This window comes from Telopea speciosissima, chromosome 6 (assembly GCF_018873765.1).
Source record: "Telopea speciosissima isolate NSW1024214 ecotype Mountain lineage chromosome 6, Tspe_v1, whole genome shotgun sequence".
Taxonomy (NCBI): Eukaryota; Viridiplantae; Streptophyta; class Magnoliopsida; order Proteales; family Proteaceae; genus Telopea; species Telopea speciosissima.
The window spans coordinates 61,240,507-61,346,446 of NC_057921.1; the positions used below are offsets into that span (position 1 = coordinate 61,240,507).

At 38.0% G+C, this 105,940-nt stretch overlaps 5 protein-coding genes, 2 non-coding genes and 1 pseudogene across 14 annotated transcripts; 4 read left to right on the forward strand and 4 right to left on the reverse strand.

The window, feature by feature from the left end:
* The first annotated feature begins 382 nt into the window (after positions 1 to 382).
* Positions 383 to 578, forward strand: LOC122666486. Its single transcript, XR_006333670.1, has one exon. It is a non-coding gene; the product is annotated as a U2 spliceosomal RNA (small nuclear RNA).
* Positions 579 to 14,623: 14,045 nt separating this feature from the next.
* On the reverse strand, positions 14,624 to 15,596 carry LOC122666019 (probable carboxylesterase 8). The gene has a single exon (XM_043862135.1). The coding sequence runs from the start codon at positions 15,594 to 15,596 to the stop codon at positions 14,628 to 14,630; it is 969 nt and encodes a 322-aa protein (XP_043718070.1). The 3' UTR covers positions 14,624 to 14,627.
* Positions 15,597 to 41,294: 25,698 nt separating this feature from the next.
* LOC122666338 lies at positions 41,295 to 41,488 on the forward strand. The gene has a single exon (XR_006333531.1). It is a non-coding gene; the product is annotated as a U2 spliceosomal RNA (small nuclear RNA).
* A 5,174-nt stretch (positions 41,489 to 46,662) lies between these two features.
* LOC122666476 lies at positions 46,663 to 46,812 on the forward strand (annotated as a pseudogene).
* Positions 46,813 to 50,787: 3,975 nt separating this feature from the next.
* Positions 50,788 to 56,987, reverse strand: LOC122665225 (transcription factor bHLH120-like). Its single transcript, XM_043861317.1, has 3 exons — positions 56,867 to 56,987; positions 50,972 to 51,310; positions 50,788 to 50,888 (listed from the first exon to the last, which is right to left on the reverse strand). Exons 1-3 carry the CDS (start codon positions 56,918 to 56,920, stop codon positions 50,811 to 50,813), a joined length of 471 nt encoding a protein of 156 aa, XP_043717252.1. The 5' UTR covers positions 56,921 to 56,987; the 3' UTR covers positions 50,788 to 50,810.
* A 12,483-nt stretch (positions 56,988 to 69,470) lies between these two features.
* On the forward strand, positions 69,471 to 83,540 carry LOC122665141. 8 transcript variants are annotated; one of them, XR_006333440.1, is made up of 10 exons: positions 69,471 to 69,724; positions 71,902 to 71,962; positions 72,762 to 72,855; positions 75,433 to 75,662; positions 75,750 to 76,001; positions 76,088 to 76,164; positions 76,250 to 76,646; positions 80,063 to 80,195; positions 83,110 to 83,168; positions 83,279 to 83,311. XR_006333440.1 is itself a non-coding variant. In XM_043861211.1 (10 exons), exons 3-10 carry the CDS (start codon positions 72,813 to 72,815, stop codon positions 83,343 to 83,345), a joined length of 1,182 nt encoding a protein of 393 aa, XP_043717146.1. In that variant the 5' UTR covers positions 69,471 to 69,724; positions 71,902 to 71,998; positions 72,762 to 72,812; the 3' UTR covers positions 83,346 to 83,540. The 8 variants fall into 8 exon arrangements, 7 of the variants coding, with proteins under 7 accessions (XP_043717146.1, XP_043717149.1, XP_043717144.1 ...); XM_043861211.1 differs by having other exon boundaries at positions 71,902 to 71,998; positions 80,139 to 80,195; positions 83,279 to 83,540; XM_043861214.1 differs by having other exon boundaries at positions 71,902 to 71,998; positions 75,436 to 75,662; positions 80,139 to 80,195; positions 83,279 to 83,540.
* A 2,556-nt stretch (positions 83,541 to 86,096) lies between these two features.
* On the reverse strand, positions 86,097 to 88,449 carry LOC122666235 (receptor-like serine/threonine-protein kinase At2g45590). Its single transcript, XM_043862390.1, has 2 exons — positions 87,617 to 88,449; positions 86,097 to 87,544 (listed from the first exon to the last, which is right to left on the reverse strand). The coding sequence occupies exons 1-2, from the start codon at positions 88,416 to 88,418 to the stop codon at positions 86,262 to 86,264; spliced, it is 2,085 nt and encodes a 694-aa protein (XP_043718325.1). The 5' UTR covers positions 88,419 to 88,449; the 3' UTR covers positions 86,097 to 86,261.
* Positions 88,450 to 100,192: 11,743 nt separating this feature from the next.
* Positions 100,193 to 105,479, reverse strand: LOC122666180 (glycosylinositol phosphorylceramide mannosyl transferase 1-like). Its single transcript, XM_043862320.1, has 5 exons — positions 105,168 to 105,479; positions 102,206 to 102,602; positions 101,433 to 101,596; positions 101,259 to 101,329; positions 100,193 to 100,470 (listed from the first exon to the last, which is right to left on the reverse strand). Exons 1-5 carry the CDS (start codon positions 105,443 to 105,445, stop codon positions 100,310 to 100,312), a joined length of 1,071 nt encoding a protein of 356 aa, XP_043718255.1. The 5' UTR covers positions 105,446 to 105,479; the 3' UTR covers positions 100,193 to 100,309.
* Between the last annotated feature and the right edge of the window lie 461 nt (positions 105,480 to 105,940).

A 105,940-nucleotide genomic window follows, 5' to 3' on the forward strand; every position in this document is an offset into this window, starting at 1 on the left:
AGTTTAAGAGAGAAAAATGAAATGTCAGTAGCTCTGTTCTTTGATGAGTGGTCATCCATCCAAAAGTTATTTCTGAGAAGACGAGTAATGACCCTCAGCCCATTGATAACTTTGTAATACCAACTACTATGAGGAAGCATTGTTTGATGTGAATGATACACGGAGCAAAGAGAGACATATAAAACAAAGCATTTTATGGGCCAGTTTGGGCACTGGAGTGAAGAAGGCACACGCGCATAGCAATCATTTGCAATAACCAAGCGAGGTTAAAAAAACTAAAAACAAGAGAAGTGAACACTAAATTAGTCCCACATCGACCAAAGAAGGAAAGAGACATGGCAGGAGACTGCTATAAAAGAAGAACAGAGACATTAGACAAAGCATACCTTTCTCGGCCTTTTGGCTAAGATCAAGTGTAGTATCTGTTCTTATCAGTTTAATATCTGATACGTGGGTCATCGACCCACATGGTATTAAATTAATTTTTCTCGGGGAAGGTCCCACCACGGTAGCTTGCTGCTGGGGTCCTCAAGCGTCGCCCATGCGTTGCACTACTCCATGGGCCTGGCGCACCCCACTAAGACAAGTTAAAAATTTCGAATGATCTAAATCTGGATGACAGTAAAAAAACCTTTTGAATAAATGATTGCTGCATTTCTTCGAACAATTCATGTGTATCATAATAATTCAATTTTGCAAAAAAGGTTAGGTGGTGCTTATATTAAACGTATTGCGCTATTAAATAAGCCCGCTTCGAGCTATTTCAGTCCACTTCTGTGCCTTTACCCAAGTGAGATTTTCTTTTTCTATTCCTTTTTGCGCAGCTTCTTTTAGCAAAAGCAAATCATTCTCCAAAGAAAAACAACAATCATGGATTTTCGTCAAAAGTTGAAGCTTCCACACCAGAAGAAAAGAAAAGGCTCAGGTTTTTTGTTTTGTTTTTATTTTTTTTGACAACAAAAATTGCAGCCTAGTATTTGATCATTTTTTTTTTGAGTTACAAGAATTAGGACATTACAAGGACAATCTCATTCTATGAATATTTAGAACTTTGTTTTGGCAGACTAAAATGTATACTAATTTTAGAATTTTTTTTTTTTTTTTATGGAAATTATTAGAGGGCAGGCCCTAGTGTAACAACAGTAAGGTTGTTCCATTGTTAGTTTACATGACAAGATCTATGTTACTATGCTTAGGGGGTTTCAAAGGGTATATTTCCTAGGAAGACACATGCATAAACCAACTACAGCTTTTGCTTTGAAACTTGAATGGTAGAAGCAATTCTAGGACAATTTGCATTTGTTACAGGTTGCTATGTATGGTAATTAGGTTAGAAGTCTCACTACTCACAAATTAGATTAAGGAGGAAATTAACTATAGGTGTCCAAGTTCAATGCTCTCTAATATTGGCAAGAACACATTGGTTAAAAATATGAAATTTACCAAAAAAAAGGAAAATATAAATGTAAAGTCCTATTGGAGAATTCTCCTTGATGAAAATCTTCCAAGTCATAGAATTCTTAAGGTCATTAATTTGTAGCTCTTTAGCTTTCTTATGGAATTGAAATACTAACAAGGCAGGATCTTGTTTCTCTAGAACTCTTAATTCATATGGAACCATATGAGGTTACTTGTTAGCAATGGTGATGCTATTTAAGTTTGGAGAAATAGATGGTTACTATCTTCAAAGGGTTTGATATGATTTGAGTCCCTTATTAGGACAATACCAGTAAAAAAATGTTCCTTCTAGTTACATACAAGGTATGGATTGAACTTTTCCTAACACATGCTACATATATTTAATAATATTATAATAATTCTTTAATTTCAATAACATGAAATATGCTTCATTTTTTTTTCAAATCACAGAACTAGTCTATATTACCTCTAGTTGTGTGTTAATTAATAAGTAGAAACACCATCACTCTTATAAGTTAGGATTATTTTAAGATATGTTCTTAAGTTAACATTCACAAATGGACCGTTAAATTTGCAGCCAAATCTTTGGTAAAATAGTACATGAGACAAGTGTTACCACCTAAAATTGAAAAATTAAAATAATAAAGGGTTTGTCTCAAGATCTTGAGTCTGAAGAATTATATAATACATAAGGTTAGAATGTGAATTTGTTCCAGTTCCATCGGTTTCTAATTGCTAGATTCAGAATCGGACTAATAACTTATCAGTAGATCTAGAACCGGACCAATTAACTATTGGGTGGATCGGTTCTTGGCTTTGGTCCAAAATTAACACCTTTAATTATATGTGATGGTAGCTTTATTAAAGAATCTGATGAAGCAGGTTGAACGGCTATCTTAGTATCTAAAATTATTTTTATTAGTGTTGTCATAGATTTCGATTTTGCAAGGAGCCCATGGAAATCCCAACTGAAACCTACAATCAAGCTACCTATATTAGGTTAAAACCCCTTAGCGCAATGATATCGAAGGATTCATACACCTCTTGCACGTTGTGGCGGGCTCTCCCGCACACCTTCAACAACTCTTCTTGAAAGACCTTAACACCAAGACACACTTTGTTAACTCCCCAGTCCAGCAATTCCCTCATCTTTGTTGTATCTCAAACCTCTCAAGATACATTTCAATGGAGATGCTGAAATTTCAGCAAAAGAATGGAAACCAAATTTTGATCCCAGCGAGACTAGCTAGGACTGTAGAGAGGAAGGAGCCTCGGTGTTCCTCGTTTTGTTTGTTGGATAATTGTAAGAATGACTCGATAGAAAAGCTAAAAGACAGAAGAGAGAATGAAAGCAAGAATAGTCCCACATCAAAAACGAGAAGCAACTCAACTCTCCAATGACTCTATTTAAATGTCACTTACACGGGGTATCATTTGAGGGTCTTTGTTAGTCCCACATCGATCAGCTTATGAAGGAGCAAGGCTAGAAGCTTGTATAAAGAAGGCCAAGACATTAAGGCTTAAATCATATTTAAATAACTGTACGTCATTAATGAGCTGTCGAGAAGGCCGATAGCCTGGGTTGGTGATCCTTGTGTGATGTTTCCTTTTGTCTAACGTTCTCCCAAAAATGGGAGTCTGCACATCATAGGTAGTTGCTGCTGCGATAAATAATCCTTCATAGAAAATGCTAGTGCTTTGGAGAAAATGGTCAATCAAGAGAAGGACATATCATAGAATTATAATTGATAAAATGCACATTCATTAATTCTTTGTGGTTAAATGTGATGGAATATCAATATGGAGTGGAAATAAAACTTAATTTTTTAATCATATTAGAAATCAGGATCAATCCATTTGTGGGAATAAGGATTTTCATTACCAATTTCTATTATATGGAAGGGGAGAAATGGTTACATTGAGTGTCACAAATGCAACACCTCTTAGGGATTGTAGTTTTCCTCTAGCATCGTAGCAACGGTACGCACGCACTCTCTGACAACACTTTCCAAAGACTTTAAGTTCAACCCTTAAATTCAAAAAAATGAAAAATGAAAAAGAGAATATGTTTTCTATTTTCCAAAGCTAAAGCCGAAGCCAAGCTGTTGTATCTACCATACTGTTTACGGAGTGTGTCAAGTATTAATCAAACCGTAATGCTTCCTCATCGAGCACTTAGCTTTTTTTTTTTTTTTTTTTTTTAATAAAACTATTAAAACGACATGTGGCATGAGGCATTGAGGTGTCACCACACTCTCTAATGAATTCGGCTTTAGCTCTTATACGACTTATAAAGTCGGTTTCTAATCTCTTCTCTTCATTATCCTTTCACACACACACACACACACACACACACACACACATATATATATATATATATATATATATATATATAAAATTATATAATATAGAAAAAGATATGGACAAAACAAAAGTTTCTCAAACCTTTCGTTCACATCTCCTTTTTCATAATATATAAAGTAATATATATATATATATAAATAAACAATCATTAGTTAATCCCATTAAGTAATCAAATTGAGATTTAATATTAATTAACTATTAAATCTCACTTTATAATTAATCTGTTAGTTGCACGTACAAACCTTCGCCGTTGGCACTGGGAAAAGATATGATCCCAATGGAAAATCTACTATAGATGCCGATTGACTAATGCCAATAATTCTAAATTAAAAACATTTACCAATTACTACATTAGATGTAGATATAACTCTTGTTCCTCTCAAAGTTATAGTAGTCAAGTATCGACTTGGTCTCTCCACTTAACAATATCACATGATCGATGAAGAAGGGGGTCTACCTTCTTCTATTTCTACATCTAGGATCCGACTTGTATCATTGATAATAATAGGAAGTGACCCATTATGGAAAAGAAAAGTTTGACTCAGACGGAGAAGAAGAGGCATAAATTGGAACAGAAATATCGTTTGATTCGTCGATCTTCAAAAAAAGAAATAAGCAACGTTGCGTCATTGAGTGACAAATGGGAAATTCATGGAAAATTTCATATTTGTCATTCCTTACCTGAATTCCGAATCTACTCCTCTCCTTGGAAGAAAATCAGTCTCTTGAACTTTTGAACCTCGAATCGGTCTTCATTATCTAAGCGAACCCGGTACTATTGGGAAGTGAATCAGTAATGAAACCTTCACTTCATGAAGACTTTTTTGTTCTTTCATTCCAGGTAACCCCTCTAGGCATGAAAATAATAACTGTCAACCCCCAGGTTTGTCGAAATATCATGCAGAGAATCTGAACTTCCGATTGGGTATCTCAGAATGTTCCAAAATATTTTGAAAAATAAATATTAATATTTTAGAAAACCTTTATAAACATTTTACAAAATGTAACACCGGATCCGAATTTTCATCCAATCATGTCCAGATACTCTCTCTTGATATTCACCCAAAATGGGAGTGGATTACTTGTTGAGTATCTCTTTCGTCCACAGATAAACACCATGAATCTAGTGCACCAATATATTGTCTGAGGGACATCGACCGTTGGTACACCAAAGCCCATAATGTCTGGCTGCAACGATAAGGACCTCTCAGGTCTGGAGACCAATCGAAAAACTACCAATGAGAATCTTGTCCTCAAACAACTGACAATATTCCATTTAAGATTCTCATGTGATCAAAATCAATGTACACACAATATGTACACTCACATTTGTGTCTCTGAATCAACATTCATGAGCACACACAATATGATGACCATTTGAACAGAATGCCCAGTTCTATCCCTAGTCATGAAAATATTTAAGGTGAAAACCTATGGACAACCACAGCCCGTTAATGTCATGCAATCATAATCACAAATAAACAATTTATTTATACATTTATAGACATATTTCCAACAATCTCCCACTTGGACATCAAATTCAACTGCCTATGTATTTAAGTCTCATGTTTTCAGCATGCCTTTCAAATACATTCTGTGACAAACTCTTTGTTATAGGATCTGATAAATTGTTTACAGTGTCAACCTTAGCTATGGCTACATCACCACGCTGTATGATCTCTCTGATGAGATGATACTTACGTTCCATATGCATGATGAGCTCTAGGTTCCTTTGCCTGTGCAATAGCTCCCCTCACAATATAACTGTATGGGGTGCTTCACCAGCTCAGGAACCACTCGCAGTTCAGTTAAGAATTTTCTCAACCAAACTCCCTCTTTTGCTGCTTCACAATTTGCCAGGTACCCAACTTTTGTTGTGAAATCAGCTATTGACTTCTGTCTAGTACTTTTCCAGGTAACCACCTCACCACCCAAAATAAAAACCATCCCAGATGTGGATTTTGTGTCATCTTTATCAGTTTGAAAATCTGAGTCTGTGTAACCCAGAACTGACAACTAGTCACAACCATACACTAAAAAATAGTCCTTGGTTCTTCTCAAATATTTGAGGATATTCTTGACAGCTATCCAATGTTCTTGTCAGGATTGGACTGATATTGGTTCATAATCCCTACAGCATAACAAATATCTGGCCTGGTACACAATATTGCGTACATGAGACTCCCTACAGCAGATGCATAAGGAATTCTCCTCATAGCCTCAATATCTTTAGTAGTTTGAGGACATTGAGACTTAGATAATGTAACTCCATGTCTGAAAGGAACATTTCCTCTCTTGAAATCTTGCATGTTAAACCTAGCCAGAACCTTATCAATGTAGTTGTACTGTGACAAACCTAACATCCTATTCTTGCGATCTCTCACAAGTTTTATCCCAAGGACGTAACTAGCTTCACCAAGATCTTTCATCGAGAAATTAGTGGACAACCACATCTTAACAGATGTCAGCATACCTACATCATTCCCAATGAGTAATATATCATCCACATATAGGATTAGAAAACAAACTGCATGGGTCGTTAAATGCCTTCTATAGCCAACCCATAAGTAACTTCTACTCCCACGCTAACAAATTTTGGGACCCACCTACACATTCACGTCTTTATTCCTCATTTCCTCCCCACTTACGAGGCTACAACTTATAGGCTTCACCGAGCATCATGAATGCCTTCTATAGCTACAATCTGGCATGAGCTTCATCGACCGATGGATTAGTGATCAAGGGAAATAGGAAAATATTAGAGATAATTATTTAGATCTAGTAGAAAAGAACGAAAATTACAAGATAGGTAGGTTTCAAATTTGTTTTATATCCACTACTTTCCATTTTGAAAAGATTTAATCAATTCCTAAAATTAGTTATACTCATGCCACGTAAGAATAAAATAAAAGTAAACTTTCAAAATTGTCCCAAAAATCTGTTTTAAACCTTTAAACCACAATGGGAAAAATTGGAGGGAAGGGGCGCACAATTTTTTCTACCTGTTTTTACTTTTATTTTTATTTTATTATTTCTCACTTTTGTTTTTTATTATAAGTAGGGAGGGTATTTGGAACATACAAAAACCCTAGGATGGTGGATGAACCATCGTCTTATATATATATATATATATATATATATATATTTTAATATGTTTCTATTATTTTCTATTCCAATGATTTTTATTGTTTCTCTCACTTTTGGTTCTTTTTTTTCTGACCGAGTTTCCTTCCACCAATAGTGAATCAGATCTCATTCACCGTAGGACGTGGGAATAAGTATTGGGAGGGTATTTTGAAACATACAAAAACCTTAGGAGGGGTTGGAAAACCCTTGTATGGTGGGTGAACCATCGTCTTGTTTTATTTTATTTTATTTAATATATTTCTATTGTTTTCTACTCCAATAACTAAGATGTACTTCCCTTCGGATTCGATGCTATATCTTTGATTTTTTTTTTAGGGGATAATAATCACTTTGATATCTACTCCTGCAATTAAGGTGCATTTTCATCGGTGATGTTATGTACAATAGTCCCACATCGGTCCCGTAAGGACTTGGATGTGGGCATATATAATATTGGGTTCCCTCCTCTTGGAGACCGATTTATGAGAGTGAGTTCTTCCAATCATATCATTTGAGTTTTTAAAATAGTTAAACGAGGATGGGAAAATTTTGGAAGTTTTTTTTTTTTAATATTTTTTTCTAACGTGGCATGAGTACTATCCAACTTTGGGATTAAGTAAATCTTTTTTAAAATAGAAAGTAGTTTATGTAAAACAAATTTGAAACTTACTTATCTTGTAATTTCCATTCTTATTCTATTTACAGAAATGTGGGATAGCTCTTTGTAAACTTTCCTAATCTGAGGAGCACTATTGGCTAGAGTGTCAATTAGATTGCTATTGCTGAGCCGATGATTGGTGTAGCAATCTTCTTCATAAGGTAATGGATCTTGACAGCTGTGTACAAGAGATTGGAATTTATTTTGAATTTTGGATGTCAATCCCTGTTTAATCGATAATGAGTTGGAATTATCTCTAACAATTGAAAAACCAGATTTTCTAACTCAACTCGCTTTTTTAGAAAATCTGATCCTGGTGACTTTGCCTAGTCAAACCTGATCAAACCGAATCACATATTTTTTTAATTTTTTTAAATGCAATAAATATATATAATTTAATATAAAATCATAAAAAAATAAAATTGAACATTTCATCATTGATAAATCTCCTACCCCTCCCCTTCCTTTCTAAACTACCCATCATTGTTGGATCTCTATCGGAATAAATAAGAATATAAGATAGTTGGGCTTATCCAAAAAACTTGTAATTTGTGTCTTATGCTCAAAAAATTGCATCTCATCCTTTTCCGTCTTCTTCTTGGACCGGTGAAAGTGCAAACTTCTGCTCTCTATATATAAATTTGCGGTCAAGGTCAGCAATACACATGTCAAAAACGAAGGCATGTTAGAAAAACATAATCTGGTAATGCTGGTTTTAGTTACCCGACATTTGTTGTTATATAAAGAACCCAGGTTGAGGTGGTACAGCCGTACAGTTGCCTAATCTGACTTTGAAGGGCTAATTCCACCCTATTCTCCAAACCCTATCTTGATTCTTGAATCGGAATGGGTTTGAATTCTTTAGTTGAAGTCACTTCCCCCTATTCCCCAACTTTATCTTGATTCTTTAATCTTGAGTTTAAGAATCTAAAAAGAAAAAGTTTGCCTTTGTTGCCGGCAACTACCATCAACTTCACAATTAACAATTAACTACGGCGTCAATTACGAGTCAAGTCGCCCATAAATTTTATGGTCACCTTACCTGCTCGTAGGTTTGTGATTGGAAACTTTCATCAGCTTCACAGCTAATCGTCGTGTAAAATACGAGTCAAGTTCCAATACTAACAAAAAAAAAAAAAAAAACAAATTCAACCAATTCAGATGGTCACATCTCCCTTTTTTAACAAAGGGTTTTGGAGTCTTAGAAAATAATCTCCCAGGTTTTTCACCACCCAACTGGAAAAAAGTCACATGGGATCTAGGTGATTGGATTGTAAGATCCATGAGGCTCATAAGTCCTCGGAGGTTAATATTTTCCATTTCCAAGCTCATGGCGTGCATCCTCAAAGCAGGCTTGGTATGCTTTGTTTGTGAACTATTACACATAATGACACATTTTCTCTTTTTTTCGACAACTTAACAATATATTACATAATTAGTATTTAATGCCTATATTTAATTTCAAGTTTAATGTTTGATGTTTCTGAGGACAACTGCTAGAACAACTGGTTGATGGATAAGGTAGTAGAGCCTTGCCCCTAAGGTTGTGTCTTTATTAAAGGCAGGCTGTAGGATGAAGCAAGGTTAAGAAGTGGATCGTCTAAGCCTCTAAGGTTATGTCTTTATTAATCCCACATCGGTCAGCTCATGAAGGAGCCAGCCTTGAGGATTGTATAAATAAGGGTAAGGCCCTATTAGTTAAATCATATTTAATTAACTCGACGTGGTTTATGTTGAAACTTGAATAAATCAGAGAGAGTTTGTGAGAAGAAGAAGAAGACAATGCAAGACTTTTTAATGTGGTTCGGTTTCATTGGAAACCTACGTCCACAGATATGTTATTTCTCACACTCTTAACCTTCGTCCATCCTCTCTTTATATAGAGGCTTAGAGATGATGTTACAAGGATTATCATTGTGATAAGGATAAGAACAATACGTTTTACAGTTTACATGTACTTGGTCACAATCCTTGAACTTGGGAGATTTGCTATCTTTGAGTTTAGGAGAGTTTGATTGTAACTCTATGACTGCAGCAGCCTTGTGCGTTGGTTTATGGATAACCATTGTGATGCTCTTATCTGCTGATCGGTTGATCTCATCAAGATTGATTGTTGAGGATAAAACCTTATCCTTATCTTTAACACGCCCCCGCAAGTCCAAGGGTGGTCGAACCTTGAGCTTGGTACTAAGATGATTGAACCGCTAGCGTGATAAAGCCTTGGTAAAAATATCTGCTATCTGATCCTTGGTGGAGATGAAGCGAACATCAAGATCCCCTTTAGCAACTTTATCCCTGACAAAGTGAAAATCTATTTCCACATGTTTGGTGCGAGCATGGAACACTGGGTTCGCTATCAAGTAGGTTGCACCAACATTATCGCACCAGAGAACCGGTGCATGGGTCATGTAAATATGGAGTTCACACATTAAAGATTGAAGCCAAGTGAGTTCTGCTGCTGCATTTGCCACTGCCCTGTATTCGGATTAAGTACTTGATCGAGCAACGGTGGCCTGTTTACGTGAGCTCCATGAGATTAAATTCGTACCATGATAGATTGCAAAGCCACCAGTAGACTTCCTATCATCGGGGCAGCTGGCCCAGTCAGCGTCGGAGTAGGCATAGAGTTGCATAGTTCCCTGAGGCTGAAAATATAAACCATGATCGATGGTGGATTTGAGGTACCTCAAGATCCGTTTAACAACAGACCAATGAACAATCTAAACGATGATCGATGGAAGCTAGGTTTTCTCTACACAAAGGAAAGGGAGGTGGGTCCTTGCTGTCATCCTTATCATATATTACAGAATTGGATTCACCTAATTTCTTTCCATTCATAGACTTCCTTTGATTGTGGATTGCGTGCTGGTGCCTTATCATATGAGCTGTTGCTGATGGCGAGAGATTTCTTCTCATACACCCCCTCAAACTCAAGGGGGAGGGAACCACCTTGAGGTTGCGCATTAATGTTGCAAAGCGCTGATATGAGAGTGATTTTGTAAAAATGTTAGCAAGTTGATCCTTTGTGGAAATGTATCGAACATCGAGATCACCTTTGGCCACCTTGTCACGGACAAAGTGAAAATCTATTTCCACATGCTTGGTGCGGGCATGGAAAACTGGGTTGGCGGTGAGGTAAGTAGCACCAACATTGTCGCACCATAAAATTGGGGCCGTTGGAAGATAAATATGAAGTTCCTTGAGCAAGGACTGTAGCCAGGTCAATTCTGCAGCTGTGTTGGCAATGACCCTATATTCAGCTTCTGTACTGGAGCGTGCAACAGTAGCTTGCTTACGAGAGCTCCAGGAAATCAAATTGGTACCATGAAAAATTGCAAACCCACCAATAGACTTCCTATCATCAGGACATCCGGCCCAGTCGGCGTCCAAAAAGGCAGAGAGCTTGATTTGAGATTGTTTTTCAAATGATAAGCCATGATCAATAGTACCCTGTAAGTAGCGAAGGATACGTTTACCGCAGCCCAGTGGTCGGTGGTTGGTTGATGCATAAACTGACAGACCCGATTTACTGCGAATTGAATGTCGGGCCGAGTTAAGGTAGCATATTGTAGGGCCCCGACAATGCTGCAGTACAATGTCATATCATCCATTGGCACCCCTGAAAATTGGGTGAGATGGCTCGAGACAGCCATGGGTGTGGAAAGAGGCTTACATCCATCCATTTGTGCCCTCTTCAATAAATCCAATACATATTGACGCTGGGAGAGAACCATGCCATTGGGTATTTTAAGAACATTGATGCCCAGAAAATAATGAAGGGGCCCAAGATCCTTGACTGCGAATGTGCGTGCCATTTTGTCGATGACGATCTTAAGATGGTCATCGCTAGTGCCGGTAATGATTATATCATCAACATAAATGAGGATGTATATGGTCACTGTACTGGTGTTGTAGAAAAATAGAGAAGTATCCGTCTTTGAGCTTTCAAATCCATGTTCGAACAGAAAATTACTAAGCCGTTCAAACCATGCTCGTGGTGCCTGCTTCAGGCCATATAATGAGCGTTGTAGCTTGCAAATATGATTTGGATAATTAGGATCAGTGAACCCTGGAGGTTGGGACATAAACACTTCTTCTTTGAGCACACCATGTAGGAAAGCATTTTGTACGTCCATCTGACGAATGGGCCAAGACCATGATAAAGCAATAGATAAAATCAGTCTTATTGTGGTGGGTTTTATAATGGGGCTAAAAGTCTCACTATAATCCAGCCCTTCTTGTTGGTTAAACCCTTTTGCAACAAGCCTTGCTTTGTACCTATCTATTGACCCATCAGCTTTGCGTTTGACCCGATATACCCATTTACAACCAACGACGTTCATGTGCGGGTGGCGAGGCACTAGAGTCCAAGTACCATTTTGTAAGAGAGCATTAAATTCAAAGTCCATCGCAGCTCTCCATTCAGGGAATCGATTGGCTGTGGTAAAGGATGTTGGTTCATGGGCGGCAGGGCTGGTATTCGCCATTAGAACACGGGGACGTCGTGTTCCATCCTAATTTCTGGTTATCATTGGTTGATGGGTGACAGGCGGAGTCTCAATGGGAATGTCAACAACACATTCAAGTGAAGGTGGAGAGTTAGAGTTGATTTGTGTTGTGGAAGTATGTGATGGTGATGGGGAGACTTCATTAGTGGAAGTAGGTGATGGTGATGGTGATGGTGAGACTTCGTTGGGTATGGTGGGAGAAATATGGGTAGTGGGTGGTGGTGTTGTGTTAATGGTCTCGGTCCTTGGCATGGTAGATGGCCAAGAGAGGATTGGAGGTGGTCCAAGAATCGAGGGCTGAGATGGTGCCACTAAGCATGGGGAAGGCTGGGCTTCTGCAAAAGGAAACCGGGCTTCATCAAAGACCACGTGCCGTGAGACTATTACACGCCTGGAATTCATGTCATAGCAAATGTAACCACGGTGCCGTGAGCTATATCCCAAGAAAATATGAAGATTGGATCGGTGGAGGAGTTAGTCACAGTGGAAGCATGGGAGGATTGTTGGTCCTGAGGCTCTGATACCATGTTAAAGAAGAAGGGAAGAAGAGTGAAGGAGAGAAGAAAGGAGACAATAAGACTTAACGTGGTTCGGTTCAAGAGACCTACGTCCACGAGAGAAAGGCTTTTCACTATATCAGTTTAGGATATTACACATCCTATTTAAAGATAACTCGTAGGAGAATTGAGGAGTTATCTATGGAAGGTTTTCTCTACACAAAGGAAAGGGAGGTGGGTCCCTGCTGTCATCCTTATCATATATTACAGAATAGGATTCACCTAATTTCTTTCCATTCATAGACTTCCTTTGATTGTGGATTGTGCGCTGGTGCCTTATCATATGAGCTGTTGCTAATGGCGAGAGATTTCCTCTCATAAGCCCTACCAAGTATCACCACTTCTGATGCAAAATCCATTGCAACCTTGAATCTCATATGATTTAACTGTTTGACTACTATTTGCAAACAGCTAGATTGCCTCATGGATTTTACAGTTTTGAGTTTTATGTTCTTCAAATCCAATTTTGCAGTTTATTTAATTTAATGTAGCAATAATAATAATAATAATAAAAAGAAACAAATTAAGAGAATACTGGTGATGGACTAGAATGCCTCATGGATTTTGCTGCCTAGCTCGGTCCCAATAAACACTTCAAAACCCACCTTCACCGAGTCAGAAAGAGGCTGCTTCCCAGTCCTCTTATTCTTTCATCGGGTTAGAGTAAGAGACGGTTAACCGTCCCTTTTACTACCATTGAGTTCTTGGAGTCCTACTCACTTTTTTCTTTCTTCTTTTTTGAACTGGTCTAGTCCTTCTCAAATGTTCAAGATTCCAGCAGTGTGTTTGAGAGCTGTTGGTCTAGCTTACAGTATATTGCTAGCATACCCAATATTTTCCCAAATTTAATATTAAATCAATTTACATCATTCCGTAGAAATCCTATGGTCGGAATTGCCTCGTCACCCTTTCATGTGGTATACCGAGGTGTGAGTTCATAGATCTATATAGTGGAATGCATGGTCCAATTAGAAACACATGTAACAAAAAAAAAACATATGATTGTGGTGGCGGTGGCGGTGGCGGTGGCAGTGGCAACAGGAATAAGGAGAAGAAGAGCAGCAAAAGCAGAGAGGAAAGGGTGGAGAGAGAGAGAGGGGGAGGGGGTAGTGATGATCTTGCGGGGAAGAGGATGGTGTGCGATGGGGCTGCACGGCAGTAATGATGGTAATGGTGGGTGGCGGTGGTGATTGCGGCAATGGTGGTTGTAGTGGTGGTGGTGATTTGGGGTATAATTGAAAATATCAAAATTAGTATTTTAATTATAATTTACAAGCTTTGGGTATCTACAGTGCATTTTTTACAAACATTAGGTACCTCAATTATCATTGTTTATCTTATTTTGGTTGAGGATAAAATTGGGAGGAACAGGCTTTGTCATTTGGAATTCAAAAGGATGTATTTTTTCTATTGTATCAGAATGTTTCAGCTTCTCCTCAGTTCACCATTAGGGTAGATCTTCTTGAAGCAATTTTTGAAGGCATTCTTCTTTTGGAAGTTGAAGTGGACATTTTGGATGTTTCCAACCTGATGATCAACACTAAGCTTCCTCGTCCTATCCAAGAATCAAACACTATACATGACAAATCACCTTTCTTCTTGTTTCATCTCCAGTAATTTTCTTTTCATTCCTAGGGAGATTAACAGTGGCTAACTCCCTGGTTAAAAATGCCTAGGACAAATGCCTAGGATAGTTTGGCGTGAGTCCAAACTCTTGGTTGTCTGATATCTATAAATTAAACACCTTGCAATCTTCTCGCACTAATAAATGAGTTTCTTTCAATCCACCAAAAAGAAAAAAAAAAAAAATGTTTCCCAAAACATAATATTATTTGATTTATTTCATTTCACTCATGCATTACACGTTAGTTATAATTCTCGAAAATAACAAAGACAAAGAAGGTTTGATTAGGAAGGAAAAAAAATTGGTAAAAATGGAAGAGTAAAGAGAGTCAAAGATATGCATGGCGATGGATGGATGGATGGATGGATCGATCAGTAGATGAATTCTGTAATGGCCTTGAACAGATCCTCACACTTCTCTGGTTCAAAGAGTTCGATAGAATGAGGAGCCTTTTCATCGTAGAACTCCACGAAATTGACTCCACTCCCTTCCAACATCTTCATAAACTCTATCTGATGGTCCATCAACGAGTCTTCTCCACCGATTATAATCAAGCAACTCTGGCTTTTCAACGCTTCGATATCCGATTTTGATAACCCTTTCACCATAGGGTTACAATAATCGTGATTACGATCGGTGCCGATTGGCAAAGACAACTCCCACATCAGGTCCGTCGTTGGATACGGCACGAGCGGATCGTCTATCTTTCTCAGCTCTGATTCTGTCCTTTGGACCCCACCGAAGAATGGCTGACTCAGTATCAATCCACTGATCTTCACTGGCTTAAGTTGATCTAATCCCAAACTCCACAACCGCAATCCCACATTATACACCATATTCCCACCTGCACTGCCTCCCATGATGAAACACTTTGAGAAATCCACGTAATCCCTCAACCAAGGCTCACCGTTGGATTGATCTGAGGCTTGATTCTTGACCCACTGGACTGCTTCGACCCCGTCTTCGTATGCCGCGGGGAGGCGGTGCTCTGGAGCAAGACGGTAATCGACGGAGACGATAATGGCGGAGAGTTCACGAGCCATGCGGATGCATAGTTCATCGAAAGGTACAGAAGCGACCCTGCAAAGGATGAAACCACCGCCATGAAAGTAGATTATTAGAGGCAGATTGGAATGTTTGGTAACGTTTTTAGGGCGATAGATTCTGACGGATGTGTTTTTGGCCGCATTTAGACGAACGTCTTTCGTTAACACATCGGCATCGACGCCGTCACCAGTGGCTGGCACTTCGGGGAATTGGGGCATTTTGATTGTTCCGTCAGGGTTTTTGAGGAAAATGAGTCGTGGGTAGGCATCAACTGGCATAGATTGATATCCCATGACTCTTCTTCTTCTTCTTCCACCTTCAATCCGTGATAATGGGATTTTATACTACATGGGAGAGAGGGGGCTTCGCAGAAAAGTGACACCTAAGATATAAGGCACACGCACATGCAACCTCTCTCGTGAACGTCAGATTCGTACAAATTTTGGGACCCACTTACACATTCGCGTCTTTTTTTTTCCCACACCTACGAGGCTACGACTTCTAGGCTTTACCTATCGTCATGAACGCCTTCTATACATCATCGTCCAACACCGTTTAAGACCGACCACTGAACAACGTTAACCGTCTAAGAGTTTCCCATATCAATAGTAAAATTGTCAAGACTGTCTTAAATTCTTTTTAAAAAAACGAAGGCGAAAATTCACTGTCAGATTGGTATAATTTCTGGTGCCTTTTCGTGTAAGTAATTTTTAATCCAACGATAACAAATTTTGGGACCCACCTACATATTCACAGTCTTTATTCCTCATTTCCTCCCCCATTTACGAGGCTACGATTTATAGTCTTCACGGAGCATCATGAACGCCTTTTATAACTATAATCTGGCATGAAATTCATCGACCGATGGATTAGTGATCAAGGAAAATAGGAAAATATTAGAGATAACGTGTTAGATCTATTAGATAAAAGCGAAAATTACAAGATAGGTAGGTCTCAAATTTGTTTTATATCCAACACTTTTCATTTAGAAAAGATTTAGTCAATTCCTAAAATTAGTTATACTCATGCCATGCAATAGGGGTGTCAACGGGCCAGTTTGGGCCAGTTTCGGTTCGGGCTTTTCGATTTCGGTGTGACTTTTATAGAAACCGAAACCAAACCATTAAGAAATATTTGGTTTCGGTGTGGTTTCGATTTCGGTGCGGTTTGGTTTCGTGTCGATTTCGGTTTATGATAACGGGTTGATGTCGGTTTGGATTCGATTTGGTACCTGTTTTATATAACTAGTAAGGTCCGGTTAGTGCTTAATTTTTCTTCTCTTTCTCTTTTAAGTACATAAAATATTTCAAATACATGCATCTTTGTATCCTATGTCCTATGGCCTATGGATACAATTGGTTGGAGTAATCACTAACAAACGATATGAGATAAAGTGAGAAACTATCACAACACATTTAGGGGGCAATGGGGCATTAGGCATTTCTTGATTTATTCATTTATCGGGTCGAGTCGATTCGGTTTGGGTTCGGGCCTAATGGTTGGGCTACGGTGCACCGTCGGGCTAGCCCAAACCAAACCAAACCGTTTGCCTTTCGGATCCACAAACCGAACCAAACCATTAAGAGTTCGGTCCGTTGTGGTCCGGACTCGCCGGCTGGTTCGGGCGGTTTCATCGGTTCGGGTTGGGTATTGACACCCCTACCATGCAAGAACAATATAAAAGTAAACTTTCAAAATTTTCCCAAAATTCTGTTTTAAACCTTTAAACCACGATGGGAAAAATTGGAGGGAAGGGGCGCACAATTTTCTCTACCTATTTTTATTTTTATTTCATTTTTTATTATTTCTCATTCTTGTTTTTTATTATATGTAGAGAGGGTATTTTGGAACATCCAAAAACCCTAGGATGGTGGGTGAACCATCGTCTTTTATATATATATATATTTTATGTTTTTAATATGTTTCTATTATTTTCTATTCCAACAATTTTTATTGTTTCTCTCACTTTTGGTTTTTTTGTTTTTTTTTTTTGATCGAATTTCCTTCCGCCAATTGTGAATTAGATATCATTCACCGTAGGGCGTGGGAATAAGTATTGGGAGGGTATTTTGTAACATAAAAAAACCGTAGGAGGGGTTGGAAAACCCTAGACTGGTGGGTGAACCATCGTCTTTTTTTATTTTATTTTATTTAGTATATTTCTATTGTTTTCTACTCCAACAATTAAGATGTACTTCCCTTCGGATTCGATGCTATATCTTTGATTTTATTTTTTTTAGGGGATAATAACCACTTTGATTTCTACTCCTGCAATTAAGGCGCATTTTCATCAGTGATGTTATGTACAATAGTCCCACATCGGTCCCGTAAGGGCTTGGATGTGGGCATATATAATATTGGGTTCCCTCCCCTTGTAGATCGGTTTATGAGGGTGAGTTCTTCCAATTATATCATTTGAGTTTTTAAAATAGTTAAACGAGGATGGGAAAATTTTGGAAGTTTTTTTTTTTTTAAATTTTATTCTAACATGGCATAAGTACTAACCAACTTTGGGATTAGTAAATCTTTTTTAAAATAGAAAGTAGTTTATGTAAAACAAATTTGAAACTTACTTATCTTGTAATTTCCATTCTTATTCTATTTACAGAAATGTGGGATGACTCTTTGTAGACTTTCCTAATCTAAGGAGCACTATTGGTTAGAGTGTCAACTAGATTGCAATTGCTGAGCCGGTGATTAGTGTAGCAATCTTCTTCATAAGGTAATGGATCTTGACATTGTGTACAAGAGATTGAAATCTATTTTGAATTTTGGATGTCAATCCTTGCTTAGTCGACAATGAGTTGGAATTATCTCTAACAGTTGGAAAACTAGGTTTTCTAACTCGACTCATTTTTTAAGAAAACCTAGTGACTCGGCTTGGTCAAATCGAATCACATTTTTTTTAATTTTTTTAAATACAATAAATATATATATGAATTAACATAAAATCATAAAATAGAATTAAACATTTCATCATTGATAACTCTCGTACCCTTCCCCTTCTTATCTAACTACCCATCATTGTTGGATTTCTCTACGAATAAATAAGAATATAAGATAGTTGGGCTATCTTAAAAAACTGATAATTAATTTGTGTTTTATGCTCAAAAAACTGCGCCTCATCTGCTTTTCCGTCTTCTTGGACCGGTGAACGTGAAAGTGTAAACATCTCTCTCTCTCTCTCTCTCTCTCCCCTATATATATATCTGCGGTCAAGGTCACCAATACATCCAATCAATCTAGAACGTGTCAAAAACGACGACATGTAAGAAAAAAATAATCTGGTAATGCTGGTTTTAGTTACCCAACATTGGTTGCTATACGCGGCAAAAATGAAGAACCCAGGTTGAGGTGATACTGCCGTACAGTTGCCTAATCTGACTTTGAAGGGCTAATTCCACCCTATTCTCCAAACCCTATCTTGATCCTTGAATCGGAATGTTCTTTACTTGAAGGTACTTCCTCAACCTTATCTTGATTCTTTAATCTTGAGTTTAAGAATCTAAAAAGAGAAAGTTTGCCTTTGTGTCCGGCAACTTCCATCAGCTCCACAATTAACTACCGTGTCAATTACGAGTTAAGTCGCCCATAAGTTTTATAGTCATCTTACCTGATCGAAAAATTCCATCAGCCACTTCCGTCAGCTTCACAACTAAGCGTCGTGTAAAATACGAGTCAAGTTCCAACACTTTTAAAAGCAAAAAACACAAAAACAGCTATGGACCAAGTCTCACAAAAACAAATTCAACCAAATCAGATGGTCATATCTCCGTTTTTTTCCAAAGGATTTTGGAATCTTAGAAAATAATCTCATAGGTTTTTCACCACCCAACTGGAAAAATGTCACATGGGATCTAGATGATTGGACTGTAAGACCCATGAGGCTCATAAGTCCTTCCATTTCCAAGCTCATGGTGTGCATCCTCAAAGCTGGCTTGGTATGCTTTGTTTGTGAAGTATTACACATAATGACACATTTTCTCTATTTTTCACTTTATTTATAAAAATCTATCTCTTAGGTACATATGGAGATGACCTTATAACAACATATTACATAATTAATAATGTTATATCATGTATTTAATGCCTATATTTAATACCAAGTTTAATGTTTGATGTTTCTGAGGACAACTGCTAGCACAATTAGTTGATGGATAAGATAGTAGAGCCTTGCCCTTAGGTGGTCTCAGCTTCTAGACCCTGCTCCTCACCTGGTATCCACCCCCACCCCTCTGTTATCGAATCCCCCTTTGTAACATAAAAAATTTGATGTTTCCTAGTCTATAGCTGGTTCAATTAGCTGTGCATCATTTTTTTCTTTTTTTTTTCTATAAGCTTAAGCTTTTATTTAAATCGTGATTTTGAGGCTCATTTGCTTGCTAATAGCACTATAAAGATCTCCTTAGCTTCTTTTAATTGAATGATTTTGTCCTGTTTGGTAGAATAATTTTTTTCACCATCAATTAGATTAAGATTAAAGTTCAGGAACTTACATAATCACATAACTCGATGGTTGGTTCCCCACTCCTTTTAATATATGGAGGAGGTAATTAATTAATGGTTTTAATTGGGTATTAATATAGTGTATATTGCAGCTAGATAAGATCACATTTTCTTTTAAGGATTTTTTTATTTAAAATCTTAGTTCTTGGCCAGCCAATAACGACCATTTTTAATTGTTCTTATTCAATTCTAATGTGAATCTCAATTCTTTAATGCTAATCAATTATTCTATTAGTTATTTTTTTTTAATGAAAGTGTAATCACACAAAACACACACCATTTTGGAAGGTTGCCATTCTTTACCAACCTTCCAAAATCAACTATTTTGTAGTACACAATTTTAAAATTTTCCACCCCCAAGTCCCAATAATGTAATTTTGGAGGTATATGGATTGATCCACCAACCACCCACTCAGAGAAGATGCTCTCTTTGCAAGTCAAATTAGTATCAGGATCCTTTGTAGTACCGGCGGGGCGGCGGTGCACATCCGACAATACAATAGAGGCCAGGTGGCACACATGGCACACATGGCCTCTGCTGTGCCGCCGGATGTGCACCGCCGCCCCACCATTACTACAGAGTACTTTAATACGTCAAATTATTATATTCCATGAACTTGGTGAAAGTGCACCAAACACTTACTTCAGAATATTTTTTTTTTTTGTAATGACTTCAAAACCCACACAAGAATTAACAATTTTAAAATTACCATGCCCTCCCCTTAATTTTTATTTTAGCAGAATTCACCTCGGTCACGTCTGTCATGACCGTCTATACCTTTCTTAAGATAATACCCTGGCTTGGATTATCAAGTCATCCCGTCAGGGTATTATCTTAAGAAAGGTATAGACTAAAATAATAAAGGGTTTGTCTCATGATTTTGAGTCTTAAAAATTATATAATACATAAGGTTAGAATGTGAATTTGTTCTAGTTCCATCGGTTTCTAATTGCTAGATTCGGAACCGGACCAATAACTTATCAGTAGATCTAGAACCGGACCAATAAACTATTGGGTGGATCGGTTCTTGCTTTTGGTCCAAAATTAACACCTTTAATTATATGTGACGGTAGCTTTATTAAAGAATCTGATGAAGCAGGTTGGTTGAACGGCTATCTTAGTGGCTAAAATTACTTTTATTAGTGTTGTCATAGATTTCGGTTTTGCAAGGAGCGGATGGAAATCCGAAGCAAGAGCCATACTCAGTGGATTGCAAAACGAAATAGAGTAAAGCATTAGAGTTGTTGACGTTCAGACTGACTACCAAAGCTTAGTGGAGTGTTTGGAGGAAGAGTGGGAATTCGCCTTGGGAGATCTTTACTCTTGTGTTAGATATAATAATTAGGGAACATGTTCTCTGTTTGGGAGCGTGACCCTTGCACAAGCATAAGGATTAATGGAAGACAATGTGCGAAAGCATAACCAGGGATATGATTTTTGCCTTTGATGGTGGTGGGGCGGTCAATTTTCCTCATCCGTGTTTGGGCGTAAGAGTCACACTCCTAGACAAAGTCTTTTTTTCCTAATAACTATAAGGCCCCGTTTGTTTAGTGGGGAAGGTGGGGTGGGATTGTTGGGAAGATGGGACCACATGTTGGTGGGGAGTGGAAATATTGAGGTAAAATTACTTTTCCTATGAATAGTAATCAAAGTCTTTGAATAGACAAAGGTGAGATTTTGAAGTGCCACATTAGCAGACAAAACAAATAATGATGTTCCCTTAACTTTAGTAAGTTCACCACCCAGAATAACCAAACAAGATTGAGATGGGATTTTGAAATGCCACATCAGCATTTTCCCATCCTCCAATTCTCCCACCTCACCTAAGTCCCCTCTAAACAAACGGGGTCTAACTAAACACTTTTCTAAAGTATGTTTTGTGAAATAGGGTAGGGATAGAACATCGCACTTAGAGCTAGAACTAATAAACTTAGTGTATCTGATTCAAACAATGTAACTTCTTGGCATTTTGTTTAAGGGAAAGAGAACACTACCTAGTTGTGTGCGTGTGCAGTCCTTGCACCTAGGCATAAGATCACATGAAATAACCTCCGCACCCTCAAGGATTTCTGCCTTTCAATGGGAATGCGACAGTCATTTCGCCCGGCCCTGTGTCTAACTAGGACTGTAGAGAGAAAGGAGCCTCTGTGTTCCTCCTTTTGTGTGTTGGATAATTGTAAGAATGACTCGATAGAAACGCCAAAGGACAGAAGAGAGAATGAAAGCAGGAATAGTCCACATCGGAAACGAGAAGCAACTCAACTCTCCAATGACTCTATTTAAATGTCACTTTCATGGGGTATCATTTGAGGGTCTTTGTTAGTCCCACATCGGTCAGCTTATGAAGGAGCAAGGCTAGAAGCTTGTATAAAGAAGGCCAAGACATTAAGGCTTAAATCATATTTAAATAACTGGACGTGGTTAATGAGCCGTCGAGAAGGCCCATAGCCTGGGTTGGTGACCCTTGTGTGATGGTTCCTTTTGTCTAACGGTCTCCCAAAAATGGGAGTCTGTGCATCATAGGTAGTGGCTGCTGCGATAAATAATCCTTCATAGAAAACGCTAGTGCTTTGGAGAAAATGGTCAATCAAGAGAAGGACATATCATAGCATTATAATTGATAGAAGGACATATCATAGCATTATAATTGATAAAATGCACATTAATTAATTTTTTGTGGTCAAATGTGATGGAATATCAATATGCAGCAGAAATAAAATTTAATTTTTTAATCATATTAGAAATCAGGATTAATCCATTTGTGGGAATAGGAATTTTCATTACCAATTTCTATTGCATGGAAGGGGAGAAATGGTTACCTTGAGTGTCACAAATGCAACACTTCCTAGGGACTGCAATTTTTTTTCCACCATCGCAGCAAAGGTACGGCACACACTCTCTGACAACACTTCCCAAAAACTTTAAATTCAACCCTTAAACTCAAAAAAAAAAAAAAAATGAAAAAGAGAATATGTTTTCTGTTTTCCAAAGCTAAAGCCGAAGCAAAGCTGTTGTATCTACCATACTATTTTCGGAGTGTGTCAAGTATTAATCAAACCATAATGCTTCCTCATCAATCACTTAGTTTTTTTTTTTTTTATTTTTTTTTTAAATAAAACTAGTAAAACGACATGTGGCATGAGGCATTGAGGTGTCACCACACTCTCTAATGAATTCGGCTTTAGCTCTTATACGACTTATAAAGTCGGTTTCTAATCTCTTTCTCTTCATTATCCTTTTACATATATATAATATAGAAAAAGATATAGATAAAACAAAAGTTTCTCAAACCTTTCGTCCCCATCTCCTTTTCCATAATATATAAAATAATATATATATAAATAAACAATCATTAGTTAATCCCATTAACTAATCAAATTGAGATTTAATATTAATTAACTAATAAATCTCATTTTATAATTAATCCATTAGTTGCATGTACAATCCTTCACCGCTGACACTGAGAAAAGGTATGATCCCAATGGAAAATCTACTATAGATGCCGATCAGCTAATGCCAATAATTCTAAATTAAAAATATTTATCAATTACTACATTAGATGTAGATATAACTCTTGTTCCTCCCAAAGTTATAGTAGTCAAGTATCAACTTGGTCTCTCCACTTAACAATATCACATGACCAATGAAGAAGGGGGTCTACCTTCTTCTTCTACATTTAGGATCCAACTTGTATCATTGATAATAATAGGAACTGAACCATTATGGCAAGGAAAAATTTGATTCAGAGGGAGAAGAAGAGGCATAAATTGGAACAGAAATATCGTTTGATTCGTCGATCTTCAAAAAAAGAAATAAGCAAAGTTGCGTCGTTGAGTGACAAATGGGAAATTCATGGAAAATTTCATATTTGTCATTCCTTACCTAAATTTCGAATATACTTCTTTCCTTGGAAGAAAATCAGTCTCTTGAACTTTTGAACCTCAAATCGGTCTTCATTATCTAAGCGAACCTGGTACTATTGGGAAGTGAATCAGTAATGAAACCTTCACTTCATGAAGACTTTTTTGTTCTTTCATTCCAGGTAACCCCTCTAGGCATGGAAATAATAACTGTTACAACCCGGGTTTGTCGAAATATCATGCAGAGAATCTGAACTTCCGATTGGGTATCTCAAAATGTTCCAAAATATTTTGAAAAATAAATATTAATATAATATTAATATTTTAGAGAACCTTTATAAACATTTTACAAAATGTAACACCGGATCCCAATTTTCATCCAATCATGTCCAGATACTCTCTCTTGATATTCACACAAAATGGGAGTGGATTCCTTGTTGAGTATCTCTTTCGTCCACAGATAAACACCATGAATCTAGTGCACCGATATATTGTCCAAGGGACATCAACCGTTGGTACACCAAAACCCATAATGTCTGGCTGCAACGATAAGGACCTCTCAGGTCTGGAGACCAATAAAAAAACTACCAATGAAAATCTTGTCCTCAAACAACTGACAATATTCCATTCAAGATTCTCATGTGATCAAAATCAATGTACACACAATATGTACACTCACATTTGTGTCTCTGAATCAACATTCACGAGCACACACAATATGATGACCATATGAACAGAATGCCCAGTTCTGTCCCTAGTCATGAAAATATTTAAGGAGAAAACCTATGGACAACCACAGCCCGTTAATGTCATGCAATCATAATCACAAATAAACAATTTATTTATATATTTATGGACATATTTCCAACAATCTCCCACTTAGACATCAAATCCAACTGCCTGTGTATTTAAGTCTCATGTTTCAGCATGCCTTTCAAATACATTCTGTGACAAACTCTTTGTTATAGGATCTGATAAATTGTTTACAGTGTCAACCTTAGCTATGGCTACATCACCACGATGTATGATCTCTCTGATGAGATGATACTTACGTTCCATATGCATGTTGCGTTGATGAGCTCTAGGTTCCTTTGCATGTGCAATTGCTCCCCTATTATCACAATATAACTATATGGGGTGCTTCACCAGCTCAGGAACCACTGTCAGTTCAGTCAAGAATTTTCTCAACCAAACTCCCTCTTTTGCTGCTTCACAAGCTGTCAGGTACTCAGCTTCTGTTGTGGACTCAACTGTTGATTTCTGTTTAGTACTTTTCCAAGTAACCACCCCACCACCCAAAATAAAAACCATCACAGATGTGGATTTTCTGTCATCTTTGTCAATTTGAAAATCTGAGTCTGTATAACCCAGAACTGACAACTAGTCACAACCATGGACTAAAAAATAGTCCTTGGTTCTTCTCAAATATTTGAGAATATTCTTGACAGCTATCCAATATTCTTGTCCAGGATTGGACTGATATTGTCTCACAATCCCTACAGCATAACAAATATCTGGCCTGGTACACAATATTGCGTACATGAGACTCCCTACAGCAGATGCATAAGGAATTCTTCTCATAGCCTCAATATCTTTAGTAGTTTGAGGACATTGAGACTTAGATAATGTAACTCCATGTCTGAAAAGAACATTTCCTCTCTTGAAATCTTGCATGTTAAACCTAGCCAGAACCTTATCAATGTAGTTGGACTGTGACAAACCTAACATCCTATTCTTGCGATCTCTCACAAGTTTTATCCCAAGGATGTAACTAGCTTCACCAAGATCTTTCATCGAGAAATTAGTGGACAACTACATCTTAATAGATGTCAGCATACCTACATCATTCCCAATGAGTAATATATCATCCACATATAGGACTAGAAAACAAACTGCATGGGTCGTTGAACGCCTTCTATAGCCAACCCATAAGTAACTTCTAATCCAACGATAACAAATTTTGGGACCCACCTACACATTCACGTCTTTATTCCTCATTTCCTCCCCACTTACGAGGCTACAACTTATAGGCTTCACTGAGCATCATGAACGCCTTCTATAGCTACAATCTGGCATGAGCTTCATCGACCGATGGATTAGTGATCAAGGGAAATAGGAAAATATTAGAGAGAATTTTTTAGATCTAGTAGATAAGAACGGAAATTACAAGATAGGTAGGTTTTAAATTTGTTTTATATCCAATACTTTCCATTTTGAAAAGATTTAGTCAATTCCTAAAATTAGTTATACTCATGCCACGTAAGAATAAAATAAAAGTAAACTTTCAAAATTGTCCCAAAAATCTGTTTTAAACCTTTAAACCACGATGGGAAAAATTGGAGGGAAGGGGCGCACAATTTTCTCTACCTGTTTTTATTTTTATTTTTATTTTATTATTTCTCACTTTTGTTTTTTATTATAAATAGGGAGGGTATTTTGGAACATACAAAAACCCTAGGATGGTGGATGAACCATCATCTTTAGGGGATAATAACCACTTTGATATCTACTCCTGCAATTAAGGTGCATTTTCATCAGTGATGTTATGTACAATAGTCCCACATCGGTCCCGTAAGGACTTGGATGTGGGCATATATAATATTGGGTTCCCTCCCCTTGTAGACCGATTTATGAGGGTGAGATCTTCCAATCATATCATTTGAGTTTTTAAAATAGTTAAATGAGGATGGGAAAATTTTGGAAGTTTTTATTTTTAATTTTATTCTAACGTGGCATGAGTACTAACCAACTTTGGGATTAAGTAAATCTTTTTTAAAATAGAAAGTAGTTTATGTAAAACAAATTTGAAACTTACTTATCTTGTAATTTCCATTCTTATTCTATTTACAAAAATGTGGGATAGCTCTTTGTAAACTTTCCTAATCTGAGGAGCACTATTGGCTAGAGTGTCAATTAGATTGCTATTGCTGAGCCGGTGATTGGTGTAGCAATATTCTTCATAAGGTAATGGATCTTGACAGCTGTGTACAAGAGATTGGAATCTATTTTGAATTTTGGATGTCAAACCTTTCTTAATCGATAATGAGTTGGAATTATCTCTAAGAGTTGGAAAACCAGGTTTTCTAACTTGACTCGTTATTTTAGAAAATCTGATGACTCGACCTGGTCAAACTTGATCAAACCGAATCACATATTTTTTTAATTTTTTTAAATATAATAAATATATATAAATTAATATAAAATCATAAAAGAAAAAAGAATTGAGCATGTCATCATTGATAACTCTCCTACCCTTCCCCTTCCTATCTAAACTACCCATCATTGTTGGATCTCTGTAAGAATAATTAAGAATATAAGATAGTTGGGCTATCCAAAAAACTGGTAATTTGTGTCTTATGCTAAAAAAACTGCATCTCATCTCCTTTTCCGTCTTCTTGGACCGGTGAAAGTGCAAACATATCTCTCTCTCTCTCTCTCTCTCTCTCTCTCTCTATATATATATATATATATATATATATATATATATATATATATATATGTGCGATCAAACTCAGCAATACACCCAATCAATCTAGAACGTGTCAAAAACGAAGACATGTTAGAAAAAAATAATCTGGTAATGCTGGTTTTAGTTACCCAACATTTGTTGCTATACGCGGCAAAAATGAAGAACCCAGGTTGAGGTGGTACAGCCGTACAGTTGCCTAATCTGACTTTGAAGGGCTAATTCCACCCTATTCTCCAAACCCTATCTTGATTCTTGAATCGGAATGTTCTTTACTTGAAGCTACTTCCTTCTTCCTCAACCTTATCTTGATTCTTTAATCGTGAGTTTAAGAATCTAAAAAGAAAAAGTTTGCCTTTGTGTCCGGCAACTTCCATCAGCTCCACAATTAACTACCGCCGTGTCAATTGCGAGTCAAGTCGCCCATAAATTTTATGGTCACCTTACCTGATCGAAAGCTTCCGTCAGCCACTTCCGTCAGCTTCATTGCTAATCGTCGTGTAAAATACGAGTCAAGTTCCAACACTTTTAAAAACGAAAAAACATAAAAAACAGCTATGGACCAAGTCTCACAAAAACAAATTCAACCAAATCAGATGGTCACATCTCCGTCTTTTTCCAAAGGATTTTGGAATCTTAGAAAATAATCTCATAGGTTTTTCACCACCCAACTGGAAAAAAGTCACATGGGATCTAGGTGATTGGACTGTAAGATCCATGAGGCTCATAAGTCCTCGGAGGTTAATATTTTCCATTTCCAAGCTCATGGCGTGCATCCTCAAAGCAGGCTTGGTATGTTTTGTTTGTGAACTATTACACATAATGACACATTTTCTCTTTTTTTCGACGACTTAACAACATATTACATAATTAGTATTTAATGCCTATATTTAATTTCAAGTTTAATGTTTGTTGTTTCTGAGGACAAGTGCTAGCTAGAACAACTAGTTGATGGATAAGGTAGTATTTATAAATCGTGATTTTGAGGCTCATTTGCTTGCTAATAGTGCCATAAAGATCTCCTTATTTTCTTTTAATTGAATGATTTTGTCCTTTTTGGTAGAATAATTTTTTTCACCATCAATTATATTAAAATTAAAGATCAGGAACTTACATAATCACATAATTAGATGGTTGATTCCCCACTCCTTTTAATATATGGAGGAGGTAATTAATTACTGGTTTTAATTGGGTATAAATATAGTGTATATATTGGCTAGATAAGATCACAGTTTCTTTTAAGGGTTTTTTTATTTAAAATCTTACTTCTTGGCCAGCAGCTAGATAAGATCACGTTTTCTTTTAAGGGTTTTTTATTTGAAATCTTAGTTCTTGGCCAGCCAATAACGACCATTTTTAATTGTTCTTATTCAATTCTAATGAGAATCTCAATTCATTAATGCTAATTAATTATTCTATTAATTGATTAATTGCCATTCTTTACTAACCTTCCAAAATCAACTATTTTGTAGTAGATAATTTTTTAATTTTCTTTTTTTTTTTTGGTAAGAGACAATTTTATAATTTTCCACCCCCCAAGCCCCAACAATGTAATTTTGGAGGTATATGGATTGACCCACCAACCATCCACTCAGAGAAGATGCTCTCTCTGCAAGTCAAATTAGTACCAGGACCCCCTGCAGTACCGGCAAGGCGGCGGTGCACATTTGATGACACAGTAGAGGCCAGGTGGCACACATGGCACACATGGCCTCTGCTGTGCCGTCAGATATGCACCGCCGCCCCGCCGTTACTGCAGAGGACTTTAATACGTCAAATTAGTATATTCCATGAACTTGGTGAAAGTGCACCAAACACTTACTTCAGGATCTTTTTTTTTTTTTTTGTGGTAATGACTTCAGAACCCACACAAGATTTAACAATTTTAAAATTACCATGCCCTCCTCTTATTTTTTATTTTAGCAGAATTCACCTCGGTCACATCTATCATGGCCGTGTATACTTTTCTTAAGATAATACCCTGGCCTGGATTATCAAGTCATCCTGTCTTATTAGTTCAAACCTGAATTTGAAGTACATGCATTTGACTAGGTCTGATCAATAGCGTACTTAATTGACTACTACTAGGTCCAGAATCCACCTCGGTCACAACTGTCATGGCCGCTGATCTGGATTATCAAGTCATTCTGTCGTATTAGTTCAAACCTGAATTTGAAGTACATGCATTTGACTGGGTCTAATCAATAGCGTACGTAATTGACTACTACTAGGTCCAGAATCCACCTCGGTCACATCTGTCATGGCTGTGATCGTCCAGACCTTTCTTAAGATAAATACCCTGGCCTCGATTATCAAGTCTTTCGGTCTTATTAGTTCAAACCTGAATTTGAAGTATATGCATTTGACTGGGCCAAATCAATAGCGTACTTAATTGACTACTGCTACGTCCAAAATCCACCTCAATCACATCTGTCATGGCCGTCCAGACTTTTCTTAAGACAAATACCCTGGCCTAGATTATCAAGTCATTCTGTCTTAATAGTTCAAACCTGAATTTGAAGTACATGCATTTGACTGGGCCTAATCAATAACATACTTAATTGACTACTGCTAGGTCCAGAATCCACTTCGGTCACATCTGTCATGGTCGTGACCGTCCAGAACTTTCTTAAGATAAATACCATGGCCTAGATTATCAAGTCATTCTGTCTTATTAGTTCAAACTGAATTTGAAGTACATGCATTTGACTGGGCCTAATCAATAGCGTACTTAATTGGCTACTGCTAGGTCCAGAATCCACTTCGATCACATCTGTCATGGTCGTGACCGCCCAGACCTTTCTTAAGATAACTATCCTGGCCTAGATTATCAAGTCATTCTGTCTTATTAGTTCAAACCTGAGTTTGAAGTACATGCTGTAACACCCCGATTTTTCCCTAGAAATCTTAAGACATGTTTATTGCAATCGTCGGGTGTTGATAGTTTCGATCCCTGATGAAACCTGAAGATTTAGTTTTTCACCTGAAGGAAGTTTTATTTATAAAACCTTCTGTGAACTTTAAATAATTTGTAAACCTCCATTTGAAAATTTGTTAGGTGATGGATATAATAAATTAATTTAATTGTGAGATTTAAACTAATTAATTGTCTAGCCCAATGGTTATTATTTTATCTATACATATAAGAGGTCTTATGTTCAAGCCCCATCAATAGCATTTTAAGTAAAGGAATTTGAGAATATTTTGTTTGTCACACATATGTGGGGCCCACCTGATGATGTGGATGACACGTGTTATTATAGGAGGCAAGGGCAAAGAAGGAAAAAAAAAGCATGAAATGTGATTGAGACCTGTGTCATCCTAGGTGGCATGTGCATGTATGACACATGGAGTGGAGGAGGTGATGTGGATGTCTTATGGGGGTGGGGCTACCACTTGGAAGGATAGATTCCAATTGGAGGGTGGATCATAGGTTGGTATACATGTAAATAGAGAGTGAGTCAAAGGGTATTAAAGTAAACTCACCTTAGTCAACTTGGTTGCATGGGAATAAATGGGTCAAGGTAGGGTTAGGATTGTAATTTGAGTAGGGAAGGGTACCCTAGTCAAACTAAATGCATGTGAATGGATTGGTCTAGGAGGGAGGTGATCAAGGGTTAAACTGGAATTTCACATAGGGAAAAAGGTGTAAAACTCTTCAACCGATTGAGTCTATTACCCATTTCTGGTTTTCTTTGTACACCTTGCTCCGTATCTGTATTTTTATCTGCTGTTGTAATTGGAGCGTTGCTGTGCATCGTGTCTGTGAGGGAGAGTGTGAGACAAGAAGGAGAAAAAATAGGTGAGCAGACAAGGAGCCGAGAAGGTGAAAGGAAGAGAGACAAAGAAGGAAAGGAAGAGAGAAAAAAGGAGAGGAAGAGAGAAAATAGGAGAGAGAGAGAGGGTTCGGTCAAGGAGGCCGAAGTGCCTAACACCCCCCTCCCTGTGCTGTGTGTGATATTGAGGCCACGTGCTGCTGATGTGGCTATCGTCCTCTGTTTAAAAATAAAATAAAATAAAATAAAAGAAGAGAGAGGGAGGTAGAAGATGATAGTGTACACCCATGTTGTACCAAATCAAAGGGAGCTGAGTTTAATCTCATGGGCTCCTTTATGGGCCTAGTTTATATTTAGGTAAACCTCAATAATTAGTTATCTATGCTATTGTTATGGGTCCTATAACTTGCATTGTGTTACTTTGGGGGGAGGGGGGATCATATGGTATGCTGTTAGGTATACCAAGATTCTTTTAGAAATGCATCATAATATTTATAGTTTTATAGTCTGCTAATTGTGAATCTACATAGTAATTAAGGTACTGTTTTGGGTTCTTGTATCATGCAAATGGGCTCATAAAGATCATGCTGTTTTGGGCTTTACATGTTGGCTAATGTATTCTTAAGGACTATGGGCTCCATTTATGATTAGTAAGACTAATAGAGATGTAATGGGAGGTTCTCTTTATGACTTAAAATGTTAAATGGAATATATCATGATTATATTGGACAAGTTAATTAAATCAAACCGAAATGGAACTTAACATGCACAAATGAAATTTACCACATGATTATAGACTAATGTAATGGATCAAGGGACTGGTTATGTCATTAATTAAAATAGTAAATAAAGGGTTGTTCTAATGAAATAAAATCATGAACACAATATGGGCTATTATAGCCCAACAAGAAATGAAAAAAAAAGTGGACTAGTTTATAGGTCGTCCTATGGGCTAACAAGACAAGTAATACAATGGAAAATAAAAGAGAATAAAGAGATGGGATAAGAAGGAAAAGAAAAGAAAAGTGATGAAGAAAATAAATAAATAAAAAGACTTGAGGTTTTTGTTAGGCCTTCTTATAAGCCTAAACGTATATTTATAAAGTCATAAGGTGTTAAATTATATCCTAAATATTTAAAAGGATCCTAATATAACCTTAGGACTTAAAATAATACCTAAGAGTATATGTGCATAATTTTAATAAGAACGAATAATTTATAGACCCAAACAATTAAATAATTCCGTAAGAAGGACTTTGAACCTAAGGAAATAAATAGAAGGATCATGAACAATAAAAGGATTTACAAGCTGTAATGAAACCTGTGAAACCCGCTTCTAAAGCAGGTCTAATTCAAATTTGTGTAATGCATGGTTCAAGTTCAACTACTATATATGCCCCCGCGATGTCGGCATTGTCTGTCGAGAAAATGGATCAATTTTTTGTCTCACTAACACCAGACTCTAAAGAACCATCGGTAATAGCCTTTGTGGAATCTGGGGAGCTCATTCAAGCCCTGCACAATTCCTGTACGTGCGAGAAGTGTGGAACAGAGCACATAAATAATCTGTCTATTTCAGATGCCGATCAATAGGTACTAATCCTCTCCATTTATTAAAGACCAAATTTCTATTATTCGTAATCCGAGCCGATCGACCGTGTTTATCAGATTTCCATTATAGATTGGCTGTGTCGGCTCAATAATTAGTTTTACCCCACGAGTCCCGCACATACTAATTTCATTTAAACCCTGTGTCGTATAACAACATGATACAAATTATACCCTGCGACTTAACATTTTGATTCCAGACATCGGAATCCACTTGGAGCCATAATGCATTTTCTAAACTAATTCTTATTTGGTCCCTAGCCAAACATGCCCTAAGGGCTACACTATATATAAACATCTCTTAGCTTTGAGAATTCATTCTCAAAAAGCTAAGGCTGAAATCGGTTTTGGAAGGGAGAAGAACCTAAGAGTGTTTTGCTTGAAGATCCGGCCCTCCCTGCTGAGTGTGTTTTTACCCAATTTGGACTAGTTTTGGTTTCAAACCTTGTGTAGTTTTCCCTAACCTTCTGTAATGATGTTTTAGGGCCTTTACTATTTTGGATTTCCTCTCTTGATGCTTGGAGAACTCTTCTCTTTGCTTAACTCTTTCCAAGCTTAAGGTGAGTGGGGTGTTTGTTGTTTTGGATGATTTCTATCTAATTTCTTATATGCATGTATTTAGATTTCAGATCTGATCTCTCTAATATGAATGAACTTTCCATTATTAGTGCTTATGTCTAGAATTAAATTTAGCTAACATGTTGTATGAGTTGTTATTATCCCATTTACTGTGATGATATTGTCGTATTTCTTATGATGTGATTCCTTTAATGATGGCTGGTTATGAACTATTGTGGCGCATTTGTCAATTGTATTGGATGTGCATAACATTATTTGTATGACCCTATGTTCCTGAGTGGACGTGTATATGGAACATAGCGTACTCTTGAACACAGTATGTCATCATCTAGTACACATGGCTAGGATGGGAACCCCGAACTACAACCCTTACCAGCAGGGGTTCAGGTGCTGGGTAGTCAGGTTACTGACGCTTGGAGAAAGGGGTTAACCCAGGGTCAGGGGTACTTGACTATCGGGGACTGCCTGAAGGTTTGAGCCAAGGTGCCAAGCGTGAAGGTGGGCTCCCTACTTGTATTGGCTGAGGGGGTGCGACGACGATAAAATGAAGTAACCCAAAGTACTTCTTGAGTGGATACCATAGTTCAAACCAATGACTTAGTCTGTTTGTTAGGTGGATTAATAAAAATGGAATTGAACATGCATCATATAATGTGATTGATATTTACATTTAATAATATATGTCTCACGCATCATTTGTATGTTGTGTGTTTTTCCCTTCATTGGGCTCAGTGTGAGCTCACACTCGTGGAAACCCTCTTTTTAGATGACTGTGCAGGTGACAGACTGCTTGACAGGGAGTTCGAGGATGATGGTTTTGAGGACCTTGCAGACCAAGAGCCCGAGGAACACGATGGGTTTTGCATCTGTGACTTGTGTGCCTTCTCTTAGGTAGGCCTAATGGATTAGGCCGTTCCTTTTGATAGTTCTCTTTTGTATATACACAAAACTTAGTATATGTAAATGTTCTTTTCGGATAACTGTAAATATGGGTTTTTGGGTTACTTAACCGACCATATGTATCTAAGTTTATCACTCGGTCCTTAACGAACTTTTATGTAAATATTTTAGTTCTTAGTATTGTTCCGCTGCTTAAATTCACTGTGGTGTGTGCTTGGTCATTGTGCTGCATTGAGATTCTGGCTAGGTTGGGTGCGAGATCGCATTAATTCATACAATGCCTAGGCTGTCCAAGGCAAGGTGTGACAAATACCCTGGCCTGGATTATCAAGTCATTCTATTTTATTAGTTCAAACCTAAATTTGAAGTACATGCATTTGACTGGGCCTAATTAATAGCGTACTTAATTGACTACTGCTAGGTCCAGAATCCACCTCGGTCACATCTGTCTTGGCTGTCTAGACTCTACTTAAAATAACTACCCTGGACTGGATTATCAAGTCATTCTGTCTTATTAGTTCAAACCTGAAATTGAAGTACATGCATTTGACTGGCCCTAATCAATAGCGTACTTAATTCACTATTGCTATGTCCAAAATCCACCTCAGTCACATCTATCATGGCCGTCCAGACCTGTCTCAAGGTAAATACCCTGGCCTGGATTATCAAGTCATTCTGTCTTATTAGTTCAAACCTGAATTCGAAGTACATGCATTTGACTACGCCTAATCAATAGCATACTTGACTACTGCTATGTCCAAATTCTACCTCGGTTACATCTATCAAGGCCGTCTAGACCTTTTTTAAGATAAATACCCTGGCCTGGATTATCAGTCATTCTGTCTTATTAGTTTAAACTTGAATTTAAAGTACATTCATTTGACTGGGCCTAATCAATAGCGTACTTAATTAACCACTGCTAGTTCCAAAATCCACTTCGGTCACATCTGTCATGGTCGTCCAGACCTTTCCTAAGGTAAATACCCTGGCCTGGATTATCAAGTCATTCGGTCTTATTAGTTCAAACCTGAATTTGAAGTACATGCATTTGACTATGCATAATCAATAGCGTGCTTGACTATTGCTATGTCCAAATTCCACCTCGATCACATCTGTCATGGCCGTCCAGACCTTTCTTAAGATAAATATCCTAGCCTGGATTATCAAGTCATTCTGTCTTATTATTTCAAACCTGAATTTGAAATACATGCATTTAACTAGGCCTAATCAATAGCGTACTTAATTGACTACTACTAGGTCCAAAATCCACCTCGATCACATCTGCCAAGGCCGTTTAGACCTTCCTTAAGTTAAATACCCTGGCCTGAATTATCAAGTCATTCTGTCTTATTAGTTCAAACCTGAATTTGAAGTACATGCATTTGACTGGACCTAGTCAATAATGTACTTAATTGACTACTGTTAGGTCCAGAATCCACCTTGGCCACATCTATCATGGTCGTTAAGACCTTTCTTAAGATAAATACCCTGGCTTGGATTATCAAATCATTCTGTCTTATTAGTTTAAACCTGAATTTGAAGTAATATCAATCATTGATTGATTTGGTCAAATCCTATCGACCCTGAATATGCATTTGTCATTCTATCTTATTAGTTAAACTTAATTTGAGGCCTAATCAATAGTGTACTTAATTGGCTATCGCTAGGTCCAAAATCCACTTGCCCCTTTTAGATAACCTTACATCAATTGACGTGGTTCAGCCTTACTTAAGATAAATACCCTGATTAGTCAACTGGATTATTAAGTCATTCTATCTTATTAGTTAAAACTTGAATTTGAAGTATATGCATTTGACTGGACCTAATCAATACCGGATTGTCATTAATCTTATTAGTTAACTGAATTTAGACATGCATTGGATGCGTTAATTGACTAGTGCTAGGTCCAAAATCCACCTCGATCACATTTGTCATGGTTGTCCGGACCTTTCCTAAGGTAAATACCCTGGTCTTGATTATCAAGTCATTCGGTCTTATTAGTTCAAACCTGAATTTGAAGTATATACATTTGACTATACATAATCAATAGCGTGCTTGACTATTGCTATGTCCAAATTCCACCTCAATCACATCTGTCATGGCCGTCCAGACCTTTCTTAAGGTAAATACCCTGGCCTGGATTATCAAGTCATTCTGTCTTATTAGTTCAAACCTGAATTTGAAGTACATGCATTTGAATGGGCCTAATCAATAGCGTACTTAATTGACTACTGCTAGGTCCAAAATCCACCTCAGTCACATCTGTCATGGCCGTCCAGATCATCCTTAAGGTAAATACCCTGGCCTGGATTATCAAGTCATTCTGTCTTATTAGTTCAAACCTAAATTTGGAGTACATGCATTTGACTAGGCCTAGTCAATAGCGTACTTAATTGACTACTGCTAGGTCCAGAATCTACCTTGGTCACATCTATCATGGCCGTTAAGACCTTTCTTAAGATAAATACCCTGGCCTGGATTATCAAGTCATTCTGTCTTATTAGTTCAAACCTGAATTTGAAGTACATGCATTTGACTGGGCCTAATCAATAACATACTTAATTGACTATGGCTAGGTCCAAAATCCACCTCAGTCACATCCAGACATTTCTTAAGATAAATACCCTGGCCTGGATTATCAAGTCATTCTATCTTATTAGTTTAAACTTGAATTTGAAGTACATGCATTTGACTGGGCCTAATCAATAGCGTACTTAATTGACTATTGCTAGGTCCAAAATCCACCTCGATCACATCTGTCATGGTCGTCCAGACCTTTCCTAAGGTAAATACCCTGGCTTGGATTATCAAGTCATTCGATCTTATTAGTTCAAACCTGAATTTGAAGTACATGCATTTGACTATGCATAATCAATAGCGTGCTTGACTATTGCTATGTCCAAATTCCACCTCGATCACATCTGTCATGGTCGTCCAGACCTTTCTTAAGATAAATATCCTAGCCTGTATTATCAAGTCATTCTGTCTTATTAGTTCAAACCTGAATTTGAAGTACATGCATTTAACTGGGCCTAATCAATAGCGTACTTAATTGACTACTGCTAGGTCCAAAATCCACCTCGATCACATCTGCCAAGGCTGTCCAGACCTTCCTTAAGGTAAATACCCTGGCCTGGATTATCAAGTCATTCTGTCTTATTAGTTCAAACCTGAATTTGAAGTACATGCATTTGACTGGACCTAGTCAATAACGTACTTAATTGACTACTGTTAGGTCCAGAATCCACCTTGGTCACATCTATCATGGCCGTTAAGACCTTTCTTAAGATAAATAGCTTGGCCTGAATTATCAAGTCATTTTGTCTTATTAGTTCAAACCTGAATTTGAAGTACATGCATTTGACTGGGCCTAATCAATAGTGTACTTAATTGACTATCGCTAGGTCCAAAATCCACTTCGGTTACATCCAGACCTTACTTAAGATAAATACCCTGGCCTGGATTATCAAGTCATTCTATCTTATTAGTTAAAACTTGAATTTGAAGTATATGCATTTGACTGGACCTAATCAATAGCGTACTTAATTGACTACTGCTAGTTCCAAAATCCACCTCGGTCACATCTGTCATGGCCGTCTAGACCTTTCTTAAGGTAAATACCCTGGCCTGGATTATCAAGTCATTCTGTCTTATTACTTCAAACCTGAATTTGAAGTACATGCATTTGACTATACATAATCAATAGCGTGCTTGACTACTGCTATGTCCAAATTCCACCTCGGTCACATCTGTCATGGCCGTCAAGACCTTTCTTATGATAAATACCCTAGCCTGGATTATCAAGTCATTCTGTCTTATTAGTTCAAACCTGAATTTGAAGTACATGCATTTGAATGGGCCTAATCAATAGCGTACTTAATTGACTACTGCTAGGTCCAAAATCTACCTTAGTCACATCTGTCATGGCCATCCAGATCATCCTTAAGGTAAATACCCTGGCCTGGATTATCAAGTCATTCTGTCTTATTAGTTCAAACCTAAATTTGAAGTAAATGCATTTGACTAGGCCTAGTCAATAACGTACTTAATTGGCTACTGCTAGGTCCAGAATCCACCTTGGTCACATCTATCATGGCCGTTAAGACCTCTCTGAAGATAAATACCCTGGCCTGGATTATCAAGTCATTCGGTCTTATTAGTTCAAACCTGAATTTGAAGTACTTGCATTTGACTGAGCCTAATCAATAACATACTTAGTTGACTATGGCTAGGTCTAAAATCCACCTCAGTCACATACAGATATTTCTTAAGATAAATACCCTGGCCTGGATTATCAAGTCATTCTATCTTATTAGTTTAAACTTGAATTTAAAGTACATGCATTTGACTGGGCCTAATCAATAGCGTACTTCATTGACTACTGCTAGGTCCAAAATCCACCTCGATCACATCTGTCATGGCCGTCCAGACCTTCCTTAAGGTAAATACCCTGGCCTGGATTATCAAATCATTTTGTCTTATTAGTTCAAACCTGAATTTGAAGTGCATGTATTTGACTTGGCCTAGTCAATAGCGTACTTAATTGACTACTGCTAGGTCCAGAATCCACCTTGGTCACATCTATAATGGCCATTAAGACCTTTCTTAAAATAAATACCTGGCCTGGATTATCAAGTCATTCCGTCTAATTAGTTCAAAACTGAATTTGAAGTACATGCATTTGACTGGGCCTAATCAATAGTGTACTTAATTGACTATCGCTAGGTCCAAAATCCACCTCGATCACATCCTGACCTTTCTTAAGATAAATACCCTGGCCTGGATTATCAAGTCATTCTATCTTATTAGTTTAAACTTGAATTTGAAGTACATATATTTGACTGGGCCTAATCAATAGCGTACTTAATTGACTACTGCTAGTTCCAAAATCCACCTCGGTCATATCTATCATGGTCGTCCAGACCTTTCTTAAGGTAAATACCTTGGCCTGGATTATCAAGTCATTCTATCTTATTAGTTCAAACCTGAATTTGAAGTACATGCATTTGACTATGCATAATCAATTGCGTATTGAGTACTGCTATGTCCAAATTCCACCTCGGTCACATCTGTAATGGCAGTCCAAACCTTTCTTAAGATAAAAACCCTAGCCTGGATTATCAAGTCATTCTGTCTTATTAGTTCAAACCTGAATTTGAAGTACATGCATTTGACTAGGCCTAATCAATAACGTACGTAATTGACTACTGCTAGACCCAGTCCATGTGCACCAGTAGGATATACGTACATCAATAATTCATGGCAAAGTAAGGGCATCATTCCACTCTTGACAAAAGTGGGCTAGTTTGATTGTTTATGGGTCGGGCCTAATTATCTTAACTCGTTAGTTTCATTTTTTTTTTGTTAGGCACAGTTTGTTGGTGACTTGTCAGGGTGTAGGCTACAGAAGATCATGGGTTGGACTTTTCTATCTTCATCTTGTGCCATAAGACAGTCTACTTCCTCCCTCTCTCTTCTTCGGGTAGTTGGTTAATGTTCCATAGGCAACTAGATAGATAGACCATCCCCCACCTGAATCATTATCACCTCCAATTCCTGCCTGCTCCAATTCCTCACATAGGAGCAAAAATGACCACCCTATCCCCTGCCCGAACACACTGCTCAAGGTGGGGAAGGGTGGTCATTTCAGCTCTTATGTAAGGAATTGGAGGGAATTGGAGAGGGCAGGAATTGGAGGTGATAAAAATTCTCCCCCCCCCCCCCCACCTCAATAAAATAAAAAAAACCTTTCTATTTTACCCGAATTTCAATTGGAATAACATGCAATATTTTTTTTTTGGGAAAAAGTTTTATGTCCGGGAGTGTGGCCTACGCCAGCACTCCCATGAGTCTATCTCTCTCCTCTCAATATGAAAAGACATCTCTACCCCCTTATTTTAAGGAGGAGAGAGATAGACACATGGGAGTGCTGGCGTAGGCCACACTCCCGTATAGAAAACTGCTTCCCTTTTATTTTTATTTTTTTTGAGGAGGGCATCGCGGCACTGCCCTGCCTTGCTTGGAATGGAATCTCTCACACCAAATGAATGAGAGCATGGGAAGAAGTGTCACATGGTTAGTGTATAAAAAATTCACATGTGAAGAAGAGAGATTGTGAAGATCACTCATTTTCTTTTTATTTTGTAAAATATTCGTAGTTTAGATTTCCATATTTTATAGGACAATCCAACAAATTAAGGGCCTTAATTAGTGGGTCAATGTAGGTTTTTAAAATATCTCAAAAATAAGTTAGCATCAATCATTGACAAGTGGTTATTTCTATACTCATCCATGCTCCTCCAAAGCCCCCCAATATATAACAACTAATAACCTCTTAATAGTCTCCACTATAACAAAACAATGGGAACATTAGCTAGGAAGAATGCCTAATAATAGACATTTGTTTATTATGGCTACCAGATTCTTATGAATTGAGATATCAGGGGAGGGGATCAAGCAGCCTAAGATCATAAACTTGAATTATACAACCACAAGTACCTCAGTTTCTTAAATTGTACATCATGACGATAGTATATATAATGCTTGAGATAATGGGCAATAAAAAAATTTAAAAAAAAAAAGGATAATGGGCAACAGTGTATAGAAATACGTATCCGGCTCCTCTCCAATGTACGTGCCAGCCTAATGAGCATCCGATGGCTGGGCATGCCGGTCACATCTATAAGTATGCACCAAGATATGTGCCAGGCAGCCCAACCAGGATGCCTTTGGAGGCTCACATCAAGGAAAGTTTCTTTGGAGAAAGCCAAGTAAAATGTCGAAGAACCGATTTGAATTGAAATTGACCGAGCCTGATCCTGATTCCTTCATTTTGGAGCAACTAATCCACAGTGAGCTTCTAAGGGATCAGTTCAATTCTGAGCTATTCTCAATGGATTTCCTTGTAGAGTTTAAGCGAGAAAAATGAAATGTCAATATCTCTGTTCTTTGATGAGTGGTCATCCATCCAAAAAGTATATCTGAGAAGACGAGTAATGACCCTCAGCCCATCGATAACTTTGTAATACCAACTACTGTGAGGAAGCATTGTTTGATGTGAATGATACTGCACAGAGACAGAGAGAGACATATAAAACAAAGCATGTTATGGGCCGGTTTGGGAACTAGAATGAAGAATGCACAGGCGCATAGCAACCATTTGCAATAACCAAGTGACGTTACAAAAAGCTAAAAACAAGAGAAGTGAACACTAAATTAGTCCCACATCGACTAAAGAAAGAAAGAGATATGACAAGAGACTGCTATAAAAGAAAAGCAGAGATATTAAACAAAACATACCTTTCTCGGCCTTTTGGCTAAGATCAAATGTAGTCTGTTCTTATCAGTTTAATATCTGATACGTGGGTCATCGACCCACATGATATTAAATTAATTTTTTTATGGGGAGGTCCCACTACGGTAGCTTGCTGCCGGGGTCCTCTAACGTCGCCCATGCGTTGCACTTTTGCACGGGCCTGGCGCACCCCACTAATACAAGTTAAAAAGTTCTAATGATCTAAATGTGGTTGATGTTCTGGCAATAGCGACAGTGAAAAACCATTGCAGCATTTTTTCGAACAACTCATGTGTAAAATGTGTATCATAATCCATCCAATTTTGCAAAAACTGGTTAAGTGGTGCTTATATTAAACGTATTGCACTATTAAATAAGCTTGCTTCGAGCTGTTTCAGTCCACTTCTCTGCCTTGCCCAGGTGAGATTTTCTTTTTCTATTCCTTTTTGCGCAGCTTCTTGTAACGAAAGCAAATCATTCTCCGGAGGAAAACAACAATCATGGATTTTCGTCAAAAGTAGAAGCTTCCACACCAGAAGAAAAGCAAAGGCTCAGCTTTTTTTTTTTTTTTTTTTTTTTGACAACAAAAATTGCAGCCTAATATTTGATCTTTTATTTTTTTTTTTTTGAATTACAAGAATTAGGACATTACAAGGACAATCTCACTCTATAAATATTTGGAACTTTGTTTTGGCAGACTAAAATGTATCCTAATTTTAGATTTTTTTTTTATGGAAATTATTAGAGGGCAGGTCTTGGTGTAACAACAGTAAAGTTGTTCCATTGTGACCGATAATACTACCACTAATACTAGCCCCACTACTTTGTCAGTTAGTGTTTATTATGATCTCTTTAATCGGGATATTTTCACTATTATATGTAGGGGTGTCAATTGGTCCGGTTCTTTAATAGTTCTAGTCCTAAGGGGTTAGGATTAGAACCGGACCAATAATCTAATCGGTTCCAAACTCGAGATCTAGGATCATTAACTAATGGGTGTGCCGGTTCCAGTTCCTAAAAGGTTCCAAGCAGTCCAAATTAAAAATAAAAAATAAAAAAAATCTCTAACACATGCTACATATATTTAATAATATTATAATAAGACATTAATTTCAATAACATGAAATATGCTTCATTTTTTTTTTCAAATCACAGAACTAGTCTATATTACCTCTTGTTTTGTGTTAATTAATAAGTAGGAACATCATCACTCTCATAAGTTAGGATTATTTTAATATATGTTCTTAAGTTAACATTCCCAAATGGACTTTTAAATTTATAGTCAAATCTTTGGTAAAATAGTACATGAGACAAGTGTTACCACCTAAAATTGAAAAACTAAAATAATAAAGGGTTTGTCTCATGATCTTGAGTCTTAAGAATTATATAATACATAAAGTTAGAATGTGAATTCGTTCCAGTTCCATTGGTTTCTAATTGGTAGATTCAGAATCGGACCAATAACTTATCAGTAGATCTAGAACCGAACCAATAAGCTATTGGGTGGGTCGGTTCTTGGTTTTGATCCAAAATTAACACATTTAATTATATGTGATGGTAGCTTTATTAAAGAATCTGATGAAGCAAGTTGGATGGCTATCTTAGTGTCTAAAATTACTTTTATTAGTGTTATCATAGATTTTGGTTTTGCAAGGAGCACATGGAAATCCGTAGCAAGAGCCATACTCAGTCTCAGCATTAGAGTTGTTGATGTTCAGACTGACTACCAAAGCTTAGTGGAGTGTTTGGAGGAAGAGAATGGGAATTGGCCTTGGGAAATTTTTACTATTTTGTTGGATATAATAACTAGGGAACATGTTGTCTATTTGGGAGCGTGACCCTTGCACGAGCACAAGGACTAATGAAGATAATGTGCGAAAGCATAACCAAGGATGTGATTTTTGCCTTTGATGGTAGTGGGGCGGTCAATTTTCTTCATCTGTGTTTGGGCGTAAGAGCCACACTCCTAGACAAAGTCATTTTTCCTTAATAATTATATGGCCCCGTTTGTTTAGTGGGGAAGGTGGGGTGGGATTGTTGGGAAGATGGGACCACATGTTGGTGGGCGGTTTTATAGGGGATGGAAATGTTGAGGTAAAGTTACTTTTCTCATGAATAGTAACCAAAGTCTTTGAATAGGCAAGGGGTGGGATTTTGAAGTGGCACATCAGCAGACAAAACAAATGATGATGTTCCCTTAACTTTAGTAAGTTCACCACCCAGGATAACCAAACAAGATTGGGGTGGGATTTTGAAGTGTCACATCAGTATTTTTCCACCCTCTAATTCTCCCACCTCACCTAAGTCCCCTCTAAACAAACGGGGTCTAACTAAATACTTTTCTAAAGCATGTTTTGTGAAATAAGGTAGGGATAGAACATCGCACTTAGAGCTAGAACTAATAAACTTAGTGTATCTGATTCAAATAATGTAACTTCTTGGCATTTTGTTTAGGGGAAAGAGAACACTACCTAGTCGTGTGCCCTACACCTAGGCATAAGGCTGTATGAAATAACCTCCGCACTCTCAAGGATTTCTGTCTTTCAATGGGGATGCAGCAGTCATTTCGCACGGCCCTATGTCTGGGTGCAGGAACTATGCGACCAAGTAGCGTTCTTTCTCCCTTTGTTTGATTATGACATTTTCTTTTACACACACCCCCCCCAAAAAAAATTTACAAGATTAGACTATATTGGTAGGGATGTAAATGGATATTCGTAAATCCGTATTCGATCCGTGTTCGTATCCGTTTAAGAGAATCCGAATCCGTCCGAAACTAATTGGATACGAATATGATAATCCCCCTATTCGACCGATTATTATCCGATTCGTTTAACAGTCTAACGGTAATAAAATATCTGAAATATAACTATGTGTTTGTCTATCCTTTTAAGTTACCTCATTGGATTTTGTTATCTTATTTTTATAAATTTATAAGTTAAGATAATGTGAATCTTTTTCTAGATTTGCTATTGGTTTATATATATTGTTTTATGCAATGTGATATATGGAATTACGTATCTATTAAAAAATCAAAAGTAAAAAACGTAAGAGAATAAATGACTAAGAAGAGAAGAAGAAAGGGTAATTACTGAACTTTTAAGTCTCAACCTTAACCCTCATCATAAAAACGGTAAATATGTCAACGGATAGTCGAAAAATCGTATTCAATCTGTATTCATATCCATTTAGGAGAACCTATATTCAAAAAATCATTATCCGAAAATTATCCGAATCCGTCCGAAAACCGATAGGATATTATCCGAATCCGTCCGAATATAATCGAATACGAATATGATAATGCCACTATCCTACCGAATTCGATCCGTTTACATCCCTATATATTGGGTTTGGTCTTACCAAATTAGTAAGTGATTGGGTTTCAATTTACAAAAGTAGCCAATACAATGTTCCTTCCTCATTTTCAACTTCTTTTTACATTTTTGCCCTCAATGTGATAATTCCACTCCTCATCTTATTCTATCCTCTTCTTGGAACGGACTTCTACTTCTTCAACCCCATGCAATACCGTCCAGCCCCTGCAATCCCTCCTGTCCCACCACCGCAACCCTTCCAACACCTCTAGAATCCCTCCAGCCCCACCCTCTGATCTTTGTCCCACCCCACTCCCTGCAATCCCTCCTGCCCCGGCCCATTCCCTGTTCTTCCATAGAAATGTAAATTAATTTTAAAATCCAATTCTAAAAGATTGTACATCAATTCAATAATATACTATATATTATTCAATTTGGTGGTCCTTGTGTGATGGTTGCTTCTGTCTAACATTCTCCCAAAAATAGGACTTTGTACATCATAATTAGTGGCTGCTGCAATAAATTATCCTTCATAGAAAATGCTAGTGCTTTGGAGAAAACGGTCAATCAAGAGAAGGATCACTATCATAGAATTATAATTGACAAAATACACGTTAATTAATTCTTTGTGGTTAAATGTGTATTTAGGTTTGTAACAATGCTTATGAATAAGGGAATTGGTTTGTAATACTGCTTTCATTGGTCTTCTTGTTCGCTATATAAAATTAGTTAGACACCTAAAATGAATGATTTGATGGTACTTTCATTTTGTGATTTCAATAAGTTAATTCTCAATAATTATTGATCCATTGATTTCAATATTATTTATTTTCCCTTACACTAATAAACAATGATTTGATCTGTACCATTGATGTCAATAGTAGTTATCTTTGCTTGACAATTTATTCCTCTTTTTTCCGATTACCCGAATGGAGTTAATCACCTAAGAGCCCTATTATGCTGATTTGTTAATGTCATAGATAAATTTGATGAATCAATCTAAACCTTTATCACCACTTGCCCTTTCACATTAGTCAAATGTTCAATTTGTGCAACATAAAACTCTATACAATTCTATATATTATTCGGTTTGGGCTTGAGCAAAGGATTCATACACCTGTTGCACGTCGTGGCAGGCTCTCCCGCACACTTCTAACAAACTCTTGAAAGGCCTGAACCTCAAGACACACGTTGTTTACTCCCAACTCCAGCTAGGGGTGCAAGTTAGGCCCTGTCGCTCCGAACCCACCTTGGCTCGCTTTGAGCTCAAATAGGGATTGAATTGAGATATTTGGCCCTGAGGGGGGATCAGGGTTGGAAATTTCTGGCCCTGAGTCAGGGTCGGGTCGGGTCAGGCCAAGGTTGAGACCTCAAGCTAAGCCTAGCCCAGCTCGGCCCGACCCTGTTTTAAATTATACTAAAAATATATATATATATAAAAAACTTTAAATGTCATCCTCATTTTGTTATATAATATATTATATATGAAGATAATAAGTGATATAATACATTTTATTATAGTATTATTTTACGTAAAATTGATAATTTTCTTCCCGGCCCATTCTAGTCCATGTATTTCCTTTCCCCTCTTTATGATCAGGGCCAATTAGGGGTAGCCCGGCCCAACCTTAAAGGCAGGTCAGGGTTGGATTTTTAAGACCCTGAGTTAGGATCGGGTCGGGCCTGGGCCCAGATAAGGGGACTCAAGATTGAATTAGGAATCTATAAAACCCGGCCCAACCCAACCTTGTTGCAGCCTTAACTGTAGCAATTCACTCATCGCTGTTATATCAAACATCCCAGGATCCATTTCAACCGAGATGCTGAAATTTGACCAAAAGAATGGAAACCAAATTTTGATCCCAGAGAGTCTAAGCTCTGAGCCTCGGTGTTCCTCCTTTTGTGTGTTGGATGGATAACCATTAGAATGACTCAGTAGAAAGGCCAAAGGAGAGAAGCAGGCTGTCTTTGTTAGTCCCACATCGGTCAGCTTACGAAGGTGCAAGTCTAGAAGCTTGTATAAATGAGGCCAAGACATTAAGGCTAAAATCATATTTAATTAACAGGACGTGGTTAATGGGTTCTCAAGAAGGCCCATAGCCTAGGTTGGTGATCCTTGTGTGAGGGTGATAACATTCTCCCAATAATGGGAGTTTGTACGTCATAATCTGTGGCTGCTGCGATAAGCGTTCGCCCGGCCACTTTATATTGAACCATTACTATAAATAAATGGGCTATTAATGACTAATTGTACTGGTATGACCAAATATTATTTGGTGACACCCCTAATGATTATTTGGTGACACCCCTAATGATTAGGATGTAAATGAATAGCAATATCCGTAGCACTATCCAATTTGCTATGACTAAAGGTCAATCACTGACTATCCGAGCAATCGATCCGTTACATCCTACTTACCTGGCATATAAGGATGGGTTCTTCTCAAGAGGATGATGCAACCAATCTTGGTCCAAGCCCATGGTGAATAGTCCCACCCCAATCTGAATTTAGCTCGTCTCCAAGGAGCCCAACACGTCTAGGGTGTTGCCAGCCGTTGGGCTGTGCCGCACATATCCCTAGGTATGCGCTAAGATGTGTGCAGCATAGCTCAGCTGTTGGATGCCCCTTGGCAGCACCCTAGGTGTTGGGCTTCTTGGAGACGATCCTGATCCCCTCAGCCTTCAAAAGAATTCAATAAAACAAAAAGATTGCTACACTACCCTTGTACATATTCTTTTATACCCTCCTCACATAATAAACAGTAGAATCTGTATTAATATTTCTCACATATTCTGACCATGTGGGCCTCATGTACAAATTCTTTTTATATCGCCATAGCAGGAAACACTCTCCCAAAAAATATTTTAATCATTAACTTGGAGCAATTAATGCTCCAGTACTAAGTAATGTTATTCCATTGGTGTTGTAGCTTTTGAACTCTATTATGATGAACCTCAAGTTCGCTTTGAGAGTTTAGTGAATCCCATATTGTTGGGTGAGTAAGTCCTCACACTTGAATTGAATAAGTCCTTACAATTACACATCTATCCTTGTATACTTTTTAGTTGTTTATGAAACTTCACCAACTTTTTCCTTCTAATTTTATTCTCTTTACCTTTCGAACTCAGCCTATGATATATAAAAAATAATCTAGTCTATGGATGATCGACACGTGATAAAGTCCAAAGCTAACTATGATGCCATAGCCTCTTTTCTAGAGCCTACGAAGCTACCTCCACACTGGACGTTGGACTAAATTAATTATGTCATTTGAGAGGTTGATGTGGCAAATGTACACCAATGGATCGATAGGGATGAAATGATCTAGATTTGTTAATCCAAATTCGAGAATCATAGTCAACCATATAATCCAAGTTTATTGGCAATTTCCCTAGAATTTTCAAACATTCATATGATTTCAAACTTCAAAAACTTTAATTGTTAATCGTTTTAAGAAATTTTCAAACCTTTATTTGCCAATACCAGTCTATACAAACCAATACCACTGGAATGGTTCACAAGAGAATCTGAAGCTAAAAATTGTGACCAGGTTCTTAGATTTTTGCCTTTGTTTCTTCAGCTGTCTTTGTTCCTCAAATAGTCCCAAACATAATTGACTATTTAAAATAGTTTTTAAGCATTAATTAACATATATATATATATATATATATAGCCTCTTTCCTTTTCACATGACAAAGAAAATAGAGAGGTAGCTTGAAGCCTTGAACTAGCACATCAGTGATCAATATGTAGCTTGCCACATATTTCCCTCCACTTGCTTTCCCTTGATCACAAGAAATTTTTAACTGTAAAGATTCAATTTGCAAATAAATAATTGATCATGAAATCTAACCAACAAGTAATAGACAATAAATCTCAATTTCTATTTCAAGATCTCATTCACTTATCTTCTTCCCAACCCCCCCCCCCCCCCCCCCCCCCACAAAAAAAAAAAAAAAAAAAAAAAAAAACCTTTGAATTATATTTTGATCTCTGAATTAATATATATTCATAAGATCAGCTTAGAAGTCCAATGGTCCTTCTATAACCCCTTTAGTAACTGATGATGGTGAACAGAATTATAATAACAAGATATTCAGCAAATCATTCATATTGTCCTTATGAAGAAAAAATTGGGAGGCAACAAGCTCATAGAAATGAAATTTAGAATAATTTCACCTTTTTTTTTACATCTCTAGCTCCCTTTTCAACCCCCTCTGCCAACAGAGTGATCCATAATGGTAATGGACCAAATGAAGATCAAAGGACACTCCCAGAGTAGCAATATTAGAAGAAAACAAAAGTGTTTATTGATTGAGTAAAAATTATAACTACCTATGGGACTTCTCTAATGAAGGTTATCATTTTTAGTTTTTTCTCATGAGAGAACTAATTCAGTTGCATTATGGGAATTCTGTAAACCTGTAAATAGGACTCACATTCAATTATCTGCCCATTCATTTTCTAAAATCTCAATAAGTTAAATAATCACTTTAGCTGAATTTAATAGCTAGTAATTCAATTGAGTTATCTTTTCATGATTTAGCTTGATAGAGTCATGAAGACTCTTTGTTCTCAACCTTAAGTCAAACAAAATCCCAATGCATTCTATTCTTTTCATTGAGAAGTAAGGAATGGATTTCTTTTAAAAAACCAAGCAAAGACACTATTAAAAAATGTTGATACATTGATCATTAGCATCATTTCTTTATAAAGCCAAGAAAGATATTAGGAAAATTATTAGTTAAGGTCTTATATAGAGAAATAATCTATCCATAAAACCTTGAAGAAGAACACCTCATCAATACTATTGCTAAAGAAAAAAAAAGACAATAATCTCATAAGTTTCTAGGTTAAGATATGTACATTAATTTTCTCTGCATCCGTCTTAATTTGCAATTCTAGCTAAAACCTTTTTGAAATTCTTCCCAAAACATTTCAGTAAAGTATTTGTTAGTTTAATAAAATAGAACCAACCAAACATTATAGTGTTTGCATGTATATCCCAACTCCTATATTATGCAAGCTCTACTCAAGCACTTATTCCTCAAAAAGCATACAATAGTTCATTAATTTTTCTTCTTCTCAAATTTTTTGTAAAAGCTTTCGAGGAAGTTTCGAGTTTCAATATTTTTATAGGAAACAATAAAACTATCTACACAAGGTTGTATGTGCTACCCAAATGCCTAAGTTATTTGGTGGAGAGACCTAAACTTATATATAGGTGGAAAGAGGAACACGAGGGAGGAATAGAATGGCTTTGATACCATGTTGGATTCTAACCCAAAACCTATTAAGGGGAGAGACAGATAGCCATATGAAGACACCCAAGATTTCATATCTAACTGATGCATGTGGGATACCAACACTCTTAGCAGCTATTGATGATATATCTTCCTCACAATTCATCTTAATTTGAAACTTGTCAGCTCATTGTCTAGTGCAATTTCATGGAACTTATAAGACTATAAGACTCTCTTCAACTTCTGACAAAACTTATTAATTGAACAAAATAAGGGCTTGAGTTGAGCTTAGAAGAGTGAGAGACTAGAACAAAAGGAAGCTATACTGCTCTAATCTTAAGAAGTAGTAATTAAATTCTACTTCTACTTCTAATAATAATAATAATAACAATAATAATAAATAGTTTTGAGTAGTAACAAAGTAAGGAAGACAATAAACAACCTCAGGTTCTAGTTGTGTGGATAGAAGATAAAAAAGTAAATGAAAATGAAAATCCTTACCAAACATGTGATGACAGACTTTAAATATGCTAAAACATCCTCAGCATGACCTCCACCTTCAAGTTCTTCAAGTATGGAAGCTCCTATAATTTGTTCATATATGAGAGATGAAAATTAAACCCGAAAACAAAAATTGTATAGGAATATTGTTGATGTATATATTGATGTTGCCTTCCCTAGCAGTTCGAGCTTTTAGGTGAAACAGTAACAAACAAAGAAAATTCAGGACTCAATGTGGATTTGCATTTCTTAGCCAAATGTTCAATAAGAAGATCGAAGGAAGCTATTTACAATAGGACTACAAAATATCAATCAAACACTTCTGACAACATCTTTAATTAATCTGATGGAGGCGAAAAATGGTGAAACACAAATGTCCACCAAGAAAAACACCCTTAAATTTCATCAAGAAAAAGTTGGGGAAAAGTAGTTGTCCAACGAGCTCAATGGAACTCTAACTAACTCGAGGAAGATGCAAGAAAATCAGTCAACATCTGTTGCAGTCCAGATAGATCCACAGTTCCCAGATCACTAACCTGTAAATAAAATGGTGAAAAGTGAAGCCCTAAACTTGTAAATTTCAATTTTAGAATTGAAACAGAAGGAAGGATTAATGTACCTCAGACTGAATAGTGTGAAGTGATCTCTCATTCACTGTATTAGAGAAACAACTAAATATACAAAACCCTTGATCCACCATCAATCTCAGCACCCTAGACAATGGAAACTCGTCATTCCTCAATCCACTGCTGATCAAAACCTCCACTACTCCGCCGCAACATGGCCGGACTGTAACGATGTCCGGCGTACAACGATTGCGAGAAACTATATCAGGAGTAGCTGAATTGGGCATATTTCTGAGCCTATCTCTCTTCTCATTAAGCTCTTGGACTCTCTCCTGTAAGTCTCTTATGTAATTGGTAGCCTCATTCATGTGATCAGAGATAGAACGTTTTCCCTGCAACATTGGATCACCAGTAGAACACACACTTCTAAACAACTAATTAAACAAGTAAAAAATTTGTGTCTCTCTCTATCTCTCACCTTGAGATTCTGTAGAGGGAGTTTTGATCGCAGTGATGCATAGAGGTTACCCATTTCTTGTCTTCTTTGCCGCTCCACATCTCTGTGTTCAATCTTTTTCTTCTTTTTCTCATCAAAAGAGTTGGGATTCAAGTTGGGTTTGAGGGAGAGATCTTCAGTGCAATAATCTAGTAAAGAAGAAATGGATGGTAGTGTATCTTGATGTGGGTCTGAAATAGAAGATGCTTGGAAGAACAGCTCATGGTTTTGTTGTAAAGGGAAGATTGGTTGATCTGAAGGAATAAAATCCTTTCCTTCTTTGCCTCTCTCACCCATCTGTCTTTCAGGTCTCTCTCTCTCTCTCTCTCTCTCTCTCTCTCTCTGTCTGTCTGTCTGTTTATGTGGGAGGAGATAGGGAAGAAGATACGTTAGGGCACAAGATCTGGTCTGATCTTCTTGTAATCTTTACAGACAAGGAGGTGAGCTAAAAAAATGTAAAAAAAAGAAAGGCCCTTCGTTGCTGGCTTGCTGCCCTCATTCCAACCTTCTCTGTCTATTTCCCTTTTAAAGGTCACCTGCCCGGTTGAAGGGTGAGCAGTGAGGGACTGTACATTTTATACAATTTGAAAACCGGGACCTCCATTCACATGTGGGTGGGCATCCATAGATATCTACCAAATGAAATTGGTGGGATTTGTGGCACGTGCTAATAGAGGGCTAATTCCGTACATGATTTTGGACCCCACCTCTTGTTTGTGAGACACATCCACCCATAGTAAAGGACATTCCGGAGCTGGTCCATCCATCAACATGGGCATTTGGGACTTGGCGTACGAGGCTTCTCTATTGAGATTGCTTTAATTAAGGTCAAGGTCAAGAAATTGTAATGATGGAGAAGTGAAGAGGAGCTCTGCTAGGAATTTTTATTCTCTCTTGTAATTGCACGGTGCAGTACTACATCGTGCGGTGCTGCAGAGGTCATGTGGCATAACGGACCCCACATGGTGCACATGACCTCTGTAGCCGTCGCACGATGTATTACTGTACGGTGCAGTAACTGGAGAGGATAACGATTCGCTCTGCTAGGGTATGTGAAGACCTACTGGAGGACTTTAGCCTCTTTCTATCTTTCTCCATTCACGGAAGCAACCAGAGTGTCCCATTACTTGACCAAACTAATCTACCCTAAAATTGATACCAAATAAACTGTCTTAGTTGAACGACAAGACTCCATACTCCCTCCAGAGCTTAGCCAGGAATCAAAATCCTCTACTTCCGCCTGTCTGGTATTGTCGTGTACGTTCCATACACAAGCAAGATGGAAAATACCACCTTACTCCTACCCGAGCGGGGGTGACAAAGTCCAAAGCAAATCGTGATGCCGTAGCCTCTTTTCTAGAGCCTACAGAGCTATCTCCACACTGGACGTTGGACTAAATTATGCCATTTGAGAGGTTGATGTGGCAAATGTACACCAATGGATAGGGATGAAATGATCCAGATTTGTTAATCCAAATTCGAGAACCATATTCAACCATATAATCCAAGTTTATTGGTAATTTCCCTAGAATTTTCAACCATTCATATGAATTCAAACTTCAAAAACTTTAATTGTTAATCGTTTTAAGAAAATTTCAAACCTTTATTTGCCAATACCAGTATATACAAACCAACACCACTGGAATGGTTCACAAGAGAATCTGAAGCTAAAAATTGTGACCTGCAGGTTCTTAGATTTTTGCCTTTGTTTCTTCAGCTGTCTTTGTTCCTCAAATAGTCCCAAATATAATTGACTATTTAAAACAGTTTTTAAGCATTAAATTAACTTGCAATATATATATATTTATAGCTTCTTTCCTTTTCACATGACAAAGAAAATAGAGAGGTAGCTTGAAGCCTTGAACTAGCTAGCACATCAGTGATTAATATGTAGCTTCCACAAATATTTCCCCTCCACTTGCTTTCCCTTGATCACAAGAAATTTGTAATGTAAAGATTCAATTTGCAAATAAATAATTTAACCAACAAGTAATAGACAATAAATCTCAATTTCTATTTTAAGACCTCATTCACTTATCTTCTTCCCAAACCCTTATGAAGAAAAATTGGGGGGCAACAAGCTCATAGAAATGAAATTTAGAGTAATTTCACCTTTTTTTTTTACATCTCTAGCTCCCTTTTCAACCCCTTCTGCCAACAGAGTGATCCATAATGGTAATGGACCAAATGAAGATCAAAGGACACTCCCAGAGTAGCAATATTAGAAGAAAACAAAAGTGTTTATTGATTAACTACCTATGGGACTTCTCTAATGAAGGTTATCATTTTTAGTTTAATTTGCATTATGGGAGTTCTGTAAACCAGTAAATAGGACTCATATTCAGTTATCTGCCCATGAGCCACAGGGAGGTCTATACAATGCAAGGGATTACAGCTTACTGCACTGAGGAAGTGAAGTGTTATATGGGTATTAAAAGATTCTAATGTAAATGAGGCTTTATAAGCTTGATTCCAATTATCAAATCAAAGTAGAAGGTTACAGAAGAGAGTACTATGTCATCAAAATGATCAAAAGGAGAAAACCTTCCAGAAAATGGTTAGAACTAAGAGGTGACTGAGACGTGACTTCTGCGAATTGAAGTCACATTGAATTGTTAACTTGGCGTTACTTCACCCATGCATTTTCAAATTCATTCATAATTTCACGAAGGGAACAACTTGTTGTCACCAAAGTGGTGAACAAAGAAGTTTTATTGCCCCTTGTTTTATCCCTAAAAGTTATTTAATGCAGGAGTAAAAAAGAGTTTTCAAAAAGTTGAAAGTCGTTTAATACAGTTTTCTGTGAAATGACAGAATTTACAGTCATTGAAAAAAATATATTATACTAAAAGGGCAAAGAAGTAAGGTTATAATATTGTTGTAACTAACCTTGGTTACAACAAGATTTCCCTTTCATAAAATAACAAAGTAGTAATCAAAATTATGATTGTCTAGTTTACTTCAAATCATTTAGGAATAGCTTAAAAAAAAAACTAAAATGTTACAAGTCATGATGTTTTAATTTTGCAAAAATATTAAAACATAATGCTTTGTATATTCTTTGTAATTTCTCATTTTTAGATGTTAATCTTATTTTATTATTTTCTAATTTATCATTTTCTCAAAACTCAATAAGTTAAATGATGACTTTGGTTGAATTTAATAGCTAGTAATTCACTTGACTTATCTTTTCATGATTTAGCTTGATAGAGTCATGAAGACTCTTTGTTCTCAACCTTAACTCAAACAAAAGCCCAATGCATTCTATTCTTTTCATTGAGAAGTAAGGAATGGATTTCTTTTACAAAACAAGCAAAGACACTATAAAGAAATGTTGATACATTGATCATTAGCATAATTTCTTTATAAAGCCAAGAAAGATATTAGGAAAATTATTAGGTAAGGTCTTATATAGAGAAATTATATATCCATAAAACCTTGAAGAAGAACACCTCATCAATACTATTGCTAAAGAAAAAAAAGACAATAATCTCATAAGTTCGTAGGTTAAGATATGTACATTAACTTTCTCTGCATCCATCTTAATTTGCAAATCTAGCTGAAACATTTTTGAAATGCTTCCCACAAAAAATTTTCAGTAAAGTATTTGTTAGTTTAATAAAATAGAACCAACCAAACATTATGGTGTTTGCATGTATATCCCAACTCCTATATTATGCAAGCTCTACTCAAGCATTTATTCCTCAAAAAGAATTCAATAGTTCATTAATTTTTCTTCTTCTCAAATATTTTGTAAAAGCTTTTGAGGAAGTTCCGAGTTCCAATGTTTTTATAGTAAACAATAAAACTATCTACACAAGATTGTATGTGCTACCCAAATGCCTAAGTTATATAGGTGGAAAGAGGAACACGAGGGAGGAATAGCATGGCATTGATACCATGTTGGATTCTAACTCAAGAGCCTAAGCTATTAAGTTGAGAGACTGCTAGCTATATGAAGACACCCAAGCTAGGTTCTATGTCTGACTGATGGATGTGGGATTTCAACACTCTTATTAGCAGCTGTTGGGGATATATGTTCCTCACAATTCATCTTTGAAACTTGTCAGCTTATTGTCTAGTGTAATTTCATGGAACTTATAAGACTATAAGACTCTCTTCAACTTCTGACAAAACTTATAAATTGAACAAAATAAGGGCTTGAATTGAGCTTAGAAGAGTGAGAGACTAGAACAAAAGGAAGCTATACTGCTCTAATCTTAAGAAGTGGTAATTAAATTCTACTTCTACTTCTAATAATAATAATAATAATAACAATAATAAGAAATAGTTTTGAATAGTAACAAAGTAAGGAAGACAATAAACAACCTCAGGTTCAAGTTGTATGGATAGAAAATAAAAAAGTAAACGAAAATGAAAATCCTTACCAAACATGTGATGACAGACTTTATATATGCTTAAACATCCTCAGCATGACCACCTTCTTCAAGTTCTTCAAGTATGGAAGCTCCTATAATTTGTTCATATATGAGAGATGAAAAATTAAACCCGAAAACCAAAAACTGTATAGGATTAATGTTGATGTATTTATTGAAGCTGCCCTTTGCTAGCAGTTCGAGCTTTTAGGTGAAACGGTAACGAACAAGGAAAATTCAAGACTCAATGTGGATTTGCATTTCTTAGCCAAATGTTCAATAAGAAGATCGAAGGAAGCTATTTACAATAGGACTACAAAATATCAATCAAACACTTCAGACAACATCTTTAATCTGATGGAGGCGAAAAATGGTGAAACACAACTGTCCACCAAGAAAAACACCCTTAAATTTCATCAAGAAAAAGTTGTGGAAAGGTAGTTGTCCAACGAGCTCAATGGAACTCTAACTAACTCGAGGAAGATGCAAGAAAATCAGTCAACATCTGTTGCAGTCCAGATAGATCCACAGTTCCCAGATCACTAACCTGTAAATAAAATGGTGAAAAGTGAAGCCCTAAACTTGTGAATTTCAATTTTAGAGTTGAAACAGAAGGAAGGATTAATGTACCTCAGACTGAATAGTGTGAAGTGATCTCTCATTCACTGTATTAGAGAAACAACTAAATATACAAAACCCTTGATCTACCATCAATCTGAGCACCCTAGACAATGGAAACTCTTCATTCCTCAATCCACTGCTGATTAAAACCTCCACTACTCCGCCGCAACATGGCCGGACTGTAACCGTGTCCGGCGTACAACCTCGATTGCGCGAGACTATATCAGGAGTAGCTGAATTGGGCATATTTCTGAGTCTATCTCTCTTCTCATTAAGCTCTTGGATTCTCTCCTGTAAGTCTCTTATGTAATTTGTAGCCTCATTCATGTGATCAGAGATAGAACGTTTTCCCTGCAACATTGGATCACCAGTAGAACACACACTTTTAATAAACAATTAATTAAACAAAAGAAACTCAAATAAAAAATTTGTGTCTCTTTCTATCTATCTCTCACCTTGAGATACTCTAGAGGGAGTTTTGATCGAAGTGATGCATAGAGGTTACCCATTTCTTGTCTTCTTTGCCGCTCCACTTCTCTGTGTTCAATCTTTTTTTTCTTTTTCTCATCAAAAGAGTTGGGATTCATGTAGGGTTTGAGGGAGAGATCTTCAGTGCAGTAATCTAGTAAAGAAGAAACGGATGGTAGTGTATCTTGATGTGGGTCTGAAATAGAAGATGTTTGGAAGAACAGCTCATGGTTTTGTTGTAAAGGGAAGATTGGTTGATCTGAAGGAATAAAATCATTTCCCTCTTTGCCTCTCTCATCCATCTTTCAGTTCTCTCTCTCTCTCTCTCTCTCTCTATTTGGGAGGAGATAGGGAAGGAGATACGTTAGGGTACAAGATCTGGTGTGATCTTCTTGTAATCTTTACAGGCAAGGACGTGAGCTAAAAAAATTGGAAAAAAGAAAGGCCCTTCGTTGCTGCCCTCATTCCAACCTTCTCTGTCTCTTCCCTTTTTAAGGTCACCTGCCCGGTTGAAGGGTGAGCAGTGAGGGGACTGTACATTTTATACAATTTGGAAACCGGGACCTCCATTCACATGTGGGCATCTATATCTACCATATGAAATTGGTGGGATTTGTGGCACGTGTTAATAAAGGGCTAATTCCGTACATGATTTTGGATCCCTCTTCTTGTTTGTGAGACACATCTACCCATAGAAAAGGACATTCCGGAGCTGGCCCATCCATCAACATGGGCAGTTGGGATTTGGTCGTACGTGGCTTCTCTATTGAGATTGCTTTAATTAAGGTCGAGGTCAAGAAATTGTAATGATGGAGAAGTGAAGAGGAGGAGCTCTGCTAGGGTATGTAAAAACCTACTGGAGGACTTTAGCCTTTCTCTATCTTTCTCCATTCACGGAAGCAACCAGAGAGTCCCATTACTTGACCAAACTAATCTACCCTAAAATTGATACCAAATAAACTGACTTAGTTGAACGACAAGACTCCATACTCCCTCCAGAGCTTAGCTATAGGAATCGAAATCTTCTACTTCCGTCTACCTAGTACTATCATGTATGTTCCACACATAAGCAAGACGGAATATACCACCTTACTCTTGCCCAAGCGGGGATAAGGCAGTATTTTTTGCCACGCTTGTGTATGGGGGTGCACGGCAGTATCAAACAGGCGGAAGTAGAGGATCAGGTCTCGCTTAGCCAGTGCCTCTATTATGGGTTGATTTTTTTAATGTCATTTATACTTGGGGCAGTTTTGTATTTTTTGGAATTAGATTTTTTCTATATTGTAACTATTGAATCATATCTAATAATAGTTGTACTAAAGAATATATACGTGGAGTAGATAAACGTAGATGCTATATATAAGGGATTATCTCACAAAGAGAGGTCTATGAGGGTTTTGTAATTTGTTTGGCAGAATAGTAAAAACTTTGGTTTATCGCTCTGTCATAGACGTAGCCCATCTTAGGTGAACCATATAAATCGTTGTGTTCTCTTTGTATGGTTGATTTTCATTCATTTTTATTTTGCAATCATTGTTCTATTGCGTTGTTAATTCTTAACAAAACCCAATCTGCCATGTATAGAGCAATGCTAAGGGCTTTCTTACTCCCTTTGAAAGAAGTCTCTCCACAAGACAAGACCGACCCTTTCTTGTGAGTTTATTTTGGCTGCCCTGTGTTTCAAACAAGGGATTGGTGCTATTGGTGCTATCAGAATCGTCACCAAAGTGATCCCTATCAACATTTTTTTGGGGCGGGTGAGGTGTAAATGGATTGTATATTCAACAAAGTGCCAAAGATACACCTAAGAGGGAGGAAGGAGGAGGGAGGGGACCAAACCAACATATAAAAGCCGTTACTGGGGATAACAGGAAGAAAGGAAGCTGGATTGCTCCAATTCAAAACAATATGTCTATTTCTACAGGTATTTAGGACAACGAGAAGAAAAAAAAAAAGGACATACCCAATGCACGAGGTTCTCGATACTATGAGGTCTAAGGAGGGTCATAATGTACACAACCTTACTTCTGATTTCTTCTGCTTTCGCAGAGATATTGTTTCCAGACCTGCCCCTCTGTTTTCTGATGTGTCTTTGACTTGCCAGCTCATAATCTCTGATTTCTCTCATACCAAACATGATACCCTCATCATTTCTCAATTAACCATTTTTTATGGGTAAACACTTATTAATTAACCCATTAAGAAACGCATATTGTTCTCCCAAGACATGAAAACAACTGTAGACAAAGCTTAATTATGATCATTACCATCAAATATTCTACTTAATACTAAATTGTCACAATTTTATCTTATTGAAACAGTACTTGTCAGCATCAGCAGCCAACACATGGCTTAATTGGCGATTGAGATAGTGGGGGAACTTAAACTGCAATACATTAAGGAAAGCACGACCAGCAGTATCAAGAAATCTACAGGGGCCCGAATTAACAAATTTTAAAAGCACACCTCTAGTTGGAAGAGAAGTTTTTTAAGGTAATTATTATAAGACAAACCTAAGGATAAAGAAACCACTTGCTTTTGCCATTTTTTTTTTTTTAATTTATTAGACACTGCAAATGCCAAAAATGGTGGGCTTCCCTGGTCTATAATAATTATTACATGATATTCTCATTGAAGATTAATGCTTTGAAACCAAATCTCTATTATATATGTAAATCTCTTAACTAGCTAGTCACTCTTCCCAGCAATATAGGAAAGTATAATCTTAGAGCTAGCTGCCTTCCTCTCTAATGGATTAATCCTTTAAACTAATAAAATAAAATAAAACGATCCATGTCATGGCATAGAGGGTCGTCACTTGGTGCGATGGCAAAGTCTCATTATCGTCAGCACAGTGGCGCAGATTCGAGTACTCGGAATCAGCCTCTTCGTGAAAAGGGTAAGGCTGCCTACCATCTACCTCTCCTAGACCCTGCGAAACATAAAAGCCTTGTGCACTGGATACGGCCCTTTTCATGTCGTGGCACAAGTCGAAATAGGTTTTAATGTGGATCCCAAAACTTAATATCAGGTTTTGTATGTAAAAACATGTTTTTTTTTCCAATATTAATATGTGTCTAGCTTACATATGCTTTGAGCAAGAGCTAAGAGCCTAGGATGGAGAAAATCATTGAACCCATTAAATTTTTCAAGGGTTCTATTATGAGGGTACAAGAAATCAATTAATATATTGGTACGAGATTTTCTCCAAGCTTGTTGATTACTAAAATATAATCAAAGATTTGCTTTATTAGGGTTTGGTGTAGTCCTTATATGGTCATACTACATAAAATAATAGGATATGGTGATGAGGAAAATAATTGAACCTACATTATTAAATTGATTATTTTATAGGGTCATAAATGGTAAATAATTTGTGATCAAGGTCTTCTTGAATTATTAATTAGGGTAATTAAACTTTTTGTTTCATGGTCGCATTCGTTCAAATAAATTTATCCTGAGTGGTCCACCATTTTCAGTCATGTGTATAAATATTTGGTTATAATCAATGGCAGTTGGATTAGTTATACAACTTATAAATTAGTCACATGTCAAATTTCAAACTTGGATTTAATTAACTATTGTTTCATGTATGTCTATGCATCCTTGTAAGTTTCAATAGCATGGTAAACTCTTGGGGCCAGTCTACTAGCTTGTTCGTAAAATTTGGTCACATCCAATATGTCATGTGGTAGATATTTTAACCGTTCATATAATTAGTTTATATGGAGACTATTCAGGAAACCTTTGCCTTATTGATTAATTAAAATTAATCATAAAAACGCTTCCCAAAGGTTTGGTTGAGTTCTATGATTATAGAATGTGAAAGATATAGGAAATAAAGAAAGAAAAGAATCCTTTAAATTGGTCCAATGATTTCACTTTAGTCCTTAAAAAAACATGGAATATATATGCAGTGATCTGATTCCAAGAACATAAGATTCAATGATGAGTGTTGATGTGGTTGCATATGATGTTGTTCTAATTGTTGTTATTTTTAGTATATTAAGTTGTTGAGATGGAGAGACTTATAGGTATATGAAGCGACGGAAGACTTTTAAGGGTAACTGATGTGGGACTATTCTCCCAACATAGTAGTTTACATTAGTATTGTTATTAGTATTTAACTATTCGAAGAAAAAAAAAATAATGTGTAGGCCTTACTCCCATCTTTGGATTCTAATATGAAAGATTAGAACATATAATTTTTTTTATTAAACTAACAAAGATTTAGCGTGATATTCCAATACTTTCTTGGTGGATCAGGACAAACTCGCTTGTCTTTGTATCAAGGATTAGGACGGGCCAATATTGTATGGGGGATCCACTTAAAGATTATCAATTCTAAGAAACCATTATCATTGGATAAATTTTGATTTTATGATATCGAATCTTCTCCAATAGGGCATTTTCTTGAGTTTCTTCATCCATAATTCAATCCATTTATAAATGTAGGCTCCGTTAGGTTGCAAAGGAAATTAAGGGTAAGGGAACCAAATTATAGATCCAAATTATAGCTACCATTGATCGTGTGTTTGTCTAGCGGATGTCTCCCTCTTTACATGGACGACTTCTAACAAAAAGACTTAGAAAATTAATTCTCCAATTTAAACTAAATGTCTTTGTGGTCAATGGACGTCTCCTTGGAGAAGTGGATGACCTTAGACAACAACAATGTTGTCTAGACAAAATTTAACCCGAATTTCTAGCCATTTATGTTTAAGGATATTTCCATTTAGGTTTTTAGTGGCTTTTAGTGAACTTTAACAAAAGTGTGTGTGTGTGTGTGTGAGAGAGAGAGAGAGTACCACATAAGCTAAAGGACCACAAATTAAAGTACAAAATGCTTTATGATGCTTTCAAGACATGGTTTCTTCAACTTAGGCTTTGGTGAAGATTTCCAGTTGAACCTTGAGACTTCCATTTCCTTTTGCTCCAAAATGCTTGTATATACATTAAATACTCTCTTTGATACCAATGTATATACGGGATTGATTTGACCTTTCACATTCAAAGAAATGTAAATAATCCTAAACTTATCATCACCCAAAGTTGTTTCATCACCTAAACATGAGTTAAGGTATGAATCCAACAATCAGACACAATTTTTTCCATAAATGATTTTAAATGAGTTCACATATATAAATAGATTCTAAAGATGGGTTATAAGATAATGAGTGACAATTATTCTTTGTTGTCACTCTCAGTCTCAGCCGGGTTATCCCTTTTCCTTTGGATTCTTATAAAGTAAGTAGAGAAATAGGAAAAAAAAAAACCTGTGGGAATGGCAAGGTAAGCCCCATAGAGGATGGAAAGTGCAACAAAAAAATTGTTGGCAAATGAATGATCATAAGAAGGTGTGAGGTGGAAAAGATGGCATGTAGGGTTTTACAATTTTAATCATTTTTTTTGTGGACTGGTCAGTCAAGCATTGCTTTTAAGCCGTAAAAGAGAGAAATACAATTGGTTTTAGATTGCTAAGCTGTGGTTAGGCCACGTTGTTGTGTAATATTCTCAAAGGAAAGAACGATTATTATTCTCTCTCATCACATTTCTCAGTTAACCATTTAGTTGATTTGATGGATATATATATAGTTTGTTAAAAAATATAATAAACGTGAAGAATATGAAATGACTATCACCCATCCACGTTTCTTTATTCTGTTACACACGTCTAACTAAATTTTTTTTAATTTTCTTATGTGAAAAGGATCACTTAAGCCATCGGGATAGGGTTGTGTCTATCTCTCTCTTTCTCACATTAAATGATCTTGTTGCCCTATTATGGTTCATATCGTTTTATCGTAATTTATTGATATGCTCTTCTATGTTGGTTGCTCAGAAAATCTTTTTTTTTTTTTTAATGAAAATCCATGAAGAGGAAAGATATTTACAGCCTCACTATTACGAATCGTTCTCCTCTCAGGTTCCTTGCCCGGTCAAGTGCTTAGGTTCTTCTCATGGGGGTGAAAAATGACGACCTCACCCCCTGCCCGAACACACTGCTCGGGTGGGGTTAGGTCGTCATTTTCACCTCTTTGTGAGAGGAATCTGAGCACCTGACCGGGCAGGGAACCTGAGAGGATAAAAATTCCACTATTACAATACCTTTTTTTTTTTTTTATTTGGACCAAAAATGGAAAAAAAATTTCCCCCGTCTAGCTTTGAGGATCCTTTGTTTCTCGAGTTAGGGTTTGTTTTTCCCTATGATAAGGTTTGGGTGTTCTTAAGGATTTCCTTCATGCAACATTTCCATCTTGCGAACAAAGTGCTTTCTAATGGTTTTGATGTCTTGTTTGCTTACTAATTATATTGATCTCTATTCTCTGGTTCGTCGTGCTCTCTGATTTGCACGGCAGGTATTCTCAGTTTGTGGTTGTTTTGAACTTGGTCTTGGGATGTATGATGATTTGCTTTGTGCTTCCGATATCCCCTGTGATCTGTTCTTGATTGCACCACTTGATTGTTAACATGAAGTTCCTTTAGTTTTGGTTTAGTTAGGGTTTGGGTGTGGTTAGGTTAGTTAAGGTGTTTTTGGGTTTTCTTGTCCGTCTCTATGCTTAGTGAAGTATAATGTTTCTCTATTCGCCACATGGTAGTACATGAGTTAGTGACAAGCATCTTATAGTACATTTCCAGTTTAGAATGAATAGAGGAAGTAGCTAAAATTACAAAAGATGTCATTTTTGTGTTTTATATTCATCTCCATTTGATGGCATTTTGATAATTTTACTAAAACTTTGAATCAAAATTTAAACGACTTTTCTTACTTTGGACTAAGTTTGGCCATTGAGATGTATGTAGGAGATCTTCTATCACATGGACTAACCCATGTATTGTCAAATGGCAAATAGTGAACCATTATACTTCACTCAACATAGTGACGCATAGAAGGATCTTTTCTTTTCAAAATCTTACTTGAATACCAATATATTTTTCGGTGAGAAATGAAGAATTAAACATGCAAATTTTTAACATGTTCTTGACTTGACTTGCTTTACACTTTAACATTAATTAATGCCAACTTTGCCAAGTGGCATGTCAAGTGGGATTCAAATTAATTTGACAAACAAGTAAACCCTACTCTCCTTGCTGATCACGTGCTAAATATTAATTTATCTAGATTCCACTATCAGTTAAGACAAAGTGAAGAAGATAAGAAGATGGGTTAAAATCGCAAAAGATTTTCATTTATTTCATGAGTAAGAAATGTCTTTATAGAAAACAACTCGTGTGAAATAGTGAGAGTAATCTTAAATGGGAAACCCAAAAAAATAATTAATGAATATCTAAATATAATTAATTAAGCTTGGTAATTGAATTGGTCTAATTAAGTTATTATAAAAAATATATATTTTCTTTGTTTTTTTCTTTCCAAAATTCATTTAAAAATTAGAGAGAGAAAGAGGGTCCATGTCAAAATTGTCAAAGAAAACGACAGTTGTTGGAAAAAGCCACTCCATAGACAACTGATGAGCTAATACTTTAATTATTAATTATTAATTATTATTAAAGTAAAGAACAAAATGATTAATGTTTAAAGTAGCCATCAATTTAACTGTAATCCCAGACTTTATAGAGAAAGACTTCACACTTACTCATGAAAAGAGTTTTGCCACCAAAAATAAAAAAATAAAAAAAAATTTAAAGAAAAGAATCAAGGAGCAGTGTCACTGTGTCACCGACCTGCCGACCGTTAAGACCATACCCTCCCATGGATTAATCTAAAAACCACACGGAGGAGAGAACCCTTCTATTATAGGATTTGCAGTTCTGCAGATCTCCACGATGGGTTGGCATTACCTTTTTTTCTGTTCTTGATATAGATTTAGTCCAGCTAACCAAATCCATTATCACAATTAAATAAGACTTTTGAAGAAAATCACAAAATTATAGAGAGTGATTACTACTAATTACTAGTGCCATACATGTAAATTCAGTTCTAACAAGGCTATTGGATAATTGATCTCCAAGTCATTTACCATAAAAGGTTGGGAGGAGACAAGGTCTAAGCAGAATCCGGAATTTGACACGGGTTTGGCCTCCAGAATAGGATTGGAATCAGTTGGAATTAGTCTGGAATCGGTCAGAATCTTGAAAATTTGATTTGGAAAGAAAAATTAAATATTTGTACAGATTTATCATTCTTTAAGTATTTATTCAAAAGTCGTGTAGATCTAGCTATAAGAGATATACGTTTATTGATTTTTTGCTATTTTAATGACTAAAAGAAAAAGAATATAATATAAAATAAAAAATAAAAAAACATTCAAACTCAATTCGAAACTAAGATGTGAAAGTCGACATTAATCAAATCGGGGTCTGCCAAATGAGATTCGATTCTTGAAACCATGGGACGAGGAATAATTATCGCCCTCAACCTTGTTATAACCATAAGAAGTTTATTTATTGGATTAAGTTTGCCTCCAACCAGAGTGAAGAGAAAATCTCTTTACCAATGGTGATGTGATGCTATGAATGGATTTTGGATTCATCACTAACTCCTACTCTTTATTTTTCATGGTCTAAAATACCCTTCTCCATTTCAATCGGAGGATCATATAGAGTAGATGAAGAAATTCTCTCTTCACCATGGCAAAAAACTAGATCCTTATATTTATAGCATCTCTCATTTTTAAGTTGTAAACTGAAATTTATACATTGCTGAAAAGATAGACAATTACCACTAATTACCATTTTGCAATGAATGTCTTAACTAAACCACATCCCCCACTCCCCCAGAGTAGGAAACCCTGGGCCCAAAAAATGAGCCCAGAGTGATAAATTTGGTAATTATATGAAGCAGCAGTGTAATGTCTACAGAGCTTTGGGCCTAAAAATAGGACTACATTGTCTTTGGGCTTCAGGACCGGCCCTATTTTAAATTAATCAATTACCAAGCCCAGCCCGGCCGTAGTTTCAAGTATTCCTACCTGGGGTTGGTATCAAACTATCAATAGCCCTGTTGATCATTATGACCATGGTTTGAGGAATCGGTATCAGATCAGCTGGATCGGTCGATTCGTATCAGTGTCGGTGGAGACTGATATTGATTCCTGATTTATCCCGTATCAGTGGATCCGTACAGACAGGTAAAATGTTAAAACTAAATCATTTTTTTCAAAAGAAACAGGTAAATCTGTTCGATCCGGATTATCAGCCAAGACCGATACCGATTACATTCACTTGTACATCAATCTTGAATTCTTCATTGTCTGTTTACCCAAAAAAAAAAAAATCTTGATTGTCCAAATGCTAAACAGTTTCTCAATGCTCAATATAGATCACAATTAGTCATCAAGGCTCACAGTTACTTTTTTATTTCCTTTTCCTCTCTCACCTAGCAATGGGGATAACAATTAATAAGTCGATTTATCATTCCGGGAAGGTATTGGTACACGGTAGATTTCATGCATCAATGTAGTCAATAGAGGGTGGGGGACTTTATGGTCATTTTTTATGGGCATTTATGTCCATCTGGCAGTACTTCATACAGCCCGTGTACATACACAACCGTGTATCAAAATTTCTCCCTTATCATAATTTTAGAACACACACTTAAATTTTGGATTGGGCAGCACAAACTTGTCCGGCCCAACCCAACAAAGACAATGGGTTGACCTGAAATTAATTGTGGGTTGGGCTTGGGCTGACCTTTGGCATACATAGCCTATGGGTTGGCACAGCCCAACTAGATAAGGTTATCTGGACTTCATAATTTTACCATGTGGCAAGATATAAATTGGTCATGTGTCAAATTTCAGACCAAATTAACTCAAATAACTTTCCATTTTTGTTCATGCACCCATCTATTTTTGGCTCGTCCTTATTCTGACCTGCACCCCCTCTAGTCATGATGATGTAGTCCTGGATTTTCAAAGCTTTTATTTTGCCATTAGGGCAATTCTATTTGGGTTTTAAATTTGACATGAGAACAGAGGACCTTGGGGTCTACCTAACCATAAATTTTGCAGCTCATTTAACCATGTGGTTGATTTTCATGTTTTAATATACGCGACATTGCAAAAATCCACTTTTTAAGGAGAGCAATGAGACAAGTATATTTGTGGGCTAATTAGGAAATATTTACCCTAATTTACAAATAGGGGAAAAGAATGCTACCCGGTCATGTGCAAGGCGTGGCAACCATGCCTAGACACAAAAAGTGTTTTGGGCGCTTGAAAATTACCACATTACCCCCATATACAAGCGGACTTTTCAGGTGCCAAAGGCACTTTTTGTGTCTAGGCATGGCTGCCGCGCCTTGCGCACAACCAGTAGTGTTCTATTACCATCACAAATATAGTTCTATAATTATTTTTTTTTTGGTAAAAAATATAATTCTATAATTGGTTTTAACAATTCTTTAATCATTGTAGACTTTTTGTCGTTAAATTCTGCATATTGAAGAGATAAAATTCATGGTAAGTATACGACTTTGATTTAATTTTATCTAATAATTCAATTTAAAAGAAACATTAAAGTGTTTAAAACATAAATCAAATTAGAAATTATATCCTATATACCAAACAAATAAAAATAAAAAGTAGATCGTTAAATAAGGTTCCTGAAGAAATTAAATTTAAAAACTTAAAAAAAAAAGTGATTTTTATGACACAAAATTAAACAGTGACGAACCTGAGCTTTTGATTTAATTTTATGTTTTTATTCGTGTAATCCAGCCCAACCTTACCCAGTGCCTATGAGTATTAGGTGGGTTGGGCTCGACAATACTGCTTCGGGCTTTTTCTAAACCTTGGTTTGACCCAAGGCCGAGCTAAAATTTGGTGGGTTGGGCCCTACTTATACAGTCCCAGCCCATATAGCTCCTAATCATTTCTGCTCCCAAGGATGAAGGACCTAACCCTAGAACCGAGAACCGTCCCGTTAATTAAATATTTCCAAAATCTTAGAATCCAATCCCAGTTATTAATGGAACTGTTCGGTTCCAGTTCCTAAATAGTTTAGTGTATTGCTACAATGTGCAAAACTACAAAATACTCTTATAAACATGCCAATAATTGAATATATATTCTTAAACATACAATAATCAATTATTTATTCTTAAACATTAAAAAAAAAAAATTCCATTCGTAAGTATACACACCAAATACTTAGGGCCCGTTTGTTTATCGGAAAAGAATGGAGGTGGGAAAAAATGCCAGTTTTTCACATTTTACCATAAACTATGTTCGTGGGCTTCGTTGTGTGCAGCAGGAGGGACAATGTATCTCCCCACATTTCTGAGATTGGCGAAGCCCCTACATTGTTGCGAGATTGGTGATCATACCTGAAATCAAACAATCCAACCAGATTTCCTTGGGCATGACCGCACGATGTTAACCCTCTTAGCATGAATGGCATAGAGATTCGTGTCCTCAAACAATACAACCAGATGTGCATCGGTCGCCTTTTGCAAGGCCGAAATGGTGTTGCTTTGAAACCTAGGATCAGTCTTGAAGTGTTGAGCAATCTCACCAACAACCTCTGAAACAGAAGCTTTTGGTTCAAGAGTTTCGTACTCTTGGTACTTGTGGTTCTCCCACAGCACCACTGTTCCTGGCCTGAATTTGTGGGGCTTCTTGACCCCTCTGTGAATCTCTGTGAAAAAGAGGAGGAGGATGCCGTTGAAATTTATTATTTTATTATCGCTGGTTCTGTTTGTTTCGGTGCCTAAAAAATTTTACTTGAAAATTTTCACTTCAAAAAATTTGACATGTAAAATGTTACTTGTTTAAAAGTAGTCTAATGTTTGTTGTTTTAAGGAAAAAATATATTGAAAAAATTTCTTCCACATAAAATTTTACATTTACGAAGTAAAATTTACCAAGGAAAAATTTCCAGGTAGAATTTTACATCGAAACAAATGGAGCATTTTCTCCTTGCTATTCTATTCCATCACCCCATTATAGATGGGTCCCACCCCCTTTTTTTTTCCTTGCAAACAAACAGGCCATTAAAGAGGAAATCTCCATTTTAGCATACAAATAAGTTAAAATTCCACACTACGAAATCAAATCCCAAATCATTCAAATTTCCATAACAATGTAACCCATAAAACTAAGCTTATAAATGTTTTTAATGGGAATTGATAGAAATCGGGTTCCTCTTTTGCAGGCCCAGTGCCCAGCGGATGCCCGGTGAAACATCCAACAGCTGGGCTACAGGGCCTGGAACACATCCCAGTGCACACCCTGCAATCCAGCCGTTGGATGCCTCAGTGGGCATCCGCTGGGTGCTGGTCTCGCAGGAGAGGAGCCGAATCCGAATTGATCACAACGGGTGAATTTCTCTTCACCCACGATTGAGAAAAATGTTTCTCGCTATGATAATTGGGCTTATCTGTACTTTCCCTAAAAACAAATGAACACTACTACCCCAAACACACAGAAAGTAGAAACCGTAAAACTATGCGAAAAGGCGTAATACATCGTCAGGCTCATGATTGTGAATGCATAAAGACCATGCCATTCCTGATTCCTGATTGGTTGATGGTTAGATCTTCTCAGTCATTCGTCAAAAGAGTATTTTCTCTTCCCCCCCTCCCCCACCTCCACCTTTTGTTTTTTTTTCTCTCTCTCTCAATTTCTTGGGAAATTGCTCGTGCACATTGCACAACGCACATTAGCCATAAAAATGGCTAAAACAGTAAAACCTCAATTCCAGTTTTAATAGCTGTGGTTGCAGGTTTTTTATTAAGTGGAAGTTTGGACTTTGGACTGAGAAGTGGGAAGGAACTAGGGCTTTGTTTATACTGAGAAGTTCGTCTCGTTAGACTTCATAGAGACTGCATCGAACGCTACCCCTTTGTAGTCTGATTCATATGCAACAGGCCTCGTTCTGTGGTACGCTTCTCTTCTTCCCTTCTTCTAATTCGTTTTAGATTGATTAGTTCATTTGAGAATATTGTTTATCCAACTCGATGCAGATTTTCCATGGTCGATGTGAGAACGTAATTTGTTTTAGGAAAGACCTGTCAACCCATTAAGTACATTTTATTATGGGGTCCCATACCGTCATATTTAGTGGTTTAGATTGATAACCAGGTAAAATTTGTGGATTGGGTACAGTATAACTGAAAGAGATTAGGCGTAATGGTGTATCTTTATGTTCCATGAACTTTATTGTGCCAAGAAAAGGGCAATTGATTGGGGCGGGGGGTGGAAGAGAAGAGTGAATCTTTTCTGACCAGAATTCTTGGTCAAGGTTTGAATGGTCTAGCTGAGAAACCTTCGCTGAATTGACTGGAACATAGGGCTGTAAATATTTTCTTCTTCTTCTTTTTTGGGGTTAGGGGCTCGGGAGCTGAGGGGTTGTTGGTTGAACTGGGCTAGCCAAACTTGATTGGACTATGGTCTTTGGTGTGAGAGTGAGTGAGGGAGAGAGGTCTCCAGAACAAATGTAGAAATTGTTTCTTTCAAAAGATTTAAGTCCACTCAAATTCCTAACGTTTTGGAATTTCCCATGGGTTCAGGGGATCTTCTGAATGTGATATATGAATTTTGGAACAAATACAAAAAGTTCGGAAAAGACACTTAAAAGGGATTAAAAAAAAATGCAGAATAGACTGGGAAGGTATAATAAAAGAAGAGGACTCCCCCCCCCCCCTCCTCTCCAAAAAAAGGCAGGGGGGACCAAAATAATTAAATATGAAGGATTTCTAGTAATTTTGATATTTAATGTTTTTTTTGTATTCCATTAGAGCTATGTAAAAAATTTGTAAAATATCTAACTCTATTTCTTGCTTAGGGGGGGGGGGGGGTTAGCCTTCATGGCATTTGGTTAAAAGTTTAACAATTTAACTCTGTCTGAGAAGAAGAGTGCATTGAATCTCTATAGTCAGGACTCAGGATGCAACAGAGGCTGGAGTGAACCTGAACTGGGTTAATCCCTTACTGCTACTATTTTTTTATGTGTGAAATAACATAATTATAATTATGTTATAAACTGGTATAAGCATAAGAACATTTTAATCGAATACTAATTTAATAATAGTAATAATAGTACTTCTAATAAATTAATGGAATGCTACAATCTATTAAAAATCAAAATAACTTGAGCATAAAAGTAAATAATGGTGATAAAGTAATAACTCTCCCCTCCCCCCAAAAGAAAATGAGAACACATGTTTCTGGTCTTAAGTATCATTTTCACATTCTCTGCTGATTGCTTAACCCTGATATGTTTTGATTCACCATGTGGGGCTCTCCATTCAGAGGGCCCTCTTGACTATTCTTGCTCAAGTGACTGTAAATCATCAATGCGCTTGGTTTTGTTCAGGAGGGATTTTTTAAATAGTTTCCATTATTTTAACTTAGCATTTTGAACAAGGTTGTGCATAGGATTAGATGCAGAAATGGCCACTCGGCAACCATGAACCAGCTTTAGGATGTTCCTCACAGTCTCCTATGTAGGGATTGGGAGCTGATCATTGGCTCTAGACCTCACGTGGAGAGGGTTGTCACTACATGGTCTCCTCTTTCAGTTGGATGGTCAAAGTTGAGCTTTGATGGGGTGATCTTTGGGGAGGGGATTCTTTGAGAGCTGAGAATGTGTCCTTGTGTCGTTCTTTATTGTTTGCAGTTTGCACTGGGGGAGGGTTTCACAGTCATTCTAGTGGAAGGGGACTTGGTGAATGTAATTGGGTGCCCGTGGAGATGCATTAGATGCTTGGACTCTTCAGTCATTTCGATCAAGACAAGATCACCAAATGGCATGGCATATTATCTTGCTAAACAAGGGGTTTCTGCTGAGGATGTGTTTTGGGTCTAGTGTCTCTCTTTTTTTGTTTTTTTTTTTTTTAATTCCACTGGCCTAGTGTTCCTCTTTTAGATGTTGTTTTCTGTAGCATTGTGTTCTAGCAAGTATTTGTTGTTTCTTTCTTTTGTTTTGGAGGCTTTAGGCCTGCTGCTTTGCTGGGTTATATCATTCTTTCATTTATTGATGCAAGCAGTTGTTTATAGGAAAAGATAATAAAAGCTTCTTATTATTGTGCTTCAAGTTTTCTATTCAACTTCAACAGGAATTTTGAGGAAGAAATGTTTTCACCAAGAGAAATTCCTGTGGATAGGCTGGATCATGAGGTAAAACATTTCCTATTTTGAGCTATATTTTAAGAGGTCAAGCATTCACTGATTTTGAGCTATATTTTCTGATTATGTATGTGTACTACCATGGTCTTCACGTGTATTATAATTGGAAAATGCTCTGTTGCAGGAATTGTTTTTAACTTAATATGAAGTGTTCTTTATTTGCTTTCAATGCTGATTATTTTGCAGATTTTATTGGATATTTATGGAAACAACTATTAAATTTGGATTTTGGAAGCTTCAAACAACTTGATAAGTACTGTGGCTTTTGTACCATAGACCTGGGTTTGTAACTCATCCCCACCTAATTACCTGAGGCTCTATAATTAATTGCGGATGATGTAACTGAATAGAGAAATGACTGTTGATATGGACCTACTAGATTAATAGGTTTAATAAGTTCAATAAGCAGTTCCTAGATCATACCAAATATGATAAAATTCACAAAGTAGCAACCATTTACTTTATATTAGTATGTAGAATACTAGAATCACACTCAAATCTGTCTACCTTGCTTTGAAACGTCCAACACAGGAACAAGGTCTAATCTGATTGGTTCTGTTATGGAGTGTGCCATAGATGTGTAGTTTTTTTTAAATTATTTGGTAGACGCCAGTTACACATTTCACTTCCATTTGTTTGATAATTAATAAATTGGGATGCCCTTTTCTTCACTTTCCCAGTCTTGCTCAAATGTTACTCTGCTTCAGAATTCATGTAAATCTTTTCTTATTCTATGGGCTACCTTATCTCTGCTACTCATTAAGTCTTACCAGTATAGGGTGTAATTCAGGATTCATCAGCTGATACTGGGAAGGAGAATGCGTCTGTTGTTGATTCATCAATGACTGAATCCAAACATGACTTGGAGAATTTCAATGATCCAGGTAACTAATGAATCATGTTGCCTTGCATTTTTAATTTATGTCGCATTTTCTTTTGAATTTGTGAGACTGGATATCTCAAGTTAGTCATGTCCAACTCTCTGTAACGAGATAGGTTTTGAATGCTTCTTGCTATTGAGCTGACTGGCAGTTGCGCTGTCCCTGGAGGAACATGAAACAATATGCTAGTTAGGAATTACTTATGATACTGTAAGTTGTATTTATCTGGTTTTATATATGATTTCAGTTTGTCTGGAAACAGCCTCTCTGCGAAAGCAGGGGTGAGGCTGCATACATTATGACCCTCCCCAGACCCCACAGTGGCCGGAGCCTTGTGCAGTGGGTATACCTTTTTTTTTATTATATGATTTCAGCTTTTCAGGGTAGTTTAATGCATCATGGAAACAACAGCCGTATATCACCCTGGTTCTTTCGGGTTAAATGCTGTGAATTGCAAAGGTTGGTAAAAAGTGAATTTTAGGAGATTCTTTCTGCACAATACCAGAATTGAGCTAGTGTAGGCATACCCTTTGCATGGACTTAAATAAAGTACAAATTATTTGTATTATCTTACTGTCTTTCCATGAATTCAATGCTTTTAAGCTATCTTCTGAGAGTAAACTTTGGGATTTTGATGTTCTTACTAGTTATGAATATGAATGTAGTTCCAGTTGCTTTGCTCATATGGATGGTGGCATGGTGCACGTATTCGATTTTTTGTGTCTAAAATTAGGGGTGTCAAAAAAGCCCGCTCGGCCCGAACCCGCCCTAAGCCCAGCCCTGACCCGACCCTGATTTTTCAGCGCGAAGGGCGGGTTAGGGTTTAGAAATAGCTTGACCCTGGCAGGGTCGGGTCGGGTCCGGGATAAAGCCTTGGGCTTAGCCCGGCCCGGCCCGGCCCGACCCTGTATTAATATAAGTATATAATAGTATATATATCTGAGACAAATTAAATAGGAAAAGACGAAAAAAATCCTAAGGGCAAACCCTAAATGGCTAAATCTCTTTACAATTTCACTTTCTATCGAAGCATCCTAACGCTTAATGGCTTAAGGGACTTAGGGCGCTGCTCGTTTGCTCGTTGCCTTCCTCTTCCTCCTTCCCTGAGTAATCGGCTTAACGCCTTAATGATTCATAGAATCATCAAGTCACTGTTTTTGGATGAACCCAGAAGCAAGACCACCTCTCTAAAATCTAAAGGATAAGGAGGTGTACCCACGCTCTGTGCCCAAGTTCTAGTAGGGCAACCCTAGAAACCACAACTGCTCTAAAATCTAAGGACGTCTCCCTACTCTCTTTTTCTAAGCTCTTCATCTTTTTTGCTCTCACAGGATTACGATTTTCCAAAGTTAAGATCTTCACCTGCTCTTCTCCCGCTTACTGGATAAACCCCTATATCAGGTACACCCACTCAAAATGCAGGCCAACATCTCACAAGAGAGCATTGGATCCACAATAGAGAAAGAACGAGATCTCTGAGACGCATTTCGTTCTTCAAATTCCTGAATAGTAGTAGAAGAAGCAAAGAGAGAACAAAAACCCTAATTTAAGCTATTTCCAGTTTCCTTAATTGGCGGAATCTCTGTAACCTTTCGCTGTCTCCACCATTAAATGTCCTGCAAAACTCGCCTTAACCTCGATTCGTTGCCGGAGAAGTCGTCTGCCTTCCCTACTACTAGGTAACTCCTGCACTTCACATAATCACATCTCAGATTCTCAGATCTTTTACGACCCTGTTGCCGGAGAAGTCGTCTGCCTGATTCCTCTCTTTTGATTGTTTTTTTTTTAAATAATCTTTCATGACATTAAATTTTTTTTTTTTTGTTTGTTTTGAGTGATCCTGGTTCTTCGTTGTTATAAGAGGAACTAAATTAGCACAGGCCATAGTTCATTGTCTTCTGTCTCTTGTTGATTTTTCTTTTTCTACTTTGGGAAGCTGCTATTCTGGACCAAATTTGTGTTTGTTAATGGATAATTGTGAAACCAGCCTTAATTTGTACTGTGATTACCCATTAGTTTTTTCTCAAATATCTTTATTCTATTCTATTGCCTCCCGTATTGACAAGAATTTTATTGACAAATTCCCTTGGACTTTTGGTCCAGACTGGGCATATTCATAGTGAAACCACTTCTATGATAATCACAATATTTTAATCACTTTCTGAATGTTGGGTTTGTACCGTTTAACTCAACTCCCTATTGCTTTCACTTGCTAAAACAGGGTCAAGACAGGGTCAATCAGGGCCAACCCGACCCTGCCCGACCCTCTCAGGGTAGGGCCGGGTTAGTGAAAACCCTGGCAGGGTCGGGTCAGGGTTGAGGGTTTCTTGGCCCTGCCAGGGTTGGGTCAGGGTCAGGGTTTAGGTTAAGGCCTCTAGGGTCAGGGTCAGGGTTTAGGCAGGCCCGGCCCGGCCCAACCCGACCCATTGACACTCCTATCTAAAATATCCATATCCTTGCAAGTGTCTGCTCAATAATCCCTTTACTAATAATTTCTATAAGAATGAGTTTTAATCCACATCACTGAGTATTAGCCTATGTACTTGTGATGCACTACTAAGTTGAGAATTTTCTTCTCAGGAAGTTCAAACTACAAGGAGAATGAGGAGTGCTATCCCTGTCGGACAAAAGAGCAAATTCATTCTCCCAGCGGACTAGAAAATTCTACTACAATGAAAGATGGAAGACCTTATACAACTAGATACTTCATCATTAAAAGTTTGAACCATCACAATATCGAACTATCAATTGAGAAAGGAATTTGGGCTACTCAGGTCATGAATGAACCAATCTTGGAAGAAGCCTATCATGTAAGATCTTGTTTCGTTTAGTGTTATGTACTATATTCCCAATCCTGATTCTTCACAGGGAAGCTTATGGTTGTCTAAATCTTGCAGAGCTCTGACAGAGTTATTCTAATATTTAGTGTCAACATGAGCGGTTTCTTCCAAGGGTATGCCCAGATGATGTCTTCTGTTGGCTGGAGGCGAGATTGTGTCTGGAGTAATGCCAGTGGTGGAAGTAATCCATGGGGGCGCACTTTTAAAGTTAAATGGTTGCGATTAAATAACTTGGCTTTTCAAAAGACTCTTCATCTCAAGAATCCACTAAACGACTACAAGCCTGTCAAAATTAGCAGAGACTGCCAGGTGTACCTTGTATTAAGTGTTTTTTGCATTAATCCTCAAAGAGTCCGAGTTTGAATATGTGAATGTGATCCACATGCTTTTTCCAGGAATTGTCTCAAGATATTGGTGAAGCTCTTTGTGAACTCATTGACGAAAAGATTGATATAGATGGGAATCTGAAAAGGTACCAGTATAGCCTCTTCAATGGACGTTAAGCCATATTTCTACCCCATCTATACTCTGTTGATCCTCTGTATGACTGGACGCAGGAACAATTTTGCTAGGGATGAATTCTTTCTAAAAAGACCTTGTTTGGAATCTCCAGTTCCCCTTCAAGATGATTTTTTTCATATTGCACCATTGCATATGGCATGGACCAGGGCACCTTTGTCTTATCCTTCCGTGCTCTACCAACACATCCCAGAAGGTGAAGCAAGTAATTTCCATCTAACACATGGAAGATCTCCTAGGGGATTTCTTCCCAATAATCCCCCTACCAATTTTGAGGCATCAAAAAGGTCACTGAAGAAATCTTCATCTGATCATGGGAATCACAGTAACATACCGGGGAATCTGGATATGTCTTTTCAGCTGAATAGTGGGGTTCTGTCTTCAAAAAGAAGCCATCTTGTTGATTCCCTATCTGAGGATGATTTTCTTGAAATGGTAGCCATTTCCTCAACTTCTTTGTTGTTCTTGTTTCTTTCTTCTGTTTAAATGTGGCTTTGGTGCTTTAAATTATTGGTAACTCATAAGACTTGACTGTCACTGTGGAAGTGATCAGTCAATATCTGTTTGCAGTTAAATGAACTTGTTAAATTAGTTCACAGAAGAATGGTGTAGATTAAATTATACTTTCTGAAATTTTCTTATAGACATACATTTTAGTGACTATTTGATGCAGTGCAAAGCCATCCCAAACAAGCTCCCAGTTAGTCCTGTTGGTTTAAGTTATAACCAGCCCAGCCAAGCCCCTTTTTGGTCATTGACTTAAGTCATAGTCAGGCCCATTCTTGGGCCCATATGTTGGTTATACTTAAACCCATCTTCAAGCCCATGTTCTGCTCCTATGTAGCCATCGATCGACCCAAAGTTCTGCCAGCTGGAGGAGATATTTTTTGGCTGATTTCATGGGCACCCCTGAAGACAGCTTGTGGGGACTAAGATCTTATGGCTAGAATTATCTTTTAGAGTGTCCCAGTGCACGAGGCTCCTGCTACTGGAGGGTCTGGGAGGGGCAAATATACGCAGCCTTTCCCCCTGCTTCGCAGAAGGTCCAGAATTATTGTTCCCTGGCATGGGCTCTGATACCACTTAATGTAGGACAGGATTGAAGGTTCAACCAGTCCCAAAACAGGATCTGAAATCAGGGAAAAGGGTACAGCTTGATGGGGTAAGATTGGAGGATTAATGGGTAGGCTTAGGATAAGGAGAAGGTGAGGGAATAGGTCTGGAATAACAGGGAAGTCAAGGGATTAGTCAAACAAATCTGGAGCAGGTTGTTCTTCTCTGCCGATTTGAGTAACAGGGTAGAAAACAGGGTTTTAATGGGTTTTGGGAGAAATTCTGTAGCAGATAATCTGCTGGGTAGAATGGGATGAAACAAGGATCGAGTGGAGGTCTTAGAGGGGGGAGGTTTGCTGAAAAGATGGGAGGAAATTGATGGTTGGATTGAGCAGGGGAGGGGAGTAATGGAATTAGAAGGTTAGTCCAAAAATAGAAACTAACCAAGAATTTGCAGTGCAGGCAACAACAGTGAGCCTCAGCTGTAGTAGAATGGTCTTCTAAGGTCTTGAAAGCTTGAAGGGGATGAAGAACAGCAACTGGAAGAGATCTCCTGGGCTTCCCACCACAAGGAGTCAGCTAGATCAGACACCAGGTCCTTGTCCAAGGATCAAACACCAAGGGAAAACTTCAGTAGAAGTAAACTTGCATAGTAGCAGTAGTTGAATATCAAATCGTGGGCTTCTTGCAGCCCCTGGGTTGCTTTTATTAACTGAGGAAAAGAGGTGAAGGGTTCAAAATTGGAAAGTCTCAAAATTAGAAACTTCCAATTTTGGACCTTTCTTGAGATACAAGACACTATCAGCCCAAATAACTCATGGCTGATGTGAGACTGACTTTCTACTAGCAACTTAAATAAGTAAAAGGACTTAACTACCCTATGGGACCATAACTTAAATTAGACCAGCTGAACCAACTGGTTCACTGGTGTATTACAGGACTCAAGAATTAAAACATAGCAACCCAATAGAACAGCTCTGTTCACGTGAACAGTACCACGTGAACAGTTTACACCAACAGTTGGCTGCCAAGGTAGGCAGCAGCCTTCTTCCTTGAATACACCCTTGGTTCTGCATCAGATGCTTATTTAGTTTCCTATTTGAGTTGTAATCCTAATTGGGAATCCTAGTTAGAGTCTAGTTTCTATTTTATTGGTTTTATTAATTAGTTTCTTACTTGGATAAGGATTGGGTTGCTTTATTATAAATACATGTATGTGGCTGAACAGAAAAGAGACAGAAATTGAAGAAAAAGTGCTATTGACGAAGCTGTGAGATGCGGCAATGGTGAGATACCATTGGTGAGAAGCCTTGGGTGAGAGGATGATGGCTGAGATAGCCTGGCTGAGATAGTTGATCCTATTCCCCCTTCTATATCCCTTTCTTCTTCTTTCCTAACCTTGATGTTCTTCTTCATATGCAAACAGAAAATAGCAATAAAAAAAGGGTTTCAGTTATTTAATTTTATTCCTTTTATTGTATTGCTGCAACCGATCTCCCGCTGTTTTCTCTGGTTCGAGGTCGACTTTGCACTATTAATTCTCTGGGAATATCATCCTCTATCACCTTCTTTATCTATGATTGAGCCCATGTATCTAAAGTAGTCACTTTGTGGAATCTCCCTATCCTCAATATTCACCACCTCATTATCCATATTGGTGTGACTAAAGTTACACACCATAAATTCCATCTTAATTCTACTTATTTTAAGACCTTTTGATTCCAAGGTTGATCTCCATAGCTCCAACTTGGCATTAATCCCTACTTTTGTCTCATCCACCAAACAATATCATCCTCAAAAAGCATACACCAAAGAACCTCTTCTTAAATGCCTCTGGTAAAGTCATCCAAAGGCTGATCCTTGATGTAATCCTATTGTAATTGGGAATTCACTACCTTGACTTTGATTCTCTGGTTATTCTAAGTAATTGTGGTTCGGAAGCACATAGTTGAAGTTGAGTTGTTAAATGATTGTTGGTACACAGGACTTCTAATAGCATTCAGAGAACTTGTTTTTAGAAATTTCTTAGTAAAACCTCAAACTATATGACCTTTTAAAAAATTTGGATCCTCTGAAGTGTATGTTTTCGTTCTTTAAGAGCATAGCTTGCCGACCTGGGAGTTGACTTGGTGACTTGGCTGAGTCTACTAGAATCCCAGACATCTGGAGTCAAGTCAATATGTGGACTCTAAATGCATGAGACTCGTATGAGTCAACCCTGCTACTCGGGCGACTTGCATGACTCAAACTGAGTTTTCAGGGCCGGTCAATCAAAGCTTCTACCTTTTTTAAAAATAAAAAAAAAGTTTGTGGGACCAAACCCATGACATCAAAGGACTCGAGCAAACCACCAACCATCATGCCAACTTGCTTTTTTTTGCTTACAAGTGACAAAACTTAGTATTCAAGCACAAAAGTGCTCAAATTCACCATAAAAACACATGCGGCAAGATGCAAACCTAGGTATCAACATGTTTCAGAAACTTCAAAACAAGAAACTATACCGCCACGCCAAACACAATTCTAATTATTAATTTTTTGTTTATATAAATAAAACCCCTTATTTAAATGACTCCCCTACTTAGACTTGACTCCTGAGGGTCCTGAGTCGAGAAAAAAATCCAAGTCGGCAAGTTATCTTTAAGAGCAACATTTTCCTTTTGCAGTTTGACCTTTGGCTATTTTATGCATCCACAATCCACAAAAATGCTAATGCAAATCTTATCAAAATATACCCGAATCTTACCCCTGTAAATATTGTACGGTGAAATTGGAAATTCAACTGTGTTATTGATCAGATTGCAAAAATCAAAAGACCTTTGCAGTCAAAGTGAGAGCATTATGGTAATAGCCAGTTCTTGGTCGATATTACAGACATATGAAGAATACCTGCAGACCCTTGGCAGAAGTAACAAGTCATCACATGGGCTGGTTAGTATCTTTCTTTCTTAATCTCCAGTTGGCATGTGGCTGCCTTCAGTTGACTATGTACATTAGCATTTGTATTGATTCTGATACTTGCATGTTAAGGATCTCGTGTACTGATGAAAGTAGTGGATGTGATCATTAATCTGGAGTGTACAACAAATTAGCACAATTTTTAAACCTGTTAGACCTACAGCATTGACATGATGGTCCTTAGCATCCAACCAATTGTACTTGGCTGTTCAAATTATTGCAATTGAACTACAAAAAGAATATAAATCTTTTATTTACCTGAATGTTAAAAATTAGTAGTGTTGACAAAGGGATGGAGTGCTTTCCCGGGTGACAGAAATCACATACTTTGTGGAAGGAACTGGAGGCTCTGCCAATCTGGGGTGCAAGCATCTGGTATCCCAGTAGTTGACTTGACGGCTTTCCTAATCACCTATTGCTAGGGACAAGGAAAACCAAGAATAACCAGGATCGAAGGGCCAAAATTAAACCAGAAATAAGGTTTGTTCTACAATTCAAAGCAGATTAATCTGATGGGGACAAGATTCTGTTCAAAGTTACCAATTAATGTGAAGAACAAACTCTAAAATCTGCTCTAAATCCCACAGTTGGATAGGGAGTTGTGTACTGTCACAGAAATAGTAAGTAACCAAAACCCAGAATTAGATTAGGAAAACAGAATGGAACAGTGATTAGTAACCTGGTCAATAACAGCAATCAAATCCCTAAAGAAGTCCTGCAGAAAACAGGTTTAGATTTTGCACCACTACCTTCATCACCAGCACCAGCAGCAGAGACGATAGCATCATAGGTAGCTTAGCTAGTTGGTTGAGTAGCAATCACAGGGTCGGTTGATGCAGTAGCAGTATATACAGCAGAAATTGTGGATAGATAGCAAGGAAAACAGTAGTTTCTAATTTTGGAAAAAGTGTTGGAAACAGCAACTAATATTCTATTGACCTGTTGCACCATGCACAGGTCATTAAACTTCAAAGGTTTGATTCAAAACTATAGAACTGAATGCTCAAATGGGAATCAACAGAATATGGCGATGACCAACTAAAACCTGGAATAGAGCTATCAGAAATTAACAGAAAACTAATGGGAAGAAACAGAATCGCAGATGGAGAAGCACTGAAACAGAGAATGAAGGAAGAAGAAATAAGAAGAAAAAAAAAAGAAGTGATATGGTTGAGCTTCCCACTCGAACCTATGTTAGAATCCCCCTAACCTACCTAGTCTCCCACTAGGGTTTCTGCATCCCACAAACTTGATTCTCACAGTAACAGCATAGAGCCATTCTTTTCTTAAACTTCAAATTGTTGCCTTTGTGCAGCCATTCTCTTTATTAAATAACAGAACATCTATTACAAGATTAGAAACTTCAAAATAAAAACTACTCTTATTCTAATATCTCTCTCTTAGAAACATTACAAATTATAAACCAAGACTCTAATATTGTTATTACATAAAATGCGAAGTCTACTTTCTAGAGAGGAAAAAAAAAACTGAAAATACTGCCTACAAACTAGCAACCAAGTATTTGATCAAAATAGAAACTAACTAAAATGCAAATTTTAAAAGATCTTGGGAGCATCTCTCCTCCCGCGATCTGGCTTCTTGGCATAATCTCTCTTCCAACGCAAGCTGGCACGGGGCCCACAGAATATCTTTTAAATCTTCTTGAAATTCTTCTCCATGCAAGGCATATAGGGGCCTCACAATATCTGTCAAAACAACTCCTTTTTAAACAGTGACAGAATATGGGCCCAAATATGCTGGTTCAATGGGCTTAAATTATATCTGAATATGGACCCAAGTGTGCTGGCCCGATGGAGAAAAATCTGGACAGACTGCTGGTGGGTGGTTCTTCCCCATCGATCTGCATAATGCTTACACAACTAGGTAATTGCTTTTGTTTGCGTGTGTGTGCTTGTGCATGTGCATGCATGTGTGTCTATTACTTCTTACTACCAGGGAACCACCTTGACAGCCATAGTTGTCACAGCGTCTAGGCCACACTCAAGGAGTTGGAGGGGGTCCAGACGCAAGGCAACACCAACAAGGCGTCCAAACACATAGGCATCGCCGCGATGCCTTGACAACCATGGTTGTCAAGGCGACGCCTAGGCATCCAGGCACCTTGGTCGCCTAGTTGGTACCGTCTTGATTTTGGACCCTCTCCAACGCCTTGGGTCGCCAAGACGCTGTGACATATATGTTGACAACTAATGACAACCTGACAAACCTATAAAATATTAACCAGTTAGTGCATGTATTACATTTGATCAATGTCGGTCAAATTTAAGTTGTTAGACATTTATGGAATACTTAGCGTCTTTTGTTCTTAGATTCCCGTTGGCCCAAATAGATTGATACACGTGGTAGTCATAGTATCATGATGCACTGTTGCAGTGTAAAAGAGGATCTTTTATACAAATGGATGATCTTGAACTTCTGTCAATTCCTATAGATTCTAGAAAATTTCCCATCAGTATTAAAAATAAAGTGGTAGAAGAGGTCAGATGGTGAAAGTTCATTAGCCTTGCAAATTTTGATCTAGGACATCTCCTAGGCAAGGACCATTCAATGAAGAGTCCTGACCTGCAATACATGCATGGTCTCTAGCTTTTCTGTCAAAGAACACCTGTTTTTAGTACTGCTATAACAAAACACAATTTCCTAAAAAATTATTGTTCTTAAGTAATATGTTTGTCTAGTTTATCAGCAACCAACAGGATTCCTATCAAATGGGCCTTGCCTAGCCATTTCGGTAACCTTGTTCAAGATCACTGCAGCTTTTTTTCTTTGGTCTAGGAGTTCTCCAAGATGCGTATCTATTTTAGCATCAGGTTGATGATGTTATTGCAGTTATGTTATAATTTTCTGGGTGCGCACACTCTGACAGGTAGTTGGATCATCAAGAACCATGCTGGAACCATCAAGTAAAGAGGCTGAAGATGATCGGTAAGTAAACTCAAGTTCTATGATAAAAGAAAGAAAAATGCAATTCTTTAGTCTTGTACTGAGAATCTGAGATCTTTGGAGTGTTAATGGTTTTCATCCTTGATGTTCAGATACTCACACTCTCTCTCTGACAGTCGGCACTCGCAAAAGAAGACGCATCAGCCATCTTACAAGTAACTGTGTGGATGTGCAATAAGCCAGGTTATCTTCTTGGAGTACTTTGTGGTTAATGCGAGATAATATTGATGAAGGTCTTCCATTTTCTACAGGGATCAGTTTTGTATAGAAATAACTCCAACTGTACTATACTTTCCCAGGAAAGAATTCTGCCCAGGAATGGGAACTAAATTTGTATAGAAATTAAATTTGTGCCAATTCTTAATACTTCCATCTCCAAACACCTCAAAGGTCATTTTTACTTTCCACTGAGTGATGTATCTATTCTTTTATTGAGAAATTTACATTTGCCTTTTTCTTGAGTTGATGGAATATGAAATCGAGATAAGTGATTTCCATTACCTCATGCACAAATATTTGTTCACATTTTGTACCTGATGTAAATCTGCAAGCAGTAGAGGATTTTACACATATGCTTTAATCCTGGTTGTTTAGGCTAGCTGATGCTGATCACCAAATTATCCGAGGCTTTAACCTAGTCTATTGTAGCTTTTAAAACTACAACCTGCTGGTATTTTCAGTGTTCTCCCCTGATAAATGGACTATTGTAAGTTCAATTTAGTGGAATCACTACCTAAGGGTACAGTGCTTTAAAGTTTTACCTGAACGTTGGTGCTTCTCTGTATACAGTTGAAAAACAAGCTATCACAGCAGAGGTAGTTGGACAGATTTTAAATTAACAAATAAATGTTTTTGAGCTTCTTATAAGAATTGAAAAGTATTTCTTTTGGACCTAGTTTCCCTCCACCCACGGTGAATGGGACCGGGGGGTTGGGACTAGGGAGAGGGCGGCAATGGGAATCGGGAGGGTACTTTGGAACATATTAAAACCCTAGGAGGGGTTTGTGAACCCTAGGATGGTTGGGTGAACCATCCTCCATGGGTGGAGGAAAACTTTCTCCATTTCTTTTTATATCAATCAAGTTGGTTTCTTTGGAAATCTGGGGTTTAGAAAGTCCTACTCATACCTGGGTCATCTTAAAGCATGAGTTCGAATTGCAGGATTACTGTTACGGATTCATACAAGAGGGGTGTGATGTTTCTTGTGAACAACTTTAGATGTAGGACTTCAACAAGAAAGAAAGCCACATGAAGTATTGGTTTCTTTTGAAATTGTTTAGATCTGTAGCAGCGCATCTCAACCATATGGTCATCGTATACCCACTATCTGTCTCCCTTTGTCTTTTCAGGTGTTAGGCAAAATAATATGAACATTGATTGTGTCATGTTCCCAACTGAGTTGGATGTGGAAGAACATGACTGCAAGCCAAAAAGAGTTGCCAGGGTTTTCCAACACCAAAAAAAAAAAAAAAAAAAAAAAAAAAAAAGGAATGGGGAATTCAATCTGATCCAGCTGAGTCAGATCTGATTATGTTACAGATCAGCCATAATTGGTCTTAATCTGCCTTGACACTAGAATTTGAATTGGCCGGAATCAGGATCGGCCAATTCCAATCCGAATAGGAGGTCTACTCTCATTTCATTAAGGGATAAAGTGGGGCGCAGGGTGCGCCCACAAATAGGGGTGGGCGAATGACCGCACCCCCTCCCTAATGCCCAAAATCCGGATCTTTATCACCTCCAGTTTGCTGACCGGCCCAGTTCCCCAGTTCCTCTAACAAAGGGGGGCTGAAATGACCTCTCTACCCATGCTCAAACACCCTGCCCGGGTGGGGTCCACCATCCCCCTATTAGAGGAACTGGGGAACTGGGCCGGTCAGCAAACTGGAGGTGATAATTTTCCCCAAAATCCTGCCCCAGGTGTCTGGAGTCTAGACGCCATGGTTCTAAGTATCGGTATCGTATCACCCGTATACGTATCGATTTTGCTAGTCACTGATACCAATACCATGCTGATACCATATCGGTAGCATGGTACGGCCAAGGGGTAAAATGGTTAGAGAACTCATTTTTTAAGGAAATTCAGGAATACGAATACTCTTGTCTGATACTGTCCGATACAACCGATCCAGGCCAATACCGTACCGGTACCATATCGGTTTTGTGTGTTGCCGATACCGTGCAATAAAACCATGCTCAGACTGAGAACGTGCGCCCTTTCATTAAATATATAATTGAAATGGTTTTGGTTTAGTCTCTTTTCTTGTATGTTTGTATACCGAGAACATATCTTCAAGCCAATGTTTTGAGTCATTGTTGAGGTTGGTTATTCTTTGCAGGCAAGTATTGATCCGGCACTGCCCGATATCGATGCCTGCCCAATCCTGTATTGGTGAAACGATTTTTATTAAGACAAATCTATGTTTTTCTCTATTGAAAGCAATCTGAATTGAGAGATACCTACGGCTTATCTTGATCTGAACTGAAACCTTCTACTTTTATGACAACGAAAGCCAGACTTTTGTTTGTTTAACAAGGAATTCTGTTCGACTCTTCCACTTACTGATATAGCAGAAATTTACATAGGATGCTTTTTAACATATCATTTGGTGCAAAAGGGGTTCCCCAGTTCCTCTAATAGGGGGAATGTGGACCCCATCCGGGCAGAGAGTTTGGGCATGGGTAGAGAGGTCATTTCAGCCCCCCTTATTAGAGGAACTGGGAACTGGGAACTGGGCCGGGCAGGGAACTGGGAACTGGGCCGGGCAGCCAACTGGAGGTGATAAAGTCTTACCCCAAAAAGGGTAACAAGTCTTACCCAAGAAAGGGTAAAGGTAATGGGATTGAAGGAAACAGTTCTAAGGCCCAGTGTCTGCAAGATCATATTGAAATTGAACAAATAGAAAGTGAAACCAGAAAAATAATTCATGAACTATATTTCCTCTTCTTTTCCTTTGTTTTTTTAGATAAATAAATCATCCACCAAAAAAATAGAGGTGAATAAAAATGGCTTATAACAATGGAAAATGGAAGGTTTTTTGTTTTTTTTTTTCAATTTTTATGGCGGGAGAAACATCAATTAACTCCCCGAGCTTTCTTTCGGGACTTGAACGGGAAATTAGAGGGTGGTGAAGGGGAAAATTCAATAGGGAGGTGGGGAGGCTCAGACTCACCGGAAAGCATCGCCACAACTTCTTTCATGGAGGGACGATGCACAGGCGAGCGTTGCAAGCAAAGAAGCGCAACTGTGATGAAGAGAAGTGCTTGAACTCGGTCCAGAGACTGAATGGATGGATCGACAAGGTCCAGCAACTTTCCAGCGTGAGCAAGATGACGAGTCCATGATAGAAGGTTGGCTCGTTCGAATTCCGACATGGGTGAAGCTGTCACCTGGAGAGGTCGTCGGCCAGAGATAAGAACCAACAGCAGAACCCCAAAACTGTAAACATCGCACTTCTCAGAGATCTGATCAGTACCACAGTACTCAGGAGCGATGTAGCAGACGGTGCCTCTCATGCTTGGGGTGCTGCTGACACCGCCACTCTTGGGAATCTCTCCGCTCGCCCAGTCCTGGCTGTTGCGCGAACCACCGTTCCTAAGGTCTCCGCTGAGCCCGTCTAACCACCAATCCACACTACTTCGACTACTCCTGCTACGGTTCTTCTTCCTCCTCTCGTGTACCGAATCCCCATCCCTCTGCCACCAACGTTCTCCAGCACTACTACCGCTTCGGGACTTGAGGCTTTTTTTCTTCTGTTTCTTAGCAAGTTCTTCACAGAACTCCTCGCGCCACCACTCCCGCGGCGGTCGACTCTTATCCTTCTTTGGAATCTTCTCCTCGTCCAGCGAATTCCACCACTCCAAACGCCTCTGTTTCTTCCGTTCTGATTTCCCACTGGGCTTCACCGTAACCGTACCCGTACCCGTAGCTTCATCAGCAGAAGCTGAAGATGTAATCCAATCTCTCTTGGGTCTCTCCTTAATCTCATTCCCAATCCATTCCATCACATAGTCCTTTACGCTCCCAGCGTCAGAAGCACTTCCGCCATTGTTCTGACGCCACCACCAGTCCTTCCCTGAAACACTCTTCTTCCTGCCGCCCTTCCGGTTTCCCCCGCCGCCACTAATTACATCCTTCTCACTGTCAACGCTAAGCTTATCGAAATAACCCTCTGACACGCTCGTCTTGTCCAAGATCTCAGAAGGCGACGCCTCTGCCACAAAGGTCGTCTCTGGTGACGCTTCGGCATCAGGTACCCCGATGATACTCCCCGGCGAGTGGTCCACACCGGCATTGCCGTCATCATAAGCCGTAGTCACGCTCTCTGTCTCTTCAAGTATAGATCCGTTGTCGTCTCCTCCTCCTCCTCCTCCATCGCCGCCATTATTCTCCAATCCCTCCTCTACCTTCTTCCCCTTGGATCCATTACTATTAACTTTAGGCGGCGCATCATTTACGACAATCTCAACGGCGACGGAATCGGAGTTTTCAATTTTCAATCGAGCGAGACCAAAATCAGCGATCTTGGCGGAGAAAAAACTGTCCAACAAGATGTTACTGGGCTTAATATCGCCGTGAATCACTGGAGGATCGCAGACGGTGTGGAGAAACTCGAGACCTTTGGCAATGTCGATTGCAACAGCTAACCGTTTCTTCCATTCCATCAGCTCTGGACACTTGCGATCAAGCAAGGCATCTTGCAAGCTCCGGTTATGCATAAGCTCATACACAAGCAGCCGCCTACGCTTCCTGTTGCAGGAGAAGCCAAGGAGCGACACCACATGGTCGCAGTCGATCTTACCAGCGAGTGACAACTCGTTCTGGAACTCGCGCTCCCCCTGCAAGGAACCAGAATCCATGATCTTAACAGCAATTTCTTGGCCAGAGGGAAGGGTGCCACGATAGACGGAACCAAAGCCGCCTTGGCCTAGACGGTTAGAGGAGGAGAAGGAAGAGGTGGCACGGCGGAGAACTTTGTATGAAAAGCGGTGAGGGGGCTTCAGATCAGCCGGAACCGTCCGATTACGGGACAATTTGCGGTAGAGAACGGCTATAAAGAAAAGAATAGATAGAGCGGCAGCGCATCCGGCGACTGGTAGAATGAGATTAGAACTGCGGTGGCGATGATTGTGTGTCTGGACTGGTTCACGTGGAGACGGTGGTGGTGAAGAGGCGGTTAGTGAAACCAAAGGCCGCGGCTGCGGCGGAGGCGGAGGTTGGCGTGAGGGCATGGCGGAAGCAAAAACAAAAGAAACGTTCAAGAAACATAAATCCTCATAACTGACCGGAAGAGGAGGAGAGTAATGACAGAGGAAGAGCCAAAGAGGAAGAAGAAAGAGTGAAACCCAAACACTACCCCACTTTATGACGGTGGTGTCTTGTTCGTGAACAACAAGTTAAACAACCAAACAGAGCATATCAAACACTTCTCTCTCTCTCTCTCTCTCTCTCTCTCTCTCTCTCTAGAGCTCTGTTGTTATTTTCTTTCTCTCTTTCTTTCTCTTATTATTCTGTGTGTCTCCTCTGCTGCTTTGCTATAACGCCAGTCTGATTTCTTCGTCGTCTTCTACTTTCTCCTTGTTACTGTTGTCGATTTCACATTTTTGTATTTTTGTTCAAACTAAATTAAAACAAGGGAATATGGCATCTTCTTCTGGGTAGGTGTAAATTTTTGGTGGTGGGGTTTGGTTGGGTTGACTAGTAAGGGCTATTTATGTAAATTGATGTGGAAAGTTTTTTTTCAATTGATCAGGGTTAAGTGAAATGACGGTAAAAGACGACGAAGATTGTTCCACGACTGGTAGGTCAATTTATGGGTAATATGGTAATTTCATCATGAATTTGACTATGGCTCCTTCGTCTTCTGCTTTACAGCCAGGGAGTAGTTAAGACTAAAGAAAGAGAGAGAGGTGAAATCATGTGAGACCCACTGCTGCCACTGGCACACAACTCACAACTGTGTGTGAGCGAGCGAGGGACTCAGTTTTCATTTAAAAGGAAGAATTTTTAAAAGATAAAGTTGTTGGAGGGGTGCTGACCTAATAAGCAATTTCCGAGACTGTGTCTGTGTGTGGTATGATGATTATTATAATCATTAAACCAAATGTGGATTTTTTCGGGAAATGGGTAAATGGGTGCGGCCCCCTCTTTATATTTACTAAAACAAAAAAGATGCCTTGGAACCGATCTCACTTTACTACATGCTTCAATAACCGTCAGATTGGGATCTCAATTTGGAGGATCCCAGCCGCTCCACATATAATCTCAGCTCCTTCTCTAATAAAGGATTTCAGAGTGTTTTAAGAAAAAATTCTACACGTGGCGGAAGGAAATGGTGGTAGCCGATAGCGTAAGGAGCTTAAATAAATATAATACAAGGGCGGCGGGCGGGCGGGCGGGCGGCGGGCGGGCGGGCGGGCGAGAAAAATGGGTCTTCTTTTACAGTCAATTCATACACTGGTTCTGTATGTCATATTTATTGAGGGTGGGTGCAGACTTGAAGAACTGGCTTTCGTTTTGGTATTTTGGGGCTAAGTTTCATTCCACCCATGTTCATGAATCTTTCCTAGGATTTTATTATGTTCCAAAATATTTTTACGATACTTCTTTTCTGTCTTCACCCATCTTGCGGTGAATGAGATCTCATTCATCATGGGTGGAGAGAAACTGAATTTTTTTAGTAGAATTAAAATTTATTTTTTTAGGGGTGGGGTAAGGGGGGGGGGGGAAATGTATGCGTAGGTGAAATAAGCACTCTACCCCGCATGAAATTTAGAAAATGTAATCTCATGTTTCTTCCGCATACGCTCAAATTGACCCTTGCACTGGTGTGGGGGGAGTGTATGGATACAATGGCCACTTTTTCCCACAAGAAACACTTCCCTATAGTTAATTTATTTGAATTAATTTAAGAGAAGAAGAGCCAGTGAGGGAGAAGGCAAGGAAATCATGTGGAAACCCCTTATGTTGTGTGTGTTATATTTAGATAATATCATTTTCAAAACAACACTATTTTTGTGGAGATTCCTCCGCACGGCACCGATGGGGAGTATTGGATGGTCCATTAATGTAATCTTCTTCTATTCTTCTATTGTCTTTCCTTCCTCTTTGGATCCCCGGAATTCCAATCCATCCCAACCAAACTTTATTACTTTCTCCTGTTTTTTTGGTAACCTTTTGTGCTAACTCTTTAATAAGACTTTTCTTTGCTTTTCGGTTTTCAACTTATCAAAAGGCTTGGGAGTTAAGCTCAGCCTTCTAGAATGGGCCTCCTGATTTTTGCTTTGTTTTCTTCACCCCTTTTAAAAATAAAAAATAAAAAAATTTTACTTTTATTTCTCTTCTTATATTAGTCAACCATCATCATACTACAAACGTGGAGCCTCTTAAGAGTTGAGCCTCAAGGAAGGAAATAGTGTGAAAGCTGAGAGACCTGCGACTGAGATTGAGAGCTCACAAATTCACTTCTGTTTCCTTTTCGTTTTGTTTCATCCCATAAAGCCAAGAGTAGGAATAAATGAATACTTATCACCCCCAATTCGTGGACATTTTTAATTCTTCCAATCCTTCCAATAGGGGGAGTGGACCCCATCTAGAGCACTATTTCCAGGTCAGGGGTAGAATGGTCATTTCTGCTCCCATGCAAGAAATTGAAAACCCATAGTAGTGACCTGTACATTCTCCTCGTTTGCCTTCTTTTCTTTTACCAAATTGCATATTTGCATGAGATAGAACTGACAGAAGATGGTAAAGGTCTGCAAAAGAATTTATTCACCCCTTTAAAATGTCCTCTCTTATCTTCTCTTTTCAAAATAAAAAACCCAATAAGTGAACTGATGTAACTTAACAAAGGAGGGTTGTAGACTTTGTTGGTATTAAATGAAATTAAAATACTTCCTATGATTTACTTGTGTTTTTTTTTTGATAAACATCTCCCATATGTTAAACCCAAGACCTGTCCAATGTGTGGAAAAATTTTAGTCCTACATTTGATAAAGAAGACAATGAAGTGACATTTATATATTGGAATAGGAATTACAAGGGTAAGGTTTCATGAAAGAAAAGATTCACTATGCTCTCTTGTCTTTAGGGTGTTTGGGTTTTATTTTAACACATACGTGCATCGGATCAATCGGGTTGGGGTCGTAACATGTGTGACTTTCTTTTTTGTTGGTGATTAGATTTAGGAAACAAAAACTCATTTACCGAAGTCCACATCCGGTCATTGAACATCAGGAAGATCACACTCTAAGTCAAGGTTTTTCAAAAACCTATTGACATTTCTTAAACTCCATCCAACATGGATCGATTTTTGTCTGATGTGAGGATGATGCAGGTGAATTACGTTGTACGTCGATCAAAATTCATCAGACATAGGTGACAACTAGTTTTCTATATCTTTTCTCTTTGAGAGACGCATCTCTTGGACCATTTTATACATGTGTTTCTAAGGGGTATTTCTCCACTATTAATTAGAGGATGTCCCCTGTTGCCGCTATTTTCTGTCCGGGCTAAGGTGGACGACCTGTAAGAGAGATGGAGAATGATCGGATAACCCCGAGGTTAACTCGTGGTAACTCTGATGATTCAGTTAGAAACGGGCAACTGTAAATATGAGAGAGAGACGATAAGAGTGTTCATGTCTCCATCTACCTCTGTATCGTGATCCTTATATAGTTCAAGTCGGTTTAGGTTTGACTGGATAGATAATCCAGCTGTCATGACCGACTCTGGATAGAGTCGGTCGTGATGAGCTGTCAATAGAAGGGATTGGATGGTACGGCGTTGCAAATGGGATTAATGAGGGGTGGCCCACATAGCAGTGTATCGTCAGTGGAGCTGTGAGGATATGTCAACACGTGTAAAGGCGTATTTTTGTATATATCAGATGCCCCCCACTCCCTAGACTTATGAGAGTAAGGGTAAGGGAGTATGAAAAAAGAATATCATATGGGGCGGACGATGAGTTTATTCATGACATATAGAAATGAAGTAAAATAAAAAGGATTTGTTGAAAATAACATAGGTAAATGCTCGCTTGGCAGATAATCATTTGGTTTTCACGGTGGAGTATGCCGAGCGTTTTGATGCCTGGCAGGCCGTGCATAGTTGTAATTGTGGAGTACGCAGAGCATTTCCGTGCCCGACAGGTAATGCACGGTCCTGGGACGCAGCCTTACCAAGGAAACATGTTGAACATTGACATGTCCGACAGATAATGCTCGGCCACGGGTTGTAGGCGAGCACCTGTGTGCCTGACGGGTAATGCTCAGTTATGGGATGCAGCATTCGTACTCGATAGATAATGCTCAGTTATGGGCTGAGGTATTACAAAGAAAATGTGCTGAACAGTGGCGTGCTCGGCGGGTAACGGACGGCAACAATATCGCAGCATTTACTGAGAAGAAATGTATCGAGCACCCGTGTGCCCGACGGATAATGCTCGGTGATATAGCTGGGGGAGTAGCCGAGAGAAATATACCGGGCATTTGTGAGCTAGGCTGATAACGCTCGACGATAACTTGGAGATTTGTCGAGAGAAACATGCCGAGCATTTTGCAAGCTCGGCTGATATTGCTCGGTTATAAATCTCTAGACACCCGAATCACTTACTCTTTTTTTTTTTTTTTATATTCAATTCAAAAAAGAGAAAGTTATGATATAGAGAATCTTAAAAACCTTAAATTTCACTACCACGGGGAATAAGCTTTGTTTGTATTTCCGTTTTAGCTCCTCTTTCTTTCTTTATATATATATATATAGTTTTTAAAGGAAAGAAAAAGGAGGGTAATTGAAACCTGAAGGCATACTTACTTGGGAATCGAGACAGATTATTTAGGTAGGTAGAGGGGAAAGTTAGAGTATAATCCAAAAGTGTGAAATTCAAACTTTACCAAACGCTAGGTTACCCGAGCATTTGGCTTCTCGGCACATAATGCTCGGTGTATTCGAGTACTTAAATAAATGCGCATATCATGCTTGGTATACAATGCTCGTGTAGTCCGTGCATTTGTTCTGTTTGGTGTATAATGGTTGGTATATATATCGCGATGGGGCTTGTCGAGCAGAAATAATGTGATCTGAACATTGTAGTTTTCAATAGAGAATGCTCGATGTTGATGCCGAAGTGTTACGAACAAAAAGATGGATCGAGCATTTGGTTACTCGATAAGGGAGGTTTACAAAGTGACCGAGCATTTTGTTAAGCCGAGCGTTTATATGCCCGGTTGAAAATGCACGGTAAAGAGAGAAAAATAGGATTTGCTTGAAGATATCTATGTTTGTAAGAAATAAGAAAAGAAAGTGTGTGGACATATATGTTATGCCCGGCGAATAATGCTCGGTTGCGATGCCGTAGCATGTGATAGCAAATGGAGCCGAGCATTTGTATGTCCGACGAATAATGCTCAGCTGCGATGCAGTAGCATGTGATAGAAAATTGTGCCGAGTGTTTGTATGGCCGACGAATAATGCTCGGCTGCAATGCCATAGCATGTGAGAGAAAATGGCGCCGAGCATTTGTATACCCGGCGAATAATGCTCGGCTGCGATGCCATAGCATGCGGACATAATGCTCGGCTGCGATGCCGTAGCATGTGATAGAAAATTGCGCCGAGCGTTTGTATGCCCGACGAATAATGCTCGGCTGCGATACCGTAGCATGTAATAGAAAATGGCACCGAGCATTTGTATGCCCGACGAATAATGTTCGGCTGCGATGCCGTAGCATGTGTTAGAAAATGGCACTGAGCATTTGTATGCCTGACGAATAATGCTCGGCTGCGATGCTGTAGCATGTGAGAGAATGTGGCGTATTTAATAGAGAATTTGTGCCGAACTAAGCAGCTTTGTAGAGTGGATTTATCAGTTTGAAATAAATTATAAATTAAATAAGAGAAAAAGAATTATATTTCCAAGTAACAAATGAGTAAATAAAACTTATTGATAATATTTATGCAGATTTACTTGGGGACCGAGCTTACCTGCTATCATCCTCCGTATAATTCCTAACTGATTCACGATCATCTCAATGATTGGGTCGATTATTCCTCCTTTGATCTGCAAGAATTCTTTGCTTCTTCCGATCATCTTTGCAATCTTCACGATCTTCCTGATCGGATCTTTTCTTGTCAGATTGTCTTCGTGCATTTTCTCTTTTAGCATCCTTGATCTCTGTGTCGTTCATGAACTTTTCGTATCGGACCAAGAGCTCATTCAAGTCGTCCGGTGGTTTTTTGCATAGGGAGAAGTTTTTGCATAGGGAGAAGCTTAGATTTACGTCGAAGATTCCAGCGACAAGGGCAGCTTTGGCAACTACCAGACAAGTTCCTAAATTTCCAACTTCATGATGCTGCAACGGGAAACAAAGTCATGTAAAGATTCATTTGATTTTTGTGTTAATGTGGTGAGACTACCAGAAGTCCTCTTGTGATGGCGACTACCAATAAAGGTAGTGGCGGATGTTGTACTGAGTTCGCGAAAGACATGGATTGACTTGGGTAGGAATTTGTTGAACCATATCCTTGCCGCACCCCGGAGGGTTGTTGGAAACGCGTGGCACAAGGTGGGGTTGGATGCGCTGCAGTAAGCCATGAAGGCATTGAATCCTTCCAAATGTTGAACAGGGTCGGTGGTCCCATCATAATATTCGAGGACTAGCATCTTGAAACCCTTGGGAAATTGAAAAGCCGAGACCTCGTCTGATAGTACCGTTGTGCCAGAGAAAACAGGTTTCTCGGCTTCATCTTGGACTCGGATCATTTTTTGCATTTGATCTTGTAATTGCTTGATCTATTTGTTGAGGTGCTGTTTTCGGTGACTGATCGGCTAGCATTGCCAGGGTTTTGTTGGATTGAAATAATGCAGTTTTGGTTTGTCACTTACTTTGAGCGTGGTTTCTCGATTTTCAACCGGGGTCTGTAGAAGAAGATTGACTGTAGTTGCTTGCAGTGTGGTTTGGATTGGTAGGAGGAGCTTTCTCTTCGGATCCATGTACAGCTGATGCGCAGAAGTGCCGCGGGATTTGGGGCGCGAATGACAGGATAAACATGAGTGCTATTGGCTGTAAGATTCTGATCTCGTTTGGGAGAAACTGCTCGCGAGACTTGAGAGTTTGTTTCGATGTTGAAGGTCGAAAGGCTCTGGTATTTACCATCTTCGGTATTCGCGGGTATGACGGTCAATACTCTTGTCATTCCCATAGACGGCGCCAATCTGTTGCCGCTATTTTCTATCCGGACTGAGGTGGACGACCTGTAAGAGAGATGGAGAATGATCGGATAACCCCGAGGTTAACTCGTTGTAACTCCGATGATTCAGTTAGAAATGGGCAACTGTAAATATGAGAGAGAGACGATAAGAGTATTCATGTCTCCATCTACCTCTGTATCGTGATCCTTATATAGTTCGAGTCGGTTTAGGTTTGACTGGATAGATAATCCAGCTGTCATGACCGACTCTGGATAGAGTCGATCGTGATGAGCTGTCAATAGAAGGGATTGGATGGTACGGCGTTGCAAATGGGATTAATGAGGGGTGGCCCACATAGCAGTGTATCGTCAGTGGAGCTGTGAGGATATGTCAGCACGTGTAAAGGCGTATTCTTGTACATATCATCCCCCAACACATCAAAATTGGTTCTTTTAAGTGCCATACTCTCTTTCCCTCTCTCATCTTGTGTATGTGTGTATCCGAAGAACACACTCTTGTTCTTCTTCTTTAAGAGCTTTCTTTTACAATTCCCTTTGAAAGTCTACTTTGAGTATTAGCACAACTATATAAAACTTGAAAAGATGGAATATGAGAGTGCACTATACTACTTTGAAAGCAAGGGTTATCTCATCTTAGGGATCAAATCACATTTGTTTCAATTGCACCAGTGGAGATGCCTATGGTCTTTAGGACAACGTCAAGTGAAATGACTCAGCCCACATGCATTGTTGACAAGAGTAACATGCCATTGAACTGATATTTTGACTAATACAATAGATAAATTTTGGTTCTATCTTACTACAAGTCATCATTAATATTTGACAACAAATCTAGGAGGAATTACAACATTCTCTTATTTCTTGATGGCCAAATGTTCTGTTTCGGGGGCGTAGGATGCGTCCAGACACATGGGGGCGAGCAAAATGACCGCCCCATGTGTCTGGGTGCAGTCTATGCTCCCAGGTAGAGAACAATCATCCTTTCTTGATATAAATTATAAAGGAAGCAACACTTACATTTAAATAGCGAAGGCAGCTAGGCCGTCTACATTGTTGTCCCCTCGAGAAAGCATGAGAGAGAGAGAGAGATTTTGTCTTGTAACATTTTCTTACGAAAAAAGAATTTGACTTGTAACACCTGAATTTTGTAAATTAATACCTTAAAATCAAAATTAAAAATATGAAAAATGTCTAATCACAGCAAATCCCTGTTTTATTTTTTAATATTATCCTTATCCTTTTTTTTTTTTGTTGGTAAACAATATTATCCTCATCATAGTGTCTCTACTTGTTACTTGGATGGGATGAGAGAGGAGTTTCTTGTAACACCTGAATTTTTTAAATAATTATGTAGATTTTGTGAGGTTTCCAAAAGGGGAGGGATTGGATTTCCACTTTCTTATAAAACACTCAAAATAGCAAGCATAAAGATGCACGATTTCAAATGTTATTTTTATGAAAATAAATTATAATTCCAACACATTTGGGTCTGGATTTAAGAAATGATAATGGGATAAGAATATAGAATATAGTAATATAATAAATTAATGCTATATGGTCAGTCTTATACACTGGTTATTAAGAATTCATCAATCTCACAACACTTCCAACCACTTTTTCATCTCATCTACCCAATTTCAATTCAAAATGGTGCTGTCAACTTCAATTGCATACAAGGTTTTTTTTTTAATCTTTTTTTATATTTATAAGATATGAATACATAGGGTGCCAATCGGTCGGATGAGGTCGGTTTCGGTCAAATCTAGGCAGTCCCCACCATTTATGGTCTTGCACTATTTAGGTAATTGGGTCTCGTAGACCACAGCATGAACATATTTCTATTCGATCAGTCAGTTATCAGTCTATAATCAGGCTTAAGTATTGGACTATAATCAGGCTTTAAACAACTTAGTACTAATTAGCCTATAGACAGCCCTTAAACGAGTCAAGCTAAATTGGCTTAAACAGGCTAATCTTTAACTATTAAAGATCGGTTATCGATGGATCACAATATTCTATCAGTCATTGGGCAACTACCTTACACCGGAAACATTGGATTTATAATAGGTTGGTTTTCAAGTCCAATACGATAATCGATCTGACCGATCAGTTAAAATCGGGCCCACATATTTTTTTTTGAAATTGGATTAACATACTCTTTTTTTTTTTTTAATGATATGTGATGCTTAGACCTTAGTGATTGACATACCCATTTGATCATTTACTTAGTAAGTTGATGTAATAGTGAGGTCGAGGGAAAAAAAAAAAAAAAAAACCAATTAATTCAAAAGGCCACGAGGAAAAAGAAGAAGAATATGATCTTTGATTTGCCTTTCTTTTTCATATTGTTTAAGAGCTGGTCCATGTAATGTATCTCAACTTGAATTTGAGATAGCTTGATAGGCGCAATATTCCTAGATTTGGTAAATGTGGTTCTTATTTTTTTGGTTGGATGGTGGTGGGGTGGGGGAATCCTACACTAGATGAGGAATAGAAAATCTTAAACTCGAAATCTTTTGGGGTAAGGGTCTACTATACTTGCCTCAAGCTAGCTGTGCTACCATGTGTTTTCTTTTCTCGTATATATTTCCTTGTTGGTCTTTATTCCTCTCCCTCTATAGTCTATAACCTTGCCAAAGACTTTGGGTAACCATTCAATAACATCCAATTTAATACTATGATGGACCATGTTTGATAAATTGTGTTTTACCATTAAGATTTGATAGATAAAACTGTCTCATTAAATATAAGGTGGTGAATTATAATTGTTACAATGGTAAATTATTTTTCCAAATATCACGAAGTATTTATTCTGTCACGGAGACGAATGATTGGAATATTCGATATGTCAAGTTTTGTAGTCTAATTCAAGTATTCAACCAAATACCCCTTTTGTAATGACACGAATTTTATGTATATCCATCCAAGCATGTGTATCAGTACTCTAGACATTACTTTGCACTCTTTTGACTCTGAGTGGGAACGGACATTTAGATTTTAAAAAAAAAAAAGATGGCTCAGATTTATCGATGGATATGATACCAATACCATTTTGATGTCGTACCGGTATCAAGTACCGGTGCTACCAATACATATTGGTAATTGGTGGATACGATACCAATACCATGATCCATGGATGCAAGTGGCAGCATGCATGGGTGGTGGAGTTTGTTTTTGTTCTTGTTTTTCTTCGTTCTCCAGTCGATCTTTAATAAAAAGAAGTCATGGAACCGTTTTTCTTGATTTACTTAAAAAATTTCATGTGAATGATATTTTATATGAGAATTTTCTTTCATGTAGAATGTTTCTATTTTTTCAAAATTCTTTTTTAAAGATTGTACATTAAAATAATCAACGAAAAAGATCTTATTTTATAGGAAAATTTTCACTTTGCCATTCTTTTTACATGGAACCAGACAGAGCCGTGCGCAGTTTCAAATGTAGGAAGATAAGTCAAAATGAACAAACTTCAGCTACCCCAAACAAGATTCCAAACAAGGGTCAACATGGTTGTTGGGTTAGGTCAAAATTAACAACCTTGGATTGAAGGATTTAAGTTTTCAGAAGTATGAATTTAAGCAGCATCTATGAACAGAAGAGTAGGCAAAAAGTTTTTTAGGTGGACAATTTCCTATATGGGGGGTGGGGTGGGGTGGGGTGGGGATCCCACCCGGGCAGTGTTCAGGCAGGGGTAGGGTGGTCATTATGCCCCCTTGATAGGGGAGTAGGGAACTAGGTTGGGCGGAGAATTAGAGGGGGATAAAGATTTGGTGGGCATACTTGGAAAATTATCTCCTCCAGTTTTCTGCCTGGCCCAGTTCCCCAGTTCCTCTAATAGGAGGTGATGGACACCACCCGGATAGAGTGTTTGGGTAGGGGTAGGGTGGTCATTCCAATCCCCCCTGTTGTTAGAGGAACTGGAACTAGAGAACTAGGCCGGGCAGGGAATTGGAGGTGATAAAGATCCGGGCATACCTATATGGAATTTAGGAATGGGCATACTTCTTGTGCTATGTGGAAGGTTGATATGACAAGTCCAAAAATTGATTATCTTGAGAATAGTCTAGATTGATCACGCGTCAATTTTCAACCTCAAATTCAATTATTTATGCTCTCACGTATGTTCTTACACCCTTTCTAGTCCCGTGGACCCTCCTCATTATCTACAAATAAATAGTTTTGCCAACCTCAAATTCAATTATTTATGCTCTCATGTATGTTCTTGCACCCTTTCTAGTCCCATGGACCCTCCTCATGATCTACAAATAACTAGTTTTGCCACGTGACCAACGCCGATGGGCTTAAAACTAGCACGAACAAAGGACCATGTGGTCTACCTACACAAAAGTGGCTGTGCCTGACTCAAATTTTCCCATGGACCCTCTTCAGGATTTTCCCTCGCAGATGTGGCTGTGCCCGACTCAAATTTTCCCATGGACCCTCTTCAGGATTTTCCCTTACAGATGTGGCTGCGCCTGACTCTAGTTTTCTAGTCTTCAATGTATCAAAAGTAAAGTGGGCTGTGCCTGACTCAAGTTTTCTAGCCTTCAATGTATTAAAGGTAAAATGGCTGTCACCATTACATTATGGAGATCCATCTGCTGCTATTCACCTATGAATCCATCACATGAACAATGGACATAAAAAGTTGTTCCCTTAGTTAACACTTCTTTTATGCTAATCTCTCTTCCATATACCTTACCAATGTAACTCAGATACAAATCCAATTGCAGATGGGCAGAAGAAGAATCAACACTACATACCATAATGGAGTGTTCGTGGTCATAACATGCTGTGTACACTCTCACTCCCAAAGCAGGTTACAAGTGAGGTATTTAATTGAAAGCTAGATTTTACATTGGGAGGGCGAAATGGGAGCAAAAGCCATATAAGTGAATCGACCACTTCTATTACTACCAGAACCATTCACGTCTTGCATCCACTGCTTTAAAATTGGTTGATACTAGAGGCATAGTTCCATAGAGGGAAATGAAGTCATTGAGGCATGTGTTCCTTCTATTACTGTGCCCATTCAGACTGCTGATACCCGATGAACCAATCTCATATAACTTCCCTGTGAGTGCATGAAACTAGTGAGCAAAGTACCCAAGGAATGGCCATTTTATGTAAACTAGGAATAGTAAACCAATATAAGATATTGGGAAAAGTGACACTTCCTGGACCTATCAAAATAAGCTCCTCTTTAAAGTCCACATGAATGATATGGTAAATCCGATCATTGCATAGTGTGGACAATCAACTTGTCATGTTTCATACTCAAATTCAACCACATAATCTTTTGTATATTGGCATGCGTTTCCATGTATGTCCATGCACGCCTATGGTACTCCGATCACTACTATGCACTCTTCCATAGTACTGAAGTTTTAAAGTTTTGATTTTCAACTTCCCAAACTCCGTTTGGACTGAAACTTGACATGTGAGCAAGGGACCGAGGGATCTACCTATCTACACAATTTGGGCCTATCCAACATGCCACGTGGCAGATTTTTTTAACCGACTAGATAAGCTTATCTAATTGGGCCAACCCCCAGGGTGTTAATGCACAGTATCAAAACGGTATCGGCCAGTTACGAAACCAATACCGTATCCGATATGTATCGGATGGTTTTGCCCTCAACGATACCGATTTCTGTATCGTTTTTTACCATTTTACCCTCTGTCCATACCATATCACTGATCTGGTATCGGCTGTTATGGCCGATCTGATATCTTTTCCTAAAACCCTGGGCCAACCAGATATACTTTGCCCTATGATATTAAAACCAAAACAAACCAATTATAGAAAAGCTTCAGTAGTTCATGTATGTGCTCAGAGAGAGAGGCAGCAGCAGCAATCACCTTTAACCCAGATTGGAGGAGCACCCGTGGCATTTGCAACAAGAAGAGACATTGCAATGTCTTCACAGTTTCTGCAAGAAAGCAGGTGAGGATCAGCCATGGATATAGTTTCACATACATGTCCACAAGCTAATAGAAAACATATCCCAACCCCAAGGAGTAAACTCAACTGACCTTTCCCTAGTCACGTAATCACGTATCGATGAAGGCATTGTGTATGTGTACAAATCCAAGTACATCCTGTGAAAGAATGATGCTTTTGAGAGGACCATACTGTAAGTACCCATCCACCAAACTGACCACCAACCTCCATATTTATAATATGCATCACCATCCTTCTACATCAGATGAAAGTTTATGTTAAAAGACAATGTACCCAAGAAAGAAAAAGAACAAAACGGAGGAGATTCTCGTGAAAAAGAAATTCTATTTGTAAGAAATAATATACATCTGATTTCATGGTTCCAGAGATTCTGGATCACTTGAATAAAGTCTATTAATCTTGCATAAATGACTATATCTGCTGCATTACTGTATGATACTATGAGCAGTTCAGTTTCTGTAGAAGATCAAGTGGAAAAAATGTTACATCTCCACCACATAATTTACTTGTGTACAGATGAAAAACTTTCACATAATGACAATGCCAGTAGAATAACTGGTTGAGTTCTCAACTGTGACAACAAGGTTGCAGGTTCAATCCCATCTCACTACCAAGAAAGAAAGGAAAGTATGGAAGTTTGTCTAATTAGCCGCATTGGTGAGCATCCCACATAGTTGTCCAAACGTTTAAACTAACATTTTCTATCTTACAAAATGTGCAAGTGTCCTTGTCATATGGTGTTCAAGTAATGAACCATAAATTCTATTATCAGAAATTCTACCAACAAGCAACACTTTCGAAAGAAAATCTCACTCAGTACTATATTGCAAAGGAAGTTACGCACCTCTACGTCTATCCAATGCATGCGGGGAACAAATCCCACCATTGTGGATGGGGCACTTTGCCATACAGTAAACGCCATATCCAGAGTGGTGCAGGGAACAATAACATCATCATCCACAGAAAAAATTGCATCTGTTCTGAGGTCCTCAATTGGCTTAAATCTATTATTCAAATTGTCTTCCTCATTCAGGTCAAATTTAAAGTTGGGTTTATGAGCAGTTTGTGACTTCGACTGTACAATATGTTTAAGATAGGCTTTTAGGCTCTTCGATGGTGGATCACTCTCACTCCAAACCACACGTATAGCATCAGCCCCACTACATGATGCATAATGACCAACGGCTTGCTTAAGGAGAGAATTGCGCTTCCATGTGTTAATCAACACTGTGTAACCACACCTACAATAAACCAGAACTCAAAACTTTTAAAACAATAGGAATAATGTACCAAAGATGTTTCTTCAATAAAAATAAAGTAATGATATGTTATAAGAGCATTAACAAGAACATAGAGATAGATTATGTGTTTAGAGACCATAGTCAGACAGATGATATTGGTCTATCAGAGATTGTCTGCAAGGAATCAATGATTAGTCACAACATTGTGGGTTTACATAAAAATAGACAGAACTGCATGTCAATGATACCAGTGCTGAAGACAAATTTTTCTCTAGACTGAACAAGACAGACATATCCACACACACACACACACACACACACACAAACACATACACACCCAAATACTGCCAGGTGGGGTGGGAGGCAAAACCATTGTGCTCTAAACTTTCCTATATTGATATAGTCCAAGATGCAGAATACAAATGAGTGAGATGGCAGTGATGGGAAGAAATGGTGGCCTTTGAATGCTTTGAATACCATAATATAAAAACAGAAGCTATCAATGGCAAATGACTGAATTTTCCATTATAAGCTATTGATGGCAGACCTTTTTTGATCCCCTGTTCCATATAAAATAGATGAAGTGTATCCTCTTTGACATAATAATCTTCTACTTCATCCTCCCAATTCAAATGTTCACCGCAAATAAATTGGGACAAAAATACATTGAAGCTTGAATTAGAAGATGAGCTATTCCAAGACAGTTTGAGTGAAATAGGCAAAGAGGCTTGACGATGAAAGATGAGGAAAGAAACGGTAAATGGTATTTTGGTAAGTTCAGATTTCCAGGGGATTCAGGTAACTTTCAGCAAGATCAGGTATTTCAGTATTTTAGTTTGTAACAGATATTTTGGTAAGTTTGTGGTAGTTTAGAGTGAGAAGGGAGGGGTCTTCCCTCATTTCGGTTAATTTCCATCCAGTTTTACTACAGTTGGATAAGGGTAATCCTGATTTGAGTCAAAGGATTGAAGTAACTGTCATTAGAGAGATACTTGCTTTCTAGCTTGTAAGTAAAATTCTTCTTCTTTTTTTTGCAGGGGGGGAGGGGGAGGATGTAGAAAAGTAAATCTAAATTGCATTGAGATAGTTTTGCGTGTAAATGAGAGTTCAGTTGTACCACAAGGTGAAAAAAAAAATCCAATTTTTCATTTTTTTTTTGCCATCAAGAAAGAGAGAGCTTAAAATCCCATTCTTTTAGCTCAATTGAGTGATATAATGGGTATTCACAGTGACTGAAGATAGTCGGACTTTTTTAACTATCTAACTATCTGTAGAAGTTGCCTTCCACCCCCCCCCCCCCAAAAAAAAAGAAGAAGAGTATATCTTTGAAATGCTTGAAAGTATAGTTGGACTTTTTTTTCTTGAATTGGATATACTATACTGCATCTTCAATCTCTGCTTAAATTGAAGTTCCGTTACAAGCAATCATTTAAAAACAAAACCATGGTGGAAGAAGGTCAAGTAAAAATCTGAGAACTATTCAATCACTACAATAACAAATGCCATTTTTCAGTCTATCCAGTTGCAGACTTGCTCAGAGAGTATGATTTCAAGGGGAAACAAAGTTACCCGTTTATCTCTTCTCACCCAACCTGATACAAGAGGACAAGGCGATGCATATTGAAGCGAACTAATTACATCATGAATGACAAGGTTATGCCCAAGGAAATCTACAGTTTGATTTTCAAAGTCAAAGGACCAATTCATTGAACTCTTCACTATAGCACTTGCGTTAGAGACTGTCCCATTTTCTTAGATCTTTTGGTCTCTTTTTTTTTTTTTAGGGGGGTGGGGGAGGATATAGATCATCATTCACCATCTTTCCAGTTCCCTCAGTATAAAAATTGTCCTGTGGCAAGTCTGCCACTCGAAGAACAACTCAAGGACCCTCAACCACAATAGATAGTATTAACTAAGCTATGGGTAATATGCAATTAACAAGTTACTCAACCAGTGAATTTGAGACGAAAAAGAAGAAAGATTGAATCCCTCTTCAACCCACCAAGTCCCCCCCCCCACCCCCCACCCCAACCTTCAAAACCTGGGGAAGCTGAACATACTGTTAGACTGAGACCACATCGATCTTCCAAAACAGGGAGTAGAGACAGTTACCAATAGGTTTCAGTGTCAGCATAATAAAAGTAGGGGAAAAGATGGCTAGTAGGAGACAGCAACCTGACCTAAAGTCCCGTAAGAGAGAGTCTGATCAATTATATCTAGAACGATTTACGGATCTTGATCAATTTTCTCCAATCGCACAAACTAAGGCCCCCATAGTTGCAACCCAGATCAAGAGCTCAACCCTCCATAAATATTCTTAGCAGTTTATTATAACAAAAATAAACAATCCCCGAATTCAAAGAATAATCAAATAAATTTACACTTGATTAAATACTATAAATAAATAAAATATTTCTAAGAAGAAAATGATCGACCAACAGAAACAAATACAAAGAAATAAGGCTTAAAAAACGCAAACATTTGACACTAATCCAACAATCCAGGAAAGAAGCAATAAATACTTGACAAGATCAGATAATCCAAAAAAGGTCGCAAAGCGCATACCTAGAAGGAGAAGAAACCGAAGAAGGGTAATGAGGGTTCCATCCCATGAAAGAACCGATCTTGAGGCCAAAGAAAAGAAGAGTGAGGAAGAAACAGAACACGAGAAGTAGCTTAAACTTGCCAACCCCAAGCAACTGGCGGATCCGACGTAGTAGAAAAGGTGAGCGGATATTGTAGATACCCCTGGTGGAGGCTTTCTCCTTGGCTGGTGAATATAAACCACCGTTGAGACCAGCTCCGTTCAAAACAACTTCTCTCAATCCGATGATGGCCGCCATGACCAAACTCCATCAATTTACAGGCCAATCCTGAGTGGATTTTCCCGAGGAAGACAGAGATCTCTCCTTCACAACTACGGTATTTATTGAGGTTTTCAGATTGAAAGAAAGAAGTTCTTCTCAATCACAAATTTAACAGCAGTTGCTTTTCAACGACACTCTCTCTCTCTGCTGCTGATGATGATGCACTGCTGCGTATAATTTCAGATTTGCAGGGATCATAATGTGGGAGGTTTACATTAATTAATTAAGATAACTTTTTGATTAGCAATGACTAATGAAAGAGATTTGATAATGGAATCTCGTGGAGAAGAGATTCCCCAACTATTATATGATTGCACTATTCTGTAGAGCTTCCCAGTGTTTCCTGTCACTGTCACCTGTGTTGTATGTAAAGTCGTAACTCGTGACGTGTCATATCGCGTGACGGATAGAAGTGATGTGGTGGGCTCCATCAGCCTCCATCTTAGAATTCTGGTGAGCCTGTGCGCTTAT

What these genes read in the sequence shown, in the direction of transcription:
- LOC122666235 (XM_043862390.1), bottom strand. Translation starts at nt 88,418, where the DNA reads ATGCCCTCACGCCAACCTCCGCCTCCGCCGCAGCCGCGGCCTTTGGTT. An exon ending in TGCGCCGCCTAAAGTTAATA is followed by an intron (nt 87,545 to 87,616) that starts GTAATGGATCCA and finishes GAGGAGGAGGAG; the next exon opens with GAGACGACAACGGATCTATA.
- LOC122665141 (XM_043861209.1), top strand. Translation starts at nt 71,918, where the DNA reads ATGTTTTCACCAAGAGAAATTCCTGTGGATAGGCTGGATCATGAG. An exon ending in ATAGATGGGAATCTGAAAAG is followed by an intron (nt 76,165 to 76,249) that starts GTACCAGTATAG and finishes GACTGGACGCAG; the next exon opens with GAACAATTTTGCTAGGGATG. An exon ending in AAAGAGGCTGAAGATGATCG is followed by an intron (nt 83,169 to 83,278) that starts GTAAGTAAACTC and finishes CTTGATGTTCAG; the next exon opens with ATACTCACACTCTCTCTCTG.
- LOC122666019 (XM_043862135.1), bottom strand. Translation starts at nt 15,596, where the DNA reads ATGGGATATCAATCTATGCCAGTTGATGCCTACCCACGACTCATTTTC.
- LOC122665225 (XM_043861317.1), bottom strand. Translation starts at nt 56,920, where the DNA reads ATGGGTAACCTCTATGCATCACTTCGATCAAAACTCCCTCTAGAGTAT. An exon ending in TCCCTCTAGAGTATCTCAAG is followed by an intron (nt 51,311 to 56,866) that starts GTGAGAGATAGA and finishes CCAATGTTGCAG; the next exon opens with GGAAAACGTTCTATCTCTGA. An exon ending in TTCACACTATTCAGTCTGAG is followed by an intron (nt 50,889 to 50,971) that starts GTACATTAATCC and finishes TTTTATTTACAG; the next exon opens with GTTAGTGATCTGGGAACTGT.
- LOC122666180 (XM_043862320.1), bottom strand. Translation starts at nt 105,445, where the DNA reads ATGGCGGCCATCATCGGATTGAGAGAAGTTGTTTTGAACGGAGCTGGT. An exon ending in TGCATTGGATAGACGTAGAG is followed by an intron (nt 101,597 to 102,205) that starts GTGCGTAACTTC and finishes CATCTGATGTAG; the next exon opens with AAGGATGGTGATGCATATTA. An exon ending in GATTACGTGACTAGGGAAAG is followed by an intron (nt 101,330 to 101,432) that starts GTCAGTTGAGTT and finishes GCTTTCTTGCAG; the next exon opens with AAACTGTGAAGACATTGCAA.